Raw genomic sequence first — 136855 nt, 5'->3', positions numbered from 1 at the left:
CCCCAGAAGCTAAAAGAAGAGCCTCAGACACATTAGATAGTAAAGGAGAAGTACCTACAGGAAAGCAAGACTATTACTTATCAGTCATACCACATGTAAGACCTACAACTTGAATGCTCTTATGACACTGAGTGTTAAACAACTTCTCCTTGCAGAAGTGCTGTGACTAGGTTTCAGTTCTATAGTTCTATCTATCCATTTGGTCAGAAGATAATGAGAATCTTCAAATGCTGCGCACCATCCAAAGGCCAGAGTTATAGAGATGAAAGATACTCAAGGGCTTTGGGGCTGAAATGGGAACAAGGAAAGGAAAAAAAAAAAAACAAAAAAAAAAAAACAGATGGTGTATTTGAGCAGGGATCTGTGGAGTGCTAAGAACTGGAAGATAGTATAGAAACAATAATACACACACATGCTGGTACTGTTATGAACTCTTTGTAGGGATTCATGCATTAAATGTGCACTACAGCATAAGAGACTGGCATAATTATTATCCCATTTTACAGAGGTAGAAATTAAGGTATGAAGGTTATGTTATTTGTCCAAGGTCACAAACATTACTGCCAAGCATTCAGGCAGCCCCACGCACGGCAAAGTAAATGTCTGATCACCTCCAAGAAAGCAACAGAGATCATCATCATCACCACCACTCAATGCGCTGCACATGCCAGGCTTCTCTCTAAGTGTTGTTGTTGTTGTTGTTGTTGTTGTTGTTGTTGTTGTTGAGATGGAGTCTCACTCTGTCGCCCAGGCTGGAGTTCAGTGGGACCATCTCAGTTCGCTGCAACCTCCACCTCTCAGGTTCAAGCGATTCTCCTGCCTCAACCTCCCGAGTAGCTGGGACTACAGGCACCCGCCACCACACCCAGCTAATTTTTGTATTTTTAGTAGAAGCAGGGTTTCACCATATTGACCAGGCTGGTCTCAAACTCCTGACCTTGTGATCCGCCCGCCTCGGCCTCCCAAAGTGCTGGGATTATAGGCGTGAGCTATGGTGCCCAGCCTCTGTAAGTGTTTTATATATATTAACTCATCGAATCCTCACAACTCTCTTTTTTGTGTTGAGGCAGACTTTTTTAGATAATTGAATTTTTAGAGAAGTTTTAAGTTTACAAAAAAAATCCTGTGGAAAATACAGACAGTTCCCCTATACCATCCCTTCCCCAGCCCCACCCTCAGCACACATAGTTTTCCTTATTAACATCTTTTATTCATGTTGTACTTTTGTTACAATTGATGAGCCAATGTTGATACATTGTTAAAAGTCCACAGTTTACATTAGGGTTGACTCTGTGTTGTGGGGTTCTACAGGTTTTGACAAGTGTGACATGTATCTACCATTACATCACACAGCATAGTTTCCTGTGTTCCACCTACTCCTCCCTGTCTCCCCACCTCCAAACCCTTAGTACACACTGATCTTTTCACTTTTCGGTTTGCCTGTTCCAGAATATTATGTGTTTGAAATCATATAGTATGTAGCCTTTTCATAATGCCTTCTTTCTATTAACAATATACATTTATGATTCTTCCATGTCTTTTTGTGGCTTGATAGCTTATTTGTTTTTACTGCCGAATGATCCTCCATTGCATAAATGTACCCGTTTGTTTACCCATTCACCTACTAAAGGACATATTGGTTGCTTCCAAGTTTCGGCAATTATGAATAAAACTGTTATAACCATACATGTGCAAGCTTTTCTGTAGACAAAAGTTTTCAACTCATTTGGGTAAAAACCAAGGTGCATGATTGCTAGATCCTATGGTAAGAGTATGTTCACTTTTGTAAGAAACTGCCAAACTGTCTTCCAAAGTGACTGTACCATTTTGCATTCCTACCAGCAATAAGTGAGAGTTCCTGTTGTTCTACATCCTCTCCAATATTTGATGTCAGTTTTTGGATTTTTGCTATTCTAATATTAATAGGTATGTAGTGGCACCTCATTATTGTTTTAGTTTGCAATTCCCTAGTGACATAGAATGTTGAGCATCTTTTTATGCGCTTATGTGCCATCTTCGATCTTTTGCCCACTTTTAACTGGGTTAACAACTCCATTTTTAGATGAGATAACTGAGACATAGGAGTTCAACAACTTGCCCACAGTTACACAGCTGCGGTTGAGCCCTGGCATGAGCCCACACTCCTAATCACTATTCTATATTGCCTTTGGGATACACATTTTAGAGCTAAAAAGCCTGGATCTCAATGCTGGCTTTCCAGTTTACTTGGTGTCTAACCATTGATTATTTAATCTCTCTGAGCCTCAGTTTCTTCTTCTATAATATGAGGATGCCAGTTCTCACCATTGTCAAGAGTATTAAGACAGAGAAAGCACTGAATTTGTTCTCAGCATATAGCAGCTGCCAGTAAATGGTAGCTACCATTAGTCCAATGCCTCATAAAGAGTGAGAAAGCCCTATAGTAGCCATAAGAATTAGCTCATGCCTGGAAACTAAAATAGATCAGTCTAGAGCTTTAAAATCTGTGGAAACTCAGACATTCTTGGTAAGGTTTTCATAATCAGCTGTCAGTTGACACCTCAACTCCTTATACCTAGTGCATATGAATGAGTAAAGGGAGTTCTAGTTCTTGAAAGAAATTTTTTTTACTGTACTCAATTTCTCTTTCCTGTTCATCTTACCCTCCTGCTATCCCTCCTGCTATCCCTGCAAAAAAAAAAAAAAAAGTTACACTTCTATTAATCTTTCAACTAATGAAGCCTGCCTGGAACCAGATGTGCTCTGCATGCCTCCACTGAAAACTGGAATGGTGGCAGAAAAGAAAAACATCCAAGCAATTGCATCTGATGTGAATGAATAACTCTCAGAGGATCCAGGGCTCCTCTGAAACCACAGCAGATCTGGGTTGAGAGTGTCCTTAAGACCATATTATAGGCTGGGCACAGTGGCTCACACCTGTAATCCTAACATTTTGGGAGGCCGAGGCGGGAGGACCACCAGAGGTCTGTCCAACATGGTGAAACCCCATCTCTACTAAAAATACACCCAAAAATATTAGCCGGGCATGGCAGCATGCACCTGTAATCCCAGCTATTTGGGAGGCTAAGGCAGGAGAATTGCTTGAACCCTGAGGCAGAGGTTGCAGTGAGCTAAGATCACACCTTTGCAGTCCAGCCTGGGCAACAGAGCGGGACTCTATCTCAAAAAAAACAAAAAACAAAACAAAACAAAACAAAAACAACAAAAAAAACATATTCTAGAGAGAGTTATGAAACATATTCTAGAGAGAGACTTAAGATTATCAATAAAAGTAGAAGCAAACTGGATAAACAGTTTCTGAAATTATTTTCCAATGAAAGTGATCAAAAGCAAAGAATACGAGTTCAAAGAGGAAAAAAGATTCCTAAAGAATCCTGATCTTCAAACCTCCCACTTTTTTCTGATGCTGTAGCATCTTTAGAATATCTTACCTTCTTTTTTTTTATTTGGTTTTTGGAGACGGAGTCTAGCTCTGGCGCCCAGGCTGGAGTGCAGTGGCTGGATCTCAGTTCACTGCAAGCTCCGCCTCCCAGGTTTACGCCATTCTCCTGCCTCAGCCTCCCGAGTAGCTGGGACTACAGGCACCCGCCACCTCGCCCAGCTAGTTTTTTTGTATTTTTTAGTAGAGACGGGGTTTCACCGCGTTAGCCAGGATAGTCTCGATCTCCTGACCTCGTGATCCGCCCGTCTCGGCCTCCCAAAGTGCTGGGATTACAGGCTTGAGCCACCGCGCCCGGCCGAATATCTTACCTTCTTTAAATAATGACCCTTAACTAGTTTAAATAACTTTTTCCCCATGAGAGTTGACTAAGTTAAATAATTTACTTACATATCTGGGATCAAAATTGAAGCTCCTCCCCTTAGTGATTCAAGTTTCCAGAACACACCTGTCTTCTTCTAGCAGTAGTTAATGAGAAAGCTGTATTAAGTAAGACAATAAGTTAATTAATTATGTTTGGAAGAAACAGGTTTTACAGGCTTAAACTGGCATTAAAATCTTGCAAAGTACTTGGTTTAGCTTTTTAAAATTTTACCTTTTGATTTTCCTTAAATAAAGAATGACTCTTCAGATTGGCCACTCCCAGATTCCTTAGCTCAGAACGCCAAACACACGTTCAGGTGCATCTGCCACACAGGGTCATTATCAGGGTATGCATAGTTATCGCTGTCAGGTGTGTCAACCATACACTATGTTAAACAGTTCTGGGATTGGACATACCTCTGTGTGAACCAGTATTGAGAATAAGCGAAAATAACCTAGCTACTTTCTCCTGGAAGACAAGACCATGAGCCAACTAAAACAGTTTAATTTCAAGATTAACTATATGCTTGCCTCTCTTGAGCTCACCAGATCAAAGCTACTATGTCATAATTTCTGCCCAATCCTCAACCAGTTCTCCACCCTAAAACTACCCAGCCTTCACCCTAACTCCTATAAGTATCCTCCTGACTTCTCCCTTCTGGGATATTACTAAGTCTCTGTCAAGGCGATGTTTGCCCTTATTACAGTAAGTCTAATGCATTTAGGTTTGTTTGATCAACAGCTTGTTTTGTTTTTCTTTTCTGGTGGTCTTTTGGAAAGACAATAGTCAATATTTTACAGATGAAGAAATTTGCCCAAACATACAGTTATTATGAACTACTTTCTTGAAGAGCCAACAATTAAACCCAGCTGTAACTAATTCTGAAGTTCCTATTCTATCCATAGATGTATACATTTAGGCGTAAGTGTTAGATTAGATAAAGGAAACACAGCTTTTACTGTATATTCTTAGAAGTTCACAAGTAAACAACTTTAAAAGAGATGGCAGCATTAAAAATGGCAGTTTATAAATGCAAGGGAAATTCAAGTCCTTAAGTCAAGTCAAAATTTATTCACTGCCATCTGTTCTTCACAGTGACACAGCAATAAAGTGCATAAATAAATGAGTCACAGGCTATAAAAGAGTTGCCTAAATGAGTCTTCAAACAGATATAAACAAAAAAGAACTGAAATCTAAGTATTGATTGATAACAATAAGTGAAACTTAGAATTTTCTACATGATCCTAAGAAAAATCTCCTCAGCCCTCCTGGGTCAATGTTCAATGTGCTCTATAATCATAGACTTCTGAAGCCTGAGCATTGAGTGGCTATTGAAAATACAAAACATCAAATAAAAAGACAAAAGTATTTCTGTTTCAAATGCACTGAAGATACTTCGTTGACTTTGAAATAAAGCAAAACAGACAGACTGTGAGACACAGAGAAAGGTGAAGTTTGATCAGTAGTGCCAGTTTGATTCATTCTGAAAGGAGGTAGAGAAGAGGTAAATATAAAAGCAGAGTCAAATGAAGGAAAACAATAAACCATTTGCCAGAAAATATAAGACACATTCTGTACTGACCAAGGGCTCTCAGCTCAGCAAGAGGCGTTCCAGGGTCAGGATGAAAAGCTGGGGTCAGAGTGTGGTGAGCATTGACACTCCCCCATTAAGGAGCGTCCAAAGGGACACAGACTAGAGGGTACAAGCGATTTCCACAACAGGGAAAGTTTCCTTCAACTCCTGGTATGGAGAGGAACCATCACCTTACCATTACAAATATTTGAGAATGCAAATTGCACTGTTGATGAATGAGTTAATAACAATAACAGTTGGCTCACGCCTGTAAGCCCAGCACTTTGGGAAGCCAAGGAGGGCAGATTGCCCAGGAATTCAAGACCAGCCTGAGCAACATGGCGAAACCCCATCTCTACAAAAAAAAAACATAAAAATTTTCTGTTTTTTTGGTGGTGCATGCCTATAGACCCAGCTACTCAGGAGGTTGAGGTGGGAGGATCGCTTGAACCTGGAAAGTCAAGGCTGCAGTGAGCCATAACCACACCACTGCACTCCAGCCTGGGTGACAGAGTAAGACCCCATCTCAAAAAAAAAAAAAAAAAAGTAAAAAACAAAAAAGAAATAAATAACAAAACAAAAATAATAGCTAACATTTTCATGCAGCGCTTGTTCTGTACCAGGCAATGTTCTAAGTACTTTACATATATTAACTTATTTAAGTGCATCCTATGAGTACCTATGAGGTAGGCACTGTTATTCTATATATGAGGAAATTGAGGCATAGGGAGATTAAGTGACTTGTCTGGGTCTCACAGGAATGGCAGAGCCAAGACGAATCAATCAATTAATGCAGCCACTTGTGATGCTCTGCCTTAGCAGACAGAAACACATGCTGTTTTTTGCACTCATAATGTAGAAATAGACTTTACACTCAGCAGTCCACTTCAGATCTCAGTACTAAGTGCTCATCAGTATTTGTACAGAATAGAGGCTTCTCCCCCTTGCTCTATGGCATTTTGTGCTTATTTATCACTGACAACGCACGCAATTTGTCACATTTTATCTCCCATTTCTTTCTTATTGTATATATTTATGGGGTATGATGTGATGTTTTGAGATATATATATATACGTTGTGAAATTATTAATTTAAGCTAATTAACATATGCATTACCTGACAAACTATCATTATTTGCAGTGAGATCATTTAAATACTCTTAGCAATTTTCAAGTGTACAGTATATTAGTATTAACTATAGTCACCATGCTGTACAACACACATCTCTAGAACTTATTCCTCCTGTGTAACTGAAACTTTGTACCCTTTGAATACCTGCCGTTTCATTAGAACATCACACACACACACACAAATGCACATGCATGCGCACAGGCACACACACACACACACACACGCACACCTGGGTTGTCGTACTTAAACTGTGCTCTTGGGAGTGTATTTAGGTAGTTGGCTAAAACTGTTTTATTTATTTATTTATTTACTTATTTATTTATTTATAAAACAGGGTCTCACTTTGTCACCCAGGCTGGCATACAGTGGTACAATCATAGGTCACTGCAGCCCCCACCTCCTGGGTTCAAGCAACTCTCTCACCTCAGCCTCCCAAGTAGCTGGTCCTACAAGCACACACCACCACACCTAGCTAATTAAAAAAAACACACAATTGACTGGGCATGGTGGCTCACTCTTGTAATCCCAGCACTTTGGAGGCCGAGGTGGGTGAATCATGAGGTCAGGAGTTTGAGACCAGCCTGGACAAATAGTAAAACCCCGTTTCTACTAAAAACACAAAAATTAGCCAGGCATGGTGGCACATGACTATAATCCCAGCTACTTGGGAGGCTGAGACAGGAGAATTGCTTGAACTCAGGAAGTGGAGGTTGCAGTAAGCCAAGATAGCGCCACTGCACTCCAGCCTGGGTGACAGAGTGAGACTCCATCTTAAAAAAAAAAAAAAAAACTATAGAGATGGGGTCTTGCCGTGTTGCCCAAACTGGTCTTAAACTCCTGGACTCAAGTTATCCTCCTGCCTCATCCTCCCAGAGTGCTGGGATTGCAGGTGTGAGCCACTGTGCCCAGACTGATTTGTTTTTGTTGTTGTTGTTGTTGTTGTTGTTTGTTTTTGTTTTTTATTTTCTGAGACGGAGTCTCACTCTGTCGCCTAGGCTTGAGTGCAGTGGCGCAATCTCGGCTCACTGCAAGCTCCGCCTCCCGGGTTCACGCCATTCTCCTGCCTCAGCCTCCGGAGTAGCTGGGACTACGGGCGCCCACCACCACACCCGGCTAATTTTTTGTATTTGTAGTAGAAATGGGGTTTTACCATGTTAGACAGGATGGCCTCAATCTCCTGACCTCGTGATCTGCCCGCCTTGGCCTCCCAAAGTGCTGGGATTACAGGCGTGAGCCACCGTGTCCAGCCGAATTTGTTATTTTTTAATTCATTTTCAGAATTATATTTAGCCAATTTAAAGGATTATGTTTAAATATTTTAAAGGGTTATTTAAAGGATTATTTTTAAATGTTTACATTTAGTGTAAACTTTTTATTTTGCAACAATCTCAAACTTCCAGACAAGTTGCAAGTAGAGTTCAAACAACTTTTCTTCTGGAAGAAATCATTTGAGAATAAGTTTCTAACCTGATGCCCCAATACCCACAAATACTTTAGCATGTAGTTCCTACAAACAAGAACATTTTCCTGCAAATTCAGAACACAACCATCAGAGTTAGAAAGCTAACACTGATACTACAATAAAATTTCATCCTCAGACCCTCAGACCCTAATTGTCCCATTAATGTCCTTTATAGATCCAGTTAAGGATCACATATTGCAGCCAGGTGCGGTGGCTCACGTCTGTAATCCCAGCACTTTGGGAGGCCTAGGCAGGCGGATCACTTGAGGGCAGGAGTTTGAGACCAGCCTGGCCATCACAGTGAAACCCCATCTCTACTAAAAATACAATAATTAGCCAGGTGCGGTAGTACACACCTGTAACCCCAGCTATTAGGGGGGCTGAGACAGGAGAATCACTTGAACCTGGGAGGCACAGTTTGCAGTGAGCAGAGATCAGGCCACTGCACTCCAGCCTGGGCAACAGAGCAAGACTCTGTTTCGGGAAAAAAAAAAAAAAAAAGGATCAAATATTGCATTTAGTTGTCCTGTCTCTAGTCTCCTTTAGCCTAGAACAGTTCCTCAGTCTTTCCTTGATTTTCACAGCCTCAATATTTTTGAAGATTATAGAGCAGTTATTTTATAGAATGTCTCTTAATTTGGAGTTGTCTGACATTTTCTCATGATTAAATTCATGTTACATGCCTTCAGCAGGAATATTACAGAAATTATGATGTGGTTCCTCACATTGCATTTTTATTTGTTCCTTTACTGATAATATCAGCTTTAATCATTTGATTAAGGTGGTGTCTGCCAGGCATCTCCACTATAAACTTACTCTTCTCTTTACAATTAATGAATATTTTGTGTGGAGTCACTTTGAAACAATTTAAATAACCCATTCTTTATCAGATGTTCCATTTATTAACTTATATTAGCATGGACTCATGACTTCCTATTATAGTCAATGGGTTATAATCCCTTAGATGATAGATATCATTTGTTTGATGCTCAAATTGTCAAGTGAAATCTCCTTCAAGCTTGCTTCTGGGTACTTTTGACATGGTCCTATTATTTCTAGGATAATCTTTTGATCTCTGGCTCACCAAGATGTTCCAAACGTTTCATCTTTTTTTTTTTTTTTTTTTTTTTTTTTTGAGACGGAGACTTGCTCTGTCGCTCGGGTTGGAGTGCAGTGGCCGGATCTCAGCTCACTGTAAGCTCCGCCTCCCGGGTTTAGGCTGCCTCAGCCTCCGGAGTAGCTGGGACTATGGGCGCCCGCCTAGTTTTTTGTATTTTTTTAGTAGAGACGGGGTTTCACCGTGTTAGCCAGGATGGTCTCGATCTCCTGACCTCGTGATCCGCCCCTCTCAGCCTCCCAAAGTGCTGGGATTACAGGCTTGAGCCACCGCGCCCGGCCCCAAACGTTTCATCTAAAAATGGAATTAGTCATATCTCTGGAAACCCCTTGGTCCTTTTTAGTAGAAAATGACATTTAAAAATCTGGGTGAAAGTTGTGCTTATTGCTCTTGGGGGGTCAGTTGCTACCACAAGGCCACACACACACACACACACACACACCCCTATCTATTTTTAGTGCTGTATTTATCTTATTGATGTAATATTCTATTTACTGAAAGCCGTGAGTTCACATAAATACAACCAATTCTAATCTGACATCATAGCATTCATTGTAGTTTTCTCCCTTTCTATTAGACGGTGAAAATCTTGACTTCCCTTTCTCTTGAGATCTTGACTTTTTTATCAAGCCCCTTGTTTGTAATGAGTCTCCCATGACTGCTTCTGGGTCTCTCCTGCCTAGAGGCCCTCTTTATCCTGCCAGGAAACCTCATGCCAGGCTGCCCTCATACCTGGTGACCTTACCACCCTGCTTGGGCTCTGGCACTCCCCACTGGAGAGCCCCTCCTCATGAATGTCCTCGCTGCCCCACTCAAGGCTTCACCCATGTATGGCAGCCTCTTCCTCCCACGTGGGCTCAGACTCACCTGGTCAGGTTGACCCCTACAAGGATGCTCCGCACAGCCTACTTGTTACCTGGTTCCCCCTTGAGGCTGCCCACCTCACAATGTGATAACCACCTTGCTCTGTCACAATCCCGACTTTTATAATCGAGCTTTTTTTTGGAGATGGAGTCTCGCTCTGTCTCCCAGACTGGCTTGAGTGCAGTGGTACGATCTCGGCTCACTGCAACCTCCACCTCCCAGGTTCAAGCGATTCTTGTGCCTCAGCCTCCTGAGTAGGTAGGACTACAGGCTCATGCCACCATGTCTGGCTAATTTTTGTATTTTTAGTAGAGACTGGGTTTCACTATGTTGGCCAGGCCAATCTCGAACCCCTGACCTCAGATGATCCACCCGCCTAGGCCTCCCGAAGTGCTGGGATTACAGGTGTGAGCCACCATGCCCAGCCTATAATTGAACTTTTCAGAAAGCAGAAGGGAAAGAGAAACGCAAAGGAAGCCAACAGATACATTTCAAAACATCAGCATTGTTCAAAATAAAAAAGAAATCACCAGAAACTTTCGTTTTCAAACTGCAAGAAAAAGATTTTCAGCAAGTCAAAGCACTGTTTTTAGAAAGAAAAATAATTCTAAGCATGAAGAAAATGTTTATTTGACATGAAGATCCTATATCAACCAATAAACAAAAATGTATTAATCACCTGCTACTTTCTGGAACTTCCCCTAACATTTGCATGGCTCAGGACAAAAATACAAATGGAGACCCACATGCCAATAGAGAAAATACGTAAAAGTTATCGGCAACATTAATAAAATTTCAGATAAAATATATTCTAACCTCTTATCTTGACAAATTACCTTTATAAACAACAAAATTTTAAAATATATAAAACTATGTTTTTATATGATCAGAAGTCAGATAAATATCAAAGACAATTGAACTGAATTACAATTGCACATGTCAGAGTGTTCCACTGATGAGCCAGTGAAAACTGGGTAACAGAGGCATACATAATTCGTTAATTACACTGATTCTATAAAACTTACTACTCTTACTTCCTTTTTTTTTTTTTTTTTTTTGAGGCAGAGTCTCAATCTGTCGCCCAGGCTGGAATGCAGTGGCGTGATCTCGGTTCACTGCAAGCTCTGCCTCCCAGGTTCACGCCATTCTCCTGCCTCAGCCTCCCAAGTAACTGGGACTACAGGTGCCCGCCACCACACCCGGCTAATTTTTTGTATTTTTAGTAGATACAGGGTTTCACCGTGTTAGCCAGGATGGTCTTGGTCTCCTGACCTCGTGATCCACCTGCCTCGGCCTCCCAAAGTGCTGGGATTACAGGCGTGAGCCACCACGCCCAGCCTTTTTTTTTTATTTTTTTATTTTAGACAGAATCTCACTCTCTCGCCCAGGATGGAGTGCAATGGTGCCATCTCGGCTCACTGTAACCTCTGCCTCCTGGGTTCAAGTGATTCTCCTGCCTCAGCCTTTGGAGTAGCTGGGATTACAGGCACGTGTCACCAGGCCTGTCTAATTTTTGTATTTTTAGTAGAGATGGGGTTTCTCCGTGTTCGTCAGGCTGGTCTCGAACTCCTGACCTCATGATTCACCCACCTCAACCTCCCAAAGTGCTGGGATTACAGGCATGAGCCACCACACCCGGCCTACTCTTACTTTCATTTTACCAAAATCACTAATTATGTGGTCATAATCAAGATTTTTACATTATTTGCTTCTACCATAAGTAACTCTAAATTAGCCTTTCTTGAGCTACAGAAGTCCCTATGTAAGTTTGTTTTTTCTATTTTTACCAATTTCAATTTGGAGAACAACAACACTGAGACAACAGCAAGTGAAATAAAATTTCTAAAGCAATACTTAGATTCAAAAACAAATCATGAACTTTATGTTGTGTGTCTAAACATTGTAATGAAGCCACATATGATAAAGTATTATAATTGCTAAAATATTACAGAACACTTAGTTCCATCATGTAAATCATTATCATACACTACTTTTTGACATCTTTTAAATCAGTATTAATACCCAAGCTTTTATGTGAAGAATCAGTATCATGCTTCATACATGTTATATCTAGACCTACATGTAGGTAGATTTAAGAGTAATATAAATCATTTAATATTGCAAAATGTTTCCCAGGTGCCATGTTAAGAGCAAGCAAGAAAATGGATGCTGGGCAGTATTGGGATATAATTCATTATGCAAAAATATATTTATATCACCTGAGAGGAAAGAATTGACAATTTTTTTTTTCTCTTACTCTTTTTCTTTTTCTTCTACTGCTGAAATACTTCCCTCAGAAATAATATGTGTCTGAAGTTGGCATTGGCCCAACCTACAACCTTCACAGAACTCCGACACAGTCACCTTTTATTTTAAGGACACAGGGCAAGAGATGAGATGAACGCTGCTATTAGTCTTGAGAGGGGCTGTTGGGATTACAGGTCATGCTGTGCCACAGCTGAGACCATAACACAGGTAACTCCTGCCCATGGATTTATGAATAAACTCATATTTTTGTTTTTGTGATACATGGAGCCCTCTAAGACATGGGGCCCAAGGCAAAAACCCCTTCTCTGGCACTGAAGGGCCATGATGCTATGCTGTTTCTACTGCATAAAGTGCTCTGGGAAATAAAAAGTGAGGTTATAAAATACAGCAGAATCTTCATGAGAGTTGAAAACCTAAACAGGGAGCAGGTAGAGTACTAGAATGCATAAAAGGAACAAATGCAATAAGAGAGACAGTTGCCCCAATGCTGGAAATATGAGATTATTTACACCCATGACTGCTCCAAGAGCAGGGACAGTTTCCAGAGCCTCAGAGCCTTGCAAAGCGCCTGGTGCAAAATGAATGTACAATAAATGCTGAGGATGAAAGAAAGGAGCACATGGCCCCTGAATTGATGAACTCAAACTTCTTTTTTTTTTTTTTTTGAGACGGAGTCTTGCTCTGTCACCCAGGCTGGAGTGCAGTGGCCGGATCTCAGCTCACTGCAAGTTCCTCCTCTCGGGTTCACGCCATTCTCCTGCCTCAGCCTCCCGAGTAGCTGGGACTACAGGCACCCGCCACTTCGCCCGGCTAGTTTTTTGTATTTTTTAGTAGAGACGGGGTTTCACCGTATTAGCCAGGATGGTCTCGATCTCCTGACCTCATGATCCGCCCGTCTCGGCCTCCCAAAGTGCTGGGATTACAGGCTTGAGCCACCGTGCCCGGCCGAACTCAAACTTCTGATGCCTTTAGATGTTCTCCCCATTTGTCCTCCACTTCTTTCTCTTTCTCCCTTGTCTGCCCAGAGTTTCTCCCTTTTATCCTTTCTTGTCTCCCACGGACATATCCTTAGTAGTTAACCTTATCCACTCTCTTAGGTTCTAGATACCAGTGGGTATTTGATATTTTCCTCCCATTTAAATTTCTTTTAATTAGGGTTTTCCATGGGGATGTTGTACATACTCACATACGCATTTAACTGACATTAGAGTTTTTTCCTATGCATCCTATGTAATATCATTTCCATTAATGGAGTTTCTAACAAGGAATTGGGTCACAGAATCTTTAACTTTGTTAAAGATGCTTTTACAACAAAGTGACATTTTTGAGGTGACTTCCTGGGCCCATTAAAAACAGGAAGTCAGGCCGGGCATGGTGGCTCATGCCTATATTTCCAGCACTTTGGGAGGCCGAGGTGGGTGGATCGCCTGAGGTCAGGAGTTCGAGACCAGCCTGGCTAACATAGTGAAACCCCGTCTCTACTAAAAATACAAAAAATTAGCTGGGTGCAGTGGCAGGTGCCTGTAATCCCAGCTACTCTGGAGGCAGAGGCAGGAGAATCACTTGAACTTGGGAGGCGGAGGTTGCAGTGAGCCAAGATTGTGCCATTGCACTCCAGCCTGGACAACAAGAGTGAGACTCTGTCTTTAAAAAAAAAAAAGAAAAAAGAGGAAGTCTTAATCATGCTCAGTAATTAAGAGAAAATAAATAGCTAATATGAAATGAACAAAAATTGTTATTCATCTGTTTTGGAATGGAGAGATGTACTATATATGCACAAACATTCCCAGGCATGCTCTAATTCACCACTTAAATGCCTATTTTATCCTATCTTGGTTTAGTTCTGGCAGCTTTAATTATGATCAAATGCTGAGAGTCGAGAAATAAACCAGATATTTGTCAAGCACCCACAAAGTTCATGGTACCATATGAGGTAGTAGGAACACAGTGTACAGAAGAGCCAGTCTTCTTAAGGAGTTCATAATCTAAGAAGGAAACAGAAACACATAATTACAGTAACTGCAAAATGAATAGGTCAAAGACTGCGTTTGTAAATTACAGAATGGATTGAATGGATTGAATAAATTCGAGTCCTACCTAAACACTGGTTTGCACGAAAGCATATAAAAAAGGAAATAAAGAAGCCAACTGAGAGCATGACACATTCAATTTAGTCTTTTTTATTGAAGTAAAATTTACTTACAGTCAAATGCATAGATCTTAGGTATGTAAGTCAATGAGTTTTAACAAATGCGTATACACATTACAATATAACATTCATGATGCTCTGGTTTCTCTTCAGAACAAAGCTTTCACCTTTTATAATATATCATTTATGATATAGACTATTTCCATCACCCTAGAAAATTCATTAACATCTTGGCCGGGTGCAGTGGCTCACACCTGTAATCCCAACACTTTGGGAGGCTGAGGCAGGTGGATCACAAGGTCAGGAGTTCGAGACCAGCCTGGCCAAATGGTGAAACCCCATCTGTACTAAAAATACAAAAATTAGCCTGGCGTGGTGGTGGTGCCTGTAGTCATAGTTACTCCGGAGGCTGAGGCACGAGAATCGCTTGAACCCAGGAGGTGGAGGTTGCAGTGAGCCAAGATCGTACCATTGCACTCCAGCCTGGGGAACAAGAGCAAAACTCCATCTTAAAAAAAAAAAAAAGTTTGTTAACATCTATGGGATCTATATACAGTGATATCCCTCTTTCATTCCTGATTTTAGTAGTTTGTGTTTTCTCTCTTTTTTTCTTGGTCAGTTAATTTTATTTTATTTTATTTTTTTTTTTGAGACGGAGTCTCGCTCTGTCACCCAGGCTGGAGTGCAGTGGCCGGATCTCAGCTCACTGCAAGCTCTGCCTCCCGGGTTTACGCCATTCTCCTGCCTCAGCCTCCCGAGTAGCTGGGACTACAGGCGCCCGCCACCTCGCCCGGCTAAGTTTTTGTATTTTTAGTAGAGACGGGGTTTCACTGTGTTAGCCAGAATGGTCTCGATCTCCTGACCTCGTGATCCGCCCGTCTCGGCCTCCCAAAGTGCTGGGATTACAGGCTTGAGCCACCGCGCCCGGCCTGGTCAGTTAATTTTATTACTCGTTTCAAAAAACAGCTCTTAACTGTGATTCTTCATTGTTTGTACATCTTCTATTTTCTTGATTTCTGCTCTTTATTATTTTCTTTCTTGTACTTTTTTGGCTTTAATTTTCTCTTTTTTTAGGTTTTTAAAGTAGAAACTGAGATCACTGATTTAAGACATTTCCCATTTTCTTTCTTTTTTTTTTCTTTTGAGATGGGGTCTCACTGTATTGCCCAGGCTGGTCTTGAACACCTGGCTTCAAGCAATCCTGAACCCCTAGCCTCAAGCGAGTCTCCTGCCTCAACTTCCCAAAATGTTGAGATTATAGTCATGAGCCACTATGCCCAGGCTAATCTTTGCCTTTTAATTGGGTGTTTAATCTATTTATAGTGAATGTAATTATTGATATTATTGGGATTGAGTTTACCATCGTGATTTTGGTTTTCTATATATCCCATCTGTTATTTTCTTCTCATCATACTTTTTCTTTTTCTTTTGGTATAATCTTTTTCTTTTTCTTTCTTTTTCTTTTAGACTACATTTAAATTCTTCTATTGGTTTTCTAGCTATGTGGCTTTGAATTGTTTAAAGTGGTTGCTCAGTGGATTATATGTACCTGAAACCTACTATAGTCTAATTAGGGTTAATAGTGTACACACAAAATGCAAGACACTAACATTATATTCCTCTCCCTTTTTTTTTTTTTTTTTTTTGAGATGGAGTTTTGCTCTTGTTGCCCAAGGTGGAGTGCAATGGCGTGATCTCCGTTCACTGCAACCTCTGCCTCCCGAGTTCAAGTGATTCTCCTGCCTCAGCCTCTCAAGTAGCTGAGATTACAGGCTTGCACCACCATGCCCAGCTAATTTTTTGTATTTTTAGTAGAAATGAGGTTTCACCATGTTATCCAGGCTGGTCTCAAACTCCTGACCTCACGTCATCTGCCCGCCTTGGCCTCCCAAAATGCTGGGATTACAGGCATGAGCCACCGCACCCTGCCAATCCCTTCATATTTTGTGCCATTTTTGTAATACACTTCATTGCTACATATGTAATAAATTTGACTGTGTAATGTTACTATTTTTGCTTTAAATAATTTATAAGAAACTAAGCAGTCTAATATGTATGATTGGATTTCCGGAAACAGAGAAGAAAATGAAGGGAACAGAAAATACGTTTGAAGAAACAATTGCCAAAAACTTCCTAAATTTTGTGAAAAACATTATACGGGCTGAGCATCTAAACCTGAAAATCTGAAATCCATATTACTCCAAAAATCCAAGTCATTTTGAGTGTTGACATGATCTTCAAAGGAAATGCTCACTGGAGCATTTTGGAGTTCAGATTTTTGGATTTTGATGCTCACCTGATAAGTATAATGCAAATATTCCAAAATCAAAAAAAAAAAAAAAAAAACTACAAAGCCCGAAACACGTTTTAATCCAAGCTGGGGTTCACTAAACACACACAAATATCCCAAGTACATCAAAGTCAAACTGCTAAAAAGCAAAAATAAACAAAATTCTTTTTTTTTTTTTTTTGAGACGGAGTCTCGCTCTGTCGCCCAGACTGGAGTGCAGTGGCCGGATCTCAGCTCACTGCAAGCTCCGCCTCCCGGGTTTTACGCTATTCTCCTGCCTCAGCCTCCCGAGTAGCTGGGACTACAGGCGCCAGCCACCTCGCCCGGCTAGTTTTTTGTATTTTTTAGTAGAGGCGGGGTTTCACCGTGTTAGCCAGGATGGTCTCGATCTCCTGACCTCGTGATCCGCTTGTCTCGGCCTCCCAAAGTGCTAGGATTACAGACTTGAGCCACCGCGCCCGGCCAAACAAAATTCTTAAGGCAGCCTGAGAAAAAGAGATACATTACATACAGGAGAACAATGGTAAGAAATATCATTAAATTCTCATTAGAAAAAATGGAGACCAAAAGAAATGAACAACTCTTTAAATGCTAAAAATAAACAAGAAAAGGCTATCAACACAGCATTCTAAATGCAGCAAAAATGCCTTTCAAAATTAAGAGTGAAAGTCTTATTTTCCATATGTATGGAGTGAAGAGTTCAAGCAAATCCTTCCACAGAGAACACTTATGAAATCTGAACAAAATATTGCTTAGAAAACAACTACTGCCGGGCGCGGTGGCTCAAGCCTGTAATCCCAGCACTTTGGGAGGCCGAGGCGGGCGGATCACGAGGTCAGGAGATCGAGACCATCCTGGCGAACACGGTGAAACCCCGTCTCTACTAAAAAAAAAAAAAAAAACAAAAAACTAGCCGGGCGAGGTGGCGGACGCCTGTAGTCCCAGCTACTCCTGAGGCTGAGGCAGGAGAATGGCGTGAACCCGGGAGGCGGAGCTTGCAGTGAGCCGAGATCCTGCCACTGCACTCCAGCCCGGGCGGCAGAGCGAGACTCCGTCTCAAAAAAAAGAAAAAAAAAAAAAAAGAAAACAACTACTTAAAGGTAGTTGAAAGCGACCAGAAGCAGTCAGAAACCAGAAGTGAGTTTACACTTGAAAATCCACTTTGAAAATGGGTCAGAAGTGTGAATTTCTGATGGTTTTGCCCTAGGATGTTTCTCCAAACTCCTTATCCCCAGAAGCAGAAAACTGAAGCCTTACTCACTCAATGTGACAGAGGACAGAGTTCTTTCAGAGATGAAAGAGCAGCTGGAAATGTATAACTCTACAAGTGCAAGAGTGTAAAAATATCTGTATGCTCTATACCTCTTTCCACATCCCTGATCAACCATTATGAGTGCATGGGAGAAACTGATGGGACAATATAGTTTTAGTCCAAGCAAGTTAACTGCCTATTAAAATAAAAGCCGACAATCATCAGAAGAACATAAGAGTGTCCAGTGTTACTACAATGCATCACCTGCAATATTCAGTTTTCAACCAAAAATTACTAACCATGCAAAGAAACAGGAAAGCATGACCTATACTAAGGATGAAAGGAAATCAATAGACAATGACTCCAAGTGGGCCCAAATGCTGAATGTCAGGGGTCCCCAACTCCTGGGCCATGGACCAGTACCGGTCTGCAGCCTGTTAGGAACCCGCCTGCACAGCAGGAGGTGAGCTGTGGGTCAGCGAGCATTACCACCTGAGCTCTGCCTCCTGTCAGATCAGCAGCAGCATTATATTCTAGGAGCATGAACCCTATTGTGAACTGTGCATGCAAGGGATCTAGGTTGTACTCCTTATAAGAGTCTAACTTGGCCGGGCGCAGTGGCTCATGCCTGCAATCCCAGCACTTTGGGAGGCCAAGGCGGGCAGATCGCCTGAGGTTGGGTGTTTGAGACCAGCCTGGCAGTATGGTGAAACCCCATCTCTACTAAAAATACAAAAATTAGCCAAGTGTGGTGGCAGGCGCTTGTAATCCCAGTTACTCAACGAGCTGAGGCAGGAAAATCGCTTCAATCTGTGAGCCGAGATCACGCCACTGCACTCCAGCCTGGGCAACAGAGCAAGACTGTCTGAAAAAAAAAAAAAAAAAAAACTGAAGTGGAACAGTTTCATCCCGAAACCATCCCCCACTCCCATGTAAAAATTGTTTTTGACAAAACCCATCCCTGGTGCTGCTGCTGTATACAGAAGTCAAAGATTTCAAAGCAGCTATTACAAAGAATTAAAGTGTGTCCAAATAATTAAAGGAAAATTTTGTCTCAATATATGAATAGCTAGAGAATCTCAACACACAAGTGGAAATTATTTTCTAAAAAGAAAAAGTTGACATTCTAGAGTGAAAAATAAAGTGATAGAAATAAAAAGTTACAGATCTAATAAGTTCAACAAATCCCAAGCAGGATAAATACAAAGAAAACCACAGCTAGTTAGCACATTGGAGTCAAACTGCTAAAAATCATAAAGAAAAATCCAAAAAGCCTATGTTTTGTCTGGTTTTCTTATTGTGTGGTAGGAAAGAAAATCCAAGACCAATTAATTTGGTAATGGTTGGAAATAAAAGTCCCATACATTGCTTTTAAATCTGGCTCTCAAAAGACCTACTGATTAACTTGTACTCATTCTCTCTCTATTCCTGTTACGCTTTATGTGCACCATCACTTACTTTTGGGATGCTCTGTGCAATCCATGACAACTACTCCTTTGAACCTGTCTATATTAGTCATCTATACGGTATAACAAAATACCATAGATTGGATGGCTTAAACAACAGCTGTTTATTTCTCACAGTTCTGGAGGCTGGGAAGTCCAAGATCAACATGCTGGGAAATTCACTTCCTGGTGAGGTTCTTGTTTCTAACTTGTAGCTGCCTGCCTTCTTGCTGTGTCCTCACACGATGGAGAGAGAAAGAGCTCTGCTCTCTCTTCCTCTTCTTATAAGGACACTAATCTCATAATGAGGGCACTACCCTCCTGATCTAACTCTCTGCCAAAAGCCCCACCTCCAAATACCATCACATGGTGGGTTAAGGATACAACATAAGAATTTGGGCAGGGGGGAACACAAACATTTAGTCCATAACAATCTCACTGGTCCTCTTAAAGCAATGAAAACAATCTGAATTTATCAGTAACTTTTGATAGAGTTTTGGTTAAGCCCTTAGCATTCAAAGAATAAACGAACCCTTGGATTTCTAAGGTACAACAAACGTTGTTTGAGCAACAGGATACCTTCAAGGATTTCAGTTTAGGAAGAGTAATGGAAGAAATGATGCTGCCTAACCCAGTGCTTTTAAACAATTGTGAAACATTCCAGAATGGTTCTTCATCTGAACCTTTCCTTTCCTTCTGTTATCTCCTTCTTAATCACTGCCTTGGAGTTGGAATAAGAATACAATTTAACATATTTTTCAAATAATCATAGGAGGAGAGAGAGAGAACATTCTGTGCCCTTCCGCCCTTTTTGAACCCTGAGGTGTTAAACTGTGTTAGCATCTTTTTAACCCATAAGCATCACTGACATGGCATTTCTCAATCTTTTTTTCTTTACTTGACAGAAAAGACTCTTCTCTTAGCAAGGGCCAATTGCTACCACAAAATAAACTTATTTAATTGGACTTGTCCTTTTATTTCCAAGACTGATTTAACTGGGGATAGTCTAGGCTGACACATGAACAAAATGGAAACAATTCAAACCTGGAAACAAATTGCACCCATTTACTGAACTTGAATACTACATTTTAGCTGCACTTCAGATGAATTTAAAGGACTTTCAAAGTACTTTACCACTTCAAATTGGAAGTGAATGTGTAACTATTTTTATAAAACTACTGAGTAAATTTGGACATGAAAATATTCTCCAAAACCTCCTAAAGTGAAGTAATACTCAGATGGTGGAGTTTCTGTTCCTTGAGAAGTGAAGGCAGTGTTTTTACCTTGGATGTGTGGAATGTCTCTAGGAGGAATGGATGTTTTGTTTTTGCTTTTTAAAGAAATTACCACCTTTAATACAGTGACAAATGGCATGCTATGAGGGAAGAATAAGGGGTGGAAAAATCAAGGGAAAGAGCCATGTCGGAACTCCTTCAGGCTAGCCACAGTAGGATGGCAATCTCCCAGGTCACAGTCAGCGCATTTCAACAGAACCACACTCTGCTCTGAGTTTGGTGGCTTTCGTTTTCATTTGTAATTCTAATCACATTTTTATTTGTTCCACACTTTCTTCTTGGCACCTCCTAATTATTGACACGAGACAAATTGGCCAAACTTCTGGCTAAAATTGGGATGCCTTCCACCTGACAGGACTTTGTGTTTATCTTTTACTGCCTAGAGTATGAGATTCTATCCAAAATTGGGCAAGTGAGATGTTTAAGATGCAAAGGGTGGAGATGGAATTTTCCAACCCTTGAAATGCGCAAGAGAACAAAAAACATGTATTCTTGTACTTTTAGTTTAGGCTCATTTATTTTTCACAGTACATTTTACCCGTGTGAAATATGAGGGGAAAATTACTTTACTTTGGATCTCTATAAATTTCAAACTTCTTTAGCTGTAATACAGAGAAAATTTGACAACTGGCCCAGATGGTTAACTGTCTATTAATCTGATTTTGCTCTCTGTGTTGAAACAAACTCGACAAGCTTGTCAGGGAACCAATAGCCTCCTCAGTTTGTCTATGCTTTCTGTCTACAGAGTTCCCTTCTCACCTGTCCAACTGTTTGAAACCTTTTCCATCTACCCTAACACTCCAAATTCTAGATATTAGTTTTTTTCTGTCTCCCTAGCCAGAGTGTGAATAAAAGGCTTATCTCCTACATCTTGTTCTAAGGGGCCTGACCACATGCTCACCTAAAGGATAAAGCAGGCTGAAAGCCTACCTATTAACTATGGTGTATAAAGGGAAGCAAATAACTTTTTTTTTTTTTTTTGAGACAGAGTCTCACTCTGTCACCCAGGCTGGAGTGCGTGTCACAATCTCGGTTGACTGCAACCTCTGGCTCCCAGGTTCAAGTGATTCTCCTGCCTCAGCCTCCTGAGTAGCTGGGATTACAGGCACGCGCCACCATGCCCGGCTAATTTTTCTGTATTTTTAGTAGAGACAGAGTTTTACCATGTTGGTCTGACTGGTCTCGAACTCCTGACCTTGTGATCCGCCCACTTCGGCCTCCCAAAGTGCTGGGATTACAGGCCTGAGACACCGCGCCCGGCCACATTTTTAAATTAAACTCAGAAAATTATTCAATACTTGTATCTAGAGCATGTGCCTCCAGGTTCATTGAGCCAATACGTGGGTAAATGAGAGAAAAGTTGCATTTTTAAGTTAGAGAAGAGTGGTTTTTGTTATATGAAGGTTTTTCAACTTTATTAGTAAAGCTTCTGCGTGAAGGTCAGAATGTCTATGAACTGTTAAATTTCACTTACAAAGTAAATCTGTCTCCCCAAGAAGTATACAAATAGGTTACCCCAAGGATCAGGCCCACATGATTCATAGCTACTTATAGGATCTGAGCCTACACAGTCAAGCAACACAGAGTACATGGCAGTCCTTTGTTGTTTACAGTGGTGATTGTGGGCAAAGTAAACAGCTGGTATGAATCCTTTAGGACAGCTGAGAGGCCCATAGACAATCACACAATTCAATTGTTTTCATTTTGTGAGAAATCTGTTTATATGGGAGAAGGAAGGCTGGAAAAACTCTTCAAAATTGGCTTGATCCAGTGATTTCCAAACCTGAGTAATTATAAAAATTATCTGGGAGATTGTGAAAATGCTGATTTCTAAGTCTCAGCTCATCTACTTGAGTCAGCAAATAGAGCTCTGATATTTATATCATTTTAAAAGCTCCCCGGGGCCAGGCAAGGTGGCTCACGTCTGTAATCCCAGCACTTTGGGAGGCTGAGGCAGGTAGATTGTTTGAGCCCGGGAGTTCAAGATCTACCTGAATAACATGGTGAAACCGTCTCTACAAAAACTACAAAAATTAGCCGCGTGTTGTGACACACACCTGTAGTCCCAGCTACTCGGGAGGCAGAGGCGGGAGGATGGCTTGAGCCTAGGAGTCAGAGGCTGCAGTGAGCAGCAATCGCCCCACTCATTCCAGCCTGGGTGAAAGAGCAGAACTCTGTCTCAGAATAAAACAACAACAACAACAAAACTCCCTGGGTGATCAGTGGGCAGCCAGGTTTTGGGGATCTACTATTTTCTCATTTATTCTTATGTAGAATAAAAGAGTTATTAAATTACAATGATAATGTATCACATTATAGATGAATATCTACATATATCAGTGGTTTTGCATAATGACCAAAATAATGTTGGCAGAGTCCGAAAAGTTTTCCTGGAGTTATTCATGGATTCCTAGCTGTGCACAAAGCCAGCCTGACTCCGGAGGGCTTTCTCTGCTTAGTTGCCCTTCCCCTCATCACCATCCCCTTCATCTGAAAAAATTACTCCTGTTCCCCGATAAAATCTGTATTGTTATTTGTTAGAGTATACAAACAGTATATGCATGGCAATAAATAAATAAATAATAAATAAACAACACATAAAGGAAACAAAAGTATAACTGATTTCAAACTCTACCATGTTTAGACAACTCTCATTCAGTGGGGACCCATTATTTCATAAAAATCTTTATGCATATGTGCAAATGTATAGCTCTAAATATATATATGTGTGTGTATAAATATTTATATGTGTGGATATATATACGTGTGTGTATATTTATATATGTGCATGTGTGTGTATATATATATGTGTATATATATTTTTTTTAATGGAGTCTCTCTCTGTCACCTAGGCTGGAATGCAGTGGCATGATCTCAGCTCACTGCAACCTCCACCATCCGAGTTCAAGCAATTCTCCTGTCTCAGCCTCCCGAGTAGCTGGGATTACAGGTGCCCACCACCACAACTGGCTAATTTATATATTTTCAGTAGAGATGGGGTTTCACCATGTTGGCCAGGCTGGTCTCGAACTCCTGGACTCAAGTGATCTGCCCGCCTTGGCCTCTCAAAATGCTGGGATTACAAGCGTGAGCCACTGTGCCTGGCCTAAATATATATTTATGTAACTGTTGTAGATTAGATTATTAATTAGAAATATTAACCCTCTCCCGTACCCCCACATCCATGAGTAGAATGTACTTCCCTATCCCTTGACTTTGTCATTTGCTTTGGCTAATGAAGGAGGAAGTTGACAATGTACTAGTTTCATAGATGTCCCTCATGTTTCCACTTGACATCTTGAGTTTCTGCCATTCCATGAGAAAAGCGCACCAAGACAGCCTGCTAATACCAGGAAGAAGATGAGAGCCACATCCAGTGAAGCCTTCCCTGCAGACCCAGCCCAACTTCCACTGATGTGGAAGCTAAATAAATAGATATTGCTGTATGGCACCGAGAGTTTGCAAATCTTTGTGACATAATAGTTAGGCAATGAAAAACCTTTTTTTTTTTTTTTTTTTTTGAGACGGGTCTCACTCTATCACCCAGGCTGGAGTACAGTGATGTGATCTTGGCTCACTACAGCCTCCGCCTCCCTGGTTCAAGCGATTCTCCTGTGTCAGCCTCCCAAGTAGCTGGGATTACAGGCACGCACCACTAAGCCTGGCTAATTTTTAGTAGAATGGGGGTTTCGCCATATTGGCCAGGCCGGTCTCAAACTCCTAACCTCAGGTGATCCATCTGTCTTAGCCTCCCAAAGTGCTGGGATTACAGGCGTAAGCCACCATGCCCAGCTGAAAAAACTTTTTTAAAATAATAAATTACATGATATTATCCATGCATACATGGTCATGTTGCATGATACCATATTTTTGTAAGTTTTTGTGGTTGATTTTTGTTTGCTTGCTATATCTTTCCCAACCTCCTTACCATAACCTCCCCTCCAATCCCCATGTAGCCAATGTTACCAATCTAGATTATATCTTTCCATACCTTTATCCATATAGCTACACGCAACCATAGAAATATCTACATGAAGGAAGTCATCATTGTTTGTTTTATGAAAACGGAATAATATTATAATTATGATGTCATGAAAGAGAAGTATGGTCAGATATCTATACATATATACATGCATATATGTATCTATATATGATACACATACATATGTATACACACATACATATATACATACACACATCTGACACAAGGATGTAGGCCTCTCTCAGGGTGAGAAAAGGCTTCCCTGAGGGACTGATAAGTTGAGCCATAAGGATGGTGTTGTGGGCTAAATTGTGTCCCTCAAAAGTTCATAAGTTGAGGTTCTAACCTTCATTAGCTCTGAATGTGACTGTTTTTGGGGATAGGGTCTTTAAAGCGGTAATTAAGTTAAAATGAGTTCATTTGGGTGGGTCCTAATCTAATTAGAGACTGGTGTCCTTGTAGGAAGAGGAAATTTAGACACGAACACACAGAGAGAAGACCATGTGAAAACCCAGGGAGAAGACGGCGACCTGTAAGCCAAGGAGAGAGGCCTCGGAAGAAACCAACTCTGGCCAGGCGTGGTGGCTGACACCTGTAATCTCAGCACTTTGGGAGGCCAAGGTGGGCGGATCACCTGAGGTCGAGAGTTCGAGACCAGCCTGACCAACATGGAGAAACCCCATTTCTACTAAAAATACAAAATTAGCCAAGCATGCTGGTGTATGCCTGTAATCCCAGCTACTCAGGAGGCTGAGGCAGGAGAATCGCTTGAACCTGGGAGGTAGAAGTTGCAGTGACCCGAGATCCCGCCATTGTACTCCAGCCTAGGCAAAAAGAGAAGAACTTTGTCTAAAAAAAAAAAAGAAAGAAAGAAAGAAACCAACACTTCTGCAACCTTTGTCTCAGACTTCTAGCCTCCAGAATTGTGAGACAATAGATTTTTGTTGTTCAAGCCATCTAGTCTGTGGCACTTTATTACAGCAGCCCTAAGAAACTAATATGAATGAATAGGAGTTTTCCATTACAGGGAGATAAGGAAAGGGTCCTCACACATTGCTGGTGGAAATGGGCATTTTAACAGCCTTTTTGGATAGCAATTTGACCATAACTGTGAAAAATTTGTTTCCAGTTCTTTTGCCACCACAATGCAATTTTAAAAACACTTATATATTTATCCTCACTCACTGAATGGGCTTTTATTTCTATGAACAGATTCCCAAGAGTGAAATTGCTGGCATGAGATCTTGTTAAAAAATGCTTTTCTTGTGGGTTTCCCCAGAGTCCTGTTGTTCCTATGATTACACTGTAAAACTGCTGATCTCAGAATATTTCATTTCCTAAAGCTCAAGTTGTATATTAAGCATAAAAATCAGTTCGAAAAATTGCTCTCAACAAAATAAGAGGTAGCAAAATTCTGAAACTATGCAGATTATATTAACTTTCTACCGCTGCATAAAAATTACACAAACTTAGGGGCTTAAAACAATACACATTTATTATTTCACAGTTTCTAAAAGTCTGGAGTCTAGGAAGGGCTTAGCGAGGTCCTCCTCAAGGTTGCAATCGAGGTGTTAGTTGGGCTGTGTTCTCATCTGGAGGCTGAACCAGGGGGAAAATCTACTTCCAAACTCATTCAAATGGTTGGCAGAATTCATTTCTTTGCAGTTGTAAGGCAGAGGGCCCAGCTTCTTGCTGGCTGGAGGCTGGAGGTCATCTGCATGGCCTTATCATATAGGTTTCCCCAATGTTGCCGTTTACTTCATCAAGCCAGCAAGGAGAGTCTGTAAAGTTAGTCTGTTAGCAAGACAGAGACTTACATAACATAATCACAGAAGCAACACCGCATCACCTTTGTCATATTCTATTGGTTAAAAGTAAGTCACAAGTCCTGTCTATTTTCATGGGAAAGGGATTACACAAAGGCATGAACACTAGAAGGCAGAAATCATAAGGGCCACCTTACAGTCTGTCTGCCACACAGATTTAAAACCTTCCTTGTGGCTAGGTGTGGTGGCTCACGCCTATAATCCCAGCACTTTGGGAGGCCAGGGCAGGTGGATCACCTGAGGTCAGGAGTTTGAGACCAGCCTGGCCAACATACTGAAACCCTGTCTCTACTAAAAACATGAAAAAATAGCCAGACATGGCAGTGCACATCTGTAATCCCAGCTACTTGGGAGGCTGAGGCAGGAGAATCGCTTGAACCGGGGAGGTGGAGGTTGCAGTGAGTCCAGATTGCACCACTGCACTCCAGCCTGGGCGACAAAGTAAGACTCTGTCTCAAAATAAAATAAAATAAAATAAAATAAAATAAAATAAAATAAAATAAAAATAAAATAAAATAAAATATTCCGGGCCAGCGCGGTGGCTCATGCCTGTAATCCCAGCCCTTTGGGAGGCCAAGTCATGTGGATTGCTTAAGGCCAGGAGTTTAAGACCAGCCTGGCCAACATGGCAAAACCCCATCTCTACTAAAAACATAAAAATTAGCTGGGCGTGGTGGTGAGCACCTGTAATCCCAGCTACTCAGGAGGCTGAGGCAGGAGAATCACGTGAACCCGGGATGGGGAGGTTGCAGTGAGCCAAGATTATGCCACTGCACTCCAGCCTGGGCAACAGAGAGTGACTCTGTCCCAAAAAATAAAATAAAATAGAAACCTTCCTTGTCTGTGAATGAAAATATGTAATTTTTTTATTCCACTAATCAAATGTATCAATGTGCCTGATTTCTCAAAACAAGTCGGTAAAGACACCTGATGTTCCTTGCTTCCTTCCTTGGCTTTCTATGGCTTGATGTTGCTTTCACTTTATTACGATTAAATTGAAGTCAACAAACATTTGTGAATACCTGCTAAGTAGCAGTCTTTCTGGAGGTTGTGAGAGGCCTAAACACTTCCATTTTTTGAGGCTACCATTATACTACAAAATCTGAAGAAATGAGTAATAATGGTTACAATTTTGTTGTATATTTTAAATGAAAAGTGTAGAACCGAAAAAAAATGTAATATCTGAAATTAAAAAGTCCTTGGATGAACTTTATAGCAGAACAGGCATAAGAAAGTCAGTTAATAGAACAATAAAAACTATCCAATCTGAAAAACAAATGAAACATTTTTGAAAAAAACTAACAAAGCCTGAGGAAGCTGAGGGACAATATCAAAGGAGTTGATATAGGGGCAACGGGAGCCCCAAAAAGAGAGAAGAGAGAAAATGCAGTAGAAAAAAATATGTGAGGAAATGATAGCAACAAAACTCCTGAAATTTGGTGAAAAACAAATTGATAGATTCAAGAAACCCTAATCAGGATAAATACAAGGAAAACCACATCTAGACATATCCTAGTCAAACTGCTTGTGATAGACAGTTTTGACATGGCCCCCACCGACCTCAGCCTCCTGGTGCTCATGCCTTTGTATAATCCCCTTCCCTCGAGTGTGAGCTGAACCTAGTGACTTGCTTTTAATGAATAGAATACAACAAAACTAATGGGATGTCACTTCCATGATTAGGTTACAAAAATTGTGACTTCCCTTTTGGTCGTGCACTCTGTGTGTGTGTGTGTGTGTGTGCACGCACGCGCGCGTGTGTGCGTGTGTGTGTGTACATGAAGCAAGCTGTCATACTGTGAGATGCTGTATGGAGGGGACCATGTGTCAAGGAACTAAGGGAAACCTCTGGCCAATAGCTCATGAAAAACTGAGACTTCTCTGGCTGACAGCCACAAGGAACATGGCAATCACCACGTGAATGAACTCTGTGACAATTCTTCACAGTCAAGCCTGAGAAGACTATAGCCTTGTGAGGGGACTCAAAGCCAAAGCAGAGGACCAAGAAAGCTACACCCAGATTCCTGATCCACAGAAATTATGAGATAGTAAGTGTCTGTTGTTTTACCTGCTGAGTTTTGGAACAATTTGTTACACAGCAATAAATAATTAATATTCTGCTAAAAACCAAAAATTAACAGGAAACTGTGACAGTAGCCAGGAAAAAAAAGCAATATATTACATTCCAGAGGGAAAAGTATTCAATGGTTCAATGGTATTGAACTTTTTATCAGAAGCTGTGGGGCCCAGGAGGCAGTGAATGATATTTTTCAAGTGCTTAAAGAATTAAACTGTCATTTCACCATTCTACATCCAGCCAAAATATCCTATGAAAATGAAAACAAACAACAAAAAACTAAATAAGTGTTTAAATAAAGGAAAACTAAGAAACTTCATTACCACCAGATGTGCATTATAAGAAATGCTAGAGGGAGTTCATCAGATTGACAGAAATGACACCAAAGGAAAACTTGGGTCTTTAAGAATGAATTTATTTATTAATTTATTTAGTAACAGGGTCTCGCTGTGTCACCCAGGCTGGAGTATAGTGGTATGATCGTGGCTCACTGCAACCTCTGCCTCCCAGGCTCAAGCAATCCTCCCACCTCAGCCTCCCAAGTAGCTGGGACCACAGGAGCATGCCACCATACCTGGGCAAATGTTTTTTTGTATTTTTGGTAGAGACAAGATTTTGCCATGTTGCCCAGGGTGGTCTCAAACTCCCAGGCTCAAGTGATCGGCCCACCTTGACCTCCCAAAGTGCTGAGCTTATAGGCATAAACCACTGTGCCTGGCCTAGGAATGATTTTAAATCATCAGGAATGGTAAATATCGGGACACATTACAATTTTTCCTCTTAATTTATTTGGAATACATATAGATATTTAAGTTACAGCATTTACAGCATTATTTTTTGAAGTTTATAATGTAGATGCATTACATATGATAACTATAGCACAAAATGGCAGGTAGAGTGTTAAATGGACCTATACAAATGAAGTAGGTCCTATACTAACAGGAAAAAAAAGCAGACCTAAATCAAATCTTATTAATTATTATATTAAATGTTAATGGATTATGCACTGAAAAAAGGGTCAGGGGAGGAATTATTAGATTTTTGTTTTGTTTTGTTTTTTGAGACAGAGTGTCATTCTGTTGCCCAGGCTGAGGTGCAGTGGTGCAATCTCGGCTCACTGCAACCTCTGCCTCCCAGGTTCAAGCGATTCTCCTTCCCCAGCCTCCCGAGTAGCTGAGACTATAGGTGTATGCCACCATGTCCGGCTAATTTTTGTATTTTTAGTGGAGATGGGGTTTCACCATGTTGGCCAGGCTGGTCTCGAACTCCTGACCTCAGGTGATCTGCCCACCTCAGCCTCCCAAAGTGCTGAAATTAGAGGTGTAAGCCATCATGCCCAGCTTGAGCCACCCTGCCCAGCTCAGAATAAATTTTAAAAAGCAAGACTCATCTCAGACACGTATTTAAAATAATGCTTGTTAACTTTTTTTTTTTTTTTTGAGATGGAGTCTTGCTCTGTCGCCCAGTCTGGAGTGCAGTGGTGTGATCTTGGCTCACTGCAAGTTCCTCCTCCCAGGTTCACACCATTCTCCTGCCTCAGCCTCCCCAGTAGCTGGGACTACAGGCACCCGCCACCACGCCCGGCTAATTTTTTGTATTTTTAGTAGAGATGAGGTTTCACCGTGTTAGCCAGGATGTTCTTGATCTCCTGACCTCGTGATCCGCCTGCCTCGGCCTCCCAAAGTGCTGGGATTACAGGCGTGAGCCACCACGCCCGGCCTGCTTGTTAACTTTTATCTAGTATTTCTAGGTATTTTTAGCTGAAAGATTTTTGTATCTACTATTTTTCTGGTATCAGAAATCTTGAAGTCTTCTTTTATTGTGAGATTACTTGGAAGAGGAAATAAAATAACAACTACGTACCAGTTCATTCCCTAACTTCTACTCATGGTTAGAGGGTGGCCTTAAACAATAGAATAGGAGGTTAGAGGCAAATGAGGTCCTGGGCATCTAGATCAGTAGGTAACTTCTAAACAGGGGTATGTTGGATCATGTTCTTTTTTTTTTTTTTTTTTTTTGAGACGGAGTCTCACTCTGTTGCCCAGGCTGGAGTGCTGTGGCCGGATCTCAGCTCACTGCAAGCTCCGCCTCCCGGGTTCCCGCCATTCTCCTGTCTCAGCCTCCCGAGTAGCTGGGACTATAGGCGCCCGCCACCTCGCCCGGCTAGTTTTTTGTATTTTTTAGTAGAGACGGGGTTTCACCGTGTTAGCCAGGGTGGTCTCAATCTCCTGACCTCGTGATCCGCCCATCTCGGCCTCCCAAAGTGCTGGGATTACAGGCTTGAGCCACCGCGCCCGGCCTGGATCATGTTCTTTGTGGTCTTTGCATCTTATCTTTTTTCTCTTGTTTTTCATTTGACCAAAAAAAAAAAAAAAAAAGAAAATTAATACCTGTGCACCAGCACTGTGCTATAGCACAGTGGAAATACAGGAAAGAACAACATAGACATAGTCCCTGACCTTAAAAAGCAGCCCAGTCTGATAAACAAACATTTAAAAATTACTCAAATAATTATTGGATAACCATATGACAAATGTTAAATACAAGTTACCATGAGAGCCAGGTACAGGGCCAGTCAGCTGAGTTCCTAAGCCTCATCGACTGGGTCCACTCAGTAATCTTGGAGAACCAAAAAGAAAACTCAAAAAAACAAAAACAAAAAAGCCTAAGTAAGGTAAATACAGGAAGAGCCAGAAGCTAGTTTAAAATAGATGTCATATAAGTCATGCACTTTATCTAGACATATAATATTCAAATTAATATTGTACTTAATACTTATCTGGTTCCCCTTGGCAACCATGCAGGAGTGGCTCAACAGAGAGGAAAAGAAAAAAAAAATTGTATCATTCTGGCAGCTTCAAGAAGTTACCATGGAGAAGAGAGATGCCAACAAGAAAGAAGACATTATGATGACCAAAACCAGAATAACAGTATGTAATGTGCAAGCTCCCAGCCCTATAAATCATACAATTTCAGTGGCATCAGCGAGGGAGAAGACAGCACAACTGTGAATCAAGATAGCACAGCAGGTCAGGTGTAGTGGCTCACGCCTGTAATCCTAGCACTTTGGGAGGCCGAGGCGGGCGGATCATCTGAGGTCGGGAGTTCAAGAGCAGCCTGGCCACCATGGCGAAACCCTGTCTCCACTAAAAAAATACAAAAATTAGCCGGGCATGGTGGCACGCACCTGTAATCCCAACTACTTAGGAGGCTGAAACAGGAGAATCACTTGAACCCAGGAGGTGGAGGTTGCAGTGGACTGAGATCGTGCCATTGCACTCCAGTCTAGGTAACAGAGTGAGACACTGTCTCAAAAATAAAAATAATAAAAAAAAAGATAGCACAGCAGTCTGGCAGTATTCAGGAAGAAGAGGGGTTAAGTTCTACCTGCCTCATCTCCCTGAGGTTTGCCATTTTCATCACAGACTAGAAGAATATGTGTCTGTTTACTACCATATTCTCAGTGCCTGGAAAAAAATAACATTCAATCAATGAGTCATGTATAAACACAGTGATGCCTCAAAAAGTGTTAAAAATTGCGACCAATATATTCTAGTGGCAAATGAAGGCGTGTATCAATTACATTTTGAAAAGTTACTGTTATGATAAGCACAGTCTGAGAGATATGCTATAGAAGGCAGGACCAAAGAGACTTAGTAGGTTGGTGAAAAGTAACTGTGGTTTTTGCCATTAAAAGTAATTTAAAAGTAATGACAAAAACCACAATTACTTTTGCACCAACCTAATACTTCCTTAAGAAGGAAAATGAGCTGATAGAGGCCACTACCCTGATTCTCAGTGGGTAAAAGGCAAAGGTTTGGTTCAACATTATTTACTTAAGAAAGAACTGGGCCAGGTGCGGTGGCTCACGCCTGTAATCTTAGGACTTTGAGAGGCCGAGGTGGGCAGATTGCCTGAGATCAGGAGTTAGAGACCAGTCTGGGCAACACAGTGAAGCCCCATCTCCACTAAAATACAAAAGAAATCACCCGGGCGAGGTGGCGTGTGCCTGTAGTCTCAGCCAACCTGGGAGGCTGAGATTGCAGTGACCGGTGATCGTGCCACTGCACTCCAGCCTGGGCAACAGAGCCAGACTCCATCTCAAAAACAAAGAGAAAGAACTGTATTTCTCCCTTTCAACTAATCCATTTGGCAGTTTTTGTTTTGTTGCTAATCAGAGACCCTTCTGTCGGGATGGAGGTAGTGGAAGAGATAGATACACAAAGATCAGGTGTATGATTATCCCACAAGTGAAGAGGGCAAAAGAAATGCTTTAAGAGGCCGGGCGCGGTGGCTCAAGCCTGTAATCCCAGCACTTTGGGAGGCCGAGATGGGCGGATCACGAGGTCAGGAGATCGAGACCATCCTGGCGAACACAGTGAAACCCCGTCTCTACTAAGAAATACAAAAAATAGCCGGGCGAGATGGCGGGCGCCTGTAGTCCCAGCTACTCGGGAGGCTGAGGCCGGAGAATGGCATGAACCCGGGAGGCGGAGCTTGCAGTGAGCTGAGATCCGGCCACTGCACTCCAGCCTGGGCTACAGAGCGAGACTCCGTCTCAAAAAAAAAAAAAAAAAAGAAATGCTTTAAGAACTGTTAAAACCAGCCGGGTCCAGTGGCTCACACCTGTAATCCCAGCACTTTGGGAGGCCAAGGAGGGTGGATCACCTGAGGTCAGGAGTTTGAGACCAGCCTGACCAATATGATGAAACCCCATCTCTACTAAAAATACAACAAATTAGCTGGGCATGGTGGCATGTGCCTGTAATCCCAACTACTGGGGAAGCTAAGACAGAAGAATTGCTTGAACCGGGGAGGCGGAGGTTGCAGTGAGCTGAGATCGCACCATTGCACTCCAGCCTGAGCAACAAAAGCAAAACTCCATCTCAAAAAAAAAAAAAAAAAAAAAAAGAACTGCAAAGCCATCAACTATTTGGTGTAACTAGTAACTAGAACATGTAAACAATTTAAGAGAGCCTAACAAGTAGCAATTGGAAATACAATGGCTCTTTTAATATTAAAAGGCTGTATAGGCTTTAGACTTTTACTTTTTAAGTCTAAAGCTAAACTTTTTAAGAAAAACTCTTATCAAATGAACACTCTCATCTCATAAAGCTAGATAAAATACGAAAAAGGCAGTTATTTGAAGATATTGAGAAGCTACCAAGGTAGCCAGGGAAGGGAAGTCAAGATCCTAGAGGAAAAGGAAACAAATCAGAATAAATCAGACATTCTCCACCAATGTTTTCTCTTGGGGCACTTACCATTTCCTGGCTAGGAGACAGAGGTATAGCAGGAAGTAGTGGCCAATAGTTTTCAGTAAGTTTATGGGGACAGGAAAACAAAAATTGGGGTTCAAGACAAGTGGAGCAGCCAAGACATGAACAGCCAGGGTCCCAGAGAAAAGAGAATCACAGAAAAATGAGTGTGAAATTTTGCAAGGATTTTACTTCAAAGAATCTTTTGAATCCTAAGTCACTGAAGAACGGGGAAAGGAATAGGAGCAGTTACAGCAAAAACAAACAAACAGGCCGGGCACAGTGGCTCATGCCTATAATCCCAGCACTTTGGGAGGCCGAGGCAGGAGGATCACAAGGTCAGGAGATCCAGACCATCCTGGCTAACATGATGAAACCCCATCTCTACTAAAATACAAAAGATTAGCTGGGCATGGTGGTGTGCGCCTGTAGTCCCAGCTACTCAGGAAGGTGAAGCAGGGGAATTGCTTGAACCCAGGAGGCGGTGGTTGCAGTGAGTGAGGTTGTGCCACCACACTCCAGCCTGGCAACAGAGCAAGACTCCGTCTCAAAAACAAACAAACAAACAAAACACAATTGTTAAGATGTTTAAGGGATAAGCAGTGATTTGGAAAATCTCAGGGAACTAAACAGACAAAAACTGGAGTTCAGAGCCTGAAATGGAGAAAGAATCCTGGACAACATGTCAGGTTTTAAGTAGAGATCCCTGAATGACTATTTTCTAGGTTCAAGGGTGTAACCGTAATATAGCATGCCTCATAGAGTCTTAAACTCAGCCTCTAGCCATCTCAAGGCCTGATCAAAAGTAATGACATCTGTCTCTAGTTAACTGCTGGCAAGACCAGTGCAGTGGCTCACGCCACCCAACACTTTAAGAGGCCAAGGGAGGACGACTGCTTGAGCCCAGGAGTTTGAGACCAGCTGAGCAACAAAGTGAGACTCCTTCTCTACAACAAATTGTAAAATTAGCCAGGTGTGGTGGTGCACATCTGTGGTCCAAGCTGCACAAGAGGCTGAAGCAGGAGGATTGCTTGAGCCCAGAAGGTCAAGGCTGTAGTAAACCATGTTCATACTACTGCACTCCAGCCTGGGCAACAAAGCAAGACCCTGTCTCCAAAAAATACAAGGATCAAAAAATATATATTGTAAAACAAACTTATAAGACACGGTTTAGGAAAAAAAAGGAGGCCAACATATGTCTAAATGAGAAGAAATAGAATGGTCAAAATAATATTTGAAGAGATAGTTTCTGAGAATTTTCCAGAATTGATGAAAGACCTTGAACTACAGATTCAAAGATCTCTAAAAACTTCAACTAGAATAAATACAAAGAAAATTATATCCGGACATTTCATAGTAAAATGGTTTAGAATTAAGGAGAAAGAAAAAAATCTTAAAAGTGATTGAAATAGGAGAGATGCATAATTTTAAAGGAGTAACAATAAAACTGATAGCTGGTTGGGCACGGTGGCTCATGCCTATAATCCCAGCACTTTGGGAGGCCGAGGTGGGGCGGATCACCCGAAGTCAGGAGTTCGAGACCAGCCTGGCCAACATGGTGAAACCCTATCTCTACTAAAAATACAAAAATTAGCCAAGCGTGGTGGCACACGCCTGTAGTCCCAGCTACTTGGGAGACTAAGGCTGGAGAATCACTAGAACCCGGGAGGTGGAGGTTGCGGTGAGCCACGATTGCGCCCCTACACCCTGAACAACAGAGTGAGACTCTGTCTCAAGAAAAAATAAAAATAAATAAAAAATAAAACTGATAGCTGACCCTTTAATAGAAAACATGAAAGCCATTAAACAGTGGAATAAAATCTTCAAAGGGCTGAAAGAGAGTGACAACCAACCTAGAAATCTATATCCAGGCAGGGCACGGTGACTCATGCCTGTAATCCCAGAAATTTGGGAGGCCAAGGTGGGCGGATCACTTGAGGTCAGGAGTTTGAGACCAGTCTGGCCAACATGGTGAAACCCTGTCTCTACTAAAAATACAAAAATTAGCTGGGTGTGGTGGCAGGCACCTGTGGTTCCAGCTACTCAGGAGGCTGAGGAAGGAGAGTTGCTTGAACCTGGGAGGTGGAGTTTGCAGTGCACCAAGATCGCACCACTGTACTCCAGCCTGGGCAACAGAGCAAAACCATGTCTCAAAAAAAAATAAGAAAAGAAAAAAAATCTATATTCAGATATATATATATATATATATTTCAAAAGTGAAGGTGAAATAAAGACATTTGCCAATGTACAAAAACTTGGAAAAATTTAATGCCAGCACACCTACACCCAAGAAAATACAAAGAGAGTTTTCCAAGCAAAAGGAAAATGATCCCTAATTGAAGCTCAATAGCACAGGTATATAAAGAAGTGGTAGCTATATAGTTAAAACTAGATGAATATTGACTGTTAAAACAACGATAATATCTTGGGGAGGTTAAAATATATGTAAAAATACACAGAATTTAAATACATTATATCCCCTGCTATACTTTATGATAAAAACATTAATAAATACATGATAAGGTGTGAAGGGAAAAGGAGTTTACTACACTATTGTTCAAGAATAAGGGTAAAATAAAGTACTTTCAGTCATAAAATAACTTTTTTTCCCCTTTTTAGAGGGAAAGAGATGGGGTTTTCACTCTTTTGCCCAGGCTGAAGTGCAGTGGCATCATCATAGCCCACAGCAGTCTTGATCTGCTAGGCTCAAGAGGTCCTCTCTCACCTTAGCTTCTCAAGTAGCTGGAACTGCATGCACATGTGCCCACATCCAGCTAAGTTTTTTACTTTTTGGAGAGACAAGGTCTCAGTGTGTTGCCCAGGCTGGTGTGGAACTCCTGGGCTCAGGCAATCTTCTTGCTTCAGCCTCCCAAAGTGCTGGGGTAACAGGCATGAGCCACCACGCCTGGCCATAAAAAACTATGAAAGTTTAGTACTAATAAGCTCTTGGTGAAAAAACAACTAAAGAATTTTCTTTGGCAAAATTTAAATGAACCCAGAAAGAAATAGTGGGAGTAAATATATTGGTAAATGTTTTGGTAACACTAAACAAATATGGACTATAAAGGAAAAAAGGAAAGAAGGAAGGGAGGAATGGAGGGAGAGAGAGAGAAAAGAAAAGAAAACAAAGGAAAGAGGGAGGAAAAGAAGAAGAGAGGGAGGGAGGAAGGGAGAGAGTAGCAATAATAATAAATCACTAATTTGAGAAAGTTTAAAAACAAGTTAGAGGCAACATGAAAATGGGGACAGTGTTATTTCTAAAGTTATAGTATTCAAGTTCTATTTTTCTCTATGCTTTTTGTCTTTTTAACATTTTCTACTCTTGTGTATGCACTATTTTTGTAATCGCGATAAGCTATAAATGCTGGGGGTATTGATTTTCTTTTCTTTTTTTTTTTTTTTTTGAGATGGAGTCTCGCTCTGTCGCCCAGGCTGGAGTGCAGTGGCACTATCTCGGCTCACTGCAACCTCCACCTCCCAGGTTCACGCCATTCCCCTGCCTCAGCCTCCCGAGTAGCTGGGACTACAGGCACCCACCACCACGCCCGGCTAATTTTTTGTATTTTTAGTAGAGACGGGATTTCACCATGTTAGCCAGGATGGTCTCGATCTCCTGACCTTGTGATCCGCCCACTTCAGCCTCCCAAAGTGCTGGGATTACAGGTGTGTGCCACCGCGCCCGGCAAATTTTCATTTTTGTTAATAAGATTCTACTTCTGTAGAATGATTAACTATAAGGTCCAAACATATGCTCTATAGATCCATGATCATAGATAATACAATTAAGATTCAAAAAGTTAATAAACTTGTCAAGATTGCACACTGGGCATAGAGTGGGCTAAAAGGGAATTCCGACATCCTCCCTTTCAACTTCACAGTGGGTTGAAAAAACACATCAGTTTTTACTTACACCTGTCACCAAAATCTTACTCATAATATAGACTATGGACCAGGATCTGGACTATTTTTAAGCAGGTTTTTATTTCCCTCAAAAAATGAATTAATAATGAAAATAACTCAGGAAGAGTAATAGTTAGCAATTTAACATTTTAGGTTTTCTATATGACCTGTAATACCAGCTAACAACATAACCTTAAAAAGGCTACTCCAAGTACTATTGCATTTTAAGACATCCATGAAATGATTGGAGAATCTCTTATCCCTAATGAGACTCTGGGTAAACTTGTACATAATGTTCTTACCAATAATACAGGAAAGCTCTCTTGCTCAAGAAAACATGGCCAGTAATCTCAAACAAGTAAATATGTGCTATGCTGCGAAGAATATGCAAAGGCGAGGAAGATGATTTTCTCTTATAATCTCCCTTGGTATCATATTTAACACACTTTGTAAATGTATTTTTTGGTTAATTATGTAGTTAGGGCATCACGCAGAGTAGCAAGTAAATTGAGACTGTTTTCTGTTTCAAAACTTAGCAGATTTTGGCATCCAAAAAGTATAGATGAGGTATGCTACAGTTCTGAATATTTGGGTTTACCTCATGTAAAATAAACTTTATTCATGTATTCAACAAATATTTACTGACCACTTCTAAGGGTCAAGGACAGTTTTAGTTACTGGAAATTTGGCCATGCAAGGCCACTGCCTTAAGAGAGCTCACATTCTAGTGGATAAAGCTAAGAAATAAAACTTTTATCTTTTTTTTTTTTTTAATTTTTTATTTTTTTCGCTTTGCAAGGTTTTGTTTGTTTGACAGCAGGAATGGGCTGGGGAGGGTCCCTCACGAGCTGGACCCCTTGTTCCGTCTGGCCGTGAGGAGACCCACGGCGGTGCTGGCGGCCAAGGGGAACTGGCAGAACGAGATCAGCTGGAGCGCACTGATTTCGAGGCTTTGTGTTCATTTCGCCCTAGGCCCCTTCTCGATGGGCTTTCCAATGTCCTTTCCCCGGAGCTTGAGGCCAATGGCCCGCTCGATTTTGCCCAGCACCTGGTTATTGGGTATGGCCCGTCCGCTCTCATAGTCCGCGATCACCTGTGGCTTCTCATTGATTTTCGTGGCCAGGTCCTTCTGCGTAAGCCCCTTGCTCTGCCGACCCTGCTGGATCACCTTGCCCACCTGCAGGGTCACCCTGTCATGGTGCAGCTCCTCCGTTTCCCGGTCCAGCTTGGCTGTGTTCTTGGTGATAGAATGTTGTTTGTTCTGGCCAGCAGCCCATTTCTTGGAAGTCTCCACATCTTCTCCTCGTCTCTGGGCCGCTAAGATAGCCTGCTTGGACTTGGCCTGGGCGGCGTGGGGCCCTTCTTGCGTAGCACCGTCACCGTGTCCCAGTCGCTCTCGGCCATGGCGGGCGAAGGCCAAAACTTTTATTTTTTATATATATATATATGTGTGTGTGTGTGTGTGTGTGTGTGTGTGTGTTGTGTTTGTGTGTGTGTGTGTGTGTGTATATATATATATATATATTTTTTTTTTTTTTTTGACAAGGTCTCGCTCTGTCACTCAGGCTGGGGTGCAGTGATGCAATCATAGCTCACTGCTGCCTGAAAACCTCAAACTGCTAGGCTCAAACCATCTTCCCACCTCAGCCTCCAGAGTAGCTGGGACTACAGGTACATGCCACCACACTTGGCTAATTGTTTTTATTTTTGTAGAGATAGGGGGTCTCACTATGTTGCCCAGACTGGTCTTGAACTCCTGGCCTCAAGCAGTCCTCCGGCTTCAGCCTCCCAAAGTGCTGAGATTACAGGTATGAGTCATTGTGTCCACTGGAAACCATTTTTTTACATTTACAAGGCACCTACTGAGTGTGTTGCATGCTAAGATTGAACTCTAGAAAATGATATGATGGAAGGAAGTGGGGGTGCTATTTTCGATAGGGTAACAGGGAAGGCCTTTAAAGAAGGTATTTGGGATGTTAGAGGGACAGAAACAAGACCTGGATGGCTGGAATCCAGTGAATGAAAGGGAGGGTGGCACAAGATAAGGATGGAGAGGCAGGCAGGAGCTTGATCGTGCAACTTCATACAAACATTTGCTTGGCATCTCCTCCTTTCCTGTCTTTCTCTGTTTACTAGGTTTCCATTCATTTCATCCGAATGGCCACAGTCTTTGCTCTTCAGAAAAAGATATCTTAGGAACATAACCTATAGTTATGATATTCTAATCTACTTATCTCTAAAAGTTAATCATGCATTCTTCATAGTGCTTAAAATGCCCTTATAAAGAGAATTTCTTTGCAGATCCAGGATAACTGGCAAAGGAGTCAATGAAAGTGATTGTTGAAAACAACAAATACCTTGGGTCTAGTGGTGGTAGAGGCCCTTGGCAGAATTGTCTTTGCTATTTGAAATGTAAATTTATTCTTGCTGTAAAGACAAACTCAATATTCAATACAAAAATATAATTATTTTATCGGTACAAACTTACTATCTCTTTAATGCCCCCTACTGTGGTATCCTGTTAATCACAGTAATATATTAAAACCGGGGTGGAGTCAGCTAAGCTGTAGCTTTCCAGAAGAATGCTTTTTGAAGCTTAGCTGCTTCTTCTAAAAACAATATCCTTACTTAACTCTCTGGGTTATAAAATGTTTATGTGAAAAACCTTCCAAAACAGTTTTAATCAAAAGTCAGAAACTTATTAAACCTTTTTCTTTCTTTAGTATTAGGATACAGTGCATTAAAATGCATAAGAACAGGTAACAGATGAAGCTTTGTTCTTCAACCCCCTTGATGCCTGTAGCTTTGATACTTAAAATTACCTTAAGTTTGAGGTAGGAAAGACTTCTTCTTGTTTCAAAGCCCTTGCATATCAACCTCTTACCAAAGCACTTGGAGATAATGTGATGAGAAAGGCAAACTCGGAAAGGGAGAATAATCAGTATTTCAAAAGTAATTTCTCTCTTCAAGGATCCTAAAAGTTTTAATAAAGTTTTAAATGGATGGAAGTAGTAAAGAAAAAACAGTGTACCATATTCCTTTAAAATTCAGGGTAAATTTAAAACCTATAATTGATAATTGAAGGTCTTCCTGACCCTATAACACTCCAATACCACCTTGTTGACAGTACAAACAAGGGCATAGCCCAAAAGCATTGAGGCCACTGACAACCCATAGCCTTCCTATCAAAAATCCTTAACCCAGCAGGTTTCTTAACAGGGGATCTAAATCTTAATTAATTACCATACAAACATGTGAGTTGTTTGCACTCAGCCAAATCTTAAAGTGCAGAATCAGGACAGAGCCAGCTATACCAATTCTAAGTTAATGTGAACTGAACAAGGTTTTATTAATAGCAAAGAAGACTTAAAATCCCAAACTTACAAGGTTTTCAACAAAAGTAAAGTTTGCTAAAAGTTAACAGTGTAACATGTATTATCCTAATACCACAGACTCTCAAAGGATTTCTCAGACAGTTTGCAAGAAATAACAGAATCTATCCAGTAAGGATAGTATCTACAATCCCAGATAGACTCTTTGGCAGTAGTGACTCTCCAAACCCGCCGAGGCCTAGACCTCATCACTGCTGAGAAGGACTCTGCCCCTTAGGGGAAGAGTGTTGTTTTTACACTAACCAGTCAGGGATAGTACAAGATGCTGCCTGGCGTTTATAGGAAAAGGCTTCTGAAATCAGACAATGCCTTTCAAACTCTTATACCAACCTCTGGAGTTGGACAGCATGACTTCTCCCCTTTCTAGGTCCCGTGACTGCCATCTTGCTATTACTAGCCTTCGGGCCCTGTATTTTTAACCTCTTTGTCAAATTTGTTTCCTCTAGAATCGAGGCCATCAAGCTACAGATTGTCTTACAAATGGAACCCCAAATGAGCTCAACTAACAACTTCTACCAAGGATCCCTGGACCAACCCCCTGGCCCTTTCACTGGCCTAAAGAGTTCCCCTCTGGAGGACACTACAACTGCATGGCCCCTTCTTCACCCCTATCCAGCAGGAAGTAGCTAGAGCGGTCATTGTCCAATTCCCAACAGCAGTTGGGGTGTCCTGTTTAGAGGGGGTTTGAGAGGTGAAGCCAGCTGGGCTCCTGGGTCCAGTGGGGACTTGGGGAACTTTTCTGTCTAGCTAAAGAATTGTAAACACACCAATCAGTGCTCTGTGTCTAGCTAAAGGTTTGTAAATGCACCAATCAGCACTCTGTAAAAACGGACCAATCAGCTCTCTGTAAAATGGACCAATCAGCTCTCTGTAAAATGGACCAATCAGCAGATGTGGGTGGGGCCAAATAAGGGAATAAAAGGTGGCAACCTGAGCCAGCAGTGGTAACCCCCTCTGGTCCCCTTCCAGGCTGTGGAAGGTTAGTTCTGTCAGTCCTCACAATAAATCTTGCTGCTGTTCACTCTTTGGGTCCGCACTATTTTAATGAGCTATAACACTCACTGCGAAGGTCTGCGGCTTCACTCCTGAAATCAGTGAGACCATGAACCCACCAGGAGGAACAAACAACTCTGGACACGCCATCTTTAAGAGCTGTAACACTCACTACGAAGGTCTGCGGCTTCACTTCTAAAGTCAGCAAGACCACGAACCCACCAGAAGGAAGAAACTCCGGACACATCTGAACATCTGAAGGAACAAACTCTGGACACACCATGTTTAAGAACTGTTACACTCGGCCAGGCATGGTGGCTCATGCCTGTAATCCCAGCACTTTGGGAGGCTGAGATGGGCAGATCACAAGGTCTGGGGATCAAGATCATCCTGGCCAACATGGTGAAACCCCTTCTCTACTAAAAATACAAAAATTAGCCGGGCGTGATGGTATGTGCCTGTAATCCCAGCGACTCAGGAGGCTGAGGCAGGAGAATCACTTGAACCAGGGAGTTGGAGGTTGCAGTGAGCTGAGATCACGTGACTGCACTCCAGCCTGGTGATAGAGTGAGACTCTGTCTAAAAAAAATAAAGAAAAAAAAGGAACGGTAACACTCACCATGAGGGTCTACGGCTTCATTCTTGAAATCAGTGAGACCAAGACAGGAAGGAACTAATTCCAGACACACTTTCATGCTATTTCATGTACTTCATGCCATAGGTCTCATGTCTTTTATTCTTACTCCTTCCAGTCCATTCTCAACATTTGAGCCACTGTGGCCCCTTTAAAACATAAACCAAATCATGTCCTCTTCTGATCAAAACAGAGGAGGCTCCCTATGTGACTCACAGTAAAAGACCAAAAGTCCTTACCAAAAATTTCTACTGGATCTTGTTCCACCACACCATTACACCCCAACCAATTTATCTTCCACTCACTCACCGCACTCCAGCCATCCTGGATTCCTTGCTTTCCCTTGAAAATGGCAGGCTAGCGTTCATCTTAGAGCCTTTGCACAGTCTGTTTCCTCTACCAGCAATGCTGTTGCCCTGCTATCTTCATGGCTAACTCCATTACCTCCTTCAAAACATCTTGAGTTTCAACTGCTTGTCAGGACCAACTTTGAACACCTATTTCAAATTTCATCCCCACCCACTCTGCACTCTCAGTGCCCCTTAGTATGACCTACTTCTTATTTTTTTCTATAGCACATATCACCTTCTAATATAAAATACTGTAATATAATACGTTATATACTGTATGTTTCTTTTTTCTTTTTTTTTTTTTGAGACAGGGTCTCACTTCATTGCCCAGGCTGGAGTGCAGTGATATGAACATGGCTTACTGTAGTCTCAGCCTCCTGGGCTCAAGTGATCCTCCCACCTCAGCCTCCCAAGTAGCTGGAACTACAGGTGCATACCACCACATCCTGCTAATTTTTGTATTTTTTGGTAGAGATGGGGTTTCCCCATGTTGCCCAGACCAAACTCCTGGGCTCAAGCAATCCACCCTCCTCCCCCTCTCAAAGTGCACAATTGTAGACATGAGCCACCATGCCCAGCTAATTGTATATTTCATATATATTTTATATAATGTTTATTTCTTTTTATTTTTACTTTTTTTTCTTTTGAGATGGAGTCTGGCTCTGTCGCCCAGGCTGGAGTGCAGTGGCATGATCTCAGCTCACTGCAACTTCTGCCTCCCAGGTTCTCACTGCAACCTCTGCTTCCCAGGTTCAAGCAATTCTCCTGCCTCAGCCTCCTAAGTACCTGGGACTACAGGCACCCACCACCACACCTGACTAATTTTTTGTATTTTTAGTAGAGATGGGGTTTCACCTTGTTGGCCAGGCTGGTCTCAAACTCCTGACCTCAGGTGATCTGCCCGCCTAGGCCTCCCAAAGTGCTGGGACTACAGGCGTGAACCACTGCACCCGGCCATAAAAATTTTCTTTAAAAAACTATATATTGGGCCGGGCGCGGTGGCTCACACCTGTAATCCCAGCACTTTGGGAGGCCGAGGTGGGCAGATCACGGGGTCAGGAGATTGAGACCATCCTGGCTAACACGGTGAAACCCCGTTGCCATTAAAAATACAAAAATTAGCCAGGCGTGGTGGCGGGTGCTTGCAGTCCCAGCTGCATGGGAGGCTGAGGCAGGAGACCCACTGGCGTGAACCTGGGAGGCGGAGGTTGCAGTGAGGCGAGATCGTGCCACTGCCCTCCAGCCTGGGTGACAGAGTGAGATTCTGTCTTTAAAAAAAAAAAAAAAAAATGTTGTTTTGAATTACGTATGTATTGTGCAATGGCTAAATCAAGCTAACTGACATAGTAATTACTTCCCATACTTATTTTCTGTGGTGAGAACACTTAAAATCTACTCTCCTAACAATTTTCAAGACTATGATACATTGTTATTTACTATAGTCACCATGCTATGCAATAGATCTCTTGAACTTATTTCTCCTAACTAAAATTTTGTATCCTTTGACCAGTGTTACTGAAACACTCAGTTCCTGGTTACCGTTTTTCTGCTCTCTGCTTCTATTAACGAGTTCAACTTTTTTAGATTCCACATATAAGCGAAATCATGCACTATTTATCTTTCTGTGCCAGGCTTATTTCATCTGGCATAATGTTCTCCAGGCTCACCCATGATACACACACACACACACACACACACACACACACACACACACACGTAGAGTTTATCATTCATTTTCTCCTCCTCCTAACTTGTAAGGCTCATAAGAACAGGGATATTTACTAAGAACAGTACCTGACACATAGCAAGCACTCGATAAATATTTGCTATTAAATGGACAATGTAGAGAACAATCTATATTTATTATGGAAAAACTTTATGCATGGGAGTTAATAAGCATTTGAATTGTTCAGTTATTTATGTAGAGGCCAAGGTGATCAACTTAAATTCCTTCCTCAATATTTAGCATAATGCTAAGATAAAAATTTTTCTTTCACTGTTCTTTATTATTCACATAAATGCTATTCTCAACTGTTCATTATTCAGATAAATGGTATTGCTCTCAAAGAGGGCACAGTGAGTGAGCAGATCAATAACAAATCACTGTTAAGCAGGATGCTCAGAGATGATATGCTATAATGATGCTGATTTAGTAGCATCTTATACAGAAAAGGGAAATACAGGAATTTTGCAGTAATGGAGTATAACATTTCCCCTTTAGGTTTCAACTACAAATAAGCTACTTAGAAGTCTGTGGATCATAGGTTTCTGAGGCTGGGAAACAATATTTGCTGGTAAGCAGTAAGGCAGTCAATCTCATTTGGATGTAAATAAAAACAATATTGCTTCTTCCAGACTTAAAACTTGCCATATTTTTCTTTGGATGGGGGGATGTTAAATATTCTCTGTTATTTAAAATAATTTCAAAATAAACTATTTCAGTGCTTTCAAAGAAAACTCATTGAGAACAGTAGCATGAACGAGCCTAATGCTACAGTGAGGAGAATGCAAATGAGGAAAGAATACTCCACCTCTCTGAAAGCTAGAAATCTAAGTCAGGCCTAGGAAGTCTATCCTGGCCTGGTAGAAGGGTATGTTAGACCTAAAGAATCAGTATGGGACTATATTTCCGACTTCAATTTAATGGGTTTTCAAAAAACAGTATCAAGAATTTATGTGGGCCAGGCGCGGTGGTTCACGCCTGTAATCCCAGCACTTTGGGAAGCCAAGGTGGGAGGATCACAAGGTCAGGAATTCGAGACCAGCCTGGCCAGCGTGGTGAAACTCCGTCTCTAACAAAAATACAAAAAATTAGCCAGGCATGGTGGCGAGTGCCTGTAGTCCCATCTACTCAGGAGGCTGAGGCAGGAGAATTGCTTGAACCCAGCAGGCAGAGATTGCAGTGAGCCGAAATCGCACAATTCCACTCCAGCCGGGGAAAAAAAGGGAGACTTTATAAAAAAAAAAAAAAAAAAAAAAAAAAAGGAATTAATGTGGCTGGAAATTAAGACCTATTAAGAAAGGTCAGGGTCTTGCTCTGTCATCCAGGCTGGAGTGCAGTGGCATGATACATAGCATACTGTAACCTCCAACTGCTGGACTCAAGCAATCCTCTCACCTCAGCCCCACAGGTAGCTGAGACTACAGGTGCGCATCACTGTGCCCTACTAATTTTTATTTTATTTTATTTAGTTTATTTTTTGTAGAGACAGTGTCTTGCTACATTACCCAGGCTACTCTCAAACTCATGACCTCAACTGATCATCCTACCCCAGCCTCCCAAAGTGCTAGGATTATAGGCATAAGCCACTGCACCCTGTCAGAAGTTTCTTTCATGTCGTATTTTATAAGTTACATATTGTTTCCCTATATATTACCTCATTTTGTCATTTTGATCATGACTAAGGTGTCCACCAAATAGGTTAGATAATTTAAAAAATAATAAAAATGAGTTTTTTTAATTTTAAATGAGATGTAAACATCTTTTTGTTTCATTATTTTTACAGACATGACTTCGGATATATTACATTTCAAAATTATTGTTATGGTATAAGGACTATTGCTTTTTATTACATAGGACAGATGGTCCCCAAGTTTAGACAAGGTTGAAGTTAAAGGAAGATGAGACAACCCTGGCTCACTGTGCCTAGGTGAAGAGCAGTTTGTCCCTGAAACTGTCCACACTCAATTTTGTCGTGTATCCAGAGTCGGTCCAGCTTTCAGGCTTCCTCTTGCTAAACAAAAACTCAACAAAGCTGAAAGAAGTATTTCCCCATTGTAATTAATACAATTACTTCCCATTTTATACATGTTCAAGGACTTTGTGCTCCAACAAAAGGTGACAAAGAAATACATAATGTCTCTCTCTTTTTTTTTTTTTTTTTGAGAGGGAGTCTCACCTTGTCACCCAGGGTGGAGTGCAGTGGCACGATCTCAGCTCACTGCAACCTTCGCCCCCCTGGGTTCAAGTGATTCACCTGCTTCGGCCACCCAAGTAGCTGGGACTACAGACAGGTGCCACCACACCCAGTTAATTTTTGTATTTTTAGTAGAGACGAGGTTTCGCCATGTTGGCCAGGCTGGTCTTGAACTTCTGACCTCAGGTGATCTGCCCACCTCAGCCTCCAAAGTGCTGGGATTATAGACGTGAGCCACCACGTCCAGCCTTTAACACATCTTAAATTTAAAGATTAAACATTAAGTATGACTGAAAATTATAACAATTTAAATATTAAATGAAAATCATCAGTCTGTTACCAGTTGTCAGATAAAATGAATAAAGTATTACAAACAAGATAAGCTAAATGCTATCAAAAATAAAGAAAATGTAACACATTTATTACAAAAAACGATTTTTTTCCAAAAGTTGTTCCTCTAAGTGTGTTGATTGGTTATTAGTGAACTTATTTTTGTGCAAATTTTTCCTGCTGCCGAAAAAGCTATTCGTGGTCCTATAATAGCTGGAAAAGAGTACAACAGACAAACCCCATGGAGATGGAGAGGGAGAGGCATGCGCCATGCGCTGGAGCTGAGGTATTGCAGGATACACCGAGGAAAAGCTGAAAGAATGCACAGAGAACTGGTTGTCACAGAAGCAGTTGGAAAAAAAGATAGGCCAGGTGAAGCCAAGACACTCTGAAGTGTGGCTGGGCACGGTGACTCACACCTGTAATCCAAGCACTTTGGGAGGCCAAGGTGGGTGGATCATTTGAGGTTAGGAGTTCGAGACCAGCCTGGCCAACATGGTGAAACCCCATTTCTACTAACAATACAAAAATTAGCCAGGCATAGTGGCATGCACCTGTACTCGGGAGGCTGAGGCAGGAGAATCGCTTGAACCCAGGAGCCAGAGGTTGCAGTGAGTGAAATCACGCCATTGAACTCCAGCCTAGGTGACAGAGTTAGACTCCATCGCAAAAAAAAAAAAAAAAAAAAAAAAAAAAAAAACACTCTGAAGTGGTTTACAAGAGTATGTAGTACAGGAACAAATCTGAGAGCTTGGCAGCCAGTTGAGAGACTGGGGTGGCTCCCGTGGCATGGTTCCTGCCTTTTGGAACCTAATTTATTCAATGTTGTCTTCATTTGGGTTTCCCCCAAAAAAATAATAAATTAAAATTTTAAAAAAGACCCTGAGACAGCTGGGCGCGGTGGCTCACGCCTGTAATCCCAGCACTTTGGGAGGCCAAGGTGCGTGGATCACCTGAGGTTGGGAGTTCGAGATCAACCTGACCAACATGAAGAAACCCCGTCTCTACTAAAAATACAAAAAGTACCTGGGCGTGATGGCTCATGCCTGTAATCCCAGCTACGTGCAAGGCTGAGGCAGGAGAATCACTTGAACCCAGGAGGCGGAGGTTGCAGTGAGCCGAGATCAAGCCATTGCACTCCAGCCTGGGCAATAAGAGCAAAACTCCGTCTCAAAAAAAAAACAACAAAAAACCCTGAGATAGAACTTGGGTATAGGAAGATTATTTGTGAGGCGATCCTAAGAAGCAGAGATGAGGAAATGGAGAAAGTGAGAGGGAAAGGAGAAAAGGCAAAAAGTGTGTTAAAAAGTGTGTTTTACTGAGTGGGTTTCTGCTGTGGGTAACTACAGCTCAGTCCTGCTGCAGATCCTTTGAGAAACTGTGTGGATTGTATCTCAGAATTGTCTGCTGGAAGTTGAGGAGGCCAGGGAACTTACCCACCCACTCCACACCCTGTTGGTTGAAGATTGCCCCCATGGGTGTTCACCCACAACCCCACTTCTGTGCCGCACCTCATTGTAACAAAGCAAGCTCTCAAGAGGCTGAAGAAAGCCTTCAGGCAAAGGAGAGAAATGCAGTGCTTGAAATGAGACACTGAGTGTGTGAAAACCATCCTCTCCTGCAACTGCAAGTGAACTCAGGAGTGCCAAACGGATATGAGGCAGAGTATGAACAGTGTTTGCTACAGAGACTTTTCCTGTGGATTCAGAAAAGGCCATTCAGTGCAGAGGTTTAGCCTTTGCTCTCCCACACTGTAATTCCACTTTTAAAATTGGGCTAAGGCGGGGCGCGGTGGCTCACGCCTGTAATGGCAGCACTTTGGGAGGCCGAGGCGGGTGGATCACCTGAGGTCCGGAGTTCAAGACCAGCCTGACCAACATGGAGAAACCCCGTCTCTACTAAAAATACAAAAATTAGCCAGGCATGGTGGCTCATGCCTGTAATCCCACCTACTCGAGAGGCTGAGGCAGGAGAATCGCTTGAACCCAGGAGGCGGAGGTTGTGGTGAGCTGAGATCGCGCCATTGCGCTCCAGCCTGGGCAAAAAGAGTGAAACTCCATCTCAAAAATAAATAAATAAATAAATAAAAATAAAATAAAATTGGGCCAAGGCCAGGTTCAGTGGCTCACATCTGTAATCCCAACACTTTGAGAGGCCGAGGCAGGAGGATTGCTTGAGGCCAGGAGTTTGAGACCAGCCTGGGCAACATCGCAAGACCCTGTCTGTACAAAATAAAATAAAAATTAGCTGGGTGTGGTGGGGTGCACCTGTAGTCCTAGCTACTCAAGAGGCTGAGGTAGGAGGATCACTTGAGCACAGAAGGTCCAGGCTGCAATGAACTATGATTGCACCACTGCAGTCTCCAACTTGGATGACATGTCTCTTTAAGGAAAAAAAAAATTGATAGCCAGGCGCTGTGGCTCATGCCTGTAATCCCAGCACTTTGTGAGGCTGAGGAGGGGCAGATAACGAGGTCAGGAGTTCGAGACCAGCCTGACCAACATGGTGAAACCCCCCTGTCTACTGAAAATACAAAAATTATTCAGGCATAGTGGCACGCGCCTGTAATCCCAGCTACTTGGGAGGCTGAGGCAGGACAATCACTTGAAACAGGGAGGCGGAGGTTACAGTGAGCTGAGATCATGCCACTGCACTCCAGCCTGGGTGATAGAGCGAGACTCCATCTCAAAAAGAAAAAAGAATTGAGCTCACCCATCAGTAATGAGATTCATATATGTCTGCACAGTCTGACTGGTGGTCCTGGGTAAACTAAGGAGACAGTCGTCCCTAGTCCTGTGTCTTCCCTAGTCTCATGTCTTCCTGGAAGGATACCATGCCCCAGATTTCCTCTCAGGGCCTGGTGGTACAGAGAGCAGTGACACACAGCTGAACTAGGGAAAATGCAGGTGCCTAAAGAGACCCTGGGTAGGCAGCTTAAGGAGAAGTTAGATTGAATCAGCCTGACACGGTGGCTCACGGCTATAATCCCAGCACTTTGTGAGGCCGAGGCAGGCAGATCACCAGGTCAGGAGTTTGAGACCAGCCTGGCCAATATGGTGAAACCCCATCTCAACTGAAAATACAAAAATTAGCTGGGCATGATGGCACACACCTGTACTCCCAGCTGCTTAGAAGGCTGAAGTAGGAGAATCGCTTGAACCCAGGAGGCAGAGGTTGCAGTGAGCTGAGATCGCGCCACTGCACTCCAGCCTGAAGACAGAGCAAGACTCCGTCTCAAAAAAAAAAACACGGAACCTGCCCATAAGTAGAGAGAAATAAAATGAAGAATGAGGTAACCTTAAAACCCAACTTAAGCCAGGCACAGTGACTCACACCTGTAATACTAGCACTTTGGGAGGCCAAGGCGGGCGATTCACCTGAGGTCAGGAGTTCAAGACCAGCCTGGCCAACATGAAGAAATCCCATCTCTACTAAAAAAAAAAAGAAAAAATTAGCCGGATGTGGTGGCGCATACCTGTAATACCAGCTACCCGGGAGGATGAGGTAGGAGAATTGCTTGAACCTGGGAGGCAGAGGTTGCAGTGAGCCGAGATCATGCCACTGCACTCCAGCCTGGGCAACAAGAGTGAAACTCCGTCTCAAAAAAAAAAAAAAAAAAAAAAAACTTAAAACACAGCTTTCAATTTATAACAAAAATAGTTTACATTTTTGAACACTTGGTTGGTATAAATAATTGTATGTGTATTTGTATTCCATTCTGTCCACAGGGATTTGAAATTGCTTTACGTGTTTGCAGAAACAAAAATACAATTACATAAGAGCCTTGTTTAAAAACGAGTCACATGCTTCATAACAATGTTTTGGTCCAGGATGGACAGCATAAACATGGTAGCATACAATGATAATACCTAAGTTGTTTTTGTTTTTGTTTTTTGAAACAGGATCTCGCTCTGTAGCCCAGGCTGGAGTATAGTGGAGTGATCACAGCTCACTGTAGCTTAGGCCTCCAGGGCTCAAGTGATCCTCCCACCTCTCAGCCTCCCAAGTAGCTGTGACTACAGGCCTGTGCCACCATGCCCAGCTAATATTTTGTATTTTTTGTAGAGATGGGTGGGATTTCACCATGTTGCCCATGCTGGTCTCAAACTCCTGGGCTCAAGTGATCTGCCTGCCTCAGCCTCCCTAAATGCCGGGATTACAGGAATGAGCCACCACTCCCAGTCAGTAGTCCTTAAGATTATAAAGGAGCTGAAAAATTTGTATCACTCAATGATGTCGTAGCCACGGTAAGTTGTAGTGCACTGCATTACTCACATATTTTTGGTGATGCTGGAGAATAACAAACCTACTGAACTAAGATGCCAGTTGTATAGAAGTGTAGCACATACAATTATGTACAGTACATAATACTTGATAATGATAAACAACTACGTTACTGGTTTATGTATTTATTGTACTGTACTTTTTTTTTTTTTTTCTTTTGAGACAGAGTTTTGCTCTTATTACCCAGACTGGAGTACAATGGCACGATCTCAGCTGACCACGACCTCCACCTTCCGGGTTCAAGCAATTCTCCTGCCTCAGCCTCCTGAGTAGGTGGGATTACAGGCAAGTGCCATCACGCCCGGCTAATTTCGTATTTTTAGTAGAGATGGGGTTTCACCATGTTGGCCAGGCTGGTCTCGAACTCCTGACCTTGTGATTCACCCGCCTCGGCCTCCCAAAGTGCTGGAATTACAGGCATGAGCCACCTCGCCTGGCCACCATATTGTTATTGTACTCTTTCTATGCTTAGATACACAAGGACTTACCAAGTGTTCAGGATAGTAACATGCTGTACAGGTTTGTAGCTGAGGTGTATAGTAGTCTGTATCATCCAGGTTTGTATAAGTATGTACTATGATGTTCAAACAATGATAAAATCGCCCAATGACACATTTCTCAGAACATTTCCCTGTCATTAAGCAACCCATGACTGTATTTACAGTGAGTTATTAAACCCCTAAGGATGCCAGGTGCGGTGGTTCATGCCCATAATCCCACACTTTGGTGGTTCATGCCTGTAATCCCGCACTTTGGGAGGCAAAGGTGGTGGATCACCTGAGACTGGGCGTTCCAGACCAGACTGACCAACATGGAGAAACCCCATCTCTACTAAAAATACAAAATTAACCGGGTGTGGTGGTGCATACCTGTAATCCCAGCTACTCAGGAGGCTGAGGCAGGAGAATCGCTTGACCCCGGGAGGCAGAGGTTGCAGTGAGCCGAGATTGTGCCATTGTACTCCAGCCTGGGCAACGAGAGCAAAACTCTGTCTCAAACAAACAGACAAACAGCCTATGGATATTCAGTGGCTGGCTGGGGATTCACAAAACTACAAGATAAATATGGCACAGCTTTAAGAAACAACAGTGTTACAATGATTTTCATAGGCGAAGGTGTGGGAGGAGCTGCCTGAGATGTACATTGGAGATGGTTACCATTCTCCTAAAAAGCTACAGCATAAAGATACTGTTATGTTTATTTTTAAATTTTTATTTATTTATTTATGTATTTTGAGATGGAGTCTTGCTCTGTCACCAGGCTGGAGTACAGTGGCACGATCTCGGCTCACTGCAACTTCTACCTCCCAGGTTCAAGGGATTCCCCGGCCTCAGCCTCCCGAGTAGCTAGGACTACAGGTGCGCACCACCACGCCCTGCTATTTTTTTTTTTTGTATTTTAGTAGAGACAGGGTTTCACCACGTTAGCCAGGATGGTCTTGATCTCCCGACCTCGTGATCTGCCCGCCCCAGCCTCCCAAAGTGCTGGGATTACAGGCATGAGCCACCACAGCCAGTCTTTTTTTTATTACTATTATTTTTTGAGACGGAGTCTCGCTCTGTCACCCAGGCTGGAGTGCAATGGCACAATCTCGGCTCACTACAACCTCCACCTCCTGGGTTCAAGTGATTCTTCTGCCTCATCCTCCTGAGTAGCTAGGACTACAGGTGCATGCTACCACACCCAGTTAATTTTTGTATTTTTAGTAGAGATAGGGTTTCACCATGTTGGAAAGGGTGGTCTCGAACTCCTGACCTCCTGATCTGCCCTCCTCAGCCTCCCAAAGTGCTGGGATTACAGGCATCAGCCACCACGCCCAGCTGATGTTTATGTGTCAACTTTATTGGGCCAAAAGGAATCCAGGTATTTATTTAGTCAAACATTATTTTGGGTGTGTCTGAGAGGGTGTTTCTGGCCAAGATTAACATTTAAATCAGTAAACTGAGTGAAGCATATTAGCATCCATCATGTGGGTGGGCCTCATCACATAAATTGAGGATATCAGACGAGATAGGGCACATTCAGGGTGGTATGGCCGTAGATGAGGGTATCAATAGAACAAAAAAGCTGACCCTCCTTTGAGTAAGGGAGAATTCTTCCTGCCTGATAGCATTTGTTTGAACTAAGACATCAGCTCTTCCTGGGTCAAGAGCCAGCTAGCCTTCAAACAGGAATGATGGCATTGCCTCCCCTGGTTCTCCACTATTCCGACTCAGACCAGAAGTAAAACTATCAGCTCTGCTGGGTCTGCACCTTGCAGACTCACCCTGCAGATCTTTGAACTTACCAGCCTCCATAATTATGTGGGCCAGTTTCTTATTTCATATATATATATAATCTGTTTGTTCTGTTTCTCTGCAGAATGCTGACTAAAACCCAGGCTGAGAACTTTAGTATTTAGCCTGTTGATTTAGAAATAACTTCCTTCCCAATGTCTTCACAAGTATCTGCTAACCTTGGTAAACAAAATTATAATCACTTCATTTCCTAAAAGCTTCAAACTGAAATTGACATAAAAATAAATTATAGAATCCAGGTGGTGGGTAAATTAATTCTCCCTGTATAATTCTTTCTACTTTTCTGTGTGTTTGATAATTTTTATAACAAAATATTTGAAAAAAGAAATTGCTGGCCGGGCACAGTGGCTCATGCCTATAATCCCAGCACTTTGGGAGACCAAGGCAGGCAGATCACCTGAAGTCGAGAATTCGAGACCAGCCTGACCAACATGGAGAAACCCTGTCTCTACTAAAAATACAAAATTAGCTGGGCATGGTGGCTCCTGCCTGTAATTCCACCTACTCGGGAGGCTGAGGCAGGAGAATTGCTTGAACCCGGAAGGCGGAGGTTGCAGTGAGCTGATATTGACGCCACTGCACTCTAGCCTGGGCAACAAGAGCGAAACTCCGTCTCAAAAAATAAATAAATAAAAGAAAGAAAAGAAAAGAAAGTGCTTTGAAGTACATAGGTTATGACAAAAAATCTCTTATATTAAAGAGAAAAAAATATTTATAAAATAGAATAAATTGATACAACCTTACTAGGATTTTAAATAAATGTAGTTTAATTCAAATCCCCCCAATTCCAAAATGGCAGTAACAAGACAAAAATAGAGCAGTGTGAAGTTTTCTATAACTTCACTGCTCCTTTCAGATACCCTACTCAACACCTACCCCTTCTCTTCTCTTTCAGCAAATGGCCTTTCCTCTTCACTGAGAAGAGTGATACCATCAGGCATGAAATGCTCCACTGTCAGGCCAGGCACAATGGCTCATGCTTGTAATCTCAGCACTTTGGGAGGGCAAGGCAGGAGATCACTTGATATCAGGAGTTCAAGACCAGCCTGGCCAATGTGGTGAAACTCCATCTCTACAAAAAATACAAAAAGTAAGCCAGGCGCGGAGGCTCATACCTGTAATCCCAGCACTTTGGGAGGCGGAGGCAGGTGGATCACTAGGTCAGGAGATGGAGACCATCCTGGCCAACATGTCGAAATCTCGTCTCTCCTAAAAATACAAAACTTAGCTGGGTGTGGTGGCATGTGTCTGCAATCCCAGCTACTTGGAAGGCTGAGGCAGGAGAATCGCTTGAACCAGGGAGTTGGAGGTTGCAGTGAGCCGAGATCATGCCACTACACTCCAGCCTGGCGACAGAGCGAGACTCCATCTTTTAAAAAAAAAAAAAAAAAAAAAGTTGGGTGTGGTGGCGGGCGACTCTAGTCCCAGCTCCCCAGGAGGCTGAGTCAGGAGAACTGCTTGAGCCCAGGAGGTAAAGGATGAAGTGAGCCGAGATCATACCACTGCACTCCAGCCTGGGCAACAGAGCAAGACTCTACTTCAAAAATAAAAAATTAAAATTAAAAAAAGAGAAATGCTCCACTGTCCAACACCATTACCTAGAAACTTATTGGTAGGTGTCCCCTTTTTAGTTTTCTCTAGTCTCAGGGGAGGAGGTATACTTCCTCCTATTCCAACCAATCTAGTCACCTTGTCCCTACTCCCTCCTCATTCTCCAAAGTCTTGTTCTATCACTTAGTCCTCTGTTCTTGTTTCTTGGGCCCCTTTCTCATTTCTGGTTTCTTTCCCTACAATATTTATGAAATGCCTAACAATCCTCTTCTCTAAAATGCTCTTCCTTTGTCTCAGATCCACAAGATAACTATTTTATGGAGATTCCTGTCTAGAAGATTCTGGGCATTCCTTAGGTAATGCCACTCAGAGTGCTGCTCTGTGAACTGTTTATTACTAGTCAGATTGAGATAAGGAGCTTTCATTAGAGTGTAAAGCAACTATGTCAGTAAGTATGCAGTTTCGTTTACCTGGCTTTTGTTTTTTTAAGTAAGACTTCCTCAATGAAAGAAGCAGTGTGTCGATTTACATTCTGGCATAGGTCTCTTATCTCACTGTGGACTGGTAATGAATAGTTTGTGGATTGGTGCCCATCTGTGAACTAGCTTGTTTGTGGACCACATCTTGAGTAACATTGACTAGAGTAACACTAATGCAACTCCGTATATCCCCACACCAACATCCTACCCTAGTTAAATGAGGCTAGAGAGAGAACTATCGGAATTATTTTTGTTTGGTGCACAGCTGATGCCTCTAAAACACAGATCATGTGTGTCTGTCTGAATCAGTTTTTGTCCAGGGCATGGTTTTTCAAATTAAAGATCTTGAAGGGTTGTAAAATCAATGCAGTGAGGGTTAACCAGCAAGATAATATAAAATGAAATAGAAAATATTTTCATGCATCACAAACCACTTGTTAAAAATTGTTTTGTGAAACTTTTGATTCAGCTATATTTATATTTTTGGTAGATTAGATTATTGTTCAGAGAGATTCGTCTCTCACCTCCATGGGTGGAGGATATTTTTCTGCCCCTGAACATTGGGCTTCCTATATGACTTGCTTCAGCCAATGGAATGATAGCAGATCAAAGGTTTGATGAGTCGTTGCGCAACTGGGCTTACTCTTTTGCACTTCTACCATTTCCATGAGAAAAATATGCCCAGACTAGTCGCAGGTATCAATAGGATAAGAGGTATATGGGGCAGAGCCACCTGAGCTAAACCACTTAGCCAGGCTCAGCCTATGTTAGCCAACCACCAACCACCCTCAGATACATGAGCAGCCAAGAGCAGCAGTGCCACCTAGCTGAGTCCAGCGTAGATTGGCTGGCCCTAACGAACCCAAAACAACTGAGCGGAAATTAGTGCTTATTGTTATAACCCCTGCTTTTCTTAACCTATTTCAAGATAAGTCTCCGTCTCTTGCAACTTAAGCAGCAAGTTCTTATTAATACAATAGTATTAGGGACATGGATGCAGCTGGAAACCATCATTCTGAGCAAACTATCGCAAGAACAGAAAACCAAACATTGCACGTTCTCACTCATAGGTGGGAATTGAACAATGAGAACACCTGGACACACGGCGTGGAACATCACACACTGGGGCCTGTTGTGGGGTGGGGGGAGGGGGGAGGGATAGCATTAAGAGAAATACCTGATGTAAATGACGAGTAAATGGGAGCAGCACACCAACATGGCACATGTATACATATGTAACCTGCACATTGTGCACATGTACCCTAGAACTTAAAGAATAATTTAAAAAAATAAATAAATAAAAATAAATAGTATTTATAGGCAAGGCATGGTGGCTCACACCTGTAATCCCAGCACTTTGGGAGACCGAGGCAGGTGGATCACCTGAGGTCAGGAGTTTGAGACCAGCCTGGCCAACATGGTGAAACCCCATCTCTACTTAAGAATACAAAAATTAGCTGGGCATGATGGCAGGCACCTGTAATCCCAGCTAATTGAGAGACTGAGGCAGGAGAATTGCTGGAACCCGGGAGACAGAGGTTGCAGTGAGCTGAGATTGCGCCATTGCACTCCAACCTGGGTGACAAGAGCAATACTTCGTCTCAAAAAAAAAAGAAAAAATAGTATTTATAAATAGTATTAAGCCCTGGTGTTCACACTGACATATTTTATTCATTCTATTTATAATCCATCTCCTCAGGCTGGGCATGGTGGCTCATGCCTGTAATCCCAGCACTTTGGGAGATGTAGGCGGGCGGATCGCGAGGTCAAGAGATCGAGACCATCCTAGCCAACATGGTGAAACCCCATTTCTACTAAGAGTACAAATTAGCTGGGCATGACGGCACATGCCTGTAGTCCCAGCTACGCGGGAGGCTGAGGCAGGAGAATCACTTGAACCTGGGAGGCGGGGGTTGCAGTGAGCTGAGATCCTGCCACTGCACTCCAGCCTGATTCCGTCTCAATAAAAATAAAATTCCATCTGCTTACAATATTCCTAGCTTAAATGCTACATAAAATTATTTATTAGAAGCAAAGGTAAGAATTTTTCCCCACAGCTTTATTCAACTTAATACTTTCTGGTGGGGCGCAGTGGCTCATGCCTGTGATCCTAGTGCTCTGGGAGGCCGAGGTGGGCAGATCGCCTGAAGTCAGGAGTTTGAGACCAGCCTGGCCAACATGACAAAACCCCATCTCTACTAAAAAATACAAAATATTAGCCAGGTGTGGTGGTGTGTGCCCGTAGTCCCAGCTACTCTGGAGGCTGAGGCAGAAGAATTGTTTGAACCCCAGAGGTGGAGATTGCAGTGAGCCGACATCATAACACCACACTCCAGCCTGGATGACAGAGCTAGATCCCGTCAATAAATAAATAAATAAATAAATAAATAAATAAATACAACTTAATAATTTCCTATCCAGTTATTATGATTACACTTCAGTCTATAGAATACTAGATCCTTCACAGAGGCTTCAAATATATCACAACTGAAAAGCTTTGTTTTCAAAATGCAATTCACAGTTCAGAAGTAATGGGAAGTAATTTCTAATACCTGTCTAAATTTATAATTCCCATTATTATGAACTTGATACTTACTATGTTTTTGATACTCCATCCAAGAGGGCTGTCCATTGGGTGAGAGGTCACAGTAGTAAGAGCTATGAGGTGTATCACTCCCTGTATGGGATAAGGGACAGTGGAAGAGGTAAAGGTTGAGCTGTATCTCTCCTATCAAGGAGCATCTCTTATACAGGTGGAGGATTCTAGAGGGACTTCCAATAACCAACAAAAATATCCCATGCATTCGGGTCTGCTATACCCAGTGAGTGTTACTCAGAGAAACAGTAGTAATCAACAGAATAAAGACTACAACCTGGTTGTGGATGGTGAGGTATTAATAAGAAGACAATCTCCCTGCTTCCTCCTCCTCAGACCAAATCACAGCTGTTAAGTACTGAGGGAAGAGAGTGAAGGGCACGGCATGAAGGCCAAGTCCTGAGAGCCACAAATTTGGTTTATGCTGAATCGAATGACATTGTTCTGACAACCAAAGTAATGGAATAAGATCAAAGTATATCTAGGAGAGCCCTATATGCAGGGGTGGTGGGGAAGGTGGCCGTGTGTGTATGTGCATGTGTATGCGGTGTGCCAAAGCTTGCAACAGTTACTTTTTCTCATGCCTGTAATCCCAATATTTTGGGAGGTGGAGGCGGGAGGACCATTTGAGTCCAGGAGTTTGATACCAGCCTAGGCAACATAACAAAACTCTATCTCTACAAAAAAAAATAAGTAAATAAAATTAGAAATTAGCAGAGCATGGTGACATATGCCTGTAGTCCCAGCTACTGGACAGGCTAAGACGGGAGAATCACTTGAGCCCAGAAGTTTGAGGCTGCATTGAGCCATGATCATGCCCCTGTACTCCAGCCTGGACAATACAGCAGGACTCTGTCAATCAATTAATCTTTTTATCCTAATAAGATTTTCCAGGGGACCCATTTCTTTGTATTATTATCTACAGGAATATTCCTATCTAGATAAGAGACCACTGTATAGATTCACGGTGCCATCTCCTTGGCCAATTCTGAAGAAGCTTTGATGTGATTTCTAATGTCTATATTTAATACTACTACTACTAATTAACATACTACCAACAATAATTAACATTAATGACTCTGTCATTATGCCAAGTTTATAGATTATTCTACACATTATATTTAGATTACTACCTCCAATCTCCAAGAAAGTATTTTCGGGCCGGGGTGTGGTGGCTCACGCCTGTAATTCCAACACTTTGGGAGGCCGAGGCGGGTGGATCACGAGGTCAGAAGATGGAGACCATCCTGGCTAACACAGTGAAACCTTGTCTCTACTAAAAATAAAAAATTAGCCAGGTGTGGTGACACGCACCTGTAATCCCAGCTACTCAGGAGGCTGAGGCAGGAGAATCGCTTGAACCCAGCAGCCGGAGGTTACAGTGAGCCAAGACCGCACCACTGTACTCTAGCCTGGTGACAGAGTGAGAATTCGTCTAAAAAAAAAAAAAAAAAAAAAAAAAAGAAAGAAAGAAAGAAAAAGAAAGTATTTTAGGAGCCTTCTAATCTCACGAGAAGCAAATTTCTGAAACATTTTATTTTCCAGGATTATTTCCACAAATCAATTTAATGTTATTTTGTTTCCATTTTAGTGGTTGATACATCTAACTTTATCCCCACATCTTCAGATTACTTTATAATTTGGATCCCGGAGAGCTCTATAGACTGATTTTAATGAATATATTCCTTAACAGTCTTTTTAAACAGAAAAAGGCTATGAATTCTATTTTATAATTTGTGAAACAAAGAAGAGAATGTGGCGGGGCATGGTGGCTCACGGCTGTAATCCCAACACTTTGGGAGGCCGAGGCAGGTGGATCACCTGAGGTCAGGAGTTCGAGACCAGTGTGGCTAACATGGCGAAAACCCGTCTCTACTAAAAATACAAAAAGTAGCAGGGTGCAGTGGCGCGTGCCTGTACTCCCAGCTACTCAGGAGGCTGAAGCTGGAGAGTCCTTTGAACCTGGGAGGTGGCGGTTGCAGTGAGCCAAGATGGCGGCGCCACTGCACTCCAGCCTGGGCAACAGAGTGAGACCATGTCTCAAAAAAAGAAAAAAGAAAAAAGAAAAAAAAAAAAAAAGAAGAGAATGTGTTAGTAAAGAATGCAGCATACTGAGGCTGACTTGAAATGTAAACTTTAGCGCGTCCGTAATCCCAGCTACTCAGGAGGCTGACGCAGGAGAATCTACTTGAACCTGGGAGGCGGAGGTTTCAGTGAGCCGAGATCGTGCCACTGCACCTCAGCCTGGGTGACAGAGTGAAACTCCGTCTCAAAATAAATAAATAAATAAAGTTTAAAGTTTTCACTGTCTAGTCTTTTTATTTAGCCAAATAAATCCTTATAAAATCATATAACAGGAAGAAATTTACATAATTGCTAACTTGCTTGTTTAAAAGACCGTATAAATATTAAATAGAATTCGTCCAGATGGGTAAATGTCTATATTACTGTAAACCCTGAAAATTTGAGACAGGTCTCAGTTAATTTATAAAGTTTATTTTGTCAAGGTTGAAGACACGCACCCAAGTGCGCATCAGGAGGTTCTGACAACAGGTGCCCAACATGGTCAGAGCACATGTTTGGTTTTACACATGTTAGGGAGACGTGAGACATCAATCAACATATGTAAGATGAACATTGGTTTGGTTCGGAGAAGGCGGGACAACTCAAAGCAAAGGCAGGACAACTTGAAGTAGGGAGGGGGCTTCCAGGTCAAAGGCAGATAAGAGACAAACGGTTGCATTGTTTTGAGTTTCTGATTACCCTTTCCAAAGGAGGCAATCAGATATGCATCTCAGCGAGCAGAAGGGAGACTTTGAATAGAATTGGAGGCAGGTTTGCCCTAACCAGTTCCCAGCTTGACTTTTCCCTTTAGCTTAGTGATTTGGGGGCCCCAAGATTTACTTTACTTTCACATTATTTTAGGAGATAATGAGGTTTCATAGTTTCCTGTCACAAACAACTCCAGGATTTTAAAAAATACATAGAAAATGTTCTGTTTATTTTTATTTTTGAGACAGTCTCACTCTGTCGCCCAGGCTGGAGTGTAGCCGCGTGATCTTGGCTCACTGCAAGGTCCGCCTCCCAGGTTCAAGCCATTCTTCTGCCTCAGCCTCCCCTGTAGCTGGGACTACAGGCGCCTGCCACCATGCCCGGCTAATTTTTTTTTTTTTTTTTGTATTTTTAGTAGAGACGGGGTTTTACCGTGTTAGCCAGGATGGTCTCGATCTCCTGACCTCGTGATCCGCCCGCCTCGGCCTCCCAAAGTGCTGGGATTACAGGCGTGAGCCACTGCACCCGGCCAGAAAATGTTCTTTATTTTCAACTGCAGTATTCATTCATTAAACAACGCTGAGAATTTACTTTGCACTAGATATTTCACCTGATGCTGAGGATATATATTAAAATTCTGTTCCTGTTCTTCAATAGAAATTCAGTTTACTACAGGTGCAAATGCCCACATGTGAGACATTTAATACATTGGGTGAGAAAGTTAGAATTCAAGAAGTTCCCAAAATGTTCAGATAAGCTAAAACAAGCCAGTTGAAATTAAATAGCAATACATTTATACACACTCAGGAGGGGAAAAAAGGAAAGTAAAAAGTCTGCTGGAGTATAAACGGGGAGAGATCAGGCTAAATAACAACAGATGTAAAAAAGACCCAGGGGATGCAGATGACACCAAATTTAGTAACCTTGTGCAGTTGTTGCCAAGAAAGCTAATTTTACGATGGATTAATAAAAATATGCAAAGACCCCAAAATATTTCCAATTGATTTTGCATCAATCAGATCTCACAGAAGTCGCGGGGCGGGGGCGGGGGTGGTTTGTCTTATTTGAAGTACAAATTAGAACTTTTCATGAGACAATCAAAAAGGTGAAGGATCTGAAAACAGTGTCAATGAAGATTTGTCAAAGGGAATAATGATGTTTAGTCTGTAAAAGAAGCTTAAGTGGGACTTGATTGCTGTTTTTAAGTATTTAAAGAGCTAGTGTGACAGAGATTTCTAGCTGCTTTTCAGTACTCATTTCCTTTGTAGTCCTTAGCAATGGAACCCTGCTTTTTAGTGGGGCACTTTGAAATTTCCCAACCTCCTTTGAGATTAGATGGATCATGTGACTAAGCTGTGGATGTTGATGTATCAGCATAAGTGGTTTGCAAGACTGCCGGAAGTCTCCTTAATGAGAGGGGTGTGCTCTTTGGCTTTTACTCCTGTGTGCTGCTGCACGTAGCAGGGTCCCGACTGGCACTCTAGCAGCCATTCTGGATTGCAAGGGTAAAAGTTATGCTCCAGGAACAGTGGAGGGCAAAATGGAAGAAGTCTGGATTCCTCACCAGTTCATTGCAGTTGTCATGTCAGCCCAATATTGCCTACTTCTGTATGTCTTTTACATGAAAATAAATAAAATTTCATTTTGTTTAAGACACTGCTGTTTGGGGTTTCTTTTGTATGTAGTTGAACTTTGGGTACAAAAAAAAAATACGTTTTCTAAGACTTAAACATTTTTATTTTTGGCCAGGCGCGGTGGTTCATGCCTGTAATCCCAGCATTTTGGAAGGCTGAGGCGGGCAGATCACAAGGTCAGGAGTTCAAGACCAGCCTGACCAACAAGGTGAAACCCCATCTCTTACTAAAAATACAAAAATTAGCCGGCTGTGGTGGTGTGTGCCTGTAGTCCCAGCTACTCGGGAGGCTGAGGCAGGAGAATTGCTTGAACCCAGGAGGTGAAGGTTGCACTGAGCCGAGATCACAGCACTGTACTCCAGCCTGGGTGACAGAGCAAGACTCCATCTCAAAAAAAAAAAGACTTAAACATTTTAAAAAATGAAATGATCGGCCAGGCGCAGTGGCTCACACATGTAATCCCAGCACTTTGGGAGGGCGAGGCAGGCGGATCACCTGAGGTCAGGAGATAGAGATCATCCTGGCTAACATGGCGAAACCCCATCTCTTCTAAAAATACAAAATTAGCTGGATGTGGTGGCACGCGCCCGTAATCCCAGCTACTCAGGAGGCTGAGGCAGGAGAACCGCTTGAACCTGGGAGGCAGAAGTTGCAGTGAACTGAGATCGCGCCACTGCACTCCAGCCTGGGGGACAAGAGCGAGACTCCATCAAAAAAGGAAGGAAGGAAGGAAGGAAGGAAGGAAGGAAGGAAGGAAGGAAGGAAGGAAGGGGAAGGAAGGAAGGAAGGAAGGAAGGGGAAGGAAGGAAGGAAGGAAGGAAGGAAGGAAGGAAGGGAGAGAGGGAGGGAGGGAGGGAGGGAGGGAGAGGGATCTACTCTGTGATGCAGAGTTACTATCTCTGTATCTGTTTAAATGGAGACATTCAAATGAAGATCTGTTTGAATTTATAATTTCAGAAATGGTGACTATTCCAGGAGGTAAAAATAAAGGTTACCAGACCTTAAGATTACATGATTTCTCTGGCTGTGGGGATCAGTAGCTCTAAAAAAATTTATTAAAATAAAAATTTAAAAATTAAAAAAATTAAAGTTCCTTCTCCCTATTATGTTTGTGTCCAACATGAGCTGGTTTAATGTTAGGCAGTCCCCTGGTCATGCTTCTCAGGATCACCTGATTCTATTTTAGAGTTAAACTTATTCTAAGACCAACACTTCTAAAGTAATAAGGAAGCTGCATGAGGTGGGTCACACCTGTAATCCCAGCACTTTGGGAGGCCAAGGAGAGAGGATCACTTGAGGCCAGAAATTATCAAGATGGGAAATTGCAATGGAGAAAAAGTAACTAACGCAGAGCCAGCAGTGCGGGAGATTGGAGTCTTATTATTGCTCAAATCAGTCTTTAAAGACAATTTGTGGGGTAGGGGTTTGGGAAGTGGGGAGTGCTGATTGGTCAGGTTGGAGATGTAATCCAAGTGAGACTGTCTTGCTGTCTTCTGTTCCTGGGTGGGATGGCAGAAATGGTTGAGCCAGATTACCAGTCTGGGTGGTGTCAGTTGGTCCATCCAGTGCAGGGTCTGCAAAATATCTCAAGTACTGATGTTAGGTTTCACAATAGTGATGTTATCCCCAGGAGCAATTTGGGGAGGTTCAGACTCTTGGAGCCAGAGGCTGCATGGCCCATAAACCCTAATTTCTAATCTTGTAGCTAATTTGTTAGTCCTGCAAAAGCAGATTGGTCCCAGGCAAAAAAGGGCTATTATCAATTTCATTTCAGAGTCAAATCATGAACTGAATTCCTTCCCAAAGTTAGTTCCACCTACGCCCAGGAATGAACAAAGACAGCTTAAAGGTGAGAAGCAAGATGGAGTTAATTAGGTCTGATCTCTTTCACTGTCATAATTTCCTCAGTTATATTTTTGCAAAGGTGGTTTCAAGACCACCCTGTGCAACATGCAAGACCCTGTTGCCATGAAAAAATTTTTTAAAATTAGCTGGGTGTGGTGGTGCACACCTGTAGTTGCAGCTACTCAGGAAGGTGGCTGAAGCAGGAGGATTGCTTGAGTTTAGGAATTTGGGGTGGTAGTCAACTATGATCATGCCACTGCATGCCAGCCTGGGTGACAGAGTAAGATCCAAGATCAGTCTCAACAACAAAAATAATAATAATAATGAAGGAAAATCAAAGAACAAATCAATGAACGCTTCAGCATAAGCGGTTGCATAAAGAAAATCATAATTAAAGCCGGGCGCGGTGGCTCAAGCCTGTAATCCCAGCACTTTGGGAGGCTGAGACGGGCGGATCATGAGGTCAGGAGATCGAGACCATCCTGGCTAATACGATGAAACCCCGTCTCTACTAAAAACACACACAAAAAATGAGCCGGGCGTGATGGCGGGCGCCTGTAGTCCCAGCTACTCGGGAGGCTGAGGCAGGAGAATGGCGTGAACCCGGGAGGCGGAGCTTGCAGTGAGCTGAGATCCGGCCACTGCACTCCAGCCTGGGCGACAGAGCGAGACTCCGTCTCAAAAAAAAAAAAAAAAAGAAAATCATAATTAACCTGAATAATATGAATAAAACAGGAGCTCAACTGAGGCCTTTCCTATGTGCCTAGTACAGCTGGTGAATCAAGGTATAATCCACAATGACTGCCCTGCTGAAAACTTTTTTATTTTTTAAAATGAGGATACTAACACCCCATCCTCTTTCCATCTTGCCTCTTCCATTCTACTTTCTAACTTCAATTAGTTATAACTTTATTTTTACATTATTTTAATTTTTTTTACTATAAATACCTGTGTTTTGTCTATTAGTTGATTCTTTAAACACTTATTTTCTTGAAACAATAACACCTATACATGTTAAGAGTCCAACCATGCAAAAAAATACGCAGGAAGATAAAGTCCCCCTTTCCATCCCAGATTGTGACACCTTTTCCTCAGATATAACCAGTTTTGGTGTACTCTTTCAAAAATATTCTGAGGCTGGGTGCAGTGGCTCACGCCTGTAATCCCAGCACTTTAGGAGGCTGAGGGGGGTGAATCACGAGGTCAGGAGTTCCACACCAGCCTGGCCCAAATGGCGAAACCCCATCTCTACTAAAAATACAAAAATTAGCCACGCGTGGTTGTGTGTGCCTGTAATCCTAGCTACTCAGGAGGCTGAGGGAGGAGAATCACTTGAACCTGGGGGGTGGAGTTTGCAGTGAGCCAAGATCGCACCATTGCACTCCAGCCTGGACAACAGGGTGAGACTCCATCTCAAAAAAAAAAAAAAACAAAAAACATATATATTCTGAACATATATAGGCAGCTAGAAAGAATATATATACACACACAAATATACATGAAAATATGTAAATGCTTTATTTATATTTGAACATTGGCTTTTTTACTTAAAATATCTTTAAGATTGTTCTGTATTGGTATAAATAGACATGCTTCATTCTTTTTGAAAAGTTCTCATACGTCCTATTATATGTATGTGCGTGTGTGTTAATTTTAAAGGCTAAAAACCAATAACAGCAATAACAAAAATACAGATAAAAATTTTAATTTTATTACAGAAAAATATTTTAGAAGCTTACATTTAGAACTCAATTTGTTCAATTCAACAAACATTGAATAAGCATCTACTGCCGGGCATGGTGGCTCACACCTGTAATCCCAGCACTTTGGGAGGCCGAGGCGGGCAGATCATCTGAAGTCAGGAGATCGAGATCAGCCTGGCCAACATGGTGAAACCCCCGTCTCTACTAAAAAAATACAAAAATTAGCCGGGTGTGCTAGCTACTCAGAAGGCTGAGGCGGGAGAATCGCTTGAACCCGGGAGGTGAAGGTTGCAGTGAGCTGAGATTATACCACCACACTCCAGACTGGGCAACAAGAGTGAAACTCTGTCTCAAAAAAAAAGCATCTTCTAAACACACAGACCCCAATTACTTATTAACTACTCCTTTTTTTTTTTTTTTTTAACATAAAGTTGTAGCTTTAAACACCCATCTGATAACAGGGGGAAAATGATAATAGTGGGGAAACAGCATTTGTACTTCAACTTTAAAATGTTAGATATATATGCTGGGTGTGGTGGCTCACGCCTCTAATCCCAGCACTTTGGGAGACCAAGGCGGGCAGATCACCTGAGGTCAGGAGATTGAGACGATCCTGGCTAACACGGTGAAACCCTGTCTCTACTAAAAATACAAAAAATTAGCCAGGCGTGGTGGTGCGTGCCTGTAGTCCCACCTACTCGGGAGGCTGAGGCAACAGAATGGCATGAACCCAGGAGGCGGAGCTTGCAGTGAGCTGAGATTGCGCCACTGCACTCCAGCCTGGGCGACAAAGCGAGACTCCGTCTCAAAAAAAAAAAAAAAAAAAAATATATATATATATATATATATATAAATTAGCCAGGCATGGTGGTGTGCGCCTGTAGTCCCAGCTACTCAGGAGGCTGAGACTGGAGAATTGCTTGAACCTGGGAGGTGGAGGTTGCAGTGAGCCAAGATCGAACCACTGCATTCCAGCCTGGGTGACAGAGCAAGACTCCTTCTCAATAAATAAATAAATAAAATGTTAGATATATACATATTGTTGGCTGTATCTCTATAGTTACTTTGCTTCAAGACACTATGTGTTGTCGTGTGTGTGTGTGTGTGTGTGTGTGTGTTCCTTTCCTTACCCATATGAGTACGTTGCTGGAGTAGGCTCACATTTTTCGTTCCTATTTCCTTACTCCATTTCTCAATCTACTGCAGCTTGGCTTTTCAGCCCAGTAATCCCAGTAAAAGTTGCTCTTACCAGAATAATTCATGACTTCTTACTTGCATAAGCATTTGAGTCTTAACCTCTCTTGGCCTAGTGACCCTGTTTCTCTTTGCATCTCTCTATACCCCTGGTTTCAGTAAAGCACACTCTCCTAGTTCTCTTCCTATTTCTCAATTCCTTTCACTCTCTTTCATGGATTTTTTCCCCTCTTTTAGACTCTTTAATATTGGTGTTCCCTTGCTTTTCATTCTCAGCTCATTATACTTTTCATCTTGTATGCTCTTCTTGTGTGACTTAGTTAGGTCTTTCTGTGGTCTGAATATATGTATTCTCCCAAAATTCATATGTTGGAACTTAATACCCAATGTGATAGTATTAAGAGGCGGGGCCTTTTGGGAAATGATTAAGAGATGAGTGGCGTTAGTGCCCTTATAAAAGATGTTGAAGGGAACTGCCTTGCTTCTTCTGCCTTGTGAGGACACAGCAACAAGGCAACATCTATGAAGCAGAGAATGTTCCCCAGACACCAAATCTGCTGATTCCCTGATCTTGGATTTACCAGCCTCCAGAACTGTAAGAAAGAAGTTTCTATTGTTTGTAAATGACCCAGTCTGAGGTATTTTGTTATGCAGCCTGAATGGACTAAGACAGGTCTTACAACCTTGGTTAGCTACAATCAGTCACTAGCAACTCCTCTCTCTCCAGCGCTGATCTTAATTTTATGTCCAACTGCATATTGGATATCTCACTATGGAGCACCCAGTATATCCAGAAATAAACTCATTCTTTTTTTTTTTTTTTTTTGAGACAGAGTTTAGCTCTTGTTACCCAGGCTGGAGTGCAATGGCGCCATCTTGGCTCACCACAACCTCTGCCTCCCGGGTTCAAGTGATTCTCCTGCCTCAGCATCCCAAATAGCTGGGATTACAGGCATGCGCCACCATGCCCAGCTAATTTTGCATTTTTAGTACAGATGGGGTTTCTGCATGTTGGTCAGGCTGGTCTCGAACTCTCGACCTCAGGTGATCTGAATGCCTTGGCCTCCCAAAGTGCTGGGATTACAGGCGTGAGCCACCACACCTGGCAACTCATCCTTCTTGTCCCGTAAAATGGCAAATATTCAGTATTCATCATCTCAGTTGTTGACACAATCATCTATCCAGACACCTAAGCCAAAATCCTTGTATCAGATTAAATTCATCCCTTCCTTTCGACTTTCTATATTTAGTTGGTCCCCAGATTTTGCTAATTTTACCTACTAAATATTTCTATCTGTCCCTGCCTCTAGCCTTGCTACCACTGCTGTAATTTAAGACTCATCATTTCTTGATTACTTCAATAGCTTCCTTTTTTGGGGGGGGGGTGTGCAAATTCTATTCCATCTAAAATACCAATTGGACCCAATCTCCTGCTTAGATCGCTCTGATTTTTTCCCCTCTTTAATATTGGTGTTCCCTTGCTTTTCATTCTCAGCTCATTATACTTTTCATCTTGTATGCTCTTCTTGTGTGACTCAGTTAGGTCTTTCTGTGGTCTGAATATATGTATTCTCCCAATACATATAATACATATATTATATATATAATGATACAGTTTCATTATCTGTAAATTGCCTAACCCTTTTGAATGCTATAAAAGGTTTAATGTGACTCACAACTTGCCTAACTCTGGGTTCACTTCATGTTCTAGGAATACAAAACCATTTTTAGTTCTCTGACATAACATCTTAATTCCATATTCTTTGTCTTTCCCATACTATTTTCTATATCTAGAATGCTCAATATTTTCCTTTATAAGTAGTGTTTTTTTTTTGTTTTTGAGATGGAGTCTTGCTCTGTTGTCCAGGCTGAAGTGCAGTGGCACGGTCTCAGCTCACTGCAACCTCTGCCTCCTGGGTTTAAGTGATTGTCCTGCCTCAGCCTCCTGAGGAGCTGAGACTACAGGTGCATGCCACTATACCTAGCTAATTTTTGTATTTTTAGTAGAGATGCGGTTTCACCATGTTGGCCAGGATGGTCTGAATCTCCTGACCTCGTGATATGCCCACCTTGGCCTCCCAAAGTGCTGGGATTACTGGTATGAGCCACCATGCCAGGCATAAACAGTGCTTTCTCTGTCCTATTTAAGAAATGTTTGACTACCTAAAATTATAAAAGTGTTATTGTTTTACCTTTTACATTGAGGTCCACAACGTATTTTGATTTTTTTTTCAGTATGAGTAGGCATCAAGGTTACTTTCTTTCCACATGATATGCAATTGCCCCAGCACTACTTATTGACATGTCAATTTTTCTCCACATTACTACAGTGTCACCTTTGCATAAATAAAATGTTCACATAAGCATCTGTTTGAGAACTCTATACAGATCCATGTTTCTATTTTCTATCCTTACACCAGTACCACAATAATTTTTATAGCTGCTTTAGCAGTAATATGTGGTGGTATAAATCCTCCAACTTTGTTCTTTTTCTAGATTGTCTTGGTTGTTCTTGACCTTCCCAATTTCCATATAAATTTTGGAATCAGCTTGCAATTTAATACACACACACACACACATACACTCTCACACCCTCCTGGTATTCTAGTAGAGATTACTCTAGATCTACTAAATCAATTTGGTTAGAAGAATATCTTTAGAATATCTAGTCTTCCAGGCCAGACACGGTGGCTCACGCCTGTAATCCCAGCACTTCGGGAGGCCAAAGCGGGCGGATCACAAGGTCAGGAGTTCGAAACCAGCCTGACCAACATGGTGAAACCCCATCTCTAGGCCGGGTATGGTGGCACACGCCTGTAATCCCAGCACTTTGGGAGGCAGAGGCAGGCTTGAGATCAGGAGTTCGACACCAGCCTGGCCAACAAGGTGAAACCCCATCTCTACTAAAAATACAAAAATTAGCCGGGCATGATGGCAGGCACCTGTAATCCCAGCTACTTGGGAGGCTGAGGCAGGAGAATCACTTGAACCCGGAGGTGGAGGTTGCAGTGAGCCAAGATTGTGTCACTGCACTCCAGCCTCGGTGACAGAGCAATACTCTGTCATCCCCCCCCAAAAAAAAGAAAAAAAAAGATACCCCATCTCTCCCATCTCTACTAAAAATACAAAAATTAGTCGGGCGTGGTGGCACATGACTGTAATCCCAGCTACTCAGGAGGCTGAGGCAGGAGAATCACTTGAACCTGGGAGGCACAGGTTGCAGTGAGCTGAGATCATGCCTTTGCACTCCAGCCTGGGTGACAGAGCAAGACTCGGTGTCAAAAAAAAAAAAAAAGAATATCTAGTCTTCCAATCCATGAGTATAGCCATTCATTTGGGTCTTCTGTAATTTTTCCCAATAACATAATTTTCAGTATAGAGTTCTTACACATCTTTCATAAGATTTATTCCTAGCCGGGCGCGGTGGCTCATGCCTGTAATCCCAGCACTTTGGGAGGCCGAGGCGGGCGGATCACGAGGTCGGGAGATCGAGACCATCCTGGCTAACACGGTGAAACCCCGTCTCTACTAAAAATACAAAAAAAAAAATTAGCCAGGCGCGGTGGCAGGCACCTGTAGTCCCAGCTACTCAGGAGCCTGAGGCAGGAGAACGGCGTGAACCCAGGAAGCTGAGTTTGCAGTTAGCCGAGATCGCACCACTGCACTCCAGCCTGGGCGATAGAGCAAGACTCTGTCTCAAAAAAAAAAAAGAAAGATTTATTCCTAATAGTAGTGGGCTGAATCCTATCCCCAAAGAAATCAGGTGTTAATCCTTGGAACCTATAACTGTTACCTTATTTGAAAAAAGGGTCTTTGCAGATGTGATTAGGGTAAGGATCTTGAGACAAGGAGATGATCTTGGATTATCCAGGTGGGCCCTAAATGTCATCACATTGTCCTTATATAAGAGAGGTAGAGGCTGGAGTGATGTGGCTTCAACCCAAGAAATGTCAGCAGACATCAGAAACTGGAAAAAGCAAGGAACAGATTCTTACTCAGAGCCTCTGGATGGAGCACATCTCTGTTGACACCTTGACTTCAGACTTCTGGCCTCCAGAACTGATAGCATACGTTCTTTCTGGTTTTGTTTTTGTTTTTTGAGACGGAGTCTTGCTCTGTCACCCAGGCTGGAGTGCAGCGGTGCTATCTCAGCTCATTGCAACTTCTGCCTCCCGGGTTCAAAGGATTCTCCTGCCTCAGCCTCCTGAGTAGCTGGGACTACAGGCACGTGCCACCACGCCTAGCTAATTTTTGTATTTTCAATAGAGACGGGGTTTTACCATGTTGGCCAGGATGGTCTCAATCTCCTGACCTCGTGATCCGCCCGCCTCAGCCTCCCAAAGTGTTGGGATTACAGATGTGAGCCACCACGCCTGGCCATAAGTTTGTTTTAAACCACAGAGTTTGTGGTAATTTGTTACAATGGCCATAGGAAACTCAAACACTAGGTATTTGAAATTGTTGATGCATTTGTATATCAATTTTTAAAAAATTCTTTGTTTTTTTTTTGTGACGGAGTCTTACTCTGTTTCCCAGGCTGGAGTGCAGTGGCGTGATCTCGGCTCACTGTGAACTCCGACTCCCAGGTTCAAGCGATTCTCCTGCCTCAGCTTCCCCAGTAACTGGGATTACAGGCGTGCACCACCATGCCTGGCTAATGTTATTTATTTATTTAGAGATGCAGTTTCACTCTTGTTGCCCAGGCTGGAATGCATTAGCGTGATCTCCGCTCACTGCAACCTCTGCCTCTCAGGTTCAAGCGATTCTCCTGCCTCAGCCTCCTGAGTAGCTAGGATTACAGGCACCCACCACCATGCCTGGCTAATTTTTGTATTTTTAGTAGAGACAGGGTTTTATCATGTAGGCCAGGCTGGTCTCAAACTTCTGACCTCAGGTGATACGCCTGCCTCAGCCTCCAAAACTGGTGGGATTACAGGCATGAGCCACTGTGCCTGGCTAAAAACTCATTTTCTAATTCTTTAATGCTAGCACATAAAAATACAATTGATTTTTATAGCTAACTGTATCCAGCAACTTGCTTAAAATCACTTAATACTAAGTGTGTAGATTACTGTAATTTTATGTATAAAATGATAGACTATCATGCTTTCTCTAGATAACAGGTTTATGTATTTCTTTTCAATCCTTACACATTTTCCCTTGCCTTTATGCATTGCTGGGATCTGTAGTACAATACTGAAGTACATCCTATCTTTTGACTTTGTAACTACGAGAAAGTATTCTGTTCCAAATTTAAAATATGCAACTAGTAAAACTTTTAAAAACACAGTAAAACACCAGCCAACAAAATCAACAACAGCTTTCTAGTTAAATCCAAAGGTCTTTTCTTAAGCCCTTCTCATGATTCTGCATCAGTGGACACTGCTTATTAACCCATTCTTTTTTGTTTTTTTAATTTTTTTGAGACAGTCTCGCTGTCGCCAGGCTGGAGTGCAGTGGCATGATCTTGGCTCACTGCAATCTCCGCCTCCTGGGTTCAAGCGAGTATCCTGCCTCAGCCTTCTGAGTAGATGGGATTACAGGAGCCCGCCACCACATCCAGCTAATTATTGTATTTTTAGTAGAGATGGGGTTTCACCATGTTGGCCAGGGTGGTCTTGATCTCCTGACCTCATGATCTGCCTACCTCGGCCTCCCATAGTGCCAGGATTACAGGCGTGAGCCACCGCGCCCGGCCTGTTAAGGCATTCTAAAGCATTCTTCTTCCCTATCCAGCTTCTGCTTTTCCTCTTCTAACCCGTTACAGACAGGCATTTCCAAGATTTCGCCTTAGACCTTTTGTCTTTGTATATTAGTCCTTGTTAGCTATTGGGAAACATTTTAAGGCCCATTATTATTCAGAACCAGGCCAGCTTCAGGTGCTTTCCTTTTCTTCAGGAACAAAACAGAAACCTACTATACTTTCCTTTTTAGGAAATGCCGCCGGGCGCTGTGGCTCACGCCTGTAATCCCAGCACTTTGGGAGGCTGAGGCGGGCGGATCACCTGAGGTTGGGGAGTTCGCGACCAGCCTGACCAACATGGTGAAAACCCGTCTCTACTAAAAATACAAAACTAGCTGGGCGTGGTGGCACATGCCTGTCATCCCAGCTACTCGGGTGCCTGAGGCAGGAGAATCGTTTGAACCCGGAAGGCAGAGGTTGTGCCGAGCCGAGATCGTGCCATTGCACTCCAGCCTGGGGAACAAGAGTGAAACTCCGTCTCAAAAATAATAATAATAATAACAATAATAATAAAAAATAGGTTTAAAAAAATGCCATACTTTCCCCTGGCCCAGGTTCTGTTCCCAACCGTGGAATGCAGTCTCCTCTGCGTCTGCCCTTTTGTGCTGTGCTCGAGGGGGAATCTTCTCACTTTACTGGTTTTACTAATAAGCAGAAGTTACAAAGGCCCCCAAATCTTTCCAATGTTTTGGTTCCTGATCTATATGCAGATTCCTTTTTGCAGGAAAGTGCATGGGGCGCCACAACGGTGGGTGTTAGAAAGCTGGCTGGCTCAGAGGCCTCAGTGTGAGTAGCATTTGACAGGGTCTAGCTTTTGTGTTACAGGACCAAAGAAGCTGAATCATGTTCATTAGAAGCTGCTGCATAAAAACCAATATACCAGTGTATTAATTTGCAATGAAAAATACGACCGTCAAGGAAAACGGCTATTCATTTCATTTGGCCAGGGCGTTCTCTCCTTGTAGGAAAACTATACGGGAATTAAAATAATATTCAGAATTGTATTTATTGAGAAAAGGATCAGAATAAAAGGTCCAGTTTTATGATTCAAATATTTAATGGAATCACATTAAGCTTTAATAGAGAGATGAGACTATCTCTACTACTAGAACCAGATAGTTTTGTATACACACACTTCACTTTAGAAATATTCACTTCCCAGGGTTTTCTTGGCTCAATTCCTGAGTTAGATATATTATTTCTTTCAGTAAGGTTTGCTCTGGCCAGAGACGTTCATTTCTGGTTTGATCCACTCTGGATTGACCCATAATATAATTATTACAAGACAATCTTTATTTTCAAGAATTTGGAGAGTATCTGTTGAACCCCAATACCGCTCAGCATACACCTGCATACTAGACGCTGGCAGTTAAATCCTCACTTATTTCTACTTATTCGTGAGGGGGGAAAAAAGGAATGAGAAAAAAAGGAAAAGAAAATCATAAACAGCCCCCAATGCCAGGCAGCCTGGCACGCAGCACACGCCCTCAAATCTGGTGAAGGAATAAACGCAGTTTCCTACTCCTTTCGCCGAATGCAATTCAGAAAAGCATTACAGAGCACATCTCCTTCCAGGCTGGAAACGCTGCCAGAACGCAGCTCTAGCTTCGCCTCCGCTGGGGGACTCCGCCCTCTCCCCCAGCGCTCCAAGAGGAGATCGCAGGTCCGCGAGAAATGAAAACGTGTCTACTGGACCAGGTCTCCTGTTCATCTTATTTCCCCATCACTCACAGCACTCACTCCCCAGCTATTAAAACATCAAAGAAAAGAAAGAAAGAAAGAAATGTGGGAAGAATAAGACAGTAGGGTTAGGATGAGGGAGAAGGGCTTCAGCAAAACACAGTTGCATCGCTCAGCCCCGGAAACTCATCCCGTCATCCCCACACTCTCTCTAGGGAATTGGGCCCCACTTCAGAGATCCAGAAACAAAAATTGTAGCGTGGAGATCGTTAGAGCCGAGTCTACTTCTTTCGCCGGTTGGGCCTCAGAGCCCCAAAGCCGCCCAGCTAGACTGCGCGACTGCACGGCGGACCAGCGCGCGCCCCCATCTCGAGGCTTCCGGTGGACACCGGGAAACTCAGCGGACTGCCCGTCCAGACATCTGAGGTCGGCCGCACTCCGAACCGTGCCTACAGCCGGGTCCGCAGAGGGGGGCCGCTCCCCGCAGTCGCCCGGTCGGGTCGCGCCCGTCCTTTCTCAGAATGACCGCGTTCCTTCCGCCCAGAGAGGGCAAAGAGTCCCGCTCCCTCGTGTGCACCTCCCGCCCGCGCTCCGGAGCGCCCCCTAGGAAGAAAGCCCGCGCGGCAGCCACGCCTCGGTGGCGATTTTATTAGCACTCCGTTGGGGTGGCCCGGCTGCCGGCGAGCGGGGTTTCCCCGCCCCTCCCCCCTTCCCCTCCCCCCAGGCGGCCGGAACCTCCCTGCGGGGCGGAGTGATACCGGCGGCGGCGTAGAGCGCGGCGCGGCCTAGGGGCGCCCGGGACTGCGCGGGGCGGGCGGCGGCGGAGGGAGGAGGGGAGAGAGGCGGGGCCGGGGCGGGTTGTTGTGAGGCGACTGCGCTACTGCCGGAGCGGGGCGGTTATGGCGGCTCCATATTAACAGCCTCCTCCTCCTCCGCCGCCGCCGTCTCCTCCTCCTCCTCCTTTCCCTCCCGCCAGCTCTCTAAGCCATCTCCCCCTTCACCCTGACGCCTACCTCTTCCCCTCACCTTTCCCCCTCCCCTGTTCTACCATGCCTGGCATGATGGAGAAAGGGCCCGAGTTACTGGGGAAGAACCGATCGGCCAACGGCAGCGCCAAGAGCCCGGCAGGCGGCGGCGGCAGCGGCGCCTCGTCCACCAACGGCGGGCTGCACTACTCGGAGCCCGAGAGCGGCTGCAGCAGCGACGACGAGCACGGTGGTAGCCTCGAACTCCTCCCCGCCAGCCCGCCTGCCCCCCTCCCTCTTCCCCTCCCCCAGCCCCCTCCCCTCGCCGCTCTCCCGCCCTCCCTCCCCTCAGAGCCCGGGCGCTGCGGTAGCCTCGAACTCCCGGTGCAGTGCAGCAGCACCCCCGCGACCCCCGTCCCTCCGCCCTCGACCAATCCTCCGCCCTTGCCCCCCCCCTCCCCGCCCCCATCCACTGCCATCTCCTGGAGTGCCCCGAGTTAATATCTTCCCATCCACCCGCCGCTTCTTTCCTCCATCTAGCGATTTTTATTTTTTATTAAGTGTCTCTTCCTTTTTCTTTCTTTTCTTCTTTTTTATTTTTTTTATATATTTTTTTGGCATTGCTTTGCAGATGTTGGGATGAGAGTCGGAGCCGAATACCAAGCTCGGATCCCTGAATTTGATCCAGGTAGATACATTTGCTTAAAGCAAAATCTTATCTTCCCTTTCCTGGGCTTGGTTTGGGGTGGACGGGCTAGGGGTCCGGGCATGGGGCCGGGAGGGGATGTGGGCTTGGGCTGGGCAGGCATCCGTGGCGGGGAGGCTGTCAGGCTTGGCCGGGCTGTGACACTGGGAGTGTGGGCAGATGTGTGCACTGCAAGGTTAACATGGTTCCCTTCGGAGGCCACTTGCCCGCTGGTGGCATCGCCTTCCTGACCCTTGAGCTGGAGCGGGGTCGGGGTGAGCAGAGGGAGACGGCCCCTGGCGGAGTCCAGGGTCCGAGGCCGCGGGCTGGAGGAGCAGGCGTGCAGACTGTGTGGACGAACCGTGCAAATGTCAATTGCCGCCTCGCTTGCCTCGGCACCGGGGCGGGCGGCGGAGGCCAGGGCGGCTGTCACCGGCTGGGGAAGCCAAGGGCGAGCCCTGCCGACCCGCGCGCAGCGGGGATTGTCTCTTTTCTTTCTTTTTGGCTAGGTGGTGTAGCTTTGGTCGCGGCAGCTCTGCGGAGTGCGGGAGCCGCGGAGAGAAAGGGGTGGGGGAAGGGGGTGGGGAGACGCCAGCGGCAGGCACACCTCGCTCGCCAGCCAGCCCTGGGAAGTTAGACCACAGGACAGTGGCTGCAGCTGCCAAGGAGACATTTTCTCCCCGAGCAGCCAGGTTCCAGCGTCCTCTGCCAACCCAGCTTGCGGGCTCCCTGTCTACTTTTCTCCAAACAGGCTCCCCGGCGGTCACGAGATTTCAGCTTGTGCGGGGATTGGGCGAGAGTTCCGCATATGGAGGCGCCCTTGCTGGAGCCTCTCGGAGTGGAGCGCGTTTCCTTCTCCCCACCCTGCCCGAGACCCTTCTCAGTTCAGGCTTTGGACAGACTTTCAGAGGGGCCCACCTTTTTATTTCCCTCCTTACAGTTCGTCAATTTTTTTGCCCAGTGCCCGTTCATAATATTGCGTTTGTATCAGACCTTCGATTTCTATGTTAGATATTAAAGAGTTTCCTTGTATTTTCCTGGGGAGAAACAGAATGTTTAATTATTAGAATACAGAGGTGTATTTTTTGTCCCTCCTCTACCTGTTAGGAAATGCAAAATGATATTTACCAACCATTTGGATTTCAGATAGCAGCTCCTCCTCCTGTCCCAAGTGAGGAGGATAAAAAGTAATGAGTGTTAAAATGATTGTCAGGACAGTTTCATTTTTAATAGGTGAAAACAGTGATGCAAGAGTGTTCACTAGATTTGGGTTGCCTTCTAAATGACTGGCTGGGAATACATTTTATTTAAAGACTATCAGTGTATATACTGATGGGCTTCAAGTAATTTTAAATGTTTTATGAAGCTAATTTTCTTTATTGATGTTGCTAGTAGGTGAATGGCACTTTCACACCACTCTGCTCCCTCTGGGTTTACTTGACATTTGGAAGGAGCACACTTTGGCTTTAAGAGACTGAATTCAGGCCGGGTGCCGTGGCTCATGCCTGTAATCCCAGCACTTTGGGAGGCTGAGGCGGGCAGATCACCATGTCAGGAGATCGAGACCATCCTGGCTAACACAGTGAAACCCCGTCTCTACTGAAAACACAAAAAACTGGCCGAGCGTGGTGGCACGCACCTGTAATCCCAGCTATTCGGGAGGCTGAGGCAGGAGAATCGCTTGAATCTGGGAGGCTGAGGTTGCAGTGAGCCGAGATCACGCCACTGCATTCCAGCCTGGGCGACAGAGTGAGACTCCATCTCAAAAAAAAAAAAAATCTGAATTCCTAACTCCCAACTCTTCTTTTTGTGGTCTGAGCAAGCCACACACACTATCCCTGCACCTCAGTATTCCTGGCTAGAAAAACTTTTTTGTTTTTTTGAGATGAAGTCTCGCTCTGTCTCTCAGGCTGGAGTGCAGTGGCGCGATCTCGGCTCACTGCAACCTCCACCTCCCAGGTTCAAGTGATTCTCCTGCCTCAGCCTCCTGAGTAGCTGGGACTACAGGCACCCGTCACCATGCCCAGCTAATTTTTATATTTTTAGTAGAGATGGGGTTTCGCCATCTTAGCCAGGCTGATCTTGAACTCCTGACCTCGTGATCTGCCTGCCTCAACCTCCCAAAGTGCTGGGATTACAGGTGTGAACCACCCACCGCGCCCAGCCTATAAAAACTATTTAATGGAATTCTTACCAGGATTAAATGATGGGCATATGGCAGGTAATTCTATAAAGATTAAAATGTGTAATTATGAAGAATTATTCTGGATGTATTCACACCTTTCTGATTTGGAGCTTTCATTGGGAGTCTCCACCTCAGTAGCTACAATTATTTCTTAAGTTAATATATCTATCTTTTTGCCCCAATGGGTAGATTTCTGAGTCAATATTTATTTCATAGACAACTATATACAGTTTTATTAGGAGTCTTGTGCTTAAGAGCCAGACTTAATGCTGGAACAAACTTGTACATGCCATAGCATTACATTGGAAAGCATTGATCTAATAGTTGGAAAGCATCTTTTTTGTTTCAGGATAAACTGAACACTGGAACAAATTTCCAAATTTTGAGAATAATCACTTAGAATAATATTAATGTGGTTTTACGTGACCATTGTTAACCAACTTAATCCACAATAATATTTTGCTTATTTTGAACCCGAATAGAATATTTGAGGAGAAAAAAAATCACTGAAATGTTTTTAAAGTCATTAAAGTCATATTTTCAATTTATTTACTCAGACTAATTTAATTTTATTATTAGAATAAGGCTAGACATCACTTTCTTTAACTTCACTTACTCATTTTCTGCTTAAGAGTCTTCTCCAGAAGCATACCGAACCCAAGGACAGAATTAAAACTGACTACCATTTAAACTTACGAGGGCTTTTCTTACCTGTTAAAGGCTAATCTTATCAATCAAACGTAGATTATCAGTTATTGGGCATTTTTTACAGGGAAATACTGGGCCTCTGCCATTCAACATTATACTGCTGATCTATGTTATTATATATGTTGTGCTGTTGTGTTTTTCACATCAATATAATTAGGTGGGAATATAAACACATTACCTTGGGAAAAATAATAGACGAAAAGTTTTTTTTTGACAGAGTCTTGCTCTGTCACTCAGGCTGGAGTGCAGTGGTGCGATCTTGGCTCACTGCAACCTCCACCTCCTGGGTTCAAGCAATTCTCCTGCCTCAGCCTCCCGAGTAACTGGAACTACAGGCACGTGCTACCGTGCCCGGCTAATTTTTTTTTTTTTTTGTATTTTTGTAGAGAAAAGGTTTCACCATGTTGGCCGGGCTAGTCTTGAACTCCCAAAGTGTTGGGATTACAGGCTTGAGCCACTGCACCCTGCCAAAAAGATATTTATTAGTTATGGAAATTGAGACATGGTTAGCTCCTCTCTCTTCTCTTTCTCATTATCTTTGTCTCCTAAACCACTCAATCCATCTTTATGGAGATTGTTGACGCATAGTTCTAGAAGTCATTTGAAAGAAAAATTCCTTGGGTGCTGAGTTTGTAAAATCTGCTGTGATCAGAATGTAGAAAAATTAAGAGGATTTTTTATGTAGGCTAATTTTATTGGAAAAGGTGATAGTGATGATGATAAAAATTAAGCAGGTAAAGAATGAATTGGCCAGGGGCTATCGCTCATGGGTATAATCCCAGCATTTTGGGAGGCTGAGGTGAGAGGATCGCTTGAGCCCAGGAGTTTGAGACCAGCCTGGGCAATATAGTGGGACCCCGTCACTACAGAAAATTCAAAAATTAGCCAAGTGTTGTGGCATACCACATCTGTACTTCCAGCTACTCAGAAGACTGAGGTGGGAGATCACTGGAGTCCAGGAAGTTGAGGCTGCAGTAAGCTGTGATGGTGCCACTGTGCTATACCCTGGGTGACAGAATGAGACTCGGTCTCAAAAAAAAAAAAAAAAAAAAATTTATTAAAGTGATTATTTTAGGAAATATGAGAAGAATTGAGATTTATACTGGAATTACTGAAGTTAAGAGATTAGGAACAGTTTACCTTAATTATGAAACCATTGCTAATAATGTCTTTACTAACTATATTTCTGATTATTTTCTTTCCATTGTTCACTAGATCTTCCCAACTTTTATTTAGTGCCTACTAACTATACTTACCTCATGAGAACAGTTTTTGTGTGTAGAGCCTAATTTCTTATCATATGCCTTTAATCTAATATGGCATAATAGCCTTGGATGAACCACCTGACTTCTCTAGGCCTTAGTTTTCTCGTTTGTAAAAGGATGATGATGTTAAGAATATCACAAGATTAAGCGAAAAATACTGTATATAAAGCAGTGGTTTTCAAAATATTTTACTTACATATCCATGAAATAATTTTGAAAAAAGGTTTACATATTTTTAGTCAACATCTATTACTTCTCACTGAGTTTAAATAGTTGAAAAATATAATCTGTAGTGTATTGAAAATATTAATACTTTGATAATGAAGTCTTTATATCTTTATTTTAAATGTATCCAATTAAATATAAATACTACAGTGATGTAATAGCACTATTTTGTAAAATATGTAGACAAGCTTCTAACATTCTGAAAGTTTACATTGTTCCTTTTCGTCTTTGAAGTCATTTCCATGCATTTTCTCCACAGAATTTTATCTTATATAATTTTTTTGTGTGTGTGCTTTTAAGTGCTTTATTGGGCCAGCGCAGTGGCTCATGCTTGTAATCCCAGCACTTCGGGAGGCCAAGGCAGGTGGATCCCTTGAGGTCAGGAGTTCAAGACCAGCCTGGCCAACATGGCGAAACCCCATCTCTACTAAAAATACAAAAAATTAGCTGGGTATGGTGGTGGGCACCTGTAATCCCAGCTACTTGAGAGGCTGAGGCAGAATTGCTTGAACCCGGGAGGTGGAGGTTGGAGTGAGCCGAGATTGCACCATTGCACTCCAGCCTAGGCGACAGTGAGATTCTGTCTCAAATGAATAAATAAAGTAAAATAAAATAAAGTGCTTTATTGATCACCTGTGAGTAAGGTTCTGAGTGTTACATCTCTTCTGGCTTGAGTTATTACAATTAATGCATAATTGATTAAAACTCTAGTAGTTATGGTGCCTTGAGTAATGGAGTGTTTTCCTGACACCCTGTTTGAAACCCTGGAGGGTTTAACATTTTGGGTCATGTACTCTTGTAAGATTTGGAATGCATGAGAGATGGTGCCCTTTTATTTTTTTTTAAGTGAGAGACGGGCATTTGTGAAGAGAGATGATGGAAGTAGAATGAGTCTAACCTCTTATCATTTGACCACTTGTGAGTTTTCAGGCAGATTGTCTTAGGAAAGAGAACATAGGGAAGTTAAAGTTCTGAAAATTGATTCTCTTGAAACTTATTTGTGCTCATGTGCCCCGGGAAAGTCTTTGTTTACCCAAGTTTGAAGTTGGTATATATTAAGTATATAATTTAGAATCTAGTATATAAGTAGTAAAATGTTACAATATATTTAGTACATTTTAATATTCTCAGTATTTAAGTTCTTTATATAGTATATTTGTTCCATGATCTTCTTCAAAGTCCTTATTTTTAATGTCCTAAAGGAAATCTAAAAAGTAATAGATTTTTATTTTTATTGATGTGGAAATCCTAGTTTATTGAATTATATTTTCCCTTCCTAGTTGTTGGTTTTTCTCCAGCAGTCTTATAAATGTAAGACTCCAGTTAAAAGATCTAATAATTTCAAAGTGATTAATCTTTAAATGTTTTATCTAAAACTGAAGACAATTGATTGTTCAACAATTTTATTTTCAGAACTGATATGCTACTGTAGTCTTTTAAAATTATGGTAGCTTGCTATCTAGGTTTTGGTTTGCTTTTTAATCTATTCAGAAGATAAGGTACTTTAAGTCATGGTTGTTTTGTTGGTGAGTCAGGTTTGAGTCTCAGTACTGTTTCTAAATATCAGATAGTTTTGAGGTATAATCTTAAATATTGTTACAGATAAAAAAATAAACATGGGGTTAATGTCTATTTAATGTTTTAGTTCATTCTGACTTTTACAATGAAAAAGGTAAAACTTACTGGATGCAAAGCATCCCAAGAGGTAGATAAATTATTTTTAATAGTACATGTTACTTTCTCCTATTTTATAGGAAAGGAATCACGTCCGAATTGTGAGAAAAACATAAAGGTCATTACAGCTATTCAATTTCATTTTCAAGAGGTTGGCGAGAGAGGACATCAGCCATTTTTGAGATATATTCCCTTGAGGTTTTATTCATTTGTAGTTGATTCGGTGAGAAGAAGCCTTTTTAGGATAAAGAAGGAAGGAACTTAAGAAAGAACTGTCTTCAATAAGCGTATACTAGTAATAATAATAATTAAATCATAGATAATGCTTACCATATGCCACGTACTTATATTCATTTAATTTTTGAGCAACTCTGTCAGATAGGTACTCTCATCATCCATATTTTTAGAGATAAGGAAAACTGAGGCACAGACAGATTAAATAGATTTATCCAAGGTGACACAGCTACCAAGTAGCAGAGCTGGTATTCAGATTCTGGGAGTTGGGCTCTATAGTTCATACTCTTAACCATTGCACTAAAATATCCCTCATTTCCTGTATCAGTCATCTCTTGGGCCTAGTTGGCACATATATAATTGAAAATAGTAGAGTCCAGTTCAGAGTTAGGGAAGGAAAATTGTGAAATGCTTAATTAGGCATTCTCTGCTATCAGACAGGATTGCCCTATGTATGCCTCTCCTGTATCCTCTACCCGCTCACCCATATTGGAAGAGCTGTTAGTTCCCACAGCTTGGATACCGGTTTCTGTCAGATTGAACCCTTAATTACAATGCTAAGAATTTTTTTGGAAACTTACTTATTTATTGAGACAGGGTCTTGCTCTGTTGCCCAGGCTGGAGTGCAGTAGTGTGGTCATGACTCACTGCAGCCTCGAACTCCTGGGCTCAAGCGATCCTCCCACCTCAGCCTCTTGAGTAACTGGAACTACAAGTGCACGCGACCACATCCAGCTAATTTTTTGTAGTTTTAGTAGAGACAGGGTCTCACTGTGTTTCCCAGACTGGCCTCAAACTCCTGGGCTCAAGCCATCCATCCTCCTTGGCCTCCCAAAGTACTGAGATTATAGGTAAGAGCCACTGCACCCAGCCTGTAGCTGTTATTTTTTTATGGGGAAAAATTTAAAAAATAGTTTTAATACCTGTTTGAGAAGGGCCATTTAATGAAGATATTTTAATTCAGACTTTCTGTAAGGCAAGAATGAGATGCAAGGAAATTATGTTTAAATATTTAGTGTGATATGCCATTAAGACTTGAGACTTAATGGAAAACTTTCTTTGTTGCATTTCATGTTCTGTTAAGTAGGATTTAAATGATCTTATTGTCATGATTCCATTGTGCAAAATCAGTTCCATATTAAAGGATTGAAGTTTAGGATATTCACTTTGTATAACGTTAGATTTTATGAATTAAGTAAAGGCTTCTGACCTACTTAAATAGGGTTTTTGTTTTATTACCATTGAGTGGGTTGACTATTTTGTGTTTGTATTTTTGTTTACAGGATGAAAACTTAAATATGTATCTTAATATTGAAGTTTTAAAAAGATATCTCAAAGTTTCTTTTTTTTTTTTTTCCCGAGGTGGAGTTTTGCTTTTGTTGCCCAGGCTGGAGTGCAATAGAGCAATCTCGGCTCACCGCAACCTCTGCCTCCCGGGTTCAAGTGATCATCCTGCCTCAGCCTCTCAAGTAGCTGGGATTACAGGCATGCACCAACCACACCCGGCTAATTTTTGTATTTTTAGTAGAGATGGGATTGCTCCATGTTGGTCAGGCTGGTCTTGAACTTCCGACCTCAAGTGATCCGCCCACCTAAGCCTCCCAAAGTGCTGGGATTACAGGCTTGAGCCACAGGGCTTGGTCAGTTTATTTGCATTGAATATAAATTTCACATAATGAACTGTAATTTGGCATTTTCCTAAATTCTCAGCTCATGCTTTTGTGTCCTCTTTTATTAAAGATATGACAAAATACAAAAGGCTTTCGAATACTTTGGTAGTGTTTCTTCTTTCAGTTCTCTTCTTAATTTTCCTTATAACATACATAGAATTTTAAGATAAATTTATATTTTATGGCAACGTATGATTTTTTAACTAAAATTTATTGATCAATAATGATATATGATGCTTGTCTAAAAATAAAAATATTGAATGGTACTATATTATTGCCTGATAGATAACTTCTCTAAGATAGAGATTACAGTAGTAGTTCTCCTACCACTAGAAATGAATGTTCTTCATTCCAAGTATCTTATAACTTTATAAAGGATTACAGTTTAACCTCGGAATTATTTTAATATTTTATGTGAGTAATTTTAGAATTCTGGCTATTAGTGGTAATTATCAGTACCACATAAAAGTCATTGATGAGCCGGGTGCAGTGGCTCACGTCTGTCATCCCAGCACTTTGGGAGGCCGAGGTGGGTGGATCACCTGAGGTTGGGAGTTCGAGACCAGCCTGACCAACATGGAGAAACCTTGTCTCTACTAAAAATACAAAGTTAGCCAAGCATGATGGCGCGTTCCTGTAATCCCAGGACTTTGGCAGGCCAAGGCAGGCGGATCACGAGGTCAGGAGTTGAAGACCAGCCTGGCCAACATGGTGAAACCCCGTCTCTACTAAAATACAAAAATTAGCTGGGCGTGGTGGTGCATGCCTGTAATCCCAGTTACTCGGGAGTCTGAGGCAGGAGAATCGCTTGAACTTGGGAGGCAGAGGTTGCAGTGAGCCTAGATCGTGCTATTGAACAGCCTGGGCAACAAGAGTGAAACTTCATCTCAAAAAAAAAAAAAAAAAAAGTAGCAGCAATGCTTCATTTGTTGATAGTTTTAATGAATTAAATGCAACTAAGAATTAGGTAGACCAGAAGAATAACACTGAATGATTAAAATAATAGATAGAGTCTACAGGCATGTAACTTAGCTCTGGCATAGCTGTCTCAGCCCTTCATGCTGTTGATTCTTAATTTATATGAAGGTTTAATAGGGCTTGATTTTTCTGACTTTCTAGGCTATAAAATATTATAAATTAGAGGCTGGGTGTGGTGGCATGCAGCTGTGATCCCAACTACTTGGAAGGCTGAGGCAGTAGGATTGCTTGAGGCCAGTAGTTCGAGACCAGCCTAGGCAACGTAGCCAGACTTCACATCTTTAAAAAGAAAGAAATTAGAAAATGTTACTGTTCTTCCAAGTCAGAAGTAGAAGTAGACTTTGAGATTATATTAAGAAGAAATTGCATTAACTTTTTTACCTTGACTTTTTTTTTTTTTTTTTTTTTTTTTGAGATGGAGCCTGGCTCTGATACCCAGGCTAGAGTGCAGCTGTGTGATCTCGGCTCACTGCAACCTCTGCCTCCCAGGTTCAAGTGATCCTCCTGCCTCAGCCTCCCAAGTAGCTGGGATTACAGGCGTGTGCCACCACACCTGGCTAATTTTCTCATTTTTAGTAGAGACGGGGTTTCGCCACGTTGGCCAGGCTGGTCTTGAACTCCTGACCTCTGATGATCTGCCTGCCTTAGCCTCCCAAAGTGCTGGGATTACAGGCGTGAGCCACTGCACCCAGCCTTTTTTATTTTTATTTTTCTTGACTTTTCTTCTAATATAGAGCACAAACTTTTAGAAATATAAAATGTCATAAATGAACTTAAGTTTAAAAGTGAATAGCTGGCAGACCCTTAGCAAGAAATAAAATTAAATAAAAAGCAGACATAAGTGTTTAAAAATTACAGCACTCTTGACCCATTTAGATATGGGGCAAAACAGTACCTGAGGCATTCTTTCTCGTTTAAAAGTCTTGAGTTTTGGCCGGGCGCGGTGGCTCAAGCCTGTAATCCCAGCACTTTGGGAGGCCGAGACGGGCGGATCACGAGGTCAGGAGATCGAGACCATCCTGGCTAACACGGTGAAACCCCGTCTCTACTAAAAAATACAAGAAAATTAGCCGGGCGAGGTGGCGGGCGCCTGTAGTCCCAGCTACTCGGGAGGCTGAGGCAGGAGAATGGCGTGAACCCATGGGGGCGGAGCTTGCAGTGAGCCGAGATCGCGCCACTGCACTCCAGCCTGGGGCACAGTGCAAGACTCCGTCTCAAAAAAAAAAAAAAAAAAAAAAAGTCTTGAGTTTTTAAAGATGATCTCTAAGTAATGTATGGAAGTTTATATCAGATTTATTACCTTCTGTCAAGTAGAGATATGTAATGTACTGAAGAAAGTCTTTTTTACTTTAAAAGGGATAAACCAGCATTTGTAAAATTTCCTTAATTTTTATAAACAAGCTATTTACTATATGTAATGTAAATCTATTTTCCTTTTGTTTTCCTGTATTTTCTTTCCTTGTCCTCCTTTGCAGATACTGTACTAAAACTGAAATAAAGCTTACTTTTTTTTTTTTTGAGATGGAGTCTCGCTCTGTCATCCAGGCTGGAGTGCAGTGGCACATCTTGGCTCACTGCAAGCTCCGCCTCCCGGAATCACACTATTCTCTTGCCTCAGCCTCCCAGGTAGCTGGAACTACAGGCGCCCGCCACCATGCCTGGCTAATTTTTCGTTTTCATATTTTTAGTAGAGACGGGGTTTCACTGTGTTAGCCAAGATGGTCTCGATCTGACCTCATGATCTGCCCACCTCGCCCGCCCAAAGTACTGGGATTACAGGGATGAGCCACCGTGTCCGGCCAGCTTACTTTGTTTATACTTATTTTCAGTGTAAATAAAATCCATCATATTCAAAGTAATTATTTTTTTCCCCCAGGTGCTACAAAGTACACAGATAAAGACAATGGAGGGATGCTTGTATGGTCTCCATATCACAGTATCCCAGATGCCAAATGTAAGTTTTCTGAAATTGAATGTTAATGTCAGCAGGAGTTTATCATCCAATTCAAAATGTGACTTATATTTGTTTTTGGGTCTTTTAGATTCTCATAAAACAGTTTTGTCTTTGTTTTTATTATTCTTATTTTTTTTTTAATGGAGGTTGTTATATTAGAATGTTTTTCCTTTTGGAAGATAGTGGGTTGATCATTCCAATTTGTGTCAGGCCCATGAAGAATGAAAAACCTAGGATCTGATGGCATTGCTGCTTAAATCCTCAAGCAGGGGAGGGAGTTACTATGTAGACATCTGCCCAGGCTTTTCCTCAGTATTTGGAGCGGTAAAGACATGCCTTCAAACTTCAAAGAGCCCACTATCATTACCATTTTAAAGAGGAAAGGGGAAAGAACTGACTTCAGCAGCCATCAGGTCATCTTTGTGCTCTCCATTTCTGGACGGAGACCTTCTGGATCATTGACCATGCACTTCTTGAATCATGGTGTGGCTTTAGACTTCAATGTGATGTAGCGGACCTGATCCTTTGCGGCACATCAGATATAGGAAACGTGCAGGTAACAACACTAAGATCCCCACCCCTCCATTCAGTTATCATTTAGTTTGTTAAATAACAACAAGAACAACAACGACACTGAACAGTTAATTCTAGCAGCTGTAAGATAAGCTTGTCTTTTTAGAATATTTACTAACATCTTAAAGGTGTCTGATTTATTTAGTCCTATGAAAATTAATGATATCCTATCGTGTATAGTAAGTCAAATCATGCTTATTGATGCAATAAGAGAGCTAAAAATTGAAAACCGAGTATGTTTCTGCTTAACTGATAAATCTTTCTATTTAAGAGCTGTAAAACACCAGCCAAAGGTCTAGCTGGTAGTCTAGAAATGGTGTGCCCTTGAAGCATTCCTAACAGAAAACATGAAATTATTCATCTGGCCTGGGACTGTTTAATGAGAACCTGAAAGAGACTATTAGTTTCCCAGGTTCAATCCTCATTACAGACAAAGGTTTTCATTCACAAACTGAGCATCAGGGTATCCTTGAATTTTACTGGCTTAGTTCTGTTTTATACAATGGTTCATTTCTTAGCAAAGTGGAAACAAAATTCAGCCACAGAGTCCTGGTAGTGTAGTGTTCATGTGGAATATTTAAGTGAAGGTCTAGCGCGATGGTTTTCAGCCCTGGAAGTGCATTGGAATCACTTGGGGAATTTTTTTTTTTTTTAAGTACTTATATCTAGTCTCTTTCTCAGACCAATTAAGTCAGAGGCTTCAAGGGTGGATCCTGGATGTCTTACTTTTTAAAAGCTCCCACACTGATTGTAATGCATAGCCAGGGTTGGAAACCACAAGTCAATTGGTGTTGTTCAGCATATATTTAGACCTGTCATGTATTTAAGTGCTTTGGGCTGTAAACAAAATGTAATATTTGGGTTTTCTACACAAAAAGCTTACCCTTTGTGGGGAGATTTGATAGCATACATTTAAACATTTTATTATAATAGCATTATTGTTATAAGAGCATATTCATGTATTAGACTGTACTGACTAATAATCACAGCAAATACTTATAAAATTCTTAAAATGGACCAGGTGCTGTTCTGGGCATTTTCCATTTATTAACTATTTAATCACAGGAGGAAGGTAGTGTTTTTAACAGCTATTTAGAGTGAGGAAACTAAGGTACAAAAAGGTCAAAAGTTACTTGGCCAAAGTCAAAAAAACAGCAGTAAGCTGATAATCAAACCTAGGTAGACTAGCTGTTCCGGAATCAGGATTCTTAAACACTGCTTCTCAAAAATACTTCCAAAAAGTTAATTTATACATACACACACATATAAAAATTAATTAGAATCAAGGAAGAGCGATTTTATGGAGTTCACATAAAACTGAGTTCTGGTGAATGTGTTGGACTTCTCAGCAATGAGGCCTTGAAATAATAGCCAGTTTATCATCATTGAAACTGCTTATCTAAATAATTCTGTTGGCTTAATTACATATGGAAGATAAATGAAAGTGGAATACTCAAACATGCTTTGTATTACAAGCAGGAAGAGCTGAAGAAAATTTAGGAGTACTGAAGCATACTTAAATGTGTCATTGTTATGTATAACTGGCAGAACTATAAGCTATCCTTTATACATCAATCAAAAATGGAATGGTAAAGGCTTTGGATCAACTCTAAATATGTGAAAGGGTCTTAAACGGCTAACTCTCTTCAAATAAAGACTATTAGAAAAGAAATTATCTTAATATTTTATACAATAATTAGATCTATTGGCTACCCACAGATTGGTCTTTTTCTGCATACAAAAATATAGTAATGTCATTGAATTTAGTAAGTATAACGTGTAGTTGTAGAGATAAGTTATACTAAATAAAATTTTAAACCAGGTGAGCATCTGATCTTGCTATTACAAGTCTCTTTGTAACATTTCATGGGAGGTATCTTTGGCTATTTTTTTACCCTGGAATATAAATTGTTTTGCTTTGCTATGTTAAGAACAAAAGTAGACCTAGGTAAATTAATTAAATGAGAATAATTAATTATATACCATTATTTCATTGCAGTGGATGAATACATTGCAATTGCAAAGGAGAAGCATGGCTACAATGTGGAACAGGTATGTAGAGAAACACTTCAATAGTAAGGCTTGTCTCAATATTTACCAAATCCAGAGAATCTCATCATAGTTTCTGTCCTAACAAAGTGCATAATCTTGACCAGCTATTTTATAGATACCACAAAAGTCCTAGCAAACAGTGACCTTTCAATATTAAGGAGTTTGCTTTTATAAACATTATTCATCTCAAGGGCTTAAATATTTTTCTATCAGTATATCTGTTTCTTATTCTACTTTGAGTTCTGAAAATTTCTGGAAGCCTTCAGTATTCCTCTGGCAATGCTTTCCAAAATGAAAAGTTAAGGTTTTGGTGTATTTTGGAGTCAGCGTACACAGAACTTTAAAACAATTCTTTTCTTTATAAAAATTTTTTTTTTTTTTGAGACGGAGTCTTGCTCTGCCGCCCAGGCTGGAGTACAGTGGCCGGATCTCAGCTCACTGCAAGCTCCGCCTCCCGGGTTCCCGCCATTCTCCTGCCTCAGCCTCCCGAGTAGCTGGGACTACAGGCGCCTGCCACCTCGCCCGGCTAGTTTTTTGTATTTTTAGTAGAGACGGGGTTTCACCGTGTTAGCCAGGATGGTCTCGATCTCCTGACCTCGTGATCCGCCCATCTCGGCCTCCCAAAGTGCTGGGATTACAGGCTTGAGCCACCGCGCCCGGCTATTTATAAAAAATTTTATTAATGATAGAGGTAATTCTCTTTTGACTTTTTGTTCTATAGGATCTAAAAGTTACACTTTACATTTAAGGGAATATTTAAGACTTTTAAATTTTGAATGAAATTACAAAAGGCTGTTTTTGTTAGATAACTTTAAAAGGATATATCTATATATGATATATCTGTCTGTATGTAGAGTTAAGTCTCTTCAAATAAAAATTATAACAAAATCAAGAAATTATCTTAATATTTTGTACTATAATTCGATCTAATGGCTACCCACAGATTGGTCTTTTTCTGCATACAAAATATAGTAATGTCATTGAATTTAGTAAGTATAACATACATAGTCATGGAGATAAGTTATATTAAATAGACTATAATGTATTTATATAATGTATATTATGTAATATACTGTGTTATATATAATATACTATATATAGAGAGACAAATATATGGTACATTATCCTTAGTAATAAGGGAATGGAAAATATGGAAAAATGAAATGAAAGAGATCTTAAATCTCAAATAAGTATTTCAACCTTTATCAGAATTTATAGTAAAATAGGTAGATTTGTTTTAAGATAAGTAAGAAAGGTAAATTATCTGTAACCTGGGTTATCAAGAGCTAACTTTATAGTCCAATTACATGGTAAAGGAATATTTTTGTGAAATTGAGATGTTTATTTTATCTATATCTACCTAAATGTAATTAACTTTTGTGTGAATTTTGAAGCCTTTGATTGCCTATTTTGTTTTTAAGCCTTGCCTTTCTGTTTAATATTTGAGAAAGTTAATCCTTTAAAATAGGACTATCCATATGTTCGTTTTCCTGTGTATTTTAAAGGACTGTTATCAGAGTACAGAAATTAACAAACTCAGTATTTAAAAAGTGGCTATATCTCTTAGAAAATAAAAGTTTGTGCCCTAAACGATGCTTAATACCTTATAATAAAGAGAAAGGCCTACTACTTAAAATAGAAGGGGAATTTATGGAATTTTTGGAAGTTGTCCATTTCAGTCTTTGTTTTGATTTGGTAATTAAGTCATTGAAATTATTTATATGCCTAATAATTCTGTTTATATGTTCTGATAATAAATAACTTAAATGTGGTTAAAAAATTGTTAAAGTTGCAGTGGAGGTACTTTTACTTCTTGGACATGGTTAGCCTGTGATACACTTGTAAAAGATTAAAACTTAAATATCTCCCTACTAAGCCCCAAATGAGCATTTCTGGCTTTGTGGCATCTGATCATTTCATTCAAGTATGGATTTACTGGAAAATTTCCTTTTAGCATATTTTTTCCTACATATTGACAAATTTTAAAATGTGGGTTAAACTCTTGGTGTGAACCTACAAATCTGCTTTGTAGTCACTCTCCTCAGCTCACTGTTTTTCCTAGATTCTGCAGCAAATATGGTATGTAAGAACATTCACTGTTCTGAGGCCCTGATTTAAAAGAAATAAATAAATGAGGTCTGCTACCTGGGCACCCCTGATTTAAAGTCCCAAACTGTGAGTCTATCTTCAGTTGAAGTCATAGGCTTAAGATTTTGATCTAATTTGTGTTTAACTTTCTTAAGTGTGATGGAACATAAGTCCATTAAAACCAAAGGGGAATGATTTCTCTTCAAAGGCACTTGGCATGTTGTTCTGGCATAAACATAACATTGAGAAGTCCCTTGCTGATCTCCCTAATTTCACTCCCTTTCCGGATGAGTGGACAGTGGAAGATAAAGTCCTATTTGAACAAGCCTTTAGTTTTCATGGAAAGAGCTTTCACAGGATTCAGCAAATGGTATGGTAATTTTAATCTTACTGTGGTTCATATGTGAATGATATCTTAAGCTACTATTGAACACGTCCTAATTATTAAATACAAAAACATTCTTCAATTTAATTTTAAAAACTATTTGGAAACAGGTATATTTGTATACAATCCTATTTTCTGCAACCACTCTTACATGACAGTTATGTGCTATTGCATTACAGTAAATTAGCTTTTATTTTGACTTACATAACATGTAATAATACACATGTAATAGAGTTATTTCGTATGTTGTTTCAGGAAAAAAAAAATTTCAACTTTATTTTTAAATGTTTCACTCTTTGACACGAGGATTTTTTCCAACTTATATATTTGTGGATATGAAAGTCCCATTTTAAAAAGTCCTTATTAGGCTGGGCGCGGTGGCTCATGACCGTAATCCAGCACTTTTGGAGGCTGAGGCAGGCGGATCATGAGGTCAGGAGATCGAGACCATCCTGGCTAACACGGTGAAACCCTGTCTCTACTAAAAATACAAAAAATTAAGGCCGGGCGCGGTGGCTCAAGCCTGTAATCCCAGCACTTTGGGAGGCCGAGACGGGTGGATCACGAGGTCAGGAGATCGAGACCATCCTGGCTAACACAGTGAAACCCCGTCTCTACTAAAAATACAAAAAACTAGCCGGGCGAGGTGGCGGGCGCCTGTTGTCCCAGCTACTCGGGAGGCTGAGGCAGGAGAATGGCGTAAACCCGGGAGGCGGAGCTTGCAGTGAGCTGAGATCCGGCCACTGCACTCCAGCCTGGGCGACAGAGCGAGACTCCGTCTAAAAAAAAAAAAAAAAATTAGCCGGGTGTGGTGGCACGCGCCTGTCGCCCAGCTATTTGGGAGGCTGAGGCAGAAGAATAGCTTGAACCCGGGAAGCAGAGGTTGCAGTGAACGGAGATCACACCACTGCATTCCAGCCTGGGTAACAGAGCGAGACTCTGTCTCAAAAAACAAAAAACAAATTATTTCAATATTGTCCAGATGGTGCTGCTGCTTTTTTCTTTCTTTCTTTCTTTTTTTTTTTTTTTTTGTGTGTGGAGAGAAACTGCTCTGTATTTCTAGTTCCTACATTTTTAGTATTGTGTCAAAATAATGTAAATCTGAGAAGTTCCTGCATTAAACTATTTTAACCTCAGTAGATGAAAATTAGATAATGTTTGCAAATATATCTAGGTGTCTTCCATAATGAAAGAGAACATTTTTGGTGGGGAAGTTGCATCCTTGTTTTCGCTATGACAGATCAGTCAGTGCATGATCATCAGTCATTTTAATACTCAGACTTCATTTGATGGCCAAAGCCTGTTTGCATTATTTACCATTTTAAGACTGGATTTAAAACAAAGTTATTCAAAAAAATGTATTGTTAAGAATTGAATAGCTTTTCTTTAAAACATCTTGCTAAATGAAAGAAGCAAGACACAAAGGTCACATATTGTATGATTCCCTTTATGTAAAATGTCCAGAATAGGCAAATCCATAGAGAGAGAAGGCAGATTAGTGGTTGCCAGGGACTGGTGGAGGGGTAGAATAGGGAATGATTGCTAATGGGTACAGGATTTCTTTTTGAGATTATGAAAATGTTCTGGAATTAGATAGAGATGGTGATTGTACAAGTTAGTGAATTTGCCAAAACCACTAATATGTACACTTGAAATAGTGAATTTTATTTCATGTGAATTATATATATTGAATACTAACATGACTGCGCTGGGAACTTCTGGGGACATTCTCACCAAATTAGTTTGTGACCTCTTCCCCTCCTCTTACAGAACAAATAGGAATATTCATTCAGAAATGTCAGTGACATTGATATGGGATACTGACTGTAGTAGTACTTTTTAGCTCTATAATTCATAAAGGTACCCATGAAATATTTTTTAATTATGCCTTTACTAAATAGTAAAGAATATCATCAAAATTATTATTCATTTTGTTTATGAATTAAACTTGCTGATATTAACATGATTTTTTTTAAGCTTCCAGATAAGACAATTGCAAGCCTTGTAAAATATTACTATTCTTGGAAAAAAACTCGCTCTAGGACAAGTTTGATGGATCGCCAGGCTCGTAAACTAGCTAATAGACATAATCAGGGTGACAGGTAGGTTGGTTACCTTCATATAGTTACATTGTTAGGGACACTGCATTGGGTTGCTTACATTTCCTAAGGCAGAAAATTTATCACAACACATTGTAAATATTCCTTATTCTTACGTTTATGTTTCTACTCTGACAAGAAGAGCCAAGTGGCTAGAAGTTTTAATATTAAGACCTCTTTCACCTCTTTTAATTTTAATCACAAATGCTTCCTTTTAGTATTGATATTTAATACACATTTAGAATATATTAAAGAATATGTTCTATGAAAGAAGCTCTTTTTATAATTACCTGAGTAACCGAAATCCTTATTATTGAGGCTAAATCTTTTGATAGTATAAAGTCATTTTGTTTCATTTTGTCTGTATTCTCCAATTGGAGGACTGAAATTTAAGTATTACATCAATTTGTATGTGTTCCCATTTCCCAAATGGTATTTCTTTTTAAATCCCTTTCCCACTGGGTCTCTGTTTTTGAGCTAGAAGTGTTTGCTAAAAGGATTCTGTATACCCAATGAGATAAATGTTTCTGAACACTACAGAAATCTGAATTAAAAGCTCACCTTCTCAAGTACAACTCTTATTCTGTTAAATAATATTTAGTAAAATTATTAAGATATATATATATTACAGTTTGATAAGAGCACTAGAATACAATAAAAAGAAGGGAATTGGTTGGGTGCAGTGGCTCACACCTGTAATCTCCGCACTTTGGGAGGCTGAGGTGGGCAGATCACTTGAGGTCAGGAGTTTAAGACCAGCCTGGCCAACATGGTGAAACCCCATCTCTACTAAAAATACAAAAATTAGCTGGGTGTGGTGGTGGGCACCTGTAATCCCAGCTACTTGGGAGGCTGAGGTGAGAGAATCGCTTGAACCCAGGAGGCAAAGGTTGCAGTGAGCTGAGATCGTGCCATTGCACTCCAGCCTGGGCAATAAGAGTGAAACACTGTCTTAAAAAAAAAAGGGGGGAATTAAGTGTACTAATTTTTGTTTCTTCTCAGTGATGATGATGTAGAAGAAACACATCCAATGGATGGGAATGATAGTGATTATGATCCCAAAAAAGAAGCCAAAAAAGAGGTAATGATGATCATTAGAAGTGCTTGTGATTGTTCTACAAATCTGCTGAAAAAGAATGAACAGTACTTCATATTAAGAAAAACTTTTTAATGTAATGTTTTATGAGATAGTAAATTTCAGTGTTAATTAGCAATACAGTCGTACCTAGAACCCCAGTTAGCCAAGCTGTTGAAAGTGGAAAATACCATTGAAACTGGAAAAAGATCTGAGTTTGTTTAAACTTAGCATTTACTAGATATGTGACCTCATCCAATTTAGTGACTCATTCTTCTGAAGAAACTCAATGCCATGGGTCATTCATCACTTTAAACTCTTTCATCAATGTTATTTTAAAAATGTTCATTCTACCTCAATTTTGTGTTTTACTAATTTTCTTTCTACGGCTAAATATTGTCAGATTCCTTAATTCCTTCATTTTCTTCCCCAAGTCTGCCTTACCTTTGTTTCCCAGAGCCATGGTCCCAATGATCAACTATGAGAATCTCTTTCTTTCCCATTTCCCCATTCCTTTAACTCCCTACTTCCCTTATTCTTCTGCTATACCATCGCTAGCCCTGTAAACTCATGATGCTGGATTAGTTGCTATTCATGGTCTAAGAGACACAGCAGGAGAAACTGATACAATTATGTAAATTGTAAATTGTTGCTACTATGGAAAACAGTTTCCAGTCTCACTGTAGTCCTTAAGTGCCTCTTAGTTTTTAATCTCTAAGTCCCAGGTTTTTTTCTTGGTAAAACGAAAATAATAGGATTGTTTTGAGAATCAAAGAGGTAATATGTATAAAAGCACTTTTTATAGTACCCAGGACATAGAAATCTTGTATACAAGTTGCTGTTGTTTTATCTGGGCAGCTGTTTTGAACATTCCTTCCCTTCCTACATTGCCTAATACCCCTCCACCCCTAAAAACACTTGGCAGATAGCTTCATCCATGTCACGGAGAAAGTGTCAGACAGAAGCTGTCTTAAATTCCAGCCCTTCTTCTAAGTTCTGTGCTACCATGCTGGCCTTTCCACTGTGGCGTATTAGTACTTAGAACATATTACAGTTACTGTATTTTGCCCACTAAGCTGTGAACTCTTTGAAGTCAGGGACTGAGTTATTCATTTGTATCCCCTGACACTTTGCACAGTACCTGGTATATGGCAAATATTCAATAAATGTTTATTCAATAAATGGTTGTTGAATGAACAGTCTTGGGACTTAATATCCCTCTCTCACAGTAAGAAAGACCTTTTTTCTTTTCCTATACGATTTCATTGCTTGTGTGATCCTATCCATCCCTTCGTGTCTACTCTGAGACGTTCTCCACCAGTTATCCCTTGTCTTTCCCATATTTTCAACCTTTCAGTGCAGCCAAAAGTATGTTCAAGTCTTCCATTTAAAAGTATATCTCTGGCTGGGCGCAGTGGCTCACGCCTGTTGTATTCCCAGCACTTTGGGAGGCCAAGGCGGGCAGATCACCTGAGGTCAGGAGTTCGAGACCAGCCTGACCAACATGGAGAAACCCTGTCTGTACTAAAAATACAAAATTAGCCGGGCATGCTGGCACATGCCTGTAATCCCAGTTACTCGGGAGGTCGAGGCAGGAGAATCGCTTGAACCTGGGAGGCGGAGGTTGCAGTGAGCCGAGATTGCAACATACTCCAGCCTGGGTAACGAGTGAAACTCCATCTCAAAAAAAAAAAAGAAAAAAGTGTATGTCTTAACCACTCTAGAAAACAAATCACCCTTCTTAGCACTACTTCACTTTTGAGTTTGCTTTAGTCAGGCTGCTTCTGTCCCACCACTTCACTGAAACTGCTGACAGGTTACCAATGATTTCCAAAATGCAACATCCAGTGATCAGTTGTATTCTACTCGTGCTTTCTGTATCAAATTACTGACCCCTCCCTTCTTGAAAAGCTGTCTTTGACTTTTGTAATGCCATTCTGATTCCTGTCTACCTTTTTAACCATTGTGTCACAATTTTAGTGGCATCTTTTTCTTTCTTACTCTATTCTTTTATCATTATTCTTTTTAATTCTGTCTCTCAAAAAACTGTGAGATTTGATCTCTCTGTTCTTTGTGTGATTGCCGCTTTCTTAGGTTGTCATCTCTTCTCTGAATTATCCTAACAGTTTTCTCTCTGATTATCTCTATGCCTCCCTTTTTCAGATTCTCCATACCACCCTTTCCAGTCCATTGGCTACCCTGTTGCCAAAGCAATCCTTTGTAAAGTTGCCAATTCACTGCTTGGTGAATCCTTCCATGGTGTTGTCTATAGGATAAAATACAAACTCTCCAGTTATGCATTCCCTACCCTTCCCCATTTATATCAGAGTACTAACAGTGTTTTAGATATGTCTTTTAGTTCCCTGGCTTTTGTCCTATGATTATGTTGGTCCCTTTTTTTTCTGGAATTCCTTTCTTCCCAAATCTGCCTAGGAAATTCCTCACAACTCTACAAGATGTAGCTTCTCTATGAAATCTTGTGCCTTAACTTGAATTGACAACCTACTTATTTCTCCTTAAATCTATTGCAGTACTAATTCTACTGAGTGGTAGTTGTTTACTCATAGTTTCCTCTTCCTGCCTTCCTGTCTGTGTGGTGAGCTCTTTAAGAGCAAGAATATATTTTAACTATTTTCCACTCCCAGGGGCTGATACATAGTAAGCATTTAGTAAAATTTTAATGAATGAGAATACATACTATATGCTCTTTATTATGATATAAACCTGAAAACTTAGGAATTTGCTACCTAGAAAGTATATGTGTGTGTGTATATATATATATGGAATATATAGTTTTGCCCAGCTATGCAAGATGATACATACTCATTTGGTCTTTTGCTCATGATCTCATCTTACCAGAAAATAAATAATATGAGGGAAGTATAAGTTAAAAAGTTTTAAGAGGATATTGCAGAGGTGTGGTCCAAGACTAGCACTGTGTGTCAGCAGCTTCATTCATTTCTCTGCTCCTTCCAAACAATAAGGTTACCAGGCAGGGAAAGAAACTACATTATTGCTTTTAATACAGATCTTTGTAGCTGCTTCTGCGTGTTGTTAACATATTACATAGAAACTTAATTTTAACTTTTAAAAATTGTGAACTATATATATTGTAGAGTATGTACAGTTTAAAGAAAAATGATAGATACCAGTGTATCTACCACTGAGCTGAAGAAACAGGACTTCTGTTTGTGTTTCCTCAATTGGATATTCTTTTTTGTTTGTTTGTTTTTGAGAGGGAGTCTCACTTTGTCCCCCAGGCTAGAGTGCAGTGGCGTGATCTTGGCTCCCTGCAGCTTCCACCTGGGCTCAAGCAATTCTCCTGCCCCAGCCTCCCGAGTAGCTGGGATTATAGGCATGTGTCACCATGCCTGACTAATTTTTGTATTTTAAGTAGAAATGGGGTTTCGCCATTTTGGCTAGACTGGTCTAGAACTCCTGACCTTAGGTGATTGGCCTGCCTCAGCTTCCCAAAGTGCTGGGATTATAGGCGTGAGCCACCATGGCCGGCCTCAATTGCACATTCTCACCTTCTCTCTAGAGGGAGCCAGTATAATGAAATTTATTAATTATTCACTTCTTTCTTTATAGTTTTATCACGTATGTATATTATCACATATAATGATGATTATCATTCAGTTTCATTTATTTCATACTTTATTTAAATGGAATCATATTTATGTATTCTTCGGTACCTGCCTTTTGTTATTATTTTTGCGATTCATTCTTATTGCTATATTATAGTGTTCCATTGTATACATATACTGCAACTTATTCACTCTCCAATTAATAAACTTAATTTCCAGCTTTTTATTATGCACACTGCTGATATGAACATGTTCTGGATACACATGTCTTAGAGTTCCTTTGGTACAATAGTTCTCAGCTAGGTTTAGCACTGACCCCATAGGGGACATTTAGAAATTGTGGAGGTGTTTTTTTTTTTTTTTTTTGAGACGGAGTCTTGCTCTGTCGCGCAGGCTGGAGTGCTGTGGCCGGATCTCAGCTCACTGCAAGCTCCGCCTCCCGGGTTCCCGCCATTCTCCTGCCTCAGCCTCCCGAGTAGCTGGGACTACAGGCGCCCGCCACCTCGCCCGGCTAGTTTTTTGTATTTTTTAGTAGAGACGGGGTTTCACCGTGTTAGCCAGGATGGTCTCGATCTCCTGACCTCGTGATCCGCCCGTCTCGGCCTCCCACAGTGCTGGGATTACAGGCTTGAGCCACCGCGCCCGGCCGTGGTGTTTTCATTGTTACAGTGATTGTGGGGCATTTCAGTTGTTGAGTGGGTAGGAGAAACAGATGACAACTATACTGAAATGCAAAGCACAGATTGTTTCACCAAAATACCAACAGTGATTTATTGAGTAACAGTGTCCCAGGATTCTTTGGAATGGAGTCACTCTATTTTAGGGAATAGCCACATTAAACTTTCCTAGGTAATGGCAAATTGTTTTCTATAGCTGATATACCTCCAGTAGGCTATGAGAGTACCCATTGTCTACTTTCTTGCCAATGCTTGATCAGACTTTTAAAATGTTCCAAATCTGGCAGTATGAGATGGCATTTCATTGTGTCCTCAGTTTCATTCATAGGTAACTACTGAGGCTATGTGTTTTTCTCTCTATTAGCTGTTGTTACATCTTTTTAAAAGTGTTTTGTTTGTGGAATTTTTTGTTTTGTTTTTTTTTTTTGGGGACAGAATCTTGCTTGTTGCCCAAGCTAGTGTGCAGTGGTGTGATCATAGCCACTGCAGCTTCAAACTTGTGGACTCAAATGATCCGCCTGCTTCATCCTCCCAAGTAGCTGGGATTGCAGACGTGAGCCAGCATGTCTGGCTTGTAGTTTTTTATTTTTTCCACCTATTTTTCCACTTGATAGTTGTCTTTTTGTTGCAGATTGAATGTATAAAGTTTTTTGTTATTGAATTCTTTGTATATTCTGGATATGAGTCCTTTGGTTAACAGCAAAGATCTTTTACCAGTTTGCGGTTTGTCTTTTTACTCTCTACAGGGAAGTAAACAGCTATTTCATTAAAAGCATATAAATTTTAAATTTATTATTTATTTATTTATTTGAGACAGAGTCTCGCTCTGTCGCCCAGGCTGGAGTGCAGTGGTGCGATCTCAGCTCACTGCAAGGTCCGCCTGCCGTGCTGAGTAGCTGGCACTACAGGTGCAGGCCACCATGCCTGGCTAATTTTTTTTTTTTTTTTTGTATTTTTAGTAGATGGGGTTTCATCATGTTAGCCAGGATGGTCTCGATCTCCTAACCTCGTGATGCGTCCGCCTCACCCTCCCAAAGTGCTGGGATTACAGATGTGAGCCACCGCGCCCGGCCAATTTTAAATTTATTTATTTATTTTTTAAAAAATTTAATTTAATTTTATTTTTTTTTGAGACGGAGTCTCGCTCTGTCGCCCAGGCTGGAGTGCAGTGGCCGGATCTCAGCTCACTGCAAGCTCCGCCTTCTGGGTTTATGCCATTCTCCTGCCTCAGCCTCCCGAGTAGCTGGGACTACAGGCGGCTAGTTTTTTGTATTTTTTAGTAGAGACAGGGTTTGACCGTGTTAGCCAGGATGGTCTCGATCTCCTGACCTCATGATCTGCCTGTCTCGGCCTCCCAAAGTGCTGGGATTACAGGCCTGAGCCACCGCGCCCAGCACAATTTTAAATTTAAATTCCGGTATTCTTTTACATTTTCTTTTGAAAGTTTTAAACTTTTTCTCCTGAAGTCCTTGCTGTAGCAGTAAATAAGTTCATGTTGTAATGTAGAGATCCTTTATTTTTTTATTTATTTAACAGTTGGGGGTCTTGTTTTGTCACCCAGGCTGGTGTGCAGTGACACAATCATAGCTCACTGCTGCCACAAATTCCTGGGCTCAAGCCATCCTCTTGCCTCCTAAGTAGCTGGGACTACAGGCATGCACCACCACACCCAGCTAATTTTTTTTTTTTTAATTTTTTGTAGAGATGGGGTCTTGCTACATTGTCCAGACTGGTCTTGAGCTCCTGGGCTCAAGTGATCCTCCCACCTTGGCCTCCCAAGGTGCTGGAATTATAGGCGTGAGCCACCATGCCTGGCTGTTTATTTTTTTAATATGGAATTGAATATCTTTTTCAACTGGTCTGCAGTACCAGCTTTATTATATATGAGGCTTATGCATATGCCTGGCTCTCTATTCTGCTTCTGTTGTCAGTTAAATATTCCTTGCTAATCCCATATTTTTTCAGTTACTTATAGTAAGCCTCATAAGTCTTGATAGTTCTGGGGTAAGTTCTGCTATTTGGTGATTCTTCTTAAGGAGTGCGTACCTGAACTAGTTAGCGTCACCAGTATAATTTGAATAGAAGATATGATAGGGAACATTTTTCTGATTGTAAAGAGAATGGTTTTTGTTTCAACATCAAGTAGGTAGGATGTTATTAAAGGTTTTTGACTCATTCACATTACTGGTATTTGATGCTAGCTGTAGGTTGGAGCAATTCCATTTGGCCTCTCCAATTTGGTGGTCTCTGAGTAATCTGACTTCTTGCCATAATGGCTTGTTTCTTGCAAAGTAATCAATCCCAGAAGCACTAAGTGGAAACTACTCAGCTGTTTCTGGCCCAGCCTTGAAAGTTACTCAGAGTCACTTCTCTTGCATTCAGTGGTTATAAATGAGTCACTAAAGTTGGTTCAGAATCAAAGGGAAAGAATATAGACCCCTGCTTCCCCATGGCAGAAATGTTGAGGAATTTGTTGACATGTTTTAAACCTCCAAGCCCAGAGTATGGAATTTTCATAAATGTTTTCCCATGTGTGCTTAAGGATATTATCTTGGTAACAAGGTTTTATATATGTCCATTAATATAGGTTTGTCAGTTCTGTGGTTGAAATCCATATTCTTACTGCTTGTCTACTTGATAGCTTGGTGGTGGTTGTCTGCTTATGTGATCAGTTATTCTGATCACTCAATTATTGAGAAGCAGTTGTTTATATGTTGAAGTTAGTGTTATTAGGTGCATACAAATTGTTTTATCTTGCTGCTGAATTAAGCCTTTTATCATTATGTAGGATCTCTTGTATTGGCTTCCACCTTGAAGATTATTTTGTCTGTTATGCCGATAGCTCCACCATTTTTCTTCTGTTAGGTATTTGCCTGGTTTATCTTTATCATTTTACTTTCAACATTTCTGTGTCCTCACATTTTAAGTATGTGTCTTATAAGGAGCAGATAGCTGGGCGTATGTATTAATATTTTATCTGAAGAGTTTAGCCCATTTGTATTGATCATGTTTAGCTGATGTATTTTTGTTCTTTCTTATTTTTACCTTCTATTCGACTTGCTTTTCCTAGTCTTCTTTCCCTTCGTTCATGTCCTATTTTTGGGGATTAAGAATCCATTTCTTATTCTGTTTTCTTTCCCTCTCTGTCTCTACTTGTTTGGGATGTTTCCATATTTTCTTTTTTTTTTTTCTTTGTTTGAGACAGAGTCTCGCTTTGTCACCCAGGCTGGAGTGCAGTGGTGCAATCTCCGCTTACTGCAACCTCTGCCTCCCGGGTTCAAGCGATTCTCCTGCCTCAGCCTCCCAAGTAGCTGGGACTATAGTCGCATGCCACCACGCCTGGCTATTTTTTTTTTTTTTTATTTGAGACGATGTGGGACCGTGTTCTTCCCGTTCTGGCGTGCAGTGGCGCGATCTCGGCGCACTGCAAGCTCCGCCTCCCAGGTTCAGGCCATTCTCCTGCCTCAGCCTCCGAGTAGCTGGGACTACAGGCGCCCGCCACCACGCCCGGCTAGTTTTTTGTATTTTTAGTAGAGACGGGGTTTCACCATGTTAGCCAGGATGGTCTCGATCTCCTGACCTCGTGATCCGCCCGCCTCGGCCTCCCAAAGTGCTGGGATTACAGGCTTGAGCCACCGCGCCCGGCCCATTTTTTGTATTTTTAATAGAGATGGGGTTTCATCGTGTTAGCCAGGATGGTCTTGATCTCCTGAGCTTGTGATCCGCCCCCCTCAGCCTCCCAAAGTGCTGGGATTACAGGCATGAGCCAGCACTCCTGGCCGGGATGTTGCTATATTTCTATTCTTATTGTATACTCTGAAAATTTTATCCTGCATATTTAATTTAAAATCTAATATTGATGTCTTTATTGACTTTCTGATTAATAGAAGGCCCTTAGAATGCTTTGACTCCATCCACTACCATCCTGATTTATATACTAGTTTTGTCCACAGTTTGTTACATCTTGGTTTTTTAAATCTCACAAATCAAACATATAGTCTCTTTTATTTAGATTTACCCACATTTTAACTTCTGTTTTGCCCACCATTCTTTCCTGAATCTAAGGGCTTTCTTTGAAAATAATTTCCTTTTTCCTGCAGTATATCCTTTAGAAGCTCATTTAGTGAAGACCTGTTGGTCATAAACAGATTTTTTGAGACATGGGTTTGAAGTGCATTGTTCTAGAGAGGAGTTGCATTTGCTTCTGTTGTCTCTAGGCACTACCAATCTAAGATACTTTAAACTAAAATCTTGATTTGGGGTTTTTCAGACAGACAGATCATATAAATTTAGGCCCCAAATCTGCCTGAATGGAGGACTGTGGTTGGGACACTTTTGGGAGACTCTTTTTTGGTTTCTTTCCACCCAGCCAAGAGTGAGATGAGCATGACTCCCATTAATCACCCCCTCCCTCTGCAGAGCAGGGGTGTTTTTTTTTCCTACTTCACAAAATGATGGAGTTCCCCTTTTAGCATTCTGGCTTGTCTCCTGTGCCCTGCACCTGTTGTCCATTGAAGCCTGGCTTTAGGCAAATGACAACCACTGCATATTTAATTCTCCCTCTGGATTCTTGCTTTCTCATCATTTCTGGCGTCGGAAGAATTTCCTTACTTCCCTGCCAGCTCAGAAGTGAATGTTAAAAGACTTTTAAAAAATGTTTGATCCGGCAGTTTTAGTAGTGCCCTACTGGGAGGAGTTTCTCTGAACATCAGGTCCGCCATGTGTTGCTTGGAGTTAGCTTCGAGCAATTAAGTGGATTATGCTTCATAATAAATTTTCAGTGGGTGCAGTGGCTCACACTTGTAATCCCAGCACTAAATTTAGGTGGCCAAGGCAGGTGGATCACCTGAAGTCAGGAGTTGAAGACCAGCCTGCTTAACATGGCGAAACCCCATCTCTGCTAAAAATACAAAAATTAGCTGGGCATGGTGGCAGGTGCCTGTAATCCCAGCTACTCGGGAGGCTGAGGCAGGAGAATTGCTTGAACCTGGGAGGCGGAGGTTGTAGTGAGCCAAGATTGTGCCACTGCACTGCAGCCTGGGCGACAGAGCAAGACTCCCTCTCAAAAAAAAAAAAATTTTTTTTAAATGAATTTTACTAAGAGTTCCTTTTCTAAGAAATTGGAGTATTAGGCCGGGCGTGTTGACTCATGCCTATAATACTAGCACTTTGAGTGCCCGAAGTAGGCAGATCACTTGAGTCTAGGAGTTTGAGACCAGCCTGGGCAACATGGTGAGACTCCCATCTCTACAAAAAAAGAAAAATTAGCCAGGCATAGTGGCACACACCTGTAGTCCTGGCTACTCAGGAGGCTGAGCTGGGAGGATCACTTGAGCCCATGAGGTCAAGGCTACATTGAGCAGTGCTCATGCCACTGCACTTAGTCTGGGTGACAGAGTGAGACCTTGTCTCAAAAAAAAAAGGCCAGGCACGGTGGCTCACGCCTGTAATACCAGCGCTTTGGGAGGCCGAGGGGGGCGGATCACGAGGTCAGGAGATAGAGACCATCCTGGCTAACACAGTGAAACCCCATCTCCACTAAAATTACAAAAAAAAAAAAAAAAACTAGCCGGGCGTGATGGTGGGCGTCTGTAGTCCCAGCTACTTGGGAGGCTGAGAGCTTGTAGTGAGCCAAGATCGGGCCACTGCATTTCAGTCTGGGCGACAGAGTGAGACTCTGTCTAGGAAAAAAAAAATTTTTTTTTAAATTGATTATTAAATATATTCATTGAAATAATCTTCAACCTAAAAGATATAGTTTCTAATAGATTATTCTTTCAGAATAATGTATTTTTATATCATACTTTAGGAACAAGTTATAATGAAATAATGCTTAAAACTTTAGTCATCATTGTTACACTTTTTAAACCCTTCCGAGGCATAAATTTACTTTTATTTTAATCATAGATTTGGAAGTTAGAAATATTTTCAAGGTTAAGATAATTGTGTCCCTTTTAACCTTTAGAGGCATAGTTTTCTTTCAGCAACTGTGAAGTAAAAATGAAATGTTATCTCTCTTTAACCAGCTGTCTAATCTGCTATATGTCATAATTTCTAAATTGCCCCCTTTTTTCTTTCTAATTTTTATTTATTTATTTATTTATTTTTATTTATTTTTTTTCTTGAGATGGAGTCTCGTTCTGTCGCCAAGGCTGGAGTGCAGTGGCGCGATCTTGGCTCACTGCAACCTGCACCTCCTGGGTTCAAGCAATTCTCTGCCTCAGCCTCCCGAGTAGCTGGGATTACAGGTGCCCGCCACCACGCCCGGCTAATTTTTTGTATTTTTAGTAGAGACGGGGTTTCACCATCTTGGCCAGGCTTGTCTTGAACTCCTGACCTCGTGATCCACCCCTCTCGGCCTCCCAAAGTGCTGGGATTACAGGCGTGAGCCACCACGCCCGGCCTCTAATTTTTATTTTCAGAGAAACTTTGCATTTAATAAGTTGGCTCCCCCCACCCGGCCCTTTATTGTTGAGGAAAAATATATCACATCTTGAAGTACACAGGAAAGTTTAGAGTCTAACTTATTTTTTCACGTATTCCTAGTCCTCTGGGCCTAAAAATCAAACACTTGATTGAGTGGATTAAGCAAGGATATATTATGTTGTATGCTTTTCCCCCCAGTTGGTGAGTGCTATGTGTATATGTGTTTGGACTTGTACATAATATATAATTGGTTAGAAGTGTTTTTTATGTGTACTTATTGCAGCAGATACTTCCAATATTAATAGACTGTTTTCACTTTATACATTTGTGAAAACCAAGTGACCTGTTATTCTGCTTTTATTCTCTTAGGGTAATACTGAACAACCTGTCCAAACTAGCAAGATTGGACTTGGAAGAAGAGAGTATCAGAGTTTACAACATCGCCATCATTCTCAGCGTTCTAAGTGCCGTCCACCTAAGGGCATGTATTTAACCCAGGAAGATGTGGTAGCAGTTTCCTGTAGTCCCAATGCAGCCAATACCATCCTGAGGCAACTGGACATGGAGTTGATCTCTCTAAAACGTCAGGTATTTTATAAAAATAATATTTTTAATGATTATGTGCATTTTGGCTATCCGCCTTTACCTAGGTTGAGCTCAGTTGTTTGCAGATTTTTCTTAGCCATCCACTTATGCAAGTTTCATTTTTAAAAATTTATCTTATGTCCAACTTAGAAGATACCTCTGCCTGTTTAGATTTGAATCCCAGCATTGCTGCCTGTTAGTTCTGTGGTCTTGGGCAAATTATATAACCTCTGTAGCTGCTTCAATGTTCTATCTATAAAATCGGGGATAATAATCATTCTTCTCTTGCAGGTTATTGGGAATTATTTGCAATGATACATTTAGATTGTTTAGTAGTGCTTGGCATATTTTGAATGCTTAGTGAATAATGGTTGTTGTCTGCATCATCATTATCATCATCATCATCATTATCATCATCATCAGTAGTAGTAGTACGGTAGTATTGTAAGGGCAGCATCATCATAATCAGATAGTTAAAAATCAGCATCTAGAGTCAGTGGACCTGTTAAGTTCTAACCCTGGCACCATCTCCTTCCTGTGTAACCTTAGAGGAGCTCTTTAATTTCTCTCAGCTTCAGTTTTCTCATCTGGAAATGTGGATAATATTGTAGTGGTTGAGAGGAATTAAACAAGATAATATATGGTAAGTGCTTAAAACAGTGCCTGGCACATATTAAGTACTCAGTTATTCATTGTTATTAGATCTCTGGCCTTTCTTAGTTGTCTTTTCCTTTTTTTTTTTTTTTGTTTTGTTATTTTTCTCTAATCCCTTAAACCTAGATATTCTTCTAAATCTGTACTTTCTTGGTCTATATCAGCCAACCCTATACTCTATGCCAGTGACTTCTGAGTCTTATTTCTCAAGCTGTGACTTTTCTCAAGCTTCTTAGCTATAGTTCCAGCTGCCTACTAGGTCTTCTCCTAAAAGATTTTTTTCTCTGTTTTCTGTCTGTTGAAACATCAGAATCATCTTTTATTCATCCCCTGCTGTTATCACTTTCCCAACACATGTAAACCAAAGTGGTAACCAAGTTATGTGAGTTTTATCTCTGAAATTTCCTTTAAATCAATTCCCTCTTTTTTATTTCATCACTACTGCCCATTTAGGCTCTTGCTGTCACTTGCCTGACAATAACTATCTTGTTGATTCTTTTTTTTTCCTTATTTAAAAAAATTTTTTGTAGAGAAAGGTTCTCGCTATGTTACCCAGGCTTGTCTCAAACTCCTGGGCTCAAGCAATCTTCCTTCTTGCGCCTCAAAGTGCTGGGATTATAGGCATGAGCCACCACGCTGGGCCTCTTGTTGATTCTTTCTGTTACTTCTCTTTAGCTGGAGGTTACACATTGTTGCCAGTGCTGTCTTTTTAAAGTACTGGTCTGATCACTGTCACTCATCTTAAACCTCTTTGTTTCTACTTGACTTTAGCAGGTTACAGTAGAGGTAGACAAATCAAGTTAAGAAATTTGAAATTCGGCCGGGCGCGGTGGCTCAAGCCTGTAATCCCAGCACTTTGGAAGGCCGAGGCGGGCGGATCACGAGGTCAGGAGATCGAGACCATCCTGGCTAACACGGTGAAACCCCGTCTCTATTAAATACAAAAAAAAAAAACTAGCCGGGTGAGGTGGCGGGCGCCTGTAGTCCCAGCTACTTGGGAGGCTGAGGCCGGAGAATGGCGTGAACCCGGGAGGCGGAGCTTGCAGTGAGCTGAGATCCGGCCACTGCACTCCAGCCTGGGTGACAGAGCGAGACTCCGTCTCAAAAAAAAAAAAAAGAAATTTGAAATTCATCCTGAGTTAGGAAACTACTGAAGGACTTTGAAAAGGAAAGGTGGACCACGGTCATATTTACATTTTTCAGTGATATCTTTTGCATTTTCTTGTGTTTTTTTTTTTTTATTTTTTATTTTTTGCTTTTTTTTTGTAGTTGCTTTAGTGATTACAATATTCATCCTTAGCTTATCACTGTATATTTAGTTAATATTACAGTAGTCCTCCCTTAATCCGTAGTTTCACTTTCCATGGTTTCAGTTACCTGCAGTACAGTACCATAAGATATTTTGAGAGACAGACTATATTCACATAACTTTTATTGCAGTATATTGTTGTAATTGTTCTATTTTTAATTCGCTATTGTTACTCTCTTGTGCCTAACTTATAAATTAAACTTTATCATAGGTATGTATATACAGGGAAGAACAGTACAGGTTGAGCATCCCTAATCTGAAAATCTGAAACAGACATAATGCTCAAAGGAAATGGTCATTGGAGCATTTTGGATTTTGGGTTTTCAGATTAGGGATGTGCGACTGTTAATATATTATGCAAATATCCCAAAATCCCCTGAAATTTGAAACACTTCTGGTTCCAAGCATTTTGGATAAGGGAATACTCAACCTGCATATGTTATGATTTGGTACTATCCACAGTTTCAGGCATCCACTGGGAATTTTGGACTGTATCCCCTGCGGATATGGGAGGACTACTGTATTCTACTGCTTACAAAATGTAAGAACCTTGCAACAGTATAGTGTGGGATCAAGATTCTCTATCTTAAACATGTTCAGATTTTTCAAATTCCTTGGTCCTGGTTATTCACCCAAACTGCTTTTCTGTTTCTCTTTTCCTTCCTTAATAAACATAGGCCACATTTGCTTTCTCTGCTTTCTTACCAAAACTTATGCTCCAACCCTTTCTAATCCAGATTCTGCCCTGTATGATATTCCAGTTCTACTGAAACACCTCTTTGAAGATCATTTATGGGCTGACATGGTGGCTCATGCCTGTAATCCCAACACTTTGGGAGGCCAAGACAGGAACATCACTTGAGGCCAGGAGTTTGACCCCAGCCTGAGCAATATAGTGAGACTTCATCTCTGTGAAAAAAATTGTTTTAAATAGCCAAGCATGGTTGTGTGTATCTGTAGTGTAGTCCTACAAGAGAGGCTGAGGTGAGAGGATCGCTTGAGCCTGGGAGTTCAAGGTTTACAGTGGAAAAAAAAAAAATCATTTATGAACAAGTGGCCACATCTAAGGCTGCCTTCTTGGTTTTTAACTACTGTGACTACTCAGTAATGTTTGACACTGTCAACCATTACTTTAATTTTGGAATTTCTTTCACTTGACTTTGTGACTGTCTTGAGTATGTGTGTGTACAGTACATATGTAATAGTACATATTTAGAAGGCAGCTATGCTCACCGCTATACCACCAACACATCTCATATTTGGTTAAATGCTTAGCCTTTAGTCAAACTATGAATGCAAGACACCTATCTTCCAAACCACAGCAGTCCTCTTTAGAAAACTTCTAAATCATCTGCTGTAATACTTTAAAAGTGCTAAAAATATCAAGGAATAAAGTATACTCAGTCACCTGTATTCATACTTCACTACTACTCCTACACTTAGGGACTATTTTTATTGATTTTTTTTAGAAGGCACTTTAAGCTTTAACTTCCTAATTTGGTTATTCATTTGATGTGTGACAGTAAAGGTTTGCACTCATGGGTTTACAAATCCTGTTAACCACTGCCACTTTTATGTCACAAACATCTCATATGCAGTGTTCAAACTGAATTCTTCCACACTCACTCTAGTTATCCGTTCCACTTTTTGTATTCTCTGTCTCAGTGAGTAGTGCCACATACTCTCAATTACTGAAGCCAGTGACCAATTAGCCTCAATTCCTCCTAATTCTCCACAATCAAGTGTTTACAAAGATGTCTTGGCTGGGTGCAGTGGCTCATGCCTGTAATCCCAGCACTTCTGGAGGCCGAAGCGGGTGAATCATGAGGTCAGTAGTTGAAGACCAGCCTGGCCAACATGGTGAAACCCCGTATCTACTAAAACTACAAAAATTAGCCAGGCATGGTGGCAGGTGCCTGTAATCCCAGCTACTCAGGAGGCCGAGGCAGGAGAATTGCTTGAACCCCGGGCGGCAGAGGTTGCAGTGAGCCGAGATTGTGCCACTGTACTCCAGCCTGGGTGACAGAGTGAGACTCTGTCTTCAAAAAAAAAAAAAAAGTCTTAATTTTGTTTCCAAGGCATTTCTTTAATCTCTATATACCACTACCATCCTTCCTTCATTCCTACAGTTTTAATGAAAGTTTTCTTAATTATTTATTATTTCTCACCTGGATTGTTAAATTAATTTCCATCCTCTTTACCCTATTCTGTTCTTCACATTACTACCAGAAGTGTCTTTCTAAAAGGCAGATATGATCATTTTGTTCCCTTGCTTAAAAATCCTTTAGCTTTCCTTCAGTCTTTAGGCAAAGTTAAAATTCCTCTTCAGTCTTCAGGCAAAGTTAAAATTCCTCGGTCTGACCCCAGCTTAACTTCTTGCCTTTGCCTTAGGGCTTTTCTATCTTCCTAAGTGTTATTCTGCCTGGAATGCAGTCCCTCCTCCCAAGCTTGTCGGCCAGTTTAATTCTTTAAAACTCAATTTAGCTGTCCTTTTCTTTGGAACACTTTCCCTAATCTTCCCGACCACCTGTTCATCAACATACATAGAAGCACATTTACTCTCTCATTCTCTTTCTTTCTCCGAGTCTATGTTAGGTGTTTTAGCGTTTATCATACTTTTATTTTACTTATCTTCCCACTATTCTATGAAATCCTCGAGAATTGAGACTTTACATTCTATCTCTATATGTCTATCTAACATGGCCAGCTGACTACCCTTGAATCATCCTAGATTTTATGCATTTTAGCTGTGGCTTTAAGATCTCTAGTGAAAAAAGTTCATAAATTATAAGTATTTCGCTGTCCATACTAGGGGGGAAAAACAGAGGAAAAAAGTAAACAATCCTAACCCTTAACAGTCTAAATATTGCTAGTAGAATAGAAGTTAAAAACTTGGTATGATTTAAATTCAGGTTGTATCTCCTAGCCTTAGGAAGGTTTCTTAACTTGGCTGTGCCTTATATTCCTCATCTGTAAAAATGGTTATAAGTAGAGTCTGTTCTGCTATAACTTTTTTTGAAAATGTGGATTTGTTCTAATGCAGTTAATATACTTGGGACTAATTTGAGCATAACATGAATTGTTTGTTTATGTATGATTTTTGTCAGCAAAACAAATTGTACTCAGCTGAACTGAGCACACACACATCTCAAACATGTACCAGCTACCTCAATTCACTGTGTGTTATGAACCATACCTATATGGTATTAAAACTTTTCATCTGATTTCAAGTAACCCTCCTACCACTTCCATAATAATTCACAAACTACAACCATTTTGACTCCCACTTCCATAAGCAACCTTCGGGTCTTTTTTTCAAGGTAAAGTACTGTCTTTGTTGTAGCATTTATGGATAAAAAAATCATTTAGAATGTATAAAACTGTGTTGCCATTTTTGTTAGGTTCCTGTCTTATGTGTCATTGAAGTTTAAATGTTGTGTCCCAACCTCCTTTTCCCTATAAGCCCTGTGGTTTTTATTATGAATTTTGCATAGCACACTGACCTTTTTTTCTTTTTTTTTTTTTTAAGACAGGGTCTTGCTTTGTTGCCTAGGCTAGAGTGCATTGGCATAATCACAGCTCACTATAACCTTGAACTCTTGGGCTTAAGCAGTCCTCCCACCTTAGCCTCCTGAATAGCTAGGACTACAGGTTCATGCCACCATGCTAATTTTTTTTTTTTTTTTTTCTCCATAGAGACAGGTTCTCACTATATTACCAGGGTGGTCTCAGACTCCTGGCCTCCCAAAACACTAGAATTTTAGGCGTGAGCTACTGTACCTGGCTAGTTCAGTGACTTTTAATGTATTTGTCATGTTATAGCAGAACTGATTGTACTTACCTCACAGAGTGGTTTTGAAAATTAAGTGATTTATTACATATAAAGGACTGAGAATGATGTTTTATACATAATAAATACCTAATAAATGTTAGCCACCATCATCATCATTATTGGAAAAATTCTTATTTAGTCAAAACACTATGGTAATAAGAAAAATTGATGGAATTTAATTCCTATGTATGCCAGTTGTCTTTGGTTATAAAAGTTATTGCTAAAAGATATTCAAGACCATGATATTCAAAGATATTCAGTCTTTTAGTCTCTTAGATGTTTAGTTCATACATGTATAAGTTGAATTAGTGGCATGTCATGCCCTAAGTGTGATTAGTATGACTATTCTAAAATAAAATTTAAGAGGGTTTTGGAATATATTCTTTTCACTTATTGAGTACTCAACAAATTTACCTAAGTACGCGATCTGATTCACATTTGGGGTTATTTTGTTGAAGGTTCAGAATGCTAAGCAAGTAAACAGTGCACTTAAACAGAAAATGGAAGGTGGAATTGAAGAATTCAAACCTCCTGAGGTATGTTATTGAAGGATACATGTGATTAAGTATAGTGAAAACTTCTTTTTTTTCAGTTGTCCAGTGTCCAAGTACTATTTTGGTTACATGCATCATTAATACTTTGAAGGTTTCATAATATGGATAATTTATTATGTCTCTATTTTTTTATTTAGATGATCTTATGAGGCTTGGTTAATCATTTTGTATCTAAGTTAAATTATTTATTTCCTGCCCTTAGAAATTCATAGCAAGCAAAGTAATTAGGGAAAATAGTAATATGAACAGTGTATGTGAAACTAGAAGCTCATTGATGAGCATGCTAGTGTATTTCTGGGTCTACAGCAATGTTTGCTGAAAGCCCTTTCCTGCTTGTGTGAATTGGTAACACAGCAAGAAAAATATCATGAAAACAAGCTAGATTATTTTAACAAATTTTTATTTTAATTTAAGATAATTGTCTTTGGCTCAGCTTCCACTTACGATTTTAGTATGGGGACTTACAGTCTTGCACTTACAAAAACAAGGTATAGATTGACCATTTTCTCAAGTCTTCTATTTCAGTTGAAACCTAAATATGTTTTTGATATTTGTGGTAATTATAGGGGTACTTATATTCCCTTAAAATCCAATCAGGTCTTTTTCTAGGAGCTTCTACTATATCTTTTTTCTCTCTTTAACATTTCCATATTATGCTTCATATCCTGGATTTGCCTTTCTGTGTATGTGATAATCAGATAATCTTATTTGGTCTTATTGGGACTTTTTTTCCCCAGAAGGGGAAAAGAACTTGGTTGACTGAAATATCTACAGATGAAATTTATGGAGGGGCTATGGGGAGGCAGAACAGTAGTACTTCAGAAATTATGTACCATATGCCATCTTAGTTATCAGTGTCTTTCAGAAAGGAAGACTTATGAAAAAAGTTGTTTTTCATTGTTTTGAATAATCTCTTTCAAGAAGGTTAGGTTATGGAAAAGAGTGAAAAATAATACAAAACAGATATCTCATTCCTGGCCCACAGGTAAAGTGACAAACATTCTAGTAACAGTCATTTAAGGATAATATAATACAAAAAATTACTATTTTATTTTGTTATATTATTGCAACAAAAATTATTTTAATTTGTATTATGCATTAAAATGCATGAATGCAAACAATTTTAAATGTCTATAATTTTGTAATCTAAAACTTAAATACCGCAGATACTAAAAACATGGGAATAGCAGGAAGAACTTTATACTAGCAAGTGTGAAAAATAAAATGTAGAAATTCCTAGGAAAATGTGTCTTATCAAAATTGCCTGAAAAAGAAAGAAAAGCTGAATAATTGGTAATCATGAAGTAAAACGAAATAATAATTAACATTTTTCTCTCACAAGAAAACTTCAGACCCAGACAGTTTTACAAAAAACATTCACTAAATTTTCAAGAAAAGGATAATTCTCATCTCAGATTTTTCCATAAAATTACAGGACAGCCTCACTCATTAACTTTATAAAAAGAAAGATGCGAAAGTCCAGTAGCATTTTATAGCTTCTCTATGTGCTATCTCATTTGATTTTTATGTAAACCCATACAGCTAGGTGAACCAGATGCTATTATTTTACATGAGGAAACTGGAAATCAGGGAGGTTAACAACTTTCTCAAGGTGACAGAACTAGTAAATAATGAAACTCTGGCTATATCTCATCTTTTTAGAGTCCTGATTGGATTTCTATATTAGTATATGTCATGTTGCCTCTTACATTTGGAAGTTTTTATATAATAGCAAAATTATATATTACATTTCCACATTTTAATGCAGCTATTGGGTGAGAAGTTATCAAACATTTATTGTAATTTTTGATTTATTATAAAAATAATGATCAAAATAAAATAGCCAAAATGTTAACACTCCATCATCCATATATTGAAGTTTGGATATTACTTTGGGTTAATATATTGAACTTATATGATGTGAAAAATGTATATATATATTGTATCATCTAGAGAGTCCCCAGGATATATTTATATTTGTCATATTGTCCTTACTGCTTTGGGGAGGAAGGCAACTTGAATTTCAGATTAACAATTACAGTAAAGAACTTGAAGAATCAGGTAATCTATCCCCTTACCTTTAGTTTAAACCATATCTAATCAAAGAATGTTAATAAGCTTTGGAATAATTACAATAAGCCATGAAATGAAGTAACTCGCCGGGCATGGTGGCTCAAGCCTGTAATCCCAGCACTTTGGGAGGCCGAGTCGGGCGGATCACGAGGTCAGGAGATCGAGACCATCCTGGCTAACCCGGTGAAACCCCATCTCTACTAAAAAATACAAAAAAAACTAGCCGGACAAGGTGGCGGGAGCCTGTAGTCCCAGCTACTCGGGAGGCTGAGGCAGGAGAATGGCGTAAACCCAGGAGGTGGAGCTTGCAGTGAGCTGAGATCCGGCCACTGCACTCCAGCCTGGGTGACAGAGCGAGACTCCGTCTCAAAAAAAAAAAAAAAAAAGAAAGAAATGAAGTAATTCTACTAAAAGTAAGCTGTTACTAAAGTGCGTTACTTATTAATTTGGTTGTATTTCTTATTTTCATTTAGGGAAAAATTTGTTGAAGAAAGTCCATTCACTTCCACAAGTATTTACTGATCAACTATTTCATATGAGGCACTGTGTTAGGCCCTGTGAGAAGTGTGTGGGAAGAGGGAACACATAAAGATGTGGACAAGATGATGTGATTTTTCCACTTACTCTAAAAAAAAGAGAACTTTCAGTCTAGATGTTATAAGACAAACTGATAAAAGTTGTATGATAGATTTATAAGCAAAGTATACAGGGAAACAAGTGGGCATTATTCATTCTGGCAAGGACAGTTAGAGAAGACTTCTTAGAGGGAGAATACTGCAGCTGAGGTTTGAAGGATAAGAGGGATTTTTTGCACATACAAAAATGACCAAAGAAGTCATTCCAAGCTGAGGGAATAATAAGAGCAATGGTTTGGTGTTGAACAGTACATTCAAAAATGTAAATCTAGTAGGGGAAAATTAAAAGCCCTTTTAAAAATGAGTCAACAGGTATTCCCTGAGCACTTACTATGTGCTCATTATTGTGCTAATTAATTGCTATTGAGGATTCCATGAAAATGTAAAACAGTCTTTTCTCAAGAAGCATATTGTCTACTTAGGAAGGCAAACTTGGATGCAGAGAAGGAATGAACATGGTATATGAGAGATGTTAGGAAGGTTGAGTAGGGGCATCTTTGTGATAAACATCAGTGGGCAAGTCCAGAGTATAAAGTCCTTGTGAAAGCCAGAAAGAGAAGTTTGCTTTTTAAATTAAGTCAAATGGAAAGACCCTGTAGTTTCTTTAGTACAGAAGGATGTAAAGAAAATTTTTAATTATAGGAAAGTTATGTCATTATTATGCAGGATAAATTAGAACAGGAAAACTTTATAGCTGCTAAAATATTAAGCATGTAAGTTGTAAATGATTAAGGGGTATCAGTAGGGTTGGGTATTAGTTATAGGAATGGAAGCAAGCAGTAAACCCAAAGAACATTGCAAGGTAGGGAAATTAATATGTCTTCCTTGAAAGTATGTGAGAGTGTTGAGGGTGTCGCTGGTATGTCTTCTGCTTTTTGTTTTGGATGGAGGTAAATGGGTAGGTGGAGGAAAGATTGATGAATCCAGAAGGAAGAATAAGTATAACTGAAAAAGGAGTGCTTTTTGAAGCTATAAATTCTCCATCTATGGTTGTTTTCCTGCAAAGGTAGACGACATCCTTTCATTATGGATGTTGGGTGGAATTTTCAGCATCAAGTAGAAGGTTTAACTTGGTGACCTTTTCCACCTCTTTCAACTCAGAGGTAGTATGAATCTACCACTGACGAAAATGGGAAATTTAGCAGGGAAAGGATGGAGTAAAAATGCCAAATTCCCTAAGGATGTCATAGATAGTTCTAGAAGGCTTTTTGGGACCTTTGATATTGTTATATATTAGATTGTCTTATTTTATATTATTATATTTTTAAAGCAACAGCATTTCAGATAGGTGTTTTTGTAGAAGAATATACTCTGTGATACCATACTGTAGCTAACTACAGCTACCACACAGTTTTAGATTCCTAGACATATTCTAGTTGTCCCTTCTTTAATCTCTACCAAAGTTTCTCAGACTTAAAAGACAATATTAAAATCAATAACTTATGTGAGTCCTGTATATTTAAAATTTTTGACCCTATTTTTCTTCACTCTTCCCCCTCTTCTGCTTCCACTTGTCACACACTGACTGTTTAATCCTATACAGTTTCAACCGTCCCTTCTGCATTTTTCTTTTTCTTTCTTTTTTTTTTTTTTGAGACAATCTCACTCCCATCCCTCAGGCTGGAGTGCAGTGGCGTGATCTCGGCTCTCTGCAACCTCCATCTTCCGGGCTCAGGTGATTCTCCCACCTTAGCCTCCTAAGTAGCTGGGACCACAGGCACACCACCACACCTGGCTAATTTTTTGTAATTTTCCTAGAGACAGGGTCTTGCTGTGTTGCCCAGGCTGGTCTCAAACTCCTGGGCTCAAGTGATCCACCCGCCTCGCCTCCCAAGGTGCTGGGATTACAGGTGTGAGCCACTGTGCTCAGCCCCTTCTGCATTTTTCCACTAAGCTGCCTCTTACAAAGGTTAGCATTGGCACTGATGACCACTTTCTACAACTTTTAACTTCTCATTCCCACTACCCCTCTTTTTCTTCCTTTAACTTTTGGGAGGTTATGTTCTCTTTTATAACTCTTCTTCTGTTCCCTGGTTTGTCTTCTATACATATAGGCATTCTCCAAGTTGTCCTCAAAATTCATTTCCCTTGTCTTGAATACACAATCTCATTGTTTTACTGTGTTAAAGTCATATCATATGTTCATTTAAATTACACAAATTTATCCAGACATTCAGTCAAATAAAAGAGAGAGAAAGAATGTTTAGCAATAGCAGGTGCAGTAGTGCTGGCAATTCTTCTTACACTCCATTTATTGAATGTATGCCCCACAGTGAGCAGTGGTGAACTGAGAATTCAGAATCCACTGTTTCTTTAGTCAGTCTTAGTTTCTGCATGCCTTCTGTGTGTCTCTTTGAACTGAGAGAATTTTGTGTGTGTGTGTGTGTGTTTGTAAAAAACAACACTACCCTAAATTCAAGCCAACAGCTTCATCTGTGGTTTAACTGAAAAACTAGTGGTCCATTCCAATGCTGGAGGAATACCTGGCTGTGTGGGTGTGTTGAGAGACTGTGTGCCTGTCTCTGGCTACCTTTTTAAAGACATTTCAAGAGTAATCTTGAAAAAAAATTTTTTTTAAAAATTGTAGGCCAATTTTAGACCTGAGTAAGATAATGACTCCATTGTTTTTTCTTATAAAAATTTCCCAGACTCTTCAAAACTGTGTTTTAAATAAATGAATCTGATTTTAGCCTCAGGTGGAACCTGAACTCCACCTGAATGTCCAATACCTCATTCTCATTGTATCCCAAATTAAATTAAATCTTAGCCTCACCTTCCCACATCTCCCACAGCAGCATTTCTTGATTTCTCAGGTTCTTAACAGCATTGTCCCTCTCTGAGCTTTCCAGGATTAAAGTCTTATTTTAGTTATGATCATACCCCTGACCCCTTGCCCCCCAAAACAAAACATAACTATTGCTTATTAAATTTAGTGTGAACTTATCAACCTTGAATTTTACTACCCTTCCAAAAGTGGATGGCCCTTATCATATTTTAATTTAGTTAAATATCACCAGCTTGCCAGGCTATCACTTCTTACTGACACAAATACTGTTTTCCCTTACATGTGGATTGCCTTCCCATTATTTGCCTTTCAGAAGCTTTTCCTATTCTAAACCCATCTCAGTCTTCAACCTTTCCTTGTTCTGTTTCCCCACTTAAATCATTATGACTTTTTCTCTCATCTTGAAATTCCCCCATATACTCTGTACTTTTTAACTTTAAAGTTGTTTGTATTCATTCATTTTCTGATTTGTAAGCTTTCTGCAGTTTAGATGAAAAAAATTTTCATAATGCATGTTATTTTTTCTTTCAGTTTTTGTTACCTTTTCATTAATGATACCTTTCCCTCCAGTTTCTTTCAGATTTAATAAACATGAATTGATCAACTTTTATTTGCATAGGCAGTGTGCCAGATGCCTTTTTAGATATATTCTAAATATATCCTCATATTTAGTTATATTTAATCCTTAGAGCAACCTAAAACATCGTTATTGCAAGTTGTATGTACAGAAGATCCTCAATATCCAACTCGTCATTCATCCATGTAATGCATGGAGAAGCAAAAATTGCCAAACAAGAACATTGACTAATAAACCAATCATTTATAGAATTAGGCTCTACTCACCAACTCTTCCTAATTAACTTTAGCTGTTATCTGTCCCATTCACTATATTATCCTTCTCTGTCACTCTCTTGCTAATACAATGCAAATACAACATAAACCAAAATGAAATTGCATACTTTGCAAAAGATGAGAAACTTCATGAAGTCTGTTAAACTGCAAGAGAATGACATTAGTCACCTACAAAATTGTCAGATGAGTATCCAGCAGAATTAACCATTAAAGAAAAAAGTGATCACTCACAGGCATGCACTTCACAAAAGAATAATTTGAGAACCAAGTATTAAGAGAGGACCTTGAGAAAATTGTTTCAATAAGCCTTTAAAGCAAAAAATGACCCATTTTATGATCATGTAAATTTCAAAGCCAAAGGATGTTGCACCATTGTATCATCAGAAAAGATATGCCAAAAATAAAGTGTATTAAACAAGTCATTAACTATTTTTTAAAAAGAGCTAATTTCTACAGGTTTTAGTTTCACATTTCGGATTGAACTGCAATCAACCTTTTATTTTTTTACCATTTACTATAAAATATTTTGACCTGTTTTAAATTGATTTCAGTACTAGTTATCCTTGGGTACCAAGGTCATCTTTTATCCACCTTACACAGCCAAGGTAGCATCAGATTGCCTGTGCATGAACTCAGCGTAAACTTCCTTAGTGTAAAGTTAGGGTCTCAATTAAGGATATATATCCCTTCTTTAAATAGAGTTCCTCCTCCATTCTTGTTACTCCCCTTTTGGGGGAACATATGTTTACCTAATTTTCCCTATCTCCTTTTTTTTTTTTCTTTTTTAGATTTGTTGTGCTGTTTTATTACTGTTTCTTTATGTCTCTCATAGTTTTTATCCTATTCTCCCCTTTCTCTTTTCCTTTTTACTGTTTTTCCTTTGCCTCATCACCAGGTTCCTAACCTTGAGGCTTATCCACTGTTTACTACCTCGCCTGCCCTGCTGTCCCTTTTTAATCTCCTCATTTAGAATACAGTGATTTGTTTTAGGTTTTTCTCTCGTTAACTCTTAAGTCCGTTTTTTTTTTTTTTTGCTTTTTCATTTTTCCTCTTTTTTTTTTTTTAACTTTGGATTTTTGTTTCATTCTTCATTCTGAGTACTTGCACCTCCTTACTTTTGGTGAAAAAGTTGGTGTTACCTAGAACCTCTGTGTGCTATAGAAACTCTTATTGCTAAGACCATGAGTGAGGTAAGACCTAAACGCCACTTCTCAAAGGAAGCCCTCTTTCTGTTTTGCCCAACATGCCCAGGTATTACACGGAGCCACTTTATCTTGGCAGTTCCTTCTGCAAACCCCTGCATGTTGGTGTATTTATTTCTGTCCATCTACTGTCAAAGGTCCTTGATTTACCACTCAGTGGGTATACACTAATGAAGTCTGATTAGATATTTGCTGTTGTAATATTTCCATACTGAAAATCCTAAATTTAGGATTTTTGTGGGGAGAAATATTGGGGGGTCTTGAAAAAACATATTCTTATCAGGATCACTTTCTGCTTCAGAAATTTAAAGAAATATTTTAGGACTTAGGCCTGTTCTGTAGTCCTATGATAATTTATACCACTGTTTTCGGGGATGAAGGATAGGTTTAATCTTAAATATGAAGGGAAGAAATTTTGGAGTCATAGATCCTCTCTGAAGAAAATAAAGTTTCAGCTGGGTGCAGTAGCTCACGTTTGTAATCCCAGCACTTTGGGAGGCCCAGATGGGCAGGTCACTTGAGGTCAGGAGTTTGAGACCAGCCTGGCCAACATGGTGAAGCCTCATCTCCAGTAAAAACACAAAATTGGCCGGACGTGGTGGTGGGTGCCTGTAATCCCAGCCATTCAGGAGGCTGAGGCAGGAGAATCAATTGAACCTGGGAGGCGGAGGTTGCAGTGAGCCAAGATCATGCCACTGCACTCCAGCCTGGGCATCAGGGTGAGGAAGAAAATAAAGTTTCTTGCTTATGGCCAGAGGTTTGAAACCAGCCTGGCCACATAGCGAGACCTCATCTCTTAAAAAAAATAATAATAATTAGCTGAGTGTGGTAGCAGGCGCCCGTGGTGCCAGCCATTACTTGGGAGGCTGAGGTAAGAGGATTGCTTGAGCCTGGGATTTTGAGGTTGCTGTGAGCTGTGATCATGTCACTGCACACTCTTGGCCTGGGCAACAGAACAAGACCCTGTCTCAAAAAAGAAAAAAGGAAAAGCAAAGAAAGTCTCTTAAATGTTTAAAACTAGGCTAAAATTCATAGCTGCAATGTGTGATAGGAATTATAGTTGGAAAATGGGAGACTAATAGATTTTCTCACATTTTAATATTTCTAATTAGAGCATAAATGCAAATGTTGTTCCTTCTCACAAATTGGTACATTTCCCTTTCATTATCTTTCTGCATGGGTAAAAGGTAACTCAGAATATGTATTTTTACTTTCTAAAAATAGAATCTTCATAAATCAGAGTTGTAGTAATCTCATGTTTGTGATTTGATGAAAACTTAAAAAAAATAAGCACTTTGGAAAATGTCTGTCTTCATATCCTCATTAGGAAACTTCTCTTTAATTTTGTAGTCAAATCAGAAAATTAATGCCCGTTGGACCACAGAGGAGCAGCTTCTAGCAGTGCAAGGTATATTAAAGATAAGCAGTTATTGTTGTTAATAATTATTTAATTTGTCATGAAAGGTGACTACCCTAGTTCTTCCCTTCCTTTAGAAATTGATCAAGAAAGGGCTCTTGTGTTTATCACAAAGTCCTGGTGACCAGGAATTCTGTGTTGTATTTGTGGATGTGACATACTCAAGTCTACGTACATTTTGAGTCCTGAACAGCACGTAATGCATTCTCGGCACTAAATAATTGATGGTGATAATTAAGCATGAAAAAGTCACATGGGCTCTCTGTGCTTTTCCTTTGATATTCCTGCAATTGGGTTCATTCTTACTATATATATCATTCATTGATAACTCAAAAGCATCAATAAACTATAGATGTTTCTGATTTCTCTACTTTGTAAAATAGTGTTTATCTGATAAATGTCAGGATTGAAAATATTAACTACATGCTTAACTTTCAATGTTTCATACTTCCCTTAAGAGATGTACCACTGAATGCTTAGAAACCTGACTTTAAATAGGTATATTTTTGAAAAGAGACTTGAGAGATATCAAAAAATCACATTCAGCATTTTAAATGCACTATTTCTAAGAATGTTTTGTTGAATTATATGGTAGAAGACTTTTTTTTTATTAGGAATATCCATGGGCAAATTGGAAGCATTATAAACTTGGATTTTCTCATGTTTAAATGACTTAAAGACAAATTGTATATTTTTATTCATTGTTACGGATTTGTTTCCTCTTCATGATACATTTATGTGCAGGTCTGATTATACAATTTAAAGTTTCGTCTACATTTTGTTTCTTCCTGCCTGAGCACCTCTTTGTGTTGAGTGCTAATAACTTTTTTTTAATGTAGGTTAACTACTGTTGAGGGAGTGGGGCCCCAGCGAAACATATAAGCATACCTTTTAAAATGTTGCCAAATAGTCTTCAGAGAACATATTTAACACAAAAATGCTGTGCAGACATCATTCCGATTGATCGACTGATAGATGACTCTGCAGTTTGGATTAGAGAGAGTAAGAATTAGCCAGCCAGCATGATTTGAAAATGACACAGGAGGGTGCCAGCAGGATGATGTGTCAGCCCTTGCTTTGGCCTGTGCAGCATAGCACAGTCATTTCATAAAGAATTGATACTATGACACAGGGTGCTGGATGTGCATTGGACACATCTGTAATTATAGAACTGAGTTTCTGAATGAGTCAAAACAAGGTTTAGTTAGTTCATAATGTTCAAAAATAGCTGTTTTTAAATTAGGCTCTGCTAATTTAAATTATTGTTTAAAAAATTAGCATTTTCAGTGGCTGCTTTATATTCATTTAGAGCAATGGCCTACATGTTTAATATAGTCATTTTGAATAGGGATTTCTTTTATTCATGTAAAGCCACTATTTCCCTCTATCTTAGTAGCCTGGTAAAAACTGAACCCTGATTTCCAGTATTCAGTTGCTTAAAGACTAGTATATTAACTCTGTATTTTTAAGAAATTATCCCAGTGAAAGAATTTTCTGAAAAGAGTGTCATAGGAAAAAAAATCTAGGCTAATACTTCTCTACACAGCACTCAGTATTTGATATTGCTCTATAGCAGTACTTTAAGTTATAGAGTCCATTGAATCTTTTGGCTGGGTTGGTTACTACCCAAAGCTGCATTCAAAGGAAGAGCAGTGGTAATATCTAAATATATAGTTTGAACTATATATGTGGACATAACTTATAAATATTAAAATAAAATAATGGAGTAGTCATATATATAACCAAACATTTCCTCTGTACTGAGGTATATTCAGTATTATACTATGTGCATTTAAAAAGTAACCCTTGAAGTTACATTAATGCAGCAGTTTGTATGGAAGTATGCATGTTTGCAGGATTTCAAAGGCACTTTTTAAATAATGTGTTAATGGTGTTAATGTCTCTGTTTTATTTATTCTTTGGATTTTTTTTGTTTTCATTTTTGGGTTTTTGTTGTTGTTACATAAAATAAAACTATAAAGGCTATTTGTGCCCAAAATAGCTATTTTAAAGATAATTTTAAAGTGTTATATTGTCTTATGTGCCCATGCATTTATATGGTGCTCAGAAGTGTGTCTTATAAATAGTATAATCATGTAGTAACGTCCCCTATACCTGAGTTTCAGTGCAGTTAAGGGACATAATTTCAGGGTCTTTTAATACACAGTTTACTGTCTAGAAGTACTTATCTTAGCAGGCAATTGTTTTTGTTTTTTGGTAAACCTTTATATTATTCTAATGACCAATTTAGTTTTCCAAAGTAATAATAAACTTTTGATATTAACATGTTTTAATTTGTATAGCACTTTATATGCAAGACATTTTACACATACATTTCTGATTTGACACTTACTTGTTAAATGCTTTATTTTATCTGGCTCATAGTAGAAGACTATTACAGTGACCTGCAGAAAAAAATATTGACTCTGGTGCAACTAGTGAGATTTACAACTTTACTTTTAAATAAGTTTTTTTGTTACTACTCTTTTGAAACCAAACATATTGAGATCATTTCCTTTCCTAGGGCTTAAATATGTATTTCCTACCCTACTTTCCTGTTCCATCTACTCCTATAGTTGTTAACTAAATGTTAACTATTTAAATAAGTTTCCCTTCTTTCTTTCTTAATTGGAAGAGAGGGGAAACCATGCTCAGATGAAATAGGAATGTCTGTTTACACTTTTGTAATCAGTCACTTTATTATGTTAATTCTAGTTCTACCTATGTTATAATTTTAATAGAATTCTTCAAGAGTCTCCAGGTAGGATATCATTAATACTGCTAATTTAATCCTCAAAATATTTGCCAGGAAAGGTACTTCTACAGTTTCTATCAGTTGTTCCAACCCTAAGTATCTAATTTTTATTATGACCAAATTTTATTATGACCAATAATGATCTTTCCATATTTGTGTTAATGATAAAATATTCCTGTTTGTAGCTTATACATATATAAATATTTTTCTCTAACCTATAATGCTTTTAGAAGTTATCCTAAAATCCAACTTGATATTCATGATAAACAGCATTCAGAAATTAAGAATTTTTAAAGGGGCTGGGTGTGGTGGCTCACGCCTGTCATCCCAGCACTTTGAGAGGCTGAGGTAGGTGAATCACTTGAGGCCAGGAGTTTGACACTAGCCTGGCCAACATGGTGAAACCCCATCTTAACTGAAAATACAAACAATTAGCCGAGTATGGTGGCGCACACCTGTAGTCCCAACTACTTGGGAGGCTGAGGCAGGAGATTTGCTTGAACTTGGAAGGTGGAGGTTGCAGTGAGACAAGATGGCACTCCAGCCTGGGCAACAGAGCGAGACTCTGACTAAAAAAAAAAAAAAAAAAAAAAGAATTTTAAAAGGAATTTAAAAAGGAATTAGATTATTCTAAGTGTATCTTTTTTCCATTTAAAATGGAATGATGGTTAGCTGTTTTCAAAAAGCAATATGTTTAAATTATAGTACAAAACACTTTTTTAAAGTATGTAGAGGCTAGAAGCATGGTATATGGTATTTGCATTTTAATTATAAGCTGCCTCTTAAATATATTCATTTCCTAGTCAGTAGTGCTTAAAAAAAGCTTCCCAACTAAAATTTATGCTACTTTAGGATAAACAAAATTTTTTCCAATTGTATAAAGATATCAGCTTTAATTAGTTATTTTTATATAGTTATTTTTTATAATTACTACCTTTTTATATAAAACAGAAAATGACAGAACTATGTTCACATGACTTATGCTTATAGTAAAAGTTACCTTTTCTTGTAGTTCATTCACCTTTTTAAGATAAATGAATTTTCAAGTCTAGAAATTGTCTTTTTTCCGTCTCATACTAACAAAAAGAAGGGTTTGTAAAGGGGAGAAAGTAGATTTGGCAGTTGCTTAAAAATAAAAGGATGGTAACACAGTACATGAATGATCAAAAGGAAGTAGAACGAGGAGATTTATATCTTTCCATCTGAAAAGCACCCTTTTGCTTTAGAGATTATTTTTCTATTATAACAGATACCATAAGAATGGAGGTTCAAAAGTATAATTGTCAGCCCTCTGATACACTTACATTAAATAATTAATGATTCAAAATTTCCAGCATTTTTGTAATGGAATGTAACTTACAATGTGATTTTGACTTTTAGCCCTTCCATGTATACATCAGTCACTGTTCTGCTCCTACTGCTACCTTTTCTACCTTTTAATATGGAATTCTTGAAGAGATTTATAGGAGGTGGAAATACACACTCCCAAATGGCTTGAGTTTAAAATGTACGTCTTAATGATAGAAGAGAATAATCTCTCTGGAGTTTCTAGATGTTATTGTATTCCTGTTATTTTAAAAATATATTTTTGAAAAATTAATGTTTCCCAGTTAAACTAAGTAATGTTCACTTTAATAAATTTTGCTGTGAAAGCCAGAAAAAAAATCCTCTGAAATTTGATTATCTATAAGCAGCTTACCATGTTTCGTCTTTTGGGTGTGTTGTTTTTTTTTTTTTTGGTCCAAAATCAATTTTTTTTTTTTTTTTTTTTTTTTTTTTTTTTGAGACAGAGTCTCACTTTGTCACCCAGGCTGGAGCACTGTGGCAGTATGTCGGCTCACTGCAACCTCCACCTCCTGGGTTTAAGTGATTCTTGTGCCTCAGCCTCCCGAATAGCTGGGACTACAGGCGTTTACCACCACACCCAGCTAATTTTTGTATTTTTAGTAGAAACTGGGTTGTACCATTTTGGCTAGGCTGGTCTCGAACTCCTGACTTCAAGTGATCTGTCCACCTTGGCCTCCCAAAGTGTTGGGATTACAGGCATGAGCCACCATGCCCAGCCCCAAAATCAAATTTTAAAAAATGGTTTTAAACATACCAAAGGCAGCTATCCATGCTATCCCTTCTAGCTAAACATAAAAATAATTAAAAAAAAAAAGATTCAGATTCTGATTTTACAGTTGGGAAATACCACATAAATTCTCCTGAAGTTACCACCATCTTACTAGCCAAAGATTTAAAAAAAAAAAAAAATGTGTGGACAGACTCCACTAATTCAGAATGTCTGATAATTTAGATAATGGCTATGCTCATGTCTCTACTGCTAATAAAAATATCTTCTTTAGCAAGTTAAAGTATTGACAAGAAATGTTTAAAAAAGATGTTTTTGCCTTGGGTAATATAGATTCCTGGTTGGAATATGTGGGCTTTCATAAAATGTAATGATAACAGAATATCCTAATGACTTATATTTTTATGTTAATTCCCAAATACAACTTTATAAAGATTATAAGGTATCATCTGCCACCATAGAAAGCCAAGTTGTTTCATTGTAGCTTTCAAATGAAATTTAGAAATTTGACTGAAAACAGTTTTTTTTCTTCCTGGGAAACGTACTATTTGTCTGTTTATTCCACTAACCTTTGAAAACGACCTCTTTCCCTAGAAGTGAGACTTTAACAACTATAGTTCAAGCATATGTTTTACATCTTCAGGAAGGGAGATTGACTTAATCATATTTAACTCCCTTCCTGAGAAAGTAGTCAGATCACCTTGTTTATTATCAACTATGAAGAAATAATGGAGTGCCCTTCCCCCGGGGACAGATTGAAACTAGGGTAGCTCTGATGCCGTAAGTTGTTAAAGTTAGTTGCTGCTCATCACTACCACCTGCTAGTTGTTTCAGAAGCCTAGCTGGAGATTCTTTTAAAGGAGCAGTCTCATTGAGTCAGTTGGGGTTTCACTAGAATTTGCCTAGTTGCTAGCAACAGTATAGAGCTTAAGAGTTCCATCGTCTAACCAAAATGAGTGTGAAGGTGATGAAGAATTCAGCCATATATATCTAATACCTCTTGTGGTTTAGGGAAGAACAATTGTATTTCCTTATTTCCTAAGCACTTCCTGTGTACTCAGCATTGTAGTAATGCTAGTGCTGCTTTGTATTTTCTAGGACAGTACTTTCCAACCTTTTTCACATCATGGTACACAGAGAAAATTATGAAATTTGTCACAACACACTGGGGCGAGCAGATGAAGCTGCTCTTGTCCAAATGAGACTGCCAAGGAGCTCCAGCTATTCCAGACCCTGTCCAGCCATCCTTCAGGCTGAGGGGATTTGTTCTTAGGAACAAATGTGCCTAGATATTTGTTGGAATATCTAGGTTGGAATATCTGAGGTTGGAATCCTCAGCCAAACTACAGAAGTCTACAGTGTGGTCTGAGCCTTAAGAGTTTAACTGGCATACATGAGTTAATTATAAACATATTATAGTTAATGATAAGCATACTTGAGTGAGTTAGAAAAGGTTGTCAACATTGAACATCTCTAGAAACACTCTTACAGGAAGTAGTTTTGAGTTTAAGATACATAATTTTACAAATGTAACAATATTGGTGACATGGTAAAGTCCATTGAACAAGAGAAAATTAAGTGGAAGATCAAAAGGAGTATAGTCAGAAGAAGGGGCACTTATTTAATGGAATCAGACTTGGGGACAACTTAAAGTTTTGGAATATATTTTGCAAAATAAGTGTTCTGAGGTTTATAATATCTTTAGACTTGGAGTCAGAGTTAGTTTTAATGTGACTTCTTCTTAGGAATACAGTCTCATCTAAGACTTTTTTTAAGGTTTTCACTTCTAAACTCATGTATTCAGTAGGTTTGACCATTGCTAGAATGTAAAATAAGTGTTCCTTATGAAAATTAGTAACTGATAGAACATTATATTTGGTTTCTAATTAGTAGTTAATCTTCAGTGCAGCAAACTCAAATTTAGAATTTAGAAATGGCACAGAGACTCACCCTTCTAAGAGTTGCTATTTTCTAAAATGTAAAAGTAGTGGAGAAGTACTTGAATATATAACAGTAACTCCTATCAAATATCCTTGGATTTTTATTACCAAATAAACTCTCAGTGGAATCTAGTCACTATTAGAATTTATACTTAACTGTCAAGTTCAAACTGGAAATCAACCTCATGGGTTTAAAGGGAGTATAAATTCATTTATGCTGATAAAATATTATAAACAGTGTCTATCGTTGTTACTTTATTGTCATGTACATGTATTTTCCTTTGAGAACACAGCAAATGAGCATAGCTTACAAACCCAGAACTCTACCTTAAAAATGGGATATAATTAGAGGATAGTAGTGTCAGACCTCCTGTCCAGAGTGCTCTTAGATAAAGGAATTCCCCTTAGAGTCAAGCCCAGCTAGTTTAATGTAGTCAGAGATGCTTATTTCCAAATTCTCAATTTAAAATAAAGCAGAATTTAAAAGTAGGATTGTTACATCATGATAGTGCTTTAGGGTAACTGAGTATTTCATATTAATTGGTATTGGTAAGAATAGCATTTCTGCTGGGTATTAACATATCCATATATTCTCTCATCTGTGATCATATACATGTTGTTTATTTAAGCCCCCATATTTTTGTCTCTTTTCTCATCTCTTTCATTAATGAGTTACTGTTTTCTGGTATTTTTAAAAGCAGTTACCAAATTATAAAAATTTTCAACAACTTTTCTATTTTCTATTCTGTTTTGAGCTAAGTGCATCTCCTAGAATGAGTCTGTGAACTTCTTTTAGAATTCCCTTAAGAGGAAATTACTATCTATTTAAAATTCTATAGTATAGTTAACAATCTCAACTTCTTAAATCAATTATTACCCTTCATTATAATGAAACTTCCTTAGTGTAAAGTTAGGTTCTCAATTAACAATATGTATCCCTTCTTAAGTTTAAGGTAGTGATGATGAGCACAAGTGCTCTTCAGGTAGTCATTACTGTTACGTTATTCTTTAAGCTATAATCTTACATCCATTCAGTCTTTAAAACTACTAGATGAGTTAAAATCCAACTGACTCTGAAAAAAAACTTCCCTTTTAAAAATCCACCAACTTGTGATGATTCTCCTGCTTTTCATGTTTAAGTTCTTACCTAATTTCAATTTGTTGGTACCCTGGTGGTATAGGCAAGTATTCATGTTGAAGTTAGTATTAAGACCAAAATTATAATGCTTTTCTTAATGGGGGAACCCTAAGGCTACTCACTCAGTCCATTGAGGGGATAAGAGAGATGGCTCATTCCCATCCAGTTTTGTTTACAAACGATGTTGCTCAAATTTAGGTGACTGGCTACTAGGGAAATAAATGAATGTGGAATTGAGGATGGAACAAAGAATTCAATGCTTTACAATAAATGGACTGTATTTGAGAGTTCAAGAGAGGATTGGAGAAAATAACTGAGTATGTAAAAAATGGTAAGTTTCTGATTGTTCAGTTGAAGGCAAGTGGCTGGCTCGATGAAATGACATAACTGATAGTTTTCATCTGTGACCCTGATATCTTAGCCTCTATCTCAGAATTGAGAACTGAGCAGAGTTTGTCAGAAAGGATTGTCATTGCTGGTATCTTTTGTGTGTGCATGATGTATAGTACACACAGCTCTCCTTATTGATCCTTCACAGGTGTATTATTTACTTTGCCTTCCAGGTGTCCGCAAATATGGTAAAGATTTTCAAGCTATTGCAGATGTAATTGGCAACAAGACTGTTGGCCAAGTGAAGAACTTCTTTGTAAACTACAGGCGTCGGTTTAACTTAGAGGAGGTATTGCAGGAGTGGGAAGCAGAACAAGGAACCCAGGCTTCTAATGGTGATGCTTCTACTTTAGGGGAGGAGACAAAAAGTGCTTCTAATGTGCCATCAGGGAAGAGCACTGATGAAGAAGAGGAGGTGTGTTTGTGTATGGAATTTCAGCTAATATGAGTTGAGGAATCACCATTTTGTGTGGTATTCTGTAAGGTTAATTTGTCAAGAGGACTAGCTAAATTGAGCATGAAAGGTTGACAATACACTTACTCAGTGGTGCATCTCTCGTGACTCTTAAGTCATAATGACATGCTAAGTTCTGATTCTAGAAGAATGGAGTGTATTGTTCTTTCATAGTCTTATTTTTATTTCCAGTGTTAAGCTGTTTACAAATAAAGATGCCTGTTTGGTAGCCTCGTTGGTTTTTGGTTTTTTGTTTTGTTTTGTTTAAAATAAAAGAAGCTTGTGCTTCCAATAAACACTGGTGTTATGTTTTTGTTTTGTTTTTATTTGTTTTGTTTTTCCTGTGACAGCCCAAACTATATTGTATTAAGTTCATTAGGACTTACATCTCATACATGTATTTTTGTTTCCTCACCTCTAGGCACAGACCCCACAGGCTCCTCGGACACTGGGTCCATCACCTCCTGTCCCATCATCCACTCCAACACCAACAGCCCCTATTGCCACTCTGAACCAGCCTCCACCACTTCTTCGTCCAACACTGCCTGCTGCCCCCGCTCTTCACCGGCAGCCTCCTCCACTCCAGCAGCAGGCTCGGTTCATCCAGCCCCGGCCAACTTTAAATCAGCCTCCACCACCTCTTATTCGCCCTGCTAATTCTATGCCACCCCGTCTAAACCCAAGACCAGTGTTGTCCACGGTTGGTGGTCAACAGCCACCATCACTTATTGGAATTCAGACAGATTCACAGTCCTCACTGCACTAAAAATTAAATTGGACAGAGCTGCAGTAACTTTTCACCCCATCATTATACCAATGCTCATCTGACTGATGAAAAAGAGGAAAGAATAATCATTTCTAGATACTGAGGCTGCAAACTAGTTCTGTGGCAGTGGACTGGCATAAGTGGATGTCTAAGAAATTTTTCAGTCCACTAGACTAAAATGTTACACAACAAAAAGCCTCCAGTTAGCCTCCTTTCTAGAGTATATGTTCAGCAATGTTGAACTCATAAAAGGAAAAAAAAAAAGATTTAAGTATTCTATATACCAAGTTTTTGTTTTGTTTTTACTGTATTTATTTTATCGAGGTTCTTTATATTCCTGCCTCTTCATAGTCAAGGCTCTTAGTACAGGAATATTGACTTAGGAATTGTGAAAACTCCTTAAGTTTCTTAAGTTAAGGATGTTCGGCTTTTTTCTTTAATTTAATTTTTTAAAAACATTTTCCTATGTTAGGAGTGCAAGAATAGCCAGCATTTCAGATTTTGACATATGTTCATTTTATGCATATTTAAGAAATTATAGCTGCATATCCCTTCTTTCAAAAAATGTTGCTTTTTTTTCTAAAGGAATTTTAATATGTTCCTTTAAAAGAAAGCAATTTAATCAATTGCAAAGCAATTATATAAAACCACAAAGAATGTACTGAACCTACTAACCCTTTAACATACATTTTAGGGTCCTAGCGCAGAGTCCTTGTTTAAAGGTCATTGACTCATCATCTATCAGTAATGAGAGGATTGGAAGAATAATTTTGCATACAAATGAGGACTTAATTTGTTGAAATATAATCTCTTTAAGTTCCTTGAAAATGGAGTTGGGTTTTTTTTGTTTCTAAATGCTATCTGCTTTTAACTAGTAGTTGCCTACATCTGGGGACTTCAGAGAAGAATTATATTTTGTTAGTTATGTAGACACAGTGGTTATGGAAGCATTTATTTACAGTACCCTTTTTGTGTTTGGTTTCTGAACTTAAAATTGCCCTTATACTTAATAATATGGTCTGCATTTAATATGAAAAGTGTTTTCTTGATAAATCTCTATTGTACTATTTGGATACATTTGTGTATTCCTTGCAGCCAACCTGTATTTGTGGGATTGGTTTAGGGTTAAATCATCAACATTATTTCAAAAATAAATTTAAGAATTTGTTCTGTGTTATCTAAAGATGTATCAGTATATTGTCACAATTGTGCTGTTAACTAAAAATGCTGAGACCCCTTTTTATAGAAGAACACAAAAGACATCAAGTCTTCTTAATTCAACCCATAATCATTAAGTCCTTACAAAGAATATTTTACAAGTGATAGTATTTCAACAATGTGTAATTAATATTTTTGATACAATGATTTCATATTGGAATCATTATTTGTGCAAAGGGACAGATCACTTAGATTGCTATACTAGTGGACATAGGCTAAATGTTTGCACATTCACATTCTTATCACGTGTAGAATACTTCACAAAATAATAGTCAACATAAGGCCCTAATTTATGTTTTGAAAGATCATGTGTTCCCAAAATATTCCCTATCATTGCTCCACAGCCTTCAAGTGCTATAGATTTAAGTTCATTGATTAGTTTTAATTTTTAATTTTAGACCACTTATTTCCATAAATACCCTACGTACTGGCATATCTGAAACTCTTTTTCCAGGTTAGGTTCTTTCTCATTGAATCATCTTAAATAGTTCTTGGACCTGAATTTAGCTGATTTAAAATTCTTAATATTCAACAATTTATACTTATTTTTTCTTTAAAAGCCACAGGGGACAGTTATGTATCTTCAAATATCTAAAGCATTTTTTTAAAGCACTTAAATTGTCTTACGTATGTGCATACTATACCTTTACAGCGTTTATTGTCTTGTCTCTTGTCAGTAGACCTTCAGTACACAATATGTGGGATATGTCAGTCAAGTTGGTCAGCACCAGCATCTGTCCAGCTGTTCAGTATATTGTGATTCATTAAAAAATCTGTTCTATCCCAGACATGGGCCAAGGTGCTGTATCTGAGGGATGTGCTGTAATTTGATTTACATGCATTAGAGCACACAGTAGAAAAACCTTAGCTTCATTAGTAATATGACACATGTATATAGTGAGATGTCTTTATTGTGTGCTTTGCATATTTTGTAAATATTTTGCACGTCATTATTTTTCTTTTTTGTTTAAGCAGTGTTTGGCCTGGAAGAGTGATATGCTTGCTGCTTAATCAAAGGATTAAAGATTTAAAGATGTCTATGTCTTCTATTTTTATATAATTTCATGTCCTATGAGGAATTCAGTACCTCTTCACTGTGAAATTTGAAATAATGATTTTTATAAAAGCAAAACTAGAAATCTTTTAATGACAATTTTAATTAATTTCAGGCTTATCATTTTTGAAAAATCTACACCAAAGTGGTTTTTAAAAATTACATAACTAAAAATAAATCACACTGTGGATACGTCTTATAAAACTAATGGAAAAAATGTTTTTCTATATGATATAATTCTAGTGTAATATGGATGAGGTAAGGGTAAGTTATGATCAAAACTTGTTCTTAATAAGCTTGCAATTGAGTAAAATAGAATATAAAATAAAGGTGAAATAATATGAAATTTTGTCTTAATGTAGGCCTACATTCTTTTTAGGAATGGATGTAGAGAGCAAGCCAAGAACATGACTATCATTTTTAAGAATATTCAAAATTGCAAGTACAGTCATGTCCCTTAACAATGGGGATATGGTCTGAGAAAGGTGCTGTTAGGCGATTTTGTTGTGCTGTGAATCAGATTGTACTTGTACAAACATAGGTGGCAAAGGCTACTACACACCTAGGCAACAGTCCTATGGTATACAGTAATATGCTGTACTGTATACTGTACTGTATGTACTGTAGTAATGTACATAGGCAGTTATAACAGTGGTAATATCTGTGTATCTAAACATAGAAAAGGTATAGTAAAAATACTATATATATTTATTCATTTTTTGAGACAGGTTCTTACTCTGTTGCACAGGCTGGAGTGCAGTGGTGCAATCTTGGCTCTGCAACCTTTGCCTCCCAGGCTCAAGTGATTCTCCTATCTCAGCCTCCCGAGTAGCTGGGATTACAGGTGCCCGCCACCACACCTGGCTAAGTTTTGCATTTTTTAGTAGAGATGGGGTTCCACCATGTTGGCCAGACTGATCTTGAAGTCCTGATCTCAGGTGATCCACCTGTCTTGGCCTCCCAAAGTGCTGGGATTACAGGTGTGAGCCACCATGCCCTGCTGATGTTATAATTTCAAAGAACACCAGTGTATTTGCAGTCACTGACCGAAGTGTCGTGTGGTGCATGACTGTACTTGGGCTAAAGTACCTAGTTTAGTTATTAAGTATGTTGTATTAATTTTATGTTCCCTCCTGTTATCAAAAGGTTATGAATATTAATAACTGCTAACTAGTTAACACTGGGGTGTCAGGATCTCCTCAAAAAGAATAATAATCTGACTTAGAACTCTAAACAGAATCTATCTCTCTCTGTGCATGCCCAAAATAAATGACAAATACATTCTTATTAGAGGACACACAAGAAAAATGTGTGTGTTTAAATTTAGCCATTCATTATAGATTACATCGTTTACAAGAAAATAACAGAATAAATGAATACAGAAAGAACCCAAGAATCAAGTTCGAGAAACCATTCCATATTAGAAAATGTCTACAAGAAACTTTTGACATCTGATGTATGGTAGTACCTAAACTGTTTTCTTCTAGGAAAAAGTAGGTCATGTATAACTCCCCACAACTTACTTCTTTGTCATAACTGCCTTAGGGAAGGAATGTTCTGCAGCAGTATATTAGCGACAATGGAGTTTGAGAATTAAACACAACAAGGAATGCTCCTAAATGTGTGAGTTTGTGTCTAAGGGGCCATGTGGCTTTATCTGCCCTTTTTTGCTCTCCTAGATCCTACAGAGCTAAGGGAGAAACAGTGAAGATCAGAAGTTAATATTGGGGGAGATGTTTGCCAATTGTCATTACTAGGTTTAAAGTAGACAACTGTTAATTAATAAAGGGAACAGGTCTTTACAATGCAGTAATTTAAACTTCAGAATCCTAAAGCAGGAATCTGGTTGTGCAGGGTCTCTAAGGAAAAAATGCTGGTGATATGAAGCAGAGGGATCTAAGAACAGTCTTCACAATGTAAATGACATCAAAGTTGATGTCTCAGAATGCTTCATATGTTTCCTTCCTTTGGACTATTTTAAGAAAGGTGAAATTTTTATTCTGTACAATTTAATCTTACTTGTAAGGTACAGTTACCAATAACTAAGAAGATGCTGAATAATACCACAACACAAGGTATCTCTTGAGGGATCTGTCTAGTTTACTACCCAGAACAGCTTTCTTATTTGACAGGATTTGGCTTGAAGAGGCCTTTAATCCAAAGACCATTTTTGTTGATATCCTACCCCTTCATCTTTTCCAAAAGAGTGAAAACAATCAGAATCATTGAGGGCTTGTGGCCTATGTATGCAAAATAGTTGCCCACCAACCTTAATATGATGAGTTTTCCAACTTGACTAAACAACTTAACCTCTGTGAGCCTCATTTTCCTCATTTGGGGAGGAATATATAAACTGGGGCATACAGTACCTGTCCAATGTATGTTAGAGGTTTTTACATGTCTACTTATACCATACCCTTCTTAATAAGGGAAATATATTTTGACTTTTTTTTTTTTTTTGGACAGAGTCTCGCTCTGTCACCCAGGCTGGAGTGCAATGGTGCAATCTCAGTTCATTTTTTTTTTTTTTAATTAAAGTGCAGTGCAAAAAGGAGAGATTAATTTCAGTTCAAGATG

At 40.3% G+C, this 136855-nt stretch overlaps 1 protein-coding gene and 1 pseudogene across 7 annotated transcripts; one reads left to right on the top strand and one right to left on the bottom strand.

Annotated features, from left to right (window-relative positions):
* Window positions 1–38438: 38438 nt before the first annotated feature.
* On the bottom strand, window positions 38439–39096 carry LOC112632396 (annotated as a pseudogene). The gene has a single exon (XR_003121393.1). The product of XR_003121393.1 is annotated as an endothelial differentiation-related factor 1 pseudogene (transcript).
* A 36758-nt stretch (window positions 39097–75854) lies between these two features.
* RCOR3 (REST corepressor 3) lies at window positions 75855–134618 on the top strand. Of its 6 annotated transcripts, none has more exons than XM_025400638.1 (13): window positions 75855–76301; window positions 76683–76739; window positions 87552–87629; window positions 87840–88185; window positions 90202–90254; window positions 92551–92712; window positions 94705–94829; window positions 95829–95907; window positions 106961–107179; window positions 113430–113507; window positions 122423–122480; window positions 130960–131201; window positions 131662–134618. In XM_025400638.1, exons 6-13 carry the CDS (start codon window positions 92560–92562, stop codon window positions 132004–132006), a joined length of 1299 nt encoding a protein of 432 aa, XP_025256423.1. In that variant the 5' UTR covers window positions 75855–76301; window positions 76683–76739; window positions 87552–87629; window positions 87840–88185; window positions 90202–90254; window positions 92551–92559; the 3' UTR covers window positions 132007–134618. The 6 variants fall into 6 exon arrangements, with proteins under 6 accessions (XP_025256423.1, XP_025256380.1, XP_025256396.1 ...); XM_025400595.1 differs by lacking the exon at window positions 87840–88185 and adding an exon at window positions 83783–83878; XM_025400611.1 differs by lacking the exon at window positions 87840–88185.
* The last annotated feature ends 2237 nt before the right edge of the window (window positions 134619–136855 follow it).

The sequence above is a fragment of the Theropithecus gelada genome, chromosome 1 (assembly GCF_003255815.1).
Source record: "Theropithecus gelada isolate Dixy chromosome 1, Tgel_1.0, whole genome shotgun sequence".
Lineage (NCBI taxonomy): Eukaryota > Metazoa > Chordata > Mammalia > Primates > Cercopithecidae > Theropithecus > Theropithecus gelada.
This window is presented reverse-complemented; position numbering and strand designations above follow the sequence as displayed.

What these genes read in the sequence shown, in the direction of transcription:
- RCOR3 (XM_025400595.1), top strand. Translation starts at nt 76,136, where the DNA reads ATGCCTGGCATGATGGAGAAAGGGCCCGAGTTACTGGGGAAGAACCGA. An exon ending in TTCACAGGATTCAGCAAATG is followed by an intron (nt 92,713 to 94,704) that starts GTATGGTAATTT and finishes ATTTTTTTTAAG; the next exon opens with CTTCCAGATAAGACAATTGC. An exon ending in AGACATAATCAGGGTGACAG is followed by an intron (nt 94,830 to 95,828) that starts GTAGGTTGGTTA and finishes GTTTCTTCTCAG; the next exon opens with TGATGATGATGTAGAAGAAA.